The sequence below is a fragment of the Biomphalaria glabrata genome, chromosome 11, assembly GCF_947242115.1.
Source record: "Biomphalaria glabrata chromosome 11, xgBioGlab47.1, whole genome shotgun sequence".
Lineage (NCBI taxonomy): Eukaryota > Metazoa > Mollusca > Gastropoda > Planorbidae > Biomphalaria > Biomphalaria glabrata.
Genome location: NC_074721.1, coordinates 28165582 through 28308133, shown reverse-complemented (window position 1 = coordinate 28308133; position 142552 = coordinate 28165582). Strand labels below are relative to the sequence as shown.

At 35.8% G+C, this 142552-nt stretch overlaps 1 protein-coding gene and 1 long non-coding RNA gene across 21 annotated transcripts; one reads left to right on the top strand and one right to left on the bottom strand.

Annotated features, from left to right (window-relative positions):
- Nucleotides 1–66715: 66715 nt before the first annotated feature.
- Nucleotides 66716–142058, bottom strand: LOC106078839 (uncharacterized). 20 transcript variants are annotated; one of them, XM_056045750.1, is made up of 35 exons: nt 141897–142057; nt 141115–141187; nt 140143–140213; nt 136416–136517; nt 132988–133050; nt 132825–132878; nt 132428–132460; nt 132272–132304; nt 132007–132039; nt 131858–131890; nt 131588–131620; nt 131320–131352; nt 130574–130606; nt 130422–130454; nt 124928–125036; nt 122495–122613; nt 114972–114993; nt 114828–114872; nt 114431–114513; nt 114234–114280; nt 111752–111802; nt 110889–111010; nt 110478–110593; nt 106611–107282; nt 104979–105002; nt 101937–102024; nt 101647–101831; nt 96558–96664; nt 88801–89029; nt 81567–81619; nt 80564–80630; nt 80293–80424; nt 78624–78878; nt 67029–67209; nt 66716–66865 (listed from the first exon to the last, which is right to left on the bottom strand). In XM_056045750.1, the coding sequence occupies exons 3-31, from the start codon at nt 140179–140181 to the stop codon at nt 80618–80620; spliced, it is 2607 nt and encodes an 868-aa protein (XP_055901725.1). In that variant the 5' UTR covers nt 140182–140213; nt 141115–141187; nt 141897–142057; the 3' UTR covers nt 66716–66865; nt 67029–67209; nt 78624–78878; nt 80293–80424; nt 80564–80617. The 20 variants fall into 20 exon arrangements, with proteins under 20 accessions (XP_055901725.1, XP_055901724.1, XP_055901726.1 ...); XM_056045749.1 differs by lacking the exon at nt 141115–141187; XM_056045751.1 differs by lacking the exon at nt 141115–141187 and having other exon boundaries at nt 140143–140186.
- On the top strand, nt 100122–101159 carry LOC129929015 (uncharacterized). The gene is made up of 2 exons (XR_008780454.1): nt 100122–100449; nt 100564–101159. It is a non-coding gene; the product is annotated as an uncharacterized LOC129929015 (long non-coding RNA).
- Nucleotides 142059–142552: the final 494 nt, after the last annotated feature.

Genomic DNA, 142552 nt, shown 5'->3' with positions numbered 1-142552 from the left:
TAACTGTGTTAAATTAATGAAAGCACGTGTTTTTTTTTAATTACAAAATGGTCTTGCATTCTCCCACATAATTGTTTTACTTACTGCTGACGTCTTGATCACAGTTATATATTGAACAAACTATAACATTAATTGTAGAAATAACCAATAGAGTACAAGTTGACAAATGTACTTAAATAAAAATCCATCCAAAGTTATCAATTAATCAATTATGAAAAAAAATCATTTTTAATCTATATCTTCTAACTTCTGTTTCTACAGTATTTATATCTGAATAAACAAGGCCATACTGAGGCACTTGTATTAGAAACATAATTACCGTTATTACAAATGCACAGAATTCTATAACGTTATAATTTTAGAAACATGAAAAGGAAAACAGAAAGCAATCATTCTTTCAGCGGATAAAAAAGTTACAAAATATGTGCTTGAATATAAAGCCAAGACCTTAACATTATCAAAAATCAATAGAAAGTAAAATAGTATTGTAACTGAAAAATGTTTATCAAAGTAGAAAACAATGTTAGACATTCGAAAATCACACTTTCTTAATATAATATTCGACATAATATTTATAGCGCTTAGTATGATTAGTAAATTTAATATATACATAAGTAATTTATAAAGCTTTAGTAAAAAGTTGTATTTGTTGTGACTTTGAATAATAGATTCGCCCTTCACAAAATACTTAGATCAATAAGATAATCATTCAATAACATCAGTTAGGCCAGTTTACATTTAACTTCAACTATCCTTTAGTTTGCTGGACCATTGGGGCACAGGACGAGATCTATCAATCTTTTTCCATTCCTCCTTGTTCTTTGCCTTTGATAGAATTTAATTCGCAGACATGCCTCTCCATTTGTTGATATTGTCTTCCATCGCTTTGTCTTCTTTTCCATCTTTTTTCTGTTTTTTTCTTGTTCTTTGAAAGAAGGTCTTTGCGAGCTCAATAGCTTTATTAAACTGTTTCAAATCTCTTCATTATTGTTGGTGTCTTTGCTAGTGACAATAAGGAATTAAAAATATCTTCAAAACAATCAGTTTATAAAATACGTATGAAAATTATCAATGTAGTAATAATAACCTTAAGGAATCTCCGAATTCTGTAGTATCAAGTCGTTAGATCAACTAACAATACAATAGCAAGTCTTTTTTTTTGTTTCGACGGATATAAGGTTGTAGTTGTTAAAAGTTTGTAGAATATAGTTTCTGATATCCTTTTTGAAAATATTGAAATCTGCCTTTTTTTTTAACTTGCCTGAGTGGAACAATTCGGTGGTCGATTTTAGTTGGTGTTTTAATCATATTAAGAAAAGAAAATAATAAAAAAAAATGAATAAACATTTAAACAAAAAAATTGGAATGTTTCATATGTATATCATAATATATGCTTTCATTAAAAATTTAAAAAAAAAGATAATTCAAACAAATTTGAATAGTATTAGCTTTGGCTTTTATTCAACTAAAATACACGTTAAAATAGTATACAAGTGTATCCAGATGTTTAGTGTGCACATAAACATAAAGAAAAGAAAAAATGTAATTGTGATAAAGTAAAGAAACGTTTATATTTATATTGTAAGAAATAAAAATCATAACTTTTACATAACAATTGTTTTCTCATATACTATTACATGACATATTATGTTAAAGAAATAACTAGCATTCAATATTAAGTTTTTAATCCTAAGTAAGATTCTTCAGTTTAGGCTGTAATGAAAAATAGAATATGTCTGTATTAGTATTACATTTAAACAAGAAAAACATTTAAAAACTTAAAAAAATATAATTATAGAATCCTTGATACACTATAATGAATCTCCACCCAGGGACTAAAGCTCCTATCCTACTATAAGCGACCATATTGTAAACATAAAAAGAAAAAAAAATGACTACAGACCAACAGAGCTCCAGGAAATAGTGAACTGTTTTCTACATACCAATTATCCTACCAATCAGTGGATTAGAGTTTACACGGATGGCTCATCCCATTAAACCACCACAAATGGAGGAGCTGGAATACTCATCGAATGGCCTGATGGAGAAAAACTAGAAAAATCCATTGCAACTGGAGAGCTCTCTGACAGCCACAGAGCAGAAAGGGAAGCACTAGAACTAGCTGCTACCATGCTAGCAAATCATCCAAGTTCCCCACACAGTCAGATTGCCTTGCTAACCGATGCGAAAACAACCCTCCAAAGCTTGCAAAACTTCTCTTATTCCTCTTATTTTAAAAACCTCAAAACATCACTTACAACAGCAAAAAAAAAACTGTTATTCAATGTTTACCAGCTCATATACAACTAGAAGGAAATGAGAAGGCTGACACACTCGCCATGAGTGGGAGAACTAACTCACAATCAAAATCTGCACTCTATCCAGAAGAATTGAAGAAATTAATTGTAAATAAAATAAATGAAAAATGGACGAGCTCTCATCCAAATCAAAAGAAAGATGACGCTTACTATAAGCTATCCCGACAAGACCAACGTCTAATCTTTCGACTCAGGACCGGAAACAACAGAATGCGAAAACACATGTACCGGAAGCTCAAAATTGGAACCAGTGAAATCTGCCCATGTGGAGTATCACCAGAGAATACCGACCACGTCCTCCAAAACTGCTCTCTTTACGATGAGGCTCGTATAAGACACTGTCCCCCAAACACCCAAATAGAAAGAAAACTGTATGGAAAGCTTCCTGATTTTGAAGCCCCCGCCCTTTTAATCTCATATATTGGTCTAGTCATCTGAACGCTCCAACAGAACAATGAGAACAAAAAAGAAGAAGAAGCTTTAAAAATACTTTTAAAAAAGACAAATCCTCATTTTAAAACAACACTCGGAAAGACGTCTAATTCGTTCCAGAACAGTATATTCTCCTTTACTAGACAAATTGAAATTGATAAGGATTAAAGTAGAGTTTAGAATTCTAGAATTTTTTTTTTCAGCTATTTACATAACACCAACTCTCAAATTTCAACGAATTTCTTTTTAACTTTTTTTCGAATTCGTAACCCGTAAAAAAGTCTAGACCCATGGCACTATGAGACTCTTGGTGGTCTGAGGGTTGTGACGTGTGAGCTGACTGATTACCAAATATGTGAAATTGGCGAGTGATGACTGTAATTGAAAAAAATGTAAGCTAATATTTTAGAAAATTCTTATTGTATTCATATCGTAATAAGATTTACAAAAACTATACACAAAGAACAAATAAGGATTTAAAAAATACTGAACATATGAACTCTGCATTTACAACCTGAACCAAATGACAACCTATATTTTTAAAATTACATAATCGTGTATATTTTTTGTAAAATACGGACGGTGCTTTAAAAACGAATATGATTACGTCTTAAGAATTCCCGTTGGTCAATCTTGTAATAAATGTTAATGACCTAAACTTCCAAGTCATTGGTTTCCCTGATTGTACTCATTAAGTACACGAACTTACGAGCGTGTGTAAAAGAAAAATGCATAACACTCTTTGTGTCCTACTACACCAAGTAGATGTTATGACTTTTCTTGAATGTCTATCAACAAGAAAACTTTCATGTGCAGCTGCTATGCACAAACCGCTACCTTTTTTAATGTTGGAAAAAGGATAACTTTTCTTGTATTTTAACGTTTATTATTGATTTATTATATTATTATGTGTTAAAATTATTTTTTTTTAGAATTGCGAGAAATAAGAATTAAAATATAAAATACAAAACTACTTTCTGCACATATATTTCCGGTCAATGCTGTTTTTTAAGACATAATGCCTTTAAAATTTTAAATTTTGAATGTAATTATTAATATGACCCTTTTTAGAAATCGATAATTTTATTAATTATTATTTATTGGAAATGATTTCTGTTAGCAGTCGGGAGTATACGTCAGATAAGAACTTATTTAAACTTTGAGACTTATTATGAATATCTTATTCAACATTTATATTTTATTTTCATTTGTAACATAATTTATTCCTATAAAACACAACAGAACTTGACAATTGTTTTTTTTTAAGTAAATTAGGAGTAAATTGAAAAAGTTGTTAGTTAAATTTTATAAATCATAACAAATGTATATAGTATACTATTATTATCTCTCTATATGATCCTCTTCATGGCTGAAGAGTTTCGACACACAGTAATGGAGAGATGACTTTTTTTTATTTGACGTAATTTTAGAAACGAAAAAAAAGGGGGTGGGGAGAACAAGTAATATTCACCCGTCTTAGCAATAGCAGGGCTGAACTTAACCATTGTGGAGCCCAATGACAAACGGATATTGCAGGGCCCAGTTTAGATAGGGATACCATTAATAAGTGAAAATTGATATTTTGTATTAAAAAATATATTCGTATTTGCATTTTATTCATTCTTTACTACGCACATAATTACTTTACGAACCTTGCGTGTAGCAAAGTCAATACAGTATATTATAAGAATTCTGTTTCCTACATAGATCAAGCTCAATAGCAAGAATTTGCAAATGATTCTTCCTTTGAGAATTGTTGCCGTCAAGTAATTCTTCATTAACTTTAGGTGTGAGAAGCTTCTTTCACTAGATTCCACAATTACGGGTATTACATTATGTCGGTTTTTTTTTTCGCGCGTAGGATTGGCGTTTTCCACATTGAATGACACCCCACAATAACAATTTGTTTCTATATATTTCAGGAAATCTGTATGACTTTTCAAAAGATCTTAATAATTTTTGGAAATTTCCTGGACTTTTTTGTGTATATTTTGCATTTTCAGGCGATTTCCAGGAACTCCTGGTAAATCAGCAGGAAGCCTCAGGAAATCAGTTATAGGTTATAAAATGATTCAATTGAATAATTTATACATCTAGAATTAGCGGGTGTCCTGTGTAAGTGCGGGGCCCACTGCGGTCACATATATTGCAGCGGCCTAAGGCCGGCCCTGCAAAATAGCGGCGTACGCCAAAATACCTAGGCATCACCCTAGACAGAAAGCTCTCAATGCACTTGCACATCCAGGATGTTGAACGAAAGGCCTCGGAGAAGTTAGGGTTACTCAGAAAGCTAGCCAGCACTAAGTGGGTCGCCAGAGATGACATGCTTCGCACACGGTACCTAGGGCTGCCAGATCCCAAATCGAATACAGCCTGCCTGTGTAGGTGTACGCAAGCACGACGGCCCTCGAATCACTCGACCGTTAGCAAATCCAAGCTTTCAGATTCATTTGCGGCACCTATAGAACTTTCGCTGCAGGAATCATGTTCAACTTGGTTCCTTTCATCCTGAGGAGAGAGCGCACAGTGCTAACAGCCCTAGAACGCTATAAAAGGGGCGAACCAGGGCTACCGAATCATACTTTAATCACTCAGTGGAAAAATAGAAAAAGGATAAGGCGTAAATCGTTTCAGCTTAATAGCGGAGAATTTGAGGGTGCAAGCTGGCCTCTCCACTGATCGAGTCCAAATTCGAAGAATAGGCACCAGCCCGCCCTGGAGGAGACAATCCATCCCTCCCATAAATTTTAAAATACACGAGTTGGAAAGGGACACAAAAAGACACACACCCCCGGAATTACAAAAAAAAATGGCAATGGAAACACTGAAAACCTACCCGCCGAATGTAATATATTGCTACACAGACAGGTCGGTTCTGAAGGACCCCGTAATAGTTGGGGCCCATATTTGTTACCGAGACCTCGAACCAGACACGCTGTCGGGCGCATGCGGCCTCGATGCATGTAGCTTCGATGCAGAACTCATGGCGATAACTATCACTCTAAAACACGTGCTCCAAAAACTGCATAAAAAGCTAACCGTTGCGACTACCGTTGTAATGGTTACCGATTCCCTCTCCTGCCTCCTAGTCATTGCTGGCTTAAAGGGAAAGTCCGAATTGGTAGAAGAGACATTAGGCGCCGCAAATAACATCCTTCTACTTATTGGAGCTGTCATCTTTATGCAGTGGGTGCCATCGCACTGCAGCGTGAGGGGCAATGCCTTGGCTGATGCTCTAGCACGAGAAGGAGCACTGGCCGTGCCCACTTTCAAAGCACCAAGTACGTTTCAACAGGCTACAACAGTTATCCAAGAGTGGGTACATGACAGATGGTTGAAATCCGGGGATGACTCCGAAACTGCCAGGGAAGTCTGGCAGTGCATGCGTCACCCAAGTCGATAGGACCCGTGATGAAGGTTAAAAAGGTTGGAACAATCAAAACTGGACACTGCCCCATAGGTTCGTACTTTGCCCGGTTTCGACCAAATTTTGATGCCCGTGCTGACACTACGAGGAATCAGAAGAGACGGTGGTGCACGTCTTGCAATAGTGTCCGCAGCTCCGCGAGCTGCGTGGAGACGTATCCAGTGATGAATTATTTTTCTATGGAAGCTGAGTTCCTTACCAGGGCACTAGTGGAAGCCTAGACCTCGCTCCCCTGTCACCAATCGGAGTTCGTCTCAGGTAAATCAACAGGAAACCGCAAAAAATCTATTCTAATATATAAAATGGTTTAATTTTATAATTTATACACCTAGAATTAGCGTGGGTCCTATAAAAAGTTTGAGGCCAACTGTAGTTGCATACGTTGCAGCGGCCTAAGAATGGCCTTGCAAAATAGCGGTGTATGCTACGCCGTTGATCGACTTGTAAATAGTAAAACAATTTAATTTGGTTAGACATTGTTAGGACATGATTAGGATTTAGTTATTTCTTTCGAAAATAAGAGGAAAGTTTTATTTGTTGACGAATGACGTGATAGATCTTTAAAAATAAGAGCGCTCAAGTATTTTATGAAGACAAGACGCTCTTCCTATTGAAGTAAGGATAAGGATTTTAAAGACGGCTAGAATAAAGGACATTCGACAGTTCCCTTCATTGGTATTTAAACGAAAATATTTTTAACGATTGTTGGCCTTTTCGCCGTGTTATCTGTTCCAGTATTAAGTTTAGTGTTACCTCCAGTTGGACTTAGTTATATTTTCAAGTACTGAACACCGCAAAAGAGCTTAACAACATAAATAAAAATGTTTTCGACATTTAGTATCTTTGCAGTTGTGATTTAGCTTTCATCGAGTTGGATCTGGGAGTTAAAAGATAGGCAATACATCAAATAGTCCCGGCAGCAATTTTTCTTCTTTTTTTAACAAAATTTGAGATATTAAATATATTATGGTCTTCGTCTTCCTTTTTCTTCTTACTTATGATATAGTACAAATATAAACATTCATTCATTTTGCCAGATAATTATAGTATCTATTGCATTGAATTTCACGGCCCGTAAATTTAAGCATCATTCTCCCCCCCCCCCCCCTCCAAACTTACCAAATAGTCTTAACACTGTCTGACTGTTCTACTGCTTTTCAGTTCTGTTTCGAAATATTTCTTAGGCTTAATGATACTTCTACCCGCACCTTTTTCTTCTACAATCTAGTGTAGGTTACGTTAAAAGGGTAAGCATCAAACGCCTTCCTAAACACATTCACGTCTGGTCTAAAATTCTATATTACATTTCTAAATAAGCCCCTTTTTTATCACATGAATTTTAATAATTTACGTCTATTAAACATGGCCGCTTTCTAACCCTATCTTTCACAAACATATACCTTCAGACCATGGGCGTAGCCAAGGGGGGGTTGAGGTTCAACCCCCCCCCCCTAGAAATGAAATCCCCTCCCGCAGGGAGTGGGTGTCGGAGTTTAGTGACTGATCTTTTGCTTAAATTTTGTTTATTTTAATAGAAATTTTAATACTAAAACATCACTTGCCCTAGCACAGCCAAGGGGGTTGTGAGTTTAACACCCTACCAGGGAATTTTGAATTTGAAATCCCATACCATGGGTTTTGAGGGATTTTGAGTTTGAAACCCCATACAAGGGGGTTTTGAGTTTAAAAACCCCTACCGGGGGGTTTTGAGCTTAAAACCCACTACCAGGGGGTTTTTAGTCTGAAACCCCCTATTAGGGGGTTTTAAACTCAAAACCCCCTTGTATGGGGTTTCAAACTCAAAATCCCTAGCAGGGGGGTTTGCATTTAAATCCCCCTATTCTATAAAGCAAAAAAAAAATGCAAACGACAATCCCCAATTCCAAGAGCACATCTAAGAAAGATTTTGATTTTAACACCCTCTTCAAAATTTAGGAAAAACCCCTCTTCAATATAAAAAAGCAAATTACGCACTCAAAATAATATGAGCATAGCCAAAGTGACTTTTAGTTTAATTAGTTTAAAAAATAATTCTTCAAAAAAAAAATTTAAAAATTCGCAATCAAAATGCTAAGAACGTAGCCAATCCTATTGGGTGTTTTGAGTTTAAATTTCACTTCAAAGGAGTTTGCTGTAAAAAAAAATACCTCTTCAATATAAAAAAAAACCAAATAACACACTAAAATTCTTTTAGCGTAGCCAAGCCAATGGGGGAGGGGGGGTTTGAGTTTCAACCCCTCTCCTCCAGACGGCTTTTTTAAAACTTTAAAACCCCTCAAGATAGTTTTGAGTATAAAATCCCCCTACAGATCGTTTTAAGGTTGAAAGCCTCTCTCTCAATATTATTTCTAAAGCAAACTAAAGTCACCAAATTTTATCAACGTAGCTAAATGTGGTTTTGATTAAAAAAAACACAACAACTCCAGATATATTTTAGTTTAACTCCCCCCCCCCCCAGATGATTTTAACGATAAAACTTCCCTTTTCGATATAACATCTAAAGCAAAATAGTCACATAATTCCAAGATCATAGTCAAGAGAAGTTACACATGTCTACCAGTTGCTGGGCTCCATACTAAAGTGCAATGAATAGTCATCTGCCGAAATTGAAAAGCACTAAATGTAGCTCTACAAAGATGGCTAAGACGGAATTTAGGAGTAAGTTATAGAGATCTGGTCTAAATTAAGGAAATCCTATGCCGAAGTGGGAGTCGACCCCTTAGTAAGGTTGTGACAGAGCGTCGCATGAGGTTTGCGGGACATGTTCTCCGACAAAATGAATTACGCATAAGAAGAGTTGCGATGACATACTAGTACAACTTGGCGCCACTCTTTCATGGAGGTCCTCAGAGCATGTGGTAAGATGCTTCAGACATTGGCAGTGACAGATTTTTATGGAAACAGCTTTCCTGCAAATGCGCCAAACGGCGCGGTAGGGTCTAAGTAAGAATAGCACATTAGGTTTTTTAAATAAAACTTTTTAATAGCAAAAAAAATGCACTGTCACTGTAGGTACCTCAGAATATGCATTTAGTTTGCTTTCAATACAAGAAATAGTGCTTGGCGGCTGGGCTCTCAGCGTCCACCTGATCCCTTGCTGGCAATGGTTTGATTTAATTTGATTTTGATTTTTGGCACATCGGCACAATTTAGGCCATGTCGTGCCTGCAGTCCCTCAAAGGCCACTCTCCCTTCACACAACAAGGGCCAAATTCCATACAGTCAAATCCTTAAAATCAAGGTCTATTTACAGTTAAAATAGTAGAGGTAGTAAAAATTTAATAATTTGGTAAAAATCTAATGTAAATAGTGCATGTTTACAAATTCATAAATCAAATCTTCGTAAACAACCCCACTTCCCGGATAAACACCAGTACCTTTCCAGGGCGACATTATTGAATAGTGTTTTTAAATTAGTGGCTCTAAAATAGTTCTCCCTGATATCCTGTTATCTGGGGCAGTCGATGAAGACATGTTCCACGGTGAGGCGAGAGTCACAATACTCACAAAGTGGCTGCTCTTCTTTCTTCAGCACAAAAGAGTGCGTGATGTACGTGTGGCCAATCCTAAGTCTGGACATGGCCGTACTACCACGCCTTGTCAGACCCTTAGATGTGGTCCTCCTCCTGACATCCGCCACAATCTGCCTTAGTTTACTGTGAGTCTCAGCCTCCCATCGGTTCTGCCACTCTCGATAGGTGGCAGAGGCAATACTTTGTCTCAGGTCCGAGCAGATAATTTGGGTTCATGACACCGCATAATTTAGGGCTCTCTTTGCTTCTCTGTCTGCGGCTTCGTTTCCCTCATTGCCCACATGGGAGGGGACCCAGATGAAGTTGACATCGACTGTTATTTGGTCCAACAGCTTCAGGCTCTTATGTACCAATGGAATATCAGTCTTCATCCGCCCCAAAGCTTGCAATGCAGATTTGGAGTCGGAGCAGATTATAAATTTCCTCCTTTCTGATGCTTTGACGGTCATAAGTGCAAGCGATATTGCATGCAATTCGGCCGTAAAGATGTAGCAGCCATCTGGGGAGTCTACGGGAGATTGTTTTGTTCCGAAAGGAACAGGCACACGCGACTTTTCCATCCATTTTGGATTCGTCTGTGTAGATGGTGCCACAATCTCCGTAGGTCTCCTGCAGTTCCCTAAAGTAGACTTGTAGTATGCTAGGGTCTTTATTTTCTTTTTTTTAAATTAAGGAGGGATAAATTTAATTTGGGTTTATTCATTAGCCAAGGAGGATTTTGAGGGGTTTCTATTTTAGAGATTTGGTCAATGAGTGGGGTTAAATTTTGGATGGGTTCTCTCATTCGAATACCCAACGGCTGTATGACGTTAGGCAGTCCTTCGATTATATAATTTTACCTCTGTGGGGTTAAATATGGGGTCGAAAGAAGGGTTCGTGGGGTTGGATTTTAGCTTGACTATATAATGTATTGCAAGCTTTTTCAGTCTCCACATGGAGATTTGGGATAGGTAATGTACGAAACACGCCGAGACAGAGACGCAGGGCAGCATTTTGTATTGGTTCCAGTAGTTTTAGATAAGACTTTCTTGCAGCAAGGTATCTCTGTCAGCTCCCCAGTCCGTATGGCTGAATACTCTAAATAAGTTTAATAACTTTTGGCATTTCTTCTTAAGTTCCTTAATGTGGGGGAGAAAATTAAATTTGGAATCTAGGGTGAGGCCTAAAAATTTTGTAGTTTTCACGACAGGAATCTTCCTTTTGTGTTTGAAGAGTTCAGGGTCTGGGTGGAGCCCCCTTAATTTACAAAAATGCATACTAACTGTTTTGGAGTCAAAAAATTTAAAACCATTATCGTTTGCCCAATTTTGAATTTTGTTTAAACACAACTGTAATTTTCTTTCTAAGGTGTTCATGTTTTTCCCATAAGTAAAAATGACAAAGTCATCAACATACAAAGAGCACTCTATGTCAGGGGACAGAGCATTTATAATGCTATTTATTTTAATATTGAACAGGGTGACTGACAGAATGCTGCCCTGGGGTACACCCATTTCCTGGTCATGAGTGTCAGAAGTGGAGTTGCCCACTCGAACCTGAAATTTTCGGTCTTTCAGGAATTCCCCCACAAAGCGGGGAAGGTGTCCCTTAAGCGACATAAGCTCCAGGTCACGTAGAATGCCATGTTTCCAGGTTGTGTCATAGGCCTTTTCTATATCGAAGAATACAGCTACTAGATGTTCTCTTCTGAGTAATGCATTTCTAATATAGGCTTCCAGCCTTACCAGGTGGTAAGTTAATGTCCGCCCCTTCCAGAATGCGCACTGGTAATTGGAGATCACTTTATTCCTCTCCAGGTACCAGACCAGCCTACTGTTAATCAATATTTCCATGGTTTTGCAGATGCAGCTTGTTAGTGCTATTGGTCGATAGTTAGCTGGGTCAGAGCCATCTCTTCCCAGTTTAGGTATCGGTATAACTGTGGCTTTCCTCCAGCTGTTTGGGAAAGCGCCTGTTAGCCACACACACAGTTATAGACCCCTAGAAGGACTGCCAATGAGGGTTCGGAAAGGTGCTTGAGGAACTGGTAATGGATTTCATCTACTCCAGGCGCTGTGTCATGTGACTTGTCTAGCAAATCCCTCAGTTCCTCAAGCGATAACGGTTTGTTGTAGTCTTCATTGTTCTCTGAACTGAAATCAATGGGGTGTCTTTCTTCCATGGTTTTGACTTTTTGAAACTCTGGCGTGTAGTGTGCAGTGGATGACTTTTCTGCTATTGAGGATGCAAGACAGTCAGCTATTTCTCTGGCAGACGTGATAGTTCGTCCTTGGTTTTTCAAATACCCTATTGCATTTGATTCTTTCCCTTTGATTCGCCTTACTACCTTCCAAACCGCTCTAGCAGAACTTTTGGCGTCCAGACTGCCTACAAAACTTCTCCAGGAATTCCTTTTGGCTGACCGTATGGTTTGTCTAGCCTTTGCTCTAGCTATCTTGAATAGCTTTAGGTTTTCCTGCAGCCAGTCGTTTTTTCCTATCGTCAATAGCACATTTGCAAGCTGTATCAAACTATGGTTTGCTAGGCCGTTTTGGATTTGCGGAGGTTAGGGGTACAACTTTCCTGGCTATACGAAGTAGCTTGCTAGCAAAGGTATCAGCTGGGTTCTGTTCATCGAGGATATTTTCTGTGATAGCCTCGGAGCATCTTTTTTGGAATTGTTCCCAATCGGCCTTATTCAGTTTCCACCGCTGAGGTCGTCCCAATGAGGGGAGATTGTTAGTAATGATTATTGGGAAGTGATCACTTCCCCGTAGATCATTGCTATTTGACCATTTAAAGTCGTCCAGAAGTCCGGAGACGCATACGATGAGGTCAATGCATGTGAGTGATCCAGTTCCTGGGTGCAAGTAGGTCGGTGATGCATCATTAAGTATGCATAGATCGTGTTGGAGGTAGATATCCACCAGCATACGACCTCTTGTGTCGGCATTGTTGGATCCCCACATGGTGTTATGGGCATTTAAATCCCCAAGGATTATATAAAGCCGGGGGAGTTGTTTCAATAGCTCCTTCATGTCTGTTGGGTTTAATGGAGCGCCTGGTGGTAGATACAGGCTGCAGCAAGTGATAACCTGGTGAAGGGTTATCCTAGCTGCTACGGCCTGTAGTGTGGTCTGTAGTTCTACCCTCTCATGGGGGATGCTGTCCTTTAAAAGGATACAGACTCCAACTGTTGCTCTCTCTCTGCATCCTCAAAATTCTTGCTGTAAGCACTGTAGTTTCGGAAAATAATGCTATCTTTCAGAAATGTTTCCTGTAAGCAGACAGCTACATGAGTCTCAGAGTCCATCAGTAGCTGCATTTCCTCATAATTGGATTTGAGGCCTCTAGAATTCCACTGTACAATTCTGGAATCCTTGGCTTATTCTTGGAGCTATTTTGCCTTGGGAGGCCCCCGGAGGGGTTTCCCTTTATTCCAGTGACCTTGGTAATTTTATTCTTAGGTTTGGATGGAGAGGAGGACAACCCCTTTTGGGGGAAGTCTTTCTCTCTGGAGAGGGAAGATCATTCTGGTTAGAGCGGAGGTTATTTCCTCCTCTCTCACCTCGGGCATCCTCTCCGCTTTGATTTCTCCCCTTAGGGAGTTGGTCAACTTCTAATTCGGTAGAGGTTGGGGTGTCTGGCTGGGTTCTCTGAGGAGAACCTGTGTCAGACATAATGTCTTCGGGTTATCCCGGAGTGTTGGTTTTGACATGCTGCTCAGTCTCCATGCTCTCATCAGCAAGCACAGAGAACCTGTTCTTTAACATGACAACAGGACTTTCTTGTTTCTTCGGAGGTGTGTTCTTTGGCGGTGTTTTCTTCTGAGATGGAGGAGGAGGAGGGGGTGGCGGGTTAAATGTGTCCGTCTGTGTGGCTATGGATCTTCCTATCTTAGCAACAGCCTGGGCGTAGGTCTTTGTCAAGCCAAATTGGCTCTTGGGTAGGGCCAATACAGCCGATTTAGCCTAGCTGAAGGTACATCCATTTCTTGCTTTGTACTCCTGCACGGCAACCTTCTGTTTCTACACAGGGCAGTCCTTGGAGTAGGCTGAGTGGCCAGAGTGACAGTTTGGGCATTTGCACTGGGCTGTGCAGCTCTTGTCTTCATGACCCTCTCCAGCACATCTGGCACACACAGTGTTCCTCTTGCAGACTGCCGCGCCGTGTCCATAACCCTGGCACTTGTAGCACCTCATGGGGTTAGGTATGTAGGCCCTCACTAGAACTCGTAGGTATCCTGCCTTCACATACTCTGGCGGTGTCCTAGTTTCGAATGTGAGAATAATAGTGGCGGTTTTGACCTCCTCACCATCCCTGCGCCTGATAATGCGCCGGGCATGGGTGACTCCTTCAATGTCCTCCACTATTTCCTTCTCGGAGCATTCCAGTAGGTCCCTAGAGCTGATACACCTTCGCTGGTGTTCAGACTCTTGTGTGGCATGACTTCCACTTGGAGATCACAGAGTCCTCTGCATCTTAAAAGCCCATCAGAGTGTATCTTGCTATCTACTTCTACAAGAAGTTCTATCGATCTGTGTAGCTTAGACACACTCTTGGGCTCTCCCACTACTGACTTGAGTCCCTTATAAATAAGGAAAGGGCTCAGCTTTGTCAGGCTTTTCCCTTCCTCTGTGCACCTGACCACCAAAAATGACCACCTCTTTTTTTGCCTCAAGACGGCGTCTCTTGCCCAGACCTAAATCTGGGGCAAGTAGTTTATTGTTTTTTTTTATCCATATATATTCTTGTTAGTTCGGCACCTGTGCTCCCCACCCGCCATCGATTCCAACAAGGGGACGGGCTATTCGGATGTCCAGAATGAGCCCGCCAGGGCTACACAGGTGCTATACTCAGTCAGCTGCTGCATCGGTTATGTGTCCGATACAGCAGCTCCCTGATTGACCCTCCAGCCACCGCCCTCCAGCTCGTTAGCTCGGCATGACCAGCCGGTTGCAACAGAGCGGGCCATCTGGGCCTCAGGTCTAGGGGAACTTGGTACCAAAGTATTGTGTTGAGGTGGTTTATCCTTAGATAGCCACCACTCAAACACCAGGATCTCTTTATCCCCCCTTACCCGTTACAGTCCACGGCAAACATACTGGTCTAGGACGTAGTGAGATTTTATAAGGAGACAGAGTGATGATCAATGAAGGCAGAGGAGGCAGACACAATGATAGAAAGAAGTAGGGCACTTTTGAGCTCCAAAAGTGCTAAGGAAAGACTAAGACTAAGACTAAGACTGCTTTATTGAGTTTTACGGAAATTTGTTGTGATTACAAGGACTCGTTTCTCATATAAAGACAACACAACAGAAAAATACACATAAATACAACAGACAACATAAAGAGTTCATTCAGCGACTACACACAGGTTTCCGTGAAACACATTAAGGAACACTCTCTAAATTGATAAAAATTTTCACAGCAACCTGATTGTAATAGAGATAAATTATGTACACCACACACATCCATCCATTCAAACCCTCCCCCCCCCGAAAAAAATCCTGTCTACGCCCATGCTTTAGGCTGTACATTCGATTATTTTATCACTTATTTTCTTCCCACCCTACGCCTTATAAAATTGTTATACTTATTATATATGAGTATTTTTTTGTCTTGAAAGGCTGTCTGATGCTTTCCGACCCCAATTTTTTTTTTCATTATTGAGTCCTGCGCATCAAATGCCCACAAAATATTTTGGTGAATTTTTATAGCTCCCAAAACTTAATTTTAGCCCATGATTTGTAGTTTGTTACTTTGGATTACAACGCACCACTATTATCGACCTTCCAACACAACAAACGTGTACTTCTAGCATGAAAATTCCGACTTTACTTTCTAGCTTTTTACCCCTAAAAAATAAATTTACATAGTGTCACGTAACTTTTCTTTGGCTTCTTAATTTCATATCAAAATCATTCATAAGCTATATAAATCAATAAACAGACCCTTTATAGTTATCTATTTGACGTCGTAAAGCTTTCACACAACACCTGCTAAATGTGACCTAGGCCAAGCTATTATTACAACATTTAAGCGGGCCATTTCTAGTTAGCACACATTTTGCAAGTCTTAGCCATATTACGGTGCCCCGCTGCGAGTAAGGGGAAAAGAGAAAATGTTTTTTTTTTTTTTTTTCGGGTGCCTGATTTTTTATTTTCGTATCGAATCTAAAAAAATCTTGGAAACCACATTTTTGAACTGTATGGTGAATACATGAGCTATTCTAGCATAATGGTTATTGTTTGTGTATTTGGCAAAAAAAAAATTTAAATTTCTAAAGCCCTCGCTCAAAAGATAATTTTCAAGTACATGAGCCAGTTGCTGAGTTCAGAGAGCCATATAAACAGCCTTAGCAGTATTTATGTATATTACGTCAATGTTGAGATTTATTAAAACAATCTTCTTTGTTTGTAAGTCCTAAAAATAGGTAATTAAAATATAGTTAATGCATATATTATCTATAGTTAACGTCAAATTAAGAATATGGACAACTTACAACTATTACATGTCTTGCGGTATTAAATAGGTCTTCAGATGCTGAAAAGAACATCATCCAGTTATTTGTTTAACTAAATAATTAAAGTAGCAAAAAAAAATAATTAACAAATTAAATATACAAATACTTTTAAAATAAAGAAGGATTATATTAAGTGTAATTATATCAATTTTTTTAAACGCAGTCATGTAATTTATTTGTAATATGGGACATTAAAAACAATAATAAATGGAAATATTTTTACCAATTATTTTGTCTTGCAGCAATTTCATGCTCTTAGCATACACATTGAACTATGGTTTAACGAATTGTCTCAACCAGTTTGACAGGGAAGAAATGGGCTACTAGGGAGGATTATTCGATGGCTTATCAAAAGCAAATTTAAAAAATGCTCGATTTTAATTCAAAAGCTCAATCATTTTTAATGGGAAATAGTATGACGTGTCGCTATAACTGGTAAAGTTAGTTGAAAAGAGATGGCGTTAAAGTTATTTATTGTTGGTTGTTGTCCATGGTCTTATTCTCTAAGGCTTATCTTCCTTAGCTAAAAAAAATAATTATAACTATATAATTACAATAAATGGTCAATTGATTCGTGTTTTGTTAGGGGCTTTGAAGAAGTGTGCAAAATTTCAAATTTATCCCATAATAAAGTGAAAAAAAAAACGTGTATAAGATTCCAGATAAAATTGAAATAGTTTCAAAATAATCATAGACGTTAACATTGAACATTACCTGACATTTTAACACATTCAATGTCTTTACCGTTAGATTTACCTTTACAATAAAATAATAGTTCTTTGAAATGAAAAATGTATGTACAAATAAATCTGTTTATATCTATATTGCTATAAACCTGGTGGTGGCACAGATGGGGGTAGTGGTGTGTGTGTAGTCAGCCGACGCAAATCGCCCCAGGCCAGCGCTAGACGAGCAATCAACCGTGACGAGCTACGTCGGTCAGCCGAGTCGAGTATCAACAGGACGGTTCGGGAAGTATCGCCGTCGTGAACAGAGCTTAGGAGCGTCACGAGGGATGTAGTCATGTGACGAAGCTAGAAACGTCGAGCGATATTCCGTCCGGTTCTATAAGGCCAGCAGGGACCCTATATAAAGAGCGAAGGTGTCACAGTCAAGACGGTTCAGAGCCCGGTTCACTACAGTCCGGTCGACTACAGCACAGTTCAGCGGTGTGGTTCTGTACGGAGCATTACGACGGTTCAGTGCGGAGTACTGTCAAGTACAGTTGAGACGACTGCTGTCTTTATCTTGGTCTGTGATCGAGTCCGACACAACGAGCCTAGTGTGTGAAGTCAGTTCTGAACTGTTAAACCCAGTGTAAGCCCGGAACGAGACGGAGAGGCCAGTACCAGAGGTGATACGGCAGTACGGTTGATACGGAGAGATATTTGTACAGCCTGTGTTACGTGTTTCCAATTGTACAGTACTGGCTGTTATTTATGGACTTTAAACCTTTACGTTATTTTGGAGCCCTCAGTAGTCAAGTTCTTTAAGTTGGTGGTGTATGGTGCAGTTTGCAGAGAGCCTGGATAGTGAGATTTGTAACAATATGTATATTTAAAAATCTATTTCTATATCTTATTTTGGGTATATCTATGCATCTATCTATATATATCTATCAATGAATTAATGTATCAATCAAGCTCTCTTTTTTTTCTATCTCTCTCTCTCTTTCTCAGATAGACATATAGTAGATATGGAAAATAGATACAAAATTGAATAAATAGAAACAAAGATTGATGGATGTATGAATCAAAGGATAGTTAAATCAATATACATTTAGACAGTCAAATTGGTAGACAGACACATTTTTTAATTGAGTTTTTAAATGTGACAAACCTCGTTTACTACGTTTCCGTCGCAGCCTTGCCCCAGCCAATGTCCAATTTATCATGTGACGGTAATTGCCTCGACTACAAAATATGAACGATATAGAAACTAATGTTTAATAGACAATGTGTATAACTTTAGAAAAAAAGTAAAATGCATTATCTAATACATCTGTATAATTTAGCTGCAAATGTGCTAGAAAAAAATGGTTTAAAAAGCCTTTTATTTATTATATTGAACACAGCCTAAATACTGTAGTAACCCTATTGGTGGCTCAATAGGGTTAAATGCAAGATCAGCTGACACAACTGACACATGCAAGTAAAACAGTTAAGCATGCAATGTCGATGGACTTCTAACAGTACTAGTATGAACTTTGCATGTATATACGACCCGTGTTATGGTCATGTGATCAGAAGCCTTCGTGCACCAGAGACGGAGTGTGTAAGGAGTGCAGTTAAGGAAAGGGCAGCAAAGAGAACGTGAATGTTAGTCGGCCATGAAGTCGGTCCTGGTCACTGGCGGATCCAGAGTGGGGGGGGGGGTAGGGACGAATTTATGACTTATGTTAATAATATATACTAATTATTTATATTTCAACCTATTTTTAGATTATGTCGCCCCCCTCTAGTGTGTTGGCCAATTTGGTGGGGTCGATAGAGGGCGATGGTATCAATCCCGCCCACCCCTAAACTTTCGAGTGGGGGGGCCGTCCAATTTATTTGTAGAAATCACAGGTTTCTATCAGATTCAATTGAATATCTATATGATTAAAACTTGTTATTGATATTTTAATTGATCTTTATATTATCTCGTTCCCTGTTTGCCGATTGGGAAGGGGCGAATACCTCTACTGCCCTTCCCACCTAAACCCTTTGATTGGGGGGGGGGTCCTACTTTTATAGAGAAATCATAGTTTGTGAACAAAATTAGTTGAATTAATATATAAATTTTATATTATGTCGCTCCACTTCTGGTATCTAGGCCGAATCGTTGGGATTGGGGGGTGTAATGACACAAGATGCGTAGAAGTTGATGTGAATCGGGTTTTTCCTAAGTAATGTGACGAGTAAGAACAGAGTAGGGTTATGAACAAAAAGAATAACGGACAAGACGCCTTAGAGGACAACGCTAGGCTAGCGACGACAGAGGACTGTGCCCTTTTTATTGTTTATTAAATTGTTGAAGTTATCAGCCTGCGTTATTAAGTATATTCTTGATTCATTCTGTTGTTGTGTCATATGGACTCGCATGCACCATTAACATATATATACTCATCAACAAAATAGACCATCAACAGATGTGGCGACCCCGACGGCCAGGGCGTCATTTTGATCTACAATCTAGGTAACTTCATGTTCTGGATATATCTATCTACAATTCTACACTTGGCAAAGTACACTGGAGAAGTACTGGATTAACATTCGTTTATTTCTACTAGATCTACCCTACGTCTGTGCTAATTATCTGGACTGCAGCTGGATTTTGGCATCTTTATTCCAGTGGATCTAGACTTTCTACTAGAGAAAATTTGAAACCGTTACCAGCGTCTAGCTTTGTCAGCCAGGTTGGATATTTTTAGATTGAACCTGGATCTATATATAGATCTATATCTATTGTGTCAGAATCCAGAACTGTTTCGTCCGTTTAAGTGATCTAGGGCAGTCCGTCGTCAGTATACCTCTATCTAAATATATATACCTCAAGACTACTTAAGAGTAAAGATACCTCATTTTGTCAGGTTTATCTGTTTATTGTGAGTACGGAAAGTCATCTGAGTCTACATCGTCACGAGACATGACGTTAAACTGCGCTCCTCTTTCCTTAGCACTTTTGGAGCTCAAAAGTGCCCTACTTCTTTTCTATCATTGTGTCTGCCTCCTCTTTTCCTAAGTCTGCCTTCATTGATCATCACTCTGTCTCCTTAACTTTAAATTCTCACTACGTCCTAGACCAGTCCGTCTGCCGTGGACTGCGACGGGTAAGGGGGGATAAAGAGATCCTGGTGTTTGAGTGGTGGCTATCTGAGGATAAACCACAACAACACAATACTTTGGCTCCAAGTTCCCCTAGACCTGAGACCCAGATGGCCCGCTCTGGGTCAACCGGCTGGTCATGCCGAGCTACCGAGCTGGAGGGCGGTGGCTGGAGGGTCAATCAGGTAGCTGCTGTATCGGACACATGTCCGATGTAGCAGCTGACTGAGTATAGCACCTGTGTAGCCCTGGCGGGCTCATTCTGGACATCCGAATGGCCCGTCCCCTTGTTGGACTCGATGGCGGGTGGGGAGCACAGGTGCCGAATTAACCAAAATATATATGGACAAAAAAACACACACAAAACTACTTGCCCCAGACCTATGTCTGGGCAAGAAACGACGAATTGACGATAAAAAAGAGGAGGTCCCAAAAAGCTGTGCCACCTGGCCATCATTTCTGGTGGTTAGATGCACAGAGGAGGGAAAAAGCCTGACCAAGTTGAGCCCTTTTATTATCTATAAGGGACTCAAGTCAGTAGTGGGAGAGCCCAAGAGTGTGTCTAAGCTACACAAAACAATGGAACTCCTTGTAGAAGTAGACAGCAAGACACACTCTGATGGGCTTTTAAGATACAGAAGACTCTGTGATCTCCAAGTGGAAGTCATGCCACACAAGAGTCTGAACACCAGCAAAGGTGTATCAGCTCTAGGGACCTACTGGAATGTTCCGAGAAGGAAATAGTGGAGGGCATTGAAGGAGTCACCCATGCCCGGCGCATTACCAGGCGCAGGGAGGGTGAGGAGGTCAAAACCGCCACTATTATCCTCACATTCGGAACTAGGACACCGCCAGAGTATGTGAAGGCAGGATACCTACGAGTTCCAGTGAGGCCCTACATACCTAACCCCATGAGGTGCTTCAAGTGCCAGGGTTATGGACACGGCGCGGCAGTCTGTAAGAGGAACACTGTGTGTGCCAGATGTGCTGAAGAGGGTCATGAGGACAAGGGCTGCACAGCCCAGTTCAAATGCCCAAGCTGTCAAGCTGGCCACTCAGCCTACTCCAAGGACTGCCCTGTGTGGAAACAGGAGGTTGCCGTGCAGGAGTACAAGGCAAGAAACGGATGTACCTTTAGCCAGGCGAAATCGGCTGTACTGGCCCTACCCAAGGGCCAATTCGGCTTGACAAAGACCTACGCCCAGGCTGTTGCTAAGAAAGGAAGATCCATAGCCACACAGACGGACACATTGACCCCACCACCCCCTCCTCCTTCCCCAACTCAGAAGAAAACACCGCCAAAGAACACACCTCTGAAGAAACAAGAAAGCCCTGTTGTCATGCTAAAGAACAGGTTCTCTGTGCTCGCTGATGAGAGCATGGAGACTGAGCAGCATGTCAAAACCAATACTCTGGGAGAACCCGGAGACATCATGTCTGACACAGGTTCTCCTCAGAGAACCCAGCCAGACACCCCAACCTCTACTGAGTTAGAGGTTGACCAACTCCCTAAGGGGAGAAATCAAAGCGGAGAGGATGCCCGAGGTGAGAGAGGAGGAAATAACCTCCGCTCTAACCAGATGGATCTCCCCTCTCCAGAGAGAAAGACTTCCCCCAAAAGGGGGTTGTCCTCCTCTCCATCCAAACCCAAGAATAAAAATACCAAGGTCACTGTAATAAAGGGAAACCCCTCCGGGGGCCTCCCAAGCCCAAATAGCTCCAAGTAGGTCATCTAGAATAAGCCATGGATTCCAGAATTGTACAGTGGAATTGTAGAGGCCTCAAGGCCAATTACGAGGAAATGCAGCTACTGATGGACTCTGAGACTCCTGTAGCTGTCTGCTTACAGGAAACATTTCTAAAAGATTGCATCAGCTTCCGAAGCTACCGTGCTTACACCAAGAATGTTGAGGATGCAGAGAGAGCATCAGGTGGAGTCTGCATCCTTGTGAAGGATAGCATCCCCCATGAGAGGGTAGAACTACAGACCACACTACAGGCCGTAGCAGCTAGGATAACCCTTCACAAGGTTATCACTTGCTGCAGCCTGTATCTACCACCAGGCGCTCCATTAAACCGAACAGACATGGAGGACCTATTGAAACAACTGCCCCGGCCTTATTTAATCCTTGGGGATTTCAATGCCCATAACACCATGTGGGGATCCAACAATACCGACACAAGAGGTCGTATGCTGGAGGATATCTTCCTCCAACATGATTTATGCATACTTAATGATGCATCACCGACCTACTTGCACCCAGGAACTGGATCATTCACATGCATTGACCTCACCGTATGCGTCCCCAGACTTCTGGACGATTTTAAATGGTCAGTTAGCAATGATCTACGGGGAAGTGATCACTTCCCAATCATCATTACTAACAATCTCCCTTCATTGGGACGACCTCAGCGGTGGAAACTGAATAAGGCTGATTGGGAACAATTCCAAAAAAGATGCTCTGAGGATATCACAGAAAATATCCTCCATGAACAGAGACCAGCTGATACCTTTGCTAGCAAGCTACTAGGTATAGCCAGGAAAGTTGTACCCCTAACCTCTGCAAATCCAAAACGGCCTAGCAAACCATGGTTTGATACAGCTCGCTAAAGTGCTATTGGTGATAGGAAAAAACGACTGGCTGCATTTATAAAGAATCCTTCACAGGAAAACCTAAAGCTATTCAGGATAGCTAGAGCAAAGGCTAGACAAACCATACGGTCAGCCAAAAGGAATTCCTGGAGAAGTTTTGTCGGTAGTCTGGATGCCAAAACTTCTGCTAGAGCGGTTTGGAAGGCAGTAAGGCGAATCAAAGGGAAAGAATCAAATGCAATAGGGCATTTGAAAAACCAAGGACGAACTGTCACGTCCCCCAGAGAAATAGCTGACTGTCTTGCATCCTCAATAGCAGAAAAATCATCCACTGCACACTACACGCCAGAGTTCCAAAAAGTCAAAACCAGGGAGGAAAGACACCCCATTGATTTCAGGTCAGAGAACAATGAAGACTACAACAAACCGTTCTCGCTTGAGGAACTGAGGGAATCGCTGGACAAGTCACATGACACAGCGCCTGGAGAAGACGAAATCCATTACCAGTTCCTCAAGCACCTTCCCGAACCCTCATTGGCAGTCCTGCTAGGGGTCTATAACTGTGTGTGGCAAACAGGCGCTTTCCCAAACAGCTGGAGGAAAGCCACAGTTATACCGATACCTAAACCGGGAAGAGACGGCTCTGACCCAGCTAACTATCGACCAATAGCACTAACAAGCTGCATCTGCAAAACCATGGAAAGAATGATTAACAGTAGGCTGGTCTGGTACCTGGAAAGGAATAAAGTGATCTCAAACTACCAGTGCGGATTCCGGCAGGGGCGGACAACAACTGACCACCTGGTAAGGCTGGAAGCTTATATTAGAAATGCATTACTCAGAAGAGAACATCTAGTAGCTGTATTCTTCGATATAGAAAAGGCCTATGACACAACCTGGAAACATGGCATTCTACGTGACCTGGCGCATATGGGGCTTAAGGGACACCTCCCCCGTTTTGTGGAGGAATTCCTGAAAGATCGAAAATTTCAGGTCCGAGTGGGCAACTCCGCTTCTGACACTCATGACCAGGAAATGGGTGTACCCCAGGACAGCATTCTGTCAGTCACCCTGTTCAACATTAAAATAAATAGCATCATAAATGCGCTGTCCCGTGCCATAGAGTGCTCTTTGTATGTTGATGACTTTGTCATTCTTACTTATGGGAAAAACATGAACACCTTAGAAAGGAAATTACAGTTATGTTTAAACAAAATTCAGGGTTGGGCAAACTATAATGGTTTCAAATTCTCTGACTCCATAACAGTTAGTATGCATTTTTGTAATCTAAGGGGGCTCCACCCAGACCCTGAACTATTTATACACAAAAAGAAGATCCCTGTCGTGAAAACTACAAAATTTTTAGGCCTCACCTTAGATTCCAAATTTAATTTTCTCCCCCACATTAAGGAACTTAAGAAGAAATGCCAAAAGTCATTAAACATACTAAGAGTACTCAGCCATACGGACTGGGGAGCTGACAGAGATACCTTGCTGCTGCTCTATCGGAGTCTAATTCGATCCAAGCTAGACTACGGATCCATAATATATGGAGCAGCAAGGAAGTCGTACCTAAAAATACTGGAACCAATACAAAATGCTGCCCTGCGTCTGTGTCTCGGCGCGTTTCGTACATTACCTATCCCAAGTCTCCATGTGGAGGCTGGAGAACTCCCCATGGATATAAGAATGAAAAAGCTTGCAATGCAGTATATAGTCAAGCTAAAATCCAACCCCACGAACCCTGCTTTTGACTCCATATTTAACCCCACAGAGGTAGAATTATACAATCGAAGGCCTAACGTCATACAGCCGTTGGGCCTTCGAATGAGAGAACCCATCCAAAATTTAACCCCACCCATTGACCAAATCTCTAAAATAGAAACCCCTCAGAATCCTCCTTGGCTAATGAATAAACCTAAATTAAATTTATCCCTCCTTAATTTCAAAAAAGAAAATACAGACCCAAGCATACTACAAGTCCACTTTAGGGAACTGCAGGAGAGCTACGGAGATTGTGGCACCATCTACACAGACGGATCCAAAATGGAGGGAAAGATCGCGTGTGCCTGCTCCTTTCGGAACAAAACAATCTCCCGTAGACTCCCCGATGGCTGCTCCATCTTTACGGCCGAATTGCATGCAATATTGCTTGCACTTATGGCCGTAAAAGCATCAGAAAGGAGTAAATTTATAATCTGCTCCAACTCCAAATCTGCATTGCAAGCTTTGGGGCGGATGAAGACTGACATCCCATTGGTACATAAGAGCCTGAAGCTGTTGGACCTAATAACAGCCGACCGTAGGGATGTCACCTTCATCTGGGTCCCCTCCCATGTTGGCATTGAGGGAAACGAAGCCGCAGACAGAGAAGCAAAGAGAGCCCTAAATCATGCGGTGTCAGGAACCCAAATTCCCTGCTCGGACCTGAGACAAAGTATTGCCTCTGCCACCTATCGAGAGTGGCAGAACCGATGGGAGGCTGAGACTCACAGTAAACTCAGGCAGATTGTGGCGGATGTCAGGTGGCGGCCCACATCTAAGGGTCTGACAAGGCGTGGTAGCACAACCATGTCCAGACTTAGGATTGGCCACACCTACATCACGCACTCTTTAGTACTGAAGAGAGAGGAGCCCCCACTTTGCGAGTACTGTGACTCTCGCCTCACCGTGGAACATATCCTCGTTGATTGCCCCAGATACCAGGATGTCAGGGCGAAACATTTTAGAGCCACTAATCTAAAAACACTATTTAATAATGTCGACCCTGGGAAGGTACTGGGCTTTATTCGGGAAGTGGGGCTATCTACGAAGATCTGATTTCTGAATTTGTGAACATGCACTATTTACATTAGATTTTTACCAAATATTTAAATTTTTACTACCTTTACTATTTTAACTGTGAATAGACCTTAATTTTAATTATATTACTGTATAGAATCTGGCCCTTGTTGTTTAGAGAGAGAGTAGTCCTTAGGGGACTGCAGGCACGACATGGCCTAAATTGTGCCGATGTGCCTCAAATCAACAAATCAAATCAAATCTGAGTCTACATATCTAGTATCTACAAGCTGACCGTTGGATCGAGTCACCTTGTCAGGTTTGTTTTTCAAGCTATTAATTGACTGTTGCAGTGTTGCTGAGCTTACAATCTAATCTACACACGAGTGATGGTATACCCTACTACCTCACTGCGTGACTATTCAACTTGTAAAGTTGACTCATTTATATTCATCAAAAGAGAGAGTTGGACTTTGTCATTTTTTTTACCTCTCTTGAGACAGCACCACCAGCTTGTCTCAGTATTGACTTATGTTCCTGACCTGAAGACAGAAGCCAGCACCAACAGATCATCAAGTCAATCAAGTGGAACCGGAACCTTGGAACCTGACCAGAGGACTTTATCTGAGATTCGTACCATACTGTGGCAGCACCAGGAGAGATTGGCTTAACTCAGTACTGCCTGTCGAATAGCCTATGTGGGAGCACACCTTGCCTTGCCTAAGACAAAGACAGTGGGGAACTTGTGTGGAACTGACCGTTGTAGCTCCGTGGACTGAACAAAGGGGATCTAACTAAAGATAAGTTTATTTTTTCTCTTCATTATTATTAAATTAAGTCTATTAGGGACAGTAGATCTTTGTTAAGAGCAGGTTGCCTGATAAGGGCGTCATTATAGGACACATTAGAAAGTGGACCTGCTCCATTTAATAAAGTCTCAATGATTGTTTAGATTGTCTTGTTTTGTTCGTATCCACGTACATTTTATTTTTTTTAGAAGTCAGGTGAAGTTATCTTTATTTGTCTCTTTCAGTGTATACTTCCTCTAAAAAGTCTCATCTCATTAGAATAGATTTATTTTGTTGTGTCTTATTATGTTTATTTTACATTATTCTTATTATATATTAATAATTTTATCTTAAGTAGATAAGGTAAGCCACATTTAATCTAGATTATAAATTCTAGATTGTTTCCAGGTATTAACTAAATTGTTATACCTATGAGAGCCTTAGATCTATTTTATCCTGAAGACAACTGAGTCTAAGGAGTAATTATTTATATATAGATCTTTTGTCCCGAGTAATCGGTTGACATTATTTTATAGATGTGTTTAAACACAGTCTAATTGGTCAGAATAAAATTTTTTGTCAGTATCACTGGATTGTGATTTACTGTTGGAGGTATAATATTGATTTATCTATTTGAAGTTGTATTGAATCTAGACTAGTGACTAGAATAGTCCTAGGGGTATTTATTGGCAAGAAGTAAGTCCATTGAATTAAGTATTGAGGTATTGATAAAAGTATATGATATTTGTTTATGTGGCCTAAAGTAAGTCCACTGAATTAAGGTGATATAAAATGTTTGAGTTTTATTCAAGTATTGTGGCTGTGAGTAAGTCCACTGAGGTAATATTTGTTAATATAACATTGAGCAAAGGTATTTAAATATATATATATATTACAAGAAGTATTTGAAAGTGAGTTTTTGTGAAAACTAAATTGTGATATTTAGGCCAATAGGGAGGCCATATCAAAACTATATTGAGACATTGTTTAAAATAAAATAAGCATAATGGCAACAGCTCCAAACTTTGATTATATGGAGACTTTTCGCCAGCAAATTATTGCTGAGGCTAAACAGCTAGAACTTAAAGGGAAGGACCTAACTAGCTATGTGCAGCAAATGGTGACAATAGAAAGAGATAGAATAGATAAAGAAAGAAGAGAAGAAACAGAGCGTAGAGAGAAAGAAAAGGATAGGGAAGCACAATTAATAAAAGAAGAAGCAGATAGGAAATTACAATATAATTTAGAGAAATTGAGAATTGAAGCTGAACAAAATAAACAAAAAGTTAATAGCACTAATACTAATGATAGACCTACTGTTCAGAGTGAAAACATAAACAATAGTAATAGTACAAGTAATGGTAATAGCATGAATGACAATAGGGATAATCAAAGTACTAATCATTGGCTGAAAAAGAAACTGCAGCCCTTTCAAGAAGATAAAGACAGTATTTCAGACTATTTAAAGCGTTTTGAGATCAAAATGAGCAGTTGTAACATAAGAGAAAATGAATGGTCTCAAATCTTACTTGATTTTGTTCAAGGTCAAGCATTAACTATTTGTCAGAACCATGATCATACCATTCAGAATAGTTATGATATATTAAAGAAAGAGCTTCTTAATGCCTATGGTCATAATGCCAGTACATTTAGGAAAAAATATTTTGAAAATTTTCCTATAAGTCAGATAGATCCTCAAACAACAGTAAATCTTGAAAAAGATTATTTCAGTAAATGGATGTCATTTGAGCAAATAGATCAAAGCTATGAAGGACTTAAAAACTTTATTTTGATAGATAACTTTACAAACAAATGTGAATCTCAGTTACAGTCATTTATAAAAGAGAGAAAACCAAAAAATTTAGAGGACATAGTTATTATTATGAGAACTTACAGCAGTGCTTATCCTAATAATTCATTTTCAAATAAAGACAAGAAACACATTGATTTTGTAGGATATAGTAAAGAAACTAAGAGCAAAGATAGACATGAAAGCAGAAATGATAGAAATAGAGATAGTACTGACTATAGAGAGATAATCTGTTTTAATTGTCAAGGTAGAGGACATATTGCAGCACACTGTAAACAAGTGAATTACAATAGATCAGAAAATAGGGATAGTTACAGAAAGCAGAATAGGAAAGTTGAGTTTAAAGAGAACAGAAACAGAAACAACAAAAGTAGAGTGTATTTCACCAATGATAAGGACAGTAGAGAAAGTAGTGATAATGAAGAAGTAGAAGAGATGAACTATTGTTGGGGTGTAGAAGAAATAAATTTTGCAGAAGATGAAACCAACAGAGTGAGAGTACACTCTGGTTTTATCAATGGGAAACCTATGAGGTTTGTCAAAGATTCAGGATGCAGTACAGTTGGAATTAGGAGTAACTTAGTTAAACCAGATTATTTATTAGGCTATGAGAAAAAAGTAAGGTTGATAGATGGCAGTATCAAGCGCTATCAAGCCTGTAAAGTTTTCTTAGAAACACCATTTTATACTGATTATTGTAAAGGTTTAGCAATACCAGGATTGTTTCATGATTTGCTTTTAGGCAATATACATGGACTAAAGGAAATGACTCAAAGAGAGATAGATAGCTGGAATAGAAGACATGAATACAAAATGAGACAAAGAAATTCTTATGGTAAAATGAGAAGAAATATTATTTGTTTTAAATGTCAAAGAAAGGGACATATTGCCATGCAATGCAGAAGTTGTGACTACTCAGATAGAAGATCTGACCATTATGAGTATGGCAGAAATTTTGATAGCAATGTCTTTGATAGACAGTATCATAGAGGGAACCCTCAGAGAAGATGTAACTCTGATGAGTACCAGGGTACAAGGGACAATTGTAGGTCATATGGACCTAACCAAAGAAGAAATGGAGAAGCAGAATATAGTTGGAGAAAGTAAATTCTTGATGGTTTACTTACAAGTATATATAGATATATATACTAGCAATGGTTTAATTGTATAGTGCATGAACATGTTGAGTTCTTTTAGATTGTAAATAAGTTGTATATGTTATGATATTTATTTGTATGCTATAGTATGGCACTCATAAGACCATGGTAATGAGAAAGGGAAATACTTTGAAGAGTTACAGTGAGATAAACTATTGTAAATAATGATTATTCATTTTGATTTGTTTATGCATGTATATATATGTATATGTTCTAGTCAATGGGTATGAATAAGTTGTTTATATATGAATACTATATTTTATTTCCTTTAAAGGAAGATAACTCAGTAAAATATAAATTGGGAATTTTATTAAATCAAGGGAGATAATTTTAAAAAAAATTCAATAATTAAAGTCAAAGGTGTAAATTAAAGTAAGTATGATCATCTATGTCAGGTTCTTGTATTCTTGTATTTATCAAATTATTATTATATATTTCCAATGCAAATATTTATTAATATTAAATATTATTTCAATTTGTATTATTGTTATTATTTTCTGAACTTATAATATTTTGGCTCAAGTTCAGCCTGACAAGCACATCATACACATATAGTTGTAGATAAACTAATAAACTAAGTGTATGATGTAAATAACAATAAAATTTATTCTTGTGATATATTTACAAATGACTGATTCATGATGACTGATAATAATAGTATGAAATATCAATATGTAATAATATGTAATCTACAATGTTCCAGTTAGTCTTCTTAGATACAGAACATTCATATAATTATGAAACACATAGTATATTACCTTAACTATAATAAGTAGTTCAATGGATCACCTAGTCCTTCAATCTCAAAAAACAGCAACTGGTAATATATGTAGATCTAGCCTCTAGATCAGGTACTGTCCACTGACGACAATTCCAAAAAGTAGAAGTTCATAGTTGACACTACACCATCAGGTCTGACCACTGCAACCCGCAGTTTGGAATCTTGAACCTCAGACTCATGTACAAATCAACGTGCACACCAGACTACCAACTGAGAGAAAGACCTCAGTCCTGTAGACTGTAGACCTAAAGTTGTACTCTCAATATAGAACTGAGACTGAATAAACAAGTCTTGACACTGAGACTTGACACAGAGTCTAACATATAGACTTGACACTAATACTTGAAATAGAGTCTTCAACTGAGACTACGACTAAAACTTAGTCTTGACGCTAAAACCCTATAGAAGATAAAAGAAAGGATTCTTCTAATCATCTATATCTAGTCTAATTATAGACTTACAAATACGAACGAATTCAAATAGAAAAACTATACAATGAAAAATAAAACTCACCCTAAACAGGGGTCAAGATAATCCAACAAGAAAATGTCCAAGGCAAATGCTAAGGCTATCCAATAACAAAAACCAAGGAGAAATTCCAGAGCTCTCAACACACTTCTATCTGTACCAGCGTACAAAACAATGGAGAGACTGTACTAGACGATAAATGACGCAAATCACACACACACTAAATTTACGTCACTAGAAGTTGTGACAAGCAACAAAAGCTCAGTCCTCTAGTCTACACAGAAAATATTAATAATGTAATGACGTCATCAATATAGTGATCAACGCCGCACTATCAATTAGAGAACTAATTCTACTATACAGTTACATAGATAACTGCGACATTCCCCCTCCTCAACGAACTGGCAATTTTGAAAAAAAATTCCAGTTATCATAAAAACTGCAAGAAAATTCTCCAGAAAATCAACTTCACCAAGATCAATACTGCAAATACGTTTCCAAGAATTACAGAAAGAGACCTCAAAATCTCACTGAGAAAAACAACTGAGAAATCCTCAACAACCAATAATCATCAATGAATACCTCAACAATAAAAAATCTTCATTATACACTTCAATAGACAAAATAATGTTTGTCTCAAAATTGTACAGTTAAAGTTACAACTGTTTGCATGTTACATAGTTACATTATCAAATTTGATCAATATCAAAATTAATATAACATAAGTACATGATTGCTCAAATGGATCAAAAAAATTATACAAGTCTTGAGCATACATCAGCAAAAACATTTAATTCTCCCTTCAAATGGACAGAATCAAAACAATAATCCTGAAGTGCTAAACACCATCTAGTTATTCTTTTGTTACAATAATTACTATTTGTTATGAATGACAATGCCTTGTTATCGGTCTGGAGATGAAACTTCACTCCTGCCAAATAACGATCTAGCTTTTTGATCGACCATACAATGGCCAGTCCTTCCCGCTCAAGGATAGAGTATTTCTGTTCACGTGGCAACAACTTGCGACTGACAAACTTCACTGGATGTAACACACCATCTCTCATCTGACTAAGTATACCTGAAATGCCTTTATCTGATGCATCTGTCTGCAAAAAGAATGGAAGAGAAGGATCAGGCAATCTTAGAATAGGATAATCACACAAATAAGTTTGTATTCTTTTCAGTGCCACAATACACTCATTACTCCAATCAATTCTCACAGATTTCCCTTTCTTCAATAACTCTGTGAATGGAAACACCAAGTCTGAATAACAAGGTATAAATTTAGAGTAATAGTTAACCAACCCAATTAATGACCTTACTTCCTTCTTGGTACTGGGTGGTTTAAACTCCAGGATCTTCTGAACATTTTTACTATCTGGTTTCACTTCTCCCCGACCTACATTATGTCCCAGAAATTTAATGTTAGTAAAGCCAACCTCTAATTTAGATGGTTTTAGAGTAAATCCATGACTTTTCAATACACCGAAAACATTCTGTACATCTCTAACATGAGTCTCCCAACTTTCGCTAAATATACAGATGTCATCAAAATAAAACAATACATTCTCAATATCTCTTAAAATACTCTTTAAAACTCTATTAAAATGGTTAGGGGCACCACTTAAACCAAATGGTAAGTAATGAAACATGTAGTGTTCCCCCAGAACTCTAAAAGCTGTGTACTCCTTACATTCTTCACTTATAGGTATTTGCCAATACCCTTTAGTTAAATCAACTAAAGTAAAATACTTAGCCCTGTAGAGTTTATTGAATAGCTCTTCTTGATCTGGTATTAATTCAGCTGGTATTTGTGTAACACTGTTTGACTTACGGTAGTCAATGCATGGACGTAGTGTACCATCACGTTACTTAATAACCACAACAGGAGCGGCATATGATAAATCTGTGGGTCCTATGATACCCAACTTCAACATACTATCAATTTCCTCTTTTAATTTCTCCTTCATATTTATTGGTACCGTATATGGCTTTAATGCTATAGGCTTAGTGTCCAGCAACTTAATCCTAAATTCTTCCACATCTGCTTTACCCGGTATGTCTGATATAATATCTTTGAATTCATCCAGCACCTTCATTATTTCACATCTCTGATTACAGTTTAAATCTGGGTTGACCTTCAATTGTGATACAATGTCTTCATTCGTCTGCTTCTTATTGTTGATTTCTAATGTCGGAATGCTTGGTAAAATATCTTCATTTGTCAAGTCTTCATCAAATTCCTCCTCATCATCCACAACAGACACCATATTAGCAGACAAAATACTGTTCTCATGTTCAATATTAATAACAGTTTCACTTGTATCATCTTTACTTCTGCTATGATATTTCATCAATCTATTGATATGGTAAAGTTTCAACTTATCTCCCTTCTTTACCAGAAAATTGAATCTTGATACCTTCCTTATAACTTTAAATGGTCCTTGCCAATATACAGATAATTTGTTTTCTCTTTGAGGTTTAAGTATCAATACACAATCACCTTCATCAATCTTGCGCAATGTAGAGTATCTATCATACTGAATTTTGTACTTTTGCTTTTTAACCTCACTATTTCTGTTGGCAATTGATGTCACATGAAATAACCTCTCCTTCAAATCCATTAAGTATGAGTAAACATTCCTGTATTCATCTTCCTCCTCTTTGTTTACAAATACTTGTTTCAGATTAGCCAATGGTCCTCTCATCTGTCTTCCATATACCATTTGAAATGGCGATATTCCTGTAGTTTCATTTGGGACCTCTCTATAAGCAAAAAGTGCAGCGCTAACCTTTCTATCCCAATCCTTTGGACTCTCTTGTGTAACCTTCCTTAGAAAACTTTTCAATGAAGAATTGAAACGTTCATTCATCCCATTCGACGAAGGGTGAAAAATAGTTGAGTGCACTATTTTAATATTGTAGAAGTTACACACTTCCTTGTATAAATCCGCAGTGAACTGACTTCCGTTATCACTTAGTACCTCGTGCGGTATACCAATTCTACTGAAGATTGTGTTTAATGCCTCAATCACAGTTTCTGTAGTAATATTTCTTAAAGGTATTGCCTCTGGCCATCTCGTAGCAATGTCAACAAGTGTTAAAATAAATCTGTTCTTGTTCTCGGTAACCTCCAACGGACCAACAATATCTATTGCCACTTTGTAAAATGGTGTTGTTACTATATTCATATTTCCAAGTTCAACTCTGTCACATCTTCGTGGCATTCTACACCGTTGACAAATATCACAACTCCTAATAAAGTCTTTAACATCTTTATCAACTCCTTGCCAAAAGAAATATTGGTATATTCTTGACTTTGTTTTCCTAACTGACAAATGACCTGCAAATATACTTTCATGTGCTGTTTTCAAAATTACTTCCCTTTTTGACACTGGAACCACGAGTTGTTTCTCTTCCTGACCTAATTGACCTTTGAATACACGATACAATAATCTATCGAATACCTTGAATCGAACACTTCCATTTGTCTTATTATCCACACTCTTCTCCTTCTGTCGATTCCATAATTCTTGTAATGTAGGATCACTCACTTGTTCTCTCAAGAAATCTTCACATGATCCAAATAACTTATAACAATCTTGAATAACTTCTGAATGTTTCATAATATCAGCCTCATTCTCTTTTTGTTTCATTGCTCTTGTAACAGCAGCACCAATATGTTCATTATGTTGTTCATCTTGTACATTCCCTATTATTAGATCAGCTACTGGATTTTCAAAACAAGCTACAATATATTTCCCTGTGATATAGTCTGAATTGATGTCAACACATGCCAGTGGATATTCCTTAATAGTACCATCAATCAATTTTAATTTGTAGCTACCTGGAATTTTGTCTTTGCATTCAATTAAAGAACTTCTTACCCCAATAACACTAGATCCTGAATCACGCAATATAGACACTATTTTATTATTTAATAATCCTTCTTCAAAACTTAATTTCCCTACAGACTTTTTCCTCAATTTCTGATCAACAATAGACATAGTTTCTTTTCTACATGGAGTAAAATATTCTATTTCATCAGCCAGATTAGAATGACAACAACTTTGAATTTTACGTGAACAATTTAGTCATCTCTGCGTACCTGTGTCTTGTACTTTCTTTGACTTGTCTGTGTTTTTCTCCTTAGTATAATCAAAACCTGAATAATTCCTTCTGTTATTTCCTCCACCATGGTTCATATCATTGTAAGCTCCTCTCCAATTCCCTCCATCCATTCTCCTTCCTCTAGTATCAAACTGCCTCCTGTAAGTTCCATATGACACATTCCTTGTGCCTGACACATGTCTTGGTCCATCCTTATTATATGTCACCTGCTTTGGTTTCACTCCGGCTCCACCCACATAACATTCCGTTGACCTGTGACCTACTTTTCCGCACCTAAAACAAGTTATGACTTTCCTGTCACTAGCATAATTCTGACTTGTGGCTTCAGCAGCTCCCATTACATACACATTTTCCTCTTTACATAATGATTTTGTTGAACTTGCAGTCTTAAAACTTTCAATTACTTGTAGCATGTCTTCTACATTATCACTTTTATTTAAGATAAGTTGACGATACACTTCGCCTGAAACACTCTCTAATAATCTGTCTGTCACAATCATATTTTTCATGCCTTCTATGGTCTCCTTTACCTCCGCCATCTTCATCCAATTGTCTAGTGCCCTTTTCAAATCGGCTACATATCCCCTGAAATCATTTTCTTTAGGTCTAATTTGGTGAAATTTCTTCCTACACGTTTCTCCATTTATATCAGCCTGTCTCATTAGCATAACCTTTACTTCATCATAATTTTCCTTCTTAAACAGATCATCTTGCAGCATAAAATTCTTGAGTTTCGACGTCAATTTGTACGATAACAACATAGCCCAACTTTTCTTATCAATACAACATCTTGTTGCCACCGCCTCAAATAGAGTCAAGAAACCAATCAAATCCTCATCTTCCTTCATATTCTGAAAACTCTTGTCCAACTTATCAATTATATGTCTATGTTTATCCTGGATCTTAGGTTCTCCTTCTTTGTTTTCAGATTTACTTTCTTTCTGCAGCTCCTTCTCCACAATTTTCTCCTGAAGTCTAGCCAATTCCAATTCTTCCTGCCTCTTTTTAGCTTCCACTACTTCCCTTTCTTTCCATCGTTCATGCTCCTCCGCCCTTTGTTCCTTCTTGAGCCGTTCCTCCCTATCCAATCTTGCTTGTTCTGCCTTGACATATTCTTCCTTCTGTTCTTTCACATAGTTCTGCAAGTCAGCTCCTGTAAAACCCAACGCCTGCCCATCCGCTATAAATTGTGAATTTATAGAAAACCTAGTCTCCATCCTTAGAATTTCCAAACAATATAAGTTTAACAGGTCAAATCGGAAAAACTAATTAGAGCACAAGATATACTATCAGCAACCAAAAAAAAATACACTTAGCTGTGCTTTCTCCTGCGAAGATAGAATCTGCCTCAGCACCAGGAAGATAGAGTATTGATGACAAGGTACAGCCAGATACACCAGGACAACTTGAGAATCCCAACAAACAGATCACAGCTCCAATTTAGGTCCACCAATCAGTTTAGCATGTAACAAAATTATATCTTATTAGTATAAATTAAAAAAAAAAATATTATATATAAGATACAATGTTAGCAATAACAATATGATACACTGGCACCAATAAAGTCTCACACAAAAAATGTATACGATGCCTTTCCTGAGTAATAAGGTACAATCACATAGTACCGTTATGAATAGTAATGTGACACAAACAAGTGTCTAGAATCTGAAAATATACTCTTACAAGTACAGAAATTTATTTAGCAAATATTCAACTGTCAATAATATAACAAATTATGACTGAGATAATCCCTCAAATAACTCCTTTAACAGTTTAGACGAGCCCCCAAAATACTTGTCAGGTTCTTGTATTCTTGTATTTATCAAATTATTATTATATATTTCCAATGCAAATATTCATTAATATTAAATATTATTTCAATTTGTATTATTGTTATTATTTTCTGAACTTATAATATTTTGGCTCAAGTTCAGCCTGACAAGCACATCATACACATATAGTTGTAGATAAACTAATAAACTAAGTGTATGATGTAAATAACAATAAAATTTATTCTTGTGATATATTTACAAATGACTGATTCATGATGACTGATAATAATAGTATGAAATATCAATATGTAATAATATGTAATCTACAATGTTCCAGTTAGTCTTCTTAGATACAGAACATTCATATAATTATGAAACACATAGTATATTACCTTAACTATAATAAGTAGTTCAATGGATCACCTAGTCCTTCAATCTCAAAAAACAGCAACTGGTAATATATGTAGATCTAGCCTCTAGATCAGGTACTGTCCACTGACGACAATTCCAAAAAGTAGAAGTTCATAGTTGACACTACACCATCAGGTCTGACCACTGCAACCCGCAGTCTGGAATCTTGAACCTCAGACTCATGTACAAATCAACGTGCACACCAGACGACCAACTGAGAGAAAGACCTCAGTCCTGTAGACTGTAGACCTAAAGTTGTACTCTCAATATAGAACTGAGACTGAATAAACAAGTCTTGACACTGAGACTTGACACAGAGTCTAACATATAGACTTGACACTAATACTTGAAATAGAGTCTTCAACTGAGACTACGACTAAAACTTAGTCTTGACGCTAAAACCCTATAGAAGATAAAAGAAAGGATTCTTCTAATCATCTATATCTAGTCTAATTATAGACTTACAAATACGAACGAATTCAAATAGAAAAACTATACAATGAAAAATAAAACTCACCCTAAACAGGGGTCAAGATAATCCAACAAGAAAATGTCCAAGGCAAATGCTAAGGCTATCCAATAACAAAAACCAAGGAGAAATTCCAGAGCTCTCAACACACTTCTATCTGTACCAGCGTACAAAACAATGGAGAGACTGTACTAGACGATAAATGACGCAAATCACACACACACTAAATTTACGTCACTAGAAGTTGTGACAAGCAACAAAAGCTCAGTCCTCTAGTCTACACAGAAAATATTAATAATGTAATGACGTCATCAATATAGTGATCAACGCCGCACTATCAATTAGAGAACTAATTCTACTATACAGTTACATAGATAACTGCGACAATCTACAGTCATTATTTTTTTTATATAATCATTATCATTCATTAGTAAAAGGCTAGGTCAGTTTGGAAATGGTAAGTGGAGAGAAAATATACTTATTGGTACCCAACAAAAAAGTTAGGTAGAATAATTTGGAAAGCTGTTTTGACACAAATATTACATTTTGTCTGACAGGAAGTGTTTGGTGTGATGTGAGGCGATCGACCATGCACATATAGCCAATAACAGTATTTACTCTGAACAACTCTGTTTTATGCCTATGGAGTCAGCAAAGGCATCTTCGTATGTGGACTATATACATGTGTATTTATTCTGAAAAACTCTGTTTTATGTCTGTGGAATCGACAAAGGCATCGTCGTATGGGGACTGTATACATGTCTTGATGGACTTAGTACTATTGGTTGGTGAAACTATTACACTGGACTATACTATTTTATCGTCAATGACATGAGTGATGATTAGAACACCGTATACCAGATGTTTTCTTACCAATAAGTGTATTGGAACTGTACATATTGTTTTCTTGGTGTCAACATTCAACTACAGTGTGAACTTTGTGACATAGAAACATGGACACCAGGAACTGATGAAGATGGGAAACATGATGATGTCCATCAAGATCAAGATATATGTTTGTTTTGTCTTTCCCCAAAATTTTGGCCATGTATATTGTACAGACATGACAGTAGGGATAGTGTTTTAGACTGAAAAAAAAATTGACAAAAATTTTTTTTGATAAAGGGGGGGAGGAAATATGTAATGACACAAGATGCGTAGAAGTTGATGTGAATCGGGTTTTTCCTAAGTAATGTGACGAGTAAGAACAGAGTAGGATTATGAACAAAAAGAATAACGGACAAGACGCCTTAGAGGACGACGCTAGGCTAGCGACGACAGAGGACTGTGCCCTTTTTATTGTTTATTAAATTGTTGAAGTTATCAGCCTGCGTTATTAAGTATATTCTTGATTCATTCTGTTGTTGTGTCATATGGACTCGCATGCATTATTAACATATATATACTCATCAACAAAATAGACCATCAACAGGGGAAGGCGATTGCATGTACTGCCCTCCCTACTCTAGCCTCTGAGTGGGAGGGGGGCGGTCCTATTTTTATAAAGAATCATAGTTTGTGAACAAAATCAGTTGAATATCTATATAATATAATAATAATAATAGGTCTGCATGTATTTAGGATGTTTTTATGCATTGGGTGTGAAAACTTTCTTAGTTTTAAGATCACTTCTTATCCTAGGCTGGGGACGCCATTTTCGCTGCGTCACTTCCATGATTACTAGACCTAGATCTAAAAAGCTTGTTTACTGAGACAGCAGATAAAAATAAATTAGTAAACGCACGTTCATTTTTTTATCTTCATTTTTGAATTTTGAGGAAATAGAACGGACCCATTGCTTCTTCCAAGACAGCGATGAATATGAAATAAATTAGGCGGTAAATATTATTCACCGATGAGTCGAATGATTACTGAAGGTCATTCACAACCTCATGACCAAACACAAGAGGTCGATCTACTCCCTGACTCGCACCCCTCACAACTGAGAGGTGCTGTTGGTGGTAGAACAAGAGGAGCCAAAAGGATCAAATGGACGAGAGAAATGAATATAGACATTATCAAATCGTTCTTCCGTGCAAACATTTGTGATGATAAACCTCTCCCAGGTTATAGGCAAAAACTCTCCCTGGAATTTAACAAATTATACCCTAATCTAAACCTTACAGAGCAGAATGTTGTAGACAGAAGATCTGTAATAATTAAAATTGACCATTATCGATATCGCCGTACCACTGTCTCATAATTTAAGAAAAACTGAGATAGAAAAACAAAGAAAATATGGGAACCTAGGCTTGGAGATTAAGCGTCTATGGAAATTGTCCAAAATAACAATATACCCTATTGTTATATCAACCGAGGGGATAATAACAACTGACCTCACAGACACCTTCAAGGCCCTTAACATTCCTAGGAACATCTTCGTTGCCTGTCAGAGGGCGGTACTGCTGCAGACCTGCCACATCACCAGAAAATTCCTCAGTGGAAACTGTTAAAGGGACTACGATGAATTTTGTTTCTCTTTAGCGAAACTCGACCCTGGCAGCGCCAGAGAATGACTACTCGTTCATTTCTAACATAATAATAATCTTTATTATCCGTATAAACTACGTGTCGATATGTGAACCCATTGTATATTATGTCGTACCACACTCTAATCTCAAATTTTATCATTAGTAAATTTAAATGAAAAAGGGTTGTACCAGGTGGGAGGGGTGATACATGCGATCGCATTTTCCCTATCGGACAAACCAAAACTTTTTATTTTTGTATAATAGTTAAGAAATTATAAAATAAAAAAAAATATGTCACTTATGTAATTTTATATATATTATAAATTAAATTGTTATATCGAGTCGCCCCACACCTATTCTTTAATGCCAAATACAATCTTTAGCATAATTATTTTAAGAAAGACTTTGCATTGGAAAAGTTAGAATTCAAACGAAATTTTTTAGTATAAGAGTCATGATTGAGATGAGTTTTAAACCCAGATGACATTTTCCTATTCGCCTTTCCCAACCTTTACTCAATCTGATATTTTTCTAGTTAAATAAATTTCGGACTATATCTCACAATTTATATTTAAATTTTATTGAATATTATTTATCGAATAATTTTTTTCGGCGGCGATCCCCAAAACCAAAATCTAAATATGTGGGGTATCTAATATTTCAAGAAACTAATCGGTTTTATTTGCTATGTATTAAGGGCCTATAAATTCATATTAGAATATTTTTCGATAACAACATTATTTAAAAGGTCCTTTTTTAAAAGTATGAATAATGAGCTTTAGGTCAGGAGAATGCATTTTTTCTGTTAAGTATGCAAGAAAACGTTATTGGCGTCAGGGCTTCGCCCCTAAACACACTGAGGAATAATAAGCTTTAGTTGTCAGGAGAATGCGTTTCTGCAATGAAGAAAGCAAGAAAACGCAATTGGCGTCGCGGCTTCGCCCCGAACTCCACTGATGTATAATGAGCTGTAGATGTCAGGAGAATGCCCTTCTGCAATGAAGAATGCAAGAAAACGCTTTTGGCGTCGGGGCTTGACACCGAATTCCACTGATAAATAATGAGCTGTACTTGTAAGGAGAATGTGTTTCTGCAGTAAACAATGCAAGAAAAAACTTATAGCGCTGCCCCAGTTGTTTTGTTTTTTGACGAAGTTTGAGAAATGCTGCTTTTGCTTTTTTATTCTTCTATATATGTACTGTATGCACGTTTATGCATAGGGTTAGGGTTTACTGGGCGTTAGGGTTAGGGTTTGGAAAAAAATCGCCCCCCCCCCACTCCAAAGTTCTGGATACGCTAGTGGTCCTGGTGGAGTCATCAAGTGAAACGTTCGAGTAAAGGAAGAGACAAAAGAGTTTAGAACGGCAGTACGTTAATGCACAGTGTAACATTTGTAATAGTTTATTGTGCTGCCAATCGTGCACTATTGGGTGTTCTATTTATTCATTATTAAAGTACCAGAATATTTGGATCTCTTGTTTTTAAGATCTTGTGTTAGACGTGTGTTGTATGTTTAGCGGCGTTTACAGAAAGCTTGATAAAATTAGAAAGAGCGAATCATAGCAATTCAAATAGAATGGTCTCGCATCTTTGTCTTGATATTTTAGACAATAGCTGTAGGTATATCTAAATCCTCTTGTCTCTTGATGACAATATTTACTTCGGTCAGCGAGTCCGACTGTGCCCAAAATGCTTTGGTGGCAGCCCCTTTCTCAGAGATGTGTTGCCAGTGTTATCGTTGTTCGTCCTTCTTCCACAAGAGAAGATAAGCTAGATCTTCATATTTCAGTTGGTCTTTCCGTATCTTTTCATTGGACCAGGCAGACCCGAAAACATTCTATTCTAAACGACGACAATCTACGACCGCCTTTTTTACTTTAGTCTTCCTGCAATGTTTGAATTCCATTTTACAGGGTCGACGAGGCAGTGCATCAACATTCTGATGGAGCTGTCAAAATTCATAAGTTTTTAGAAGTTCAATCCATCTGGCTACCTGACGTTCAGGACTATTAAATGAAAGCAACTATTGAAGGGTTTCGTGATATGTTCATGAAAGAAATTTCTGTCCATATAAGTATTTGTGAAAATGTTTTTTCTGAATCCACAAAAGCAAAGAGTTTAAGTTTTGTGACACAGTAGTTTCTTTCAGACTGACAAACTTTGAATGAAATAGGCAATTATTCCTTCAGTTTCATTCTCGCACTACTCGCATCTGTGTCCAGTAAAATGTAAAGACTGGTATCGGGTAGGCCAATATGGAGGATGAGGCAAGTGTGTTTTTCAACCTTTCAAACGCCTCTTGACATTCCGCCCGTCAAAATAAATTGCCTCTTTTGCTATGTCAGTTGATGACGAACCCTAAAATCCTTGGAGAAAAGAAGAAACTAACAATAAATAAAATAAATTAAAAATGGACGAGCTCTCATCCAAATCATAAGAAAGATGATGCTTATTATAAGATATCCCGACAAGATCAACGTCTAATCTTTCGACTCATGGCCTGGACACAACATAATGAGACAACATATGTACCGGAAACTCAAAATTGGAACCAGTGAAATCTGCTCATGTTGAGTGTCACCAGAGAATGCTGACCATGTCCTCCAAAACTGCTCTCTTTACCAAAGACACTGGCCTCCAAACACCCAAATAGAAAGAAAACTATATGGAGAGCTACCTGATTTGAAAACTACTGCACAGTTCATGTCATATATTGGTATTGTCATCTGAACGCTCCAACATAACAATGAGATTGAAGAAGAAAAAAAAGTTGGAAAAAATAGGCACAAAACGTCTGTAATACGTACAAAATCCCAGAAAACTTCAATTTATAAATATTCGTTGGTATGCCATTGCCTTACTGCTTCAACTTTATCAAGATCAGTGTTAACTCCGTATTTTGACACGATGTCCTTAAGATATTTAACATTCTTTCTAAACGAAGAGCACATTTTTTGCATTGAGCTTCATCCAAGCGCTTCTTATCCTTTGAAACACTTCCTTCAGATTTACAAGATGCTCTTCAAACGTCTTACCTAAGTCGATAATGTCATCCATATAGACAAGGCAGATGTTCCAGTTAAGTCCTCGTAACACACGCTCCATCAGTCGCTCAAAGGCTGCCGGAGCATTGCAGAGCCCAAAATGCATTACAGTAAATTGCCAGAGACCGTTTTCGGTCTTTTTTCTATCTCGGCATGTAATCCAACTTGCTAATAACATCTTTCTAGATCAAGAGTAGAGAATATATGAGCTCCTGTATGCGTATCCAATGTGTCGTCAATTCTAGGTAAAGGTTAACTGTCCTTATGGGTGACTACGTTCAACGATCTATAGTCTACATAAAATCGCATAGAACCGTCGTTTTTCTACACTAAGGCTATTGGTGAACACCAAGGACTTAATGACTCCCTGTCGCCTCAATTATTAAATCCTAGGCTTCTTTTGCCTGTGGAGGACGTCGTGGCGTATGTCAAATTGGTCTGGTGTTTCCTGTGTAATCGATGTTGAAGCATATACGTCATCCCGCAATCTGTCTCATCAGTCGGAAAAATATCACTAAACTCACAAATCATTTTTTCGGCATTGGTATATTATTCATCTGATAAATTCGTCTTAATCTGCCCCAGGAAGTTTGTAAAGGAGGATGGGTTGATTCAGTGCTGTCACTCTTATCACCGCTGCAATTCAGGATTAGGTCATTCGTATGGCAAACATAAATGATGATGTCTTTTCCTAGTTTTCTTTCACCTAAGCCAAGGTTTATAACTCTAACAGTTTTTTTTCTGACCTCTTTTGACCAACGTTTTACCAACGGCAAATTCCCTGTAGTTATCTTCCTTGTCCTCAACCAGTGCCGTTCTCGCCTTGTGTGACCAGGCTCAAATTTTCCCCAAATAATTTATTCAGATTATGCAGGCAAGCTCGTATCCTCAGTCAACATGATTCTTCTGATTCGACCATTCTATTCTTCAACCTCTTTATTTAGCAAAGAAATCTCTACCTTTCGACATATTAAAGTTCCTCCGCTTATGTTAATAGAAAACCCACATTTCTCCAAAAAGTGAAGTCCTACAATGCAGTCATTGGTTATATTGGCGACTAGGAATTCACGAACTGATTTCCGAGCTCGAATTTAACACTCGTTATTCCTTGTATAGGCATCAATTTAGCTTTGGCTGTTTTTTAAAGGAGTATGAATTCACATTTATTATTTTGTTTTTGTTCACGACATCTGGCCAAATGACTGATCGAGAGGCTCCAGTGCCAAGAAGAAAGCGATAATAATCAGCACCGATTTTACTGTCTACTTTCTACTGTCTCTTCCTCAACACTGCTACTGGAATAATGTTAATAAGGGTTCCCATTTATTTACCTAGTAGTTAAGTAAAGCTTGTCGGGCATATGCTTCAGGCCTTCGTTGGGTGGGTCTTCTTCTACATTTTTTTTCGTAGATGTCCCTGTTCACCGCAGTTTCAGCATCAGACACTAGTTCTACGCTCTTCTATTGAAACTGATACCCATGCCATGTAAGAAGTTGTGTAATATTTTCTTTCTGAACCATAATAAATGTTGTTCGACGTATCCTTGGCGGCTTTATAAGAAAAAGGGTATACCAGGACTTCGCTGGCTTTTTATTTGCTACTAATTCTGACAGCTTTCTTAGGGTATCGAATGTCATCGATACAAAAATCAGTGATGACTACTTCTAGAAACTTCGATGATGCTGTCGGGTAAGCCGGATCAGCAAGACGTTCAATGTCTTTTTTAGTTCCTGTAAAGTTTTACCGGCGCGTTGTTGTCGGGTTTTCAGCTAAACATTTCTTGTAAATGATCATCTCGTATCTGAGCTCCATGGCTTGCATGATGATTTTGTAGTCTTGCTGGTTTGGGATTACCTGAAGCAGTTCGGAAGCCTTTCCTCTGAATGCTAACACACTATTTATCGCTTTCTGTTCCTCACTGTTCTACTTAGCATTTTGTGACCTTGACGGCTGCCTCAAAATGCCTATAGTAGACAGGCCATGAGACGGACCCATCAAAAACAGGAGGCTTAATTTTCCCATAAACTTCGTGTTACACTGAATTAGCCTTTTTCTCCTGCGTCCTACTCATACCTTCTTTCATTTGAGCCTTCATTTCTTCTATTTCTTTTCCTATAGCGTCAGTCCTCTGGTTTATTTTCTCATCCATAGTGTTTTTCCACTAGTTCATTGTTTCTATGGCGGTTTTCGTGCCCAGATCTAGCGTGTCCATCTTCTCCTTCATAAAATCCTGCATTGCACTTATTCAATCGCCTAGTGTTTGTATATTTTAAGTTGTGTAACGGAAGTATTTTTTTTTTGTTTTTACATTACTTAAAGATTTAAATACAACAGTTTTTTTTTTAATGAATCATCATTTTCATATTAAAAAAAAAATTCTGGAAGGATGCAAATTTAAAAAAAATACATTTCTGTTTTATTATTTGAATAATAAAACTTATTTCTGGAAAAAGATGGGATTTAGGGCAAGATAGTGAAGTCGACGTGCTTCGCGAATTCTCCTCACTTAACACAAAATTTACAGCTCAAGTCAATTATTTTTTAAAAAATGCGATAAATGACAAAGTGGTTATCATCGCATCACTATGGACAAACTATATATATATACATAATACATTGACAATATCATTACTAATGGTAAGTTGTTTTTTTTTCTTTGAAGTATGTCAACATATATATATGTTTATATATATATATAAACAAAGACTAAAAAAACTAAAAAAAATATTTTTCAACAGATATATCCTAAACATGAATAAATAAATGTACTTACATTAAAAAATATCTTCTTTGAAGTATAGCATCTGTTTAAAATGTATAATATTGTTTAGGTTTTCTATAAATCTTTTTACATAAGCATTAAATATATGATTCTACACTCTTATTCAACCAAGATATGACATTCACTGAAAAACAAAGATTGTTTATCTGAAAGCCCTATATTTACAAAATATTAACTACTTATAACTAGATCAGTATGAAGGTTAAACATTACATTAATAGGCAAAAATCATTTTGTTTTGCTCAGAGTAACTTTCAGTACATTGGAATTATGTCGAGGTCAATAAATGACGTACAGATGTCTCATGAAATGTAGTAGGACATGTCAGTATGATTTAACTTCTATGTCCTTTTAAATCATTTCTTTTTTAAGGTATTGGTTACCATGGGCGTAGCCAGGATTTTTTTTGTTTGGGGGGGGGTTAAGGGGATTTTTTTTATCTCCACATCGCCCCCCCCCGCCCGCCCGCCGCGAAAAAAATATGTATATGTATTTATGTGTGTGTATGAGTACATAATCTTTATTACATTCTGACCCATCATTCTTTCGGAAGACGTTAATTGTGCCCTAGAATAGATTCTTCCTGGAGTAAGTGGAAAAAGTGTAGATTCTCCGCCATTGCCATCAAGGAGGTCTGGGGGAGCGCTATGTTTGTCTAATGACACTTTTAAGGGACTGAGTTAATATTTCTTTATTTCTTAGAATTAAAATAACTCATGGAACTCTAAAGGTTTATTTATACAATCGTAAGTAAAATAAAAATATTTACTCGCTCTTGGTGTAACAGGTGTTGTAAAAATATCGCCTTTTAAAGACTCACAAATGTTTCTCATTTTTCTTGGTGGCTTTTTCTTTCGATCTTGTCCTTTTTACAAAAAGAAATATGTGAATACTATTTATCTGCTAAATCTAAATAACTAAATAGGTATTTCTTTAATCTCCATCCTGTCATCAAAATACATTGTTTACTATATACAAAAGTCCTTTATACCTCTATTATATCATTCTTTTAGATTTCGAGATACAACACTAGTGGAAAAACGTACAAACAACCCAAAAGCTAATATTGCTTGTAGTAGACAACAAATCAAAACAAAACATTAAAAAAAAATACTTAAAAAAAAAAACAAGAAAATAAAACATAATTTGTTTATACAATTTATAGAGCAATTATTTTGCTCTTAATTACTAATTAAATTTAGATTGCAACATACTTTCCCCTTCCCCAATAAAAAAATCCTGGATAAGTGAATACATACATTTACAAAACTTTTAACTATTGTATTGGTATGCTTTTAAATATCTAAACTTAGAAGACAGCAAAAAATTTACCTCAACTCTGAACATTAATTTATTAAACTTGTTTATGTTATGATAAATATTTTCTAGTTCTTTAGACAACTTTATATTGAAAAATTGTAACCGTCAATCTAGAGTTGTCCCAGTGTGGCCAACGAAAAAGTAATATTTTACCAACGATATACATCAACAGTCGAATTTCTGGGAAAATCTTTGATCCGTTTTCAATATTCATATCTACCCAACCACTTGGAAAGTTTGACTTAAATATTGGAATTTAAAAAAAAATAGCATACAAAGCATATATAGTCTTATTGTTCCTCCAAAGAAAGACTTCTTAAATTAGTATAAAAAGCTTTGATTTTAAAATATACACACTAATACTTATTTTTTTCTTAATAATTATTAAAAAAAAATAAACATTTTTAAACAAGAAATTTATGAAAAAGTAATTTGTTATACACACTTTCTGTACTACGTAAGCCTCCTATTATCTGCTCTTAAGTTACAGAAAGACTAATTGGTTTTCCACATAGTAATTTCAACTAATTAGTATTCTCTTTTGTTTTCATTTCAACCGACACTGCTTAACTCTTTCTCTCCGTAATTATTTTTCTCGTTTCGATATATTATTCGTTTTTCTCATTTGTATTTTACTATCCTGGTATGATTAAACTTAAATAACTTTTTTTTTTATCCGAAAATGTTATATTTGGTAAATGAATCATAGGAGAATGCATGCTCATTTCACATAACACAAATTAAATTTTATAAATCCAAAAATCAATTTAGTTTAATGGGGGTCAAATCAACGTTGGCATCGTCAACTAGGAGAGAATAATTTAAGTAATAAAATACAATAATATAAAAAAAAGAAGAAGCCATAAAGAGAATTTAGACTAATATTTATTACCCAAACAAAAACTTAACAAAAAAAAAAAAGAATTATTGAGTTTAATTTCGAAAGCAATATACCAAGCAACGTAAACACTGTTATTTTGATACATCACTGTTGTAAACAATCTAATAAATATTACTTTGAGCAACAAGATTTTTTAATTCGATTGTAGGCCTACAATGTAAAAAAAAACATCTGTTTAACTGAATATCTTTTTTTTTTTTAATCAACAGTACCAACCGTCTATGTAAACTCCAATAAAAAGCTAGCCATTTTTACAAAGCATCAACTCACTCTGCCTGTCTTTAAAAAGTTTTTACACGTAATTTCTCCTACAACCAAGTTCAGATATAGCTGAAAGTTTGCACATTTATTTCTTTTACCTGACAAAACAATTTTAAAAGTAGCCAATTAGTTATATAACTATTAACAATTAAGTATTTTGTTTAGCATCGAACAAGGAAAAGATATTGTACTTGAATGATGTGGATGTATATGTTGAATTGTCCCTTTTATACTTTTATTTAAAATTGAAACTAACAATGGATAACTTTAAAACCTTCTACTTTCATTAAAAAAAAAACTTCTCTGAGGAAGCTAGAGTTCCTGGCTATGAATCAAGGTCGTTCCATAATTTTTTTTTTCTAGAAATTCATTAAAAAAGCGAATACAGTCATATTTATCCCCATTTTTTTTTCAACTCTTCCAGACTACTTATAGGATCAAAGCGTATTGAAAAAGCTAAACCAATAAATTTGCGCTAAACAAAACAATTGGTAAAATGTTTATAATTGCACAGATTTATTATATTTAGTCGAGATGTATTACAAATTTATTCAATGACTGATCCAAACTATTGATACAACCTCGCTTGATTTAAGCTTTCTTTCTAGTATTTTTTAAAATGCAGTTAAAAAAACACAGCACAGTGGCTGAGTGGTAAGGCTTTTGTTTTCCGAAATGGCGGTTTAAAGTTCAAATCCTAGCTAAGATTTTAAGGGTGCCTTAAGGGGTTACTGGATTAAGATGGGAAAAATGTAAAGGAGGTTAATAATAGTGATGGCCACAATCCTCTCTCGCTAACCGTGGTTCGCAGAAAGAGAAGACTACACATTTTGCTATATCGCAAGGTTTGAAATGGAAATTTTAACTTCTTCTTCACTGAAAAGTTTAGATGATACATTTAAACACTGATTATCAAGTTTTCATTCAATATATATATATATCATGGGCGTAGCAAGGGGGGATTTTAGGTTCGAACCCTCCCCCCCAGAATTGAAATCCCTCCAGCAGGGGAGGGGGATCGGTATTCAATTACTGATTTTTTACTTTGATTCTATTTATTTTAGGTGAGATTTTAATACTGTTACGAATCTCCCTATCCAGGCTCGCTGCAAATGGTACCAAACGACACCACCAACTTAAAGAACTTGACAACTCTGGGATTCAAAATAACGTAATAGTTTAATGTCAATAAATAACAGCCAATACTGTACAATTGGCAGCACGTAACACAAGATTGTACACATATCTTTCCGCCGTATCAACTCTTGCACTGGTCTCTCTGTCTCGTCTCGGACTTGTACTGAGCCGTTGTAACAAACTGTAGATCGGGAAGTTGTGACTGACTCGTCTCTGATACCTTCGCTCTTTATATAGGGTCCCTGCTGGCCTTCTAGAAACGGACAGAACGTCGCTCGACCATTCTGGGTGGTCAGATTCTACAATTCTCGTGACGCTCCTGAGCTGTGTTCACGACGCCAATCCTTCCCGAACCGTCATGTTGAAACTCGTCACGGCTGTCCTTCGTAACTTGTCACGCTCGACCGCTCGTCTAACGCTGGCCTGGGGCGATTGGCGTTGGCTGACTACACACACCACCCCCATCTGTGCCACCACCAGGTTTATAACAATACTATACCATCTATTCACCTAGCAAAGCTAAGTTGATTTTGACTTTAACCCCCCCCCCCCTTACCAAGAGGTTTTGCAGTCAAATCCCCCTCTTTTATAAAACAAAACCAAAAAAAAAAGAATGCATACGACTATCCCCACATTAGCTAAGTAAGATTTTAATTTTAAAACCCCCTCCAAATTTTACGATAAATTCTCTTCAATATAAGACTATCTATACTTAGTTACCAGATTCTATAAGCGTAGCCAAGAGGGGTTTTGTGTTAAAACCCTCTTGCAGCGAAGTTTAGTGCTTAAAACCATCTCTTGAATATAAAAAACGCAAATTACACACTCAAAATTATATTTTTGTAGCCATAGGGGTTTTAAGTTTTACGCCCACCCCTCCATCAGGGTTTGAAGGTAAAAAAATACCTCTTCGAATTAAAAAAAAGCAAATTACGCAATACAAATGCTATAAGCGTAGCCAAAGAAGTTTTGAGTTTAAATCCCTCTTCACGGGGATTTGTAGCTAAAAAATATACCTCTTGATTAAAAAAAAAATTACACAGTCAAAATGTTATGATGTAGTCATAAGGAGGTTTGAGTTTAAACTCCCCTCCAGTGGGGTTTAAAGCTAAAAAATACCTCTTCTTTATAAACAAAAGTAAATTAAACACTCAAAATTCTATGAGAGTAGCCAAAGGATGTTTTGAGTTGAAACATCTCTTCAGCGAAGTTTAAAGCTATATATCAATATCTGTTCAATATAAAAAAGGCAAATTAAACACCCAAAAGTATATGAGCGTTGCCAATCCAAAAGGGGTTTTGAAGTAAAACCCCCTCCTCCATAGGGCTTTTTTTAAAGTTTAAAACACCTTTGCCGAATTAGAAGTCGACCCCTTAGTAAGGTTGTAAAGTTGTGACAGAGCATCGCATGAGGTTTGAAGGACATATTCTCCTACAAAATGAATTACGCATAAAAGGAGTTGCGATGAAATGGAAGCCATTACGAGGAAAGCGCAAATAGGGACATCCTAGTACAACTTGGCGCTATACTTTCATGAAGGTCCTCAGAGCAAGTAGGAAAAAGATTCAGACATTTCCAGTGACAGATTTGTGTGGAAGCAGCTTGCAGCCCAATGCACCGAACGACGCGGGAGGATCTTAATCAGTAAAAAAAAGTACATACGTGAGGAGTCTATAATTTTCCCAATAACTCTAGGAAGAACCTATATACTAGTATCACAGATGCCATTATAGATTTATTTGTATATTTCACATTTAAAAGCTTTTGTGTAAATAGAAATATAAACCCTTGACTGAGCCTCAGGAATTATCCCACAAATCTAGATCCTTGATAGCGCCTCAGGTTTTACCCGAGACGTAATTACGATTTTGCAAATCTATTGGTTAATTTGAAAATAAATAAAGACATTTGAGCGCCAGAGAATTGACGAGAGTAGAAAGAACGCCAGTCGATGAAAGAATTTCTTAGTAGACAGTCGCGTTTTCCAAGAGCTCTGATTTAAAGCCTTTGTAATATTATTTATGCTTGTTGATCTGTAACTTGTACATAAGCTGTACTTACGTTTTATATTTAAATAAAGTTCCAGAGTTGTGTTTTAACAAAGAATCTTTTATTGTGAATCCTAGATCGTCATTTATTCAACTATTTTAATTCAAGTGAAATCCCCGGCACCACATTCCACGTTGTGACATCTGGCACTCCGACTAATAAAAGTTTATGGACAACTTCTAACGAAATTTATTCAAGATCTAGGACCAATTTCTAAACTCTTCAAAGGAACTTCATTTTTATTTAACGGAGGACAGAATTTCTGTGTTTAACAGGTCAGTTGGTTATCGATAATTCTTTTATTAAGATTTTCGTTAGAGTTACGTCTAACTCACGAAATCTATTATTATATGTAATTGGCAAAAGGAATAAGACCAATATACATAATAACTGGCAATATAAAAGACCAGTAAAGCAAATAACTGGCATTATAGTCATTATAAAGAAGACCAGTAAATAATTATTTGTCTGGCACAAAGTAAACAGAAGACCAGATTTAACCAACTGTTAAACCAGTAAAAAAAGTACTCGGCTCAATAGATCTATATATCGAAGCTTACGACTCTAGTGAAATACAATTTTACTGTCAAGCATTACTAGCAAATTGAGGCTTCAAGAACTTTGTCACTATATTATTATTATATCTAAGATAAAGCCAAAATCCAGATATTATACATTTTGCTCCAATACAAGAAACTAACGACTCCTTGAATTGATGGAATTAGCAAAAGAGAAGCAAATTCCTAAGCCAGACCTGTGGGCAGAACGCCAAGAAGAGAAAGAATATCAAGAGCAAGAATCTGAAAAACAAATGCAAGAAGCTGAAAAACAAAGGCAAGACGCCGAGAAACAAAGGCAACATGAAAAAGAAAAAATGGAATTCGAAAAACAAAATAAAGAAAATAAAGAAAACATTCTAACTCAAGGTCACTCAAATATGTTTGACAAATACAGATTAATGAAAAAAATATCGGCTTTCAACGAAAACATTGACAATATGGACTCGTATCTCATAAGATTTGAAGAAATAGCTACAACATCCGGTCTACCTAAAGCACATTGGTCGAGCTCACTCCTCACCCTATTGACTGGCAAAGCTGTCAACATTTGCTCACAACTGTCCATCAATGAACGCAGCACTTACTCTGATATCAAGTAAGCTCTACTGCGCCAATACGGAGCAACTTCATCCAACTATAGAAAGAAATTCTATAATGAAAGGCCACAGCAAAATGATGATCCTCAAATTTTTTGTAGCTAATATGTCAATGTGGTTTGATAGATGGGTATCCATGGCCAAAATAGAAGAAAGTTACCAAGCTCTTCGTCAACATATTATTATCGACAACATCACCCATGCTCACTCAGAAGATATTCAATCCTACATTATAGAGAGAAATCCTACTGATATCCAGTCATTAACCAAGATCATCAGACAATATAAAGCAGCCTATCCAAACAAGTCAGTCAAACCATCTGTTGAAGAAAATTTTGTCTGCTTTGCTCAAGACAAAAATGCAAGATATAAGTCAGATGACAAAATCAAATGCAACAAATGTCATAAACTAGGGCATTTCACGTCTCAATGCCGCAGCAGAACCACAGAATGTTCATATTGCCATAAAAAGGGTCACCAAACTCATGAATGTTGGAAAAACAGGCAGTCTCCAAAAATCAAAATTTTGATAGACCCACATCACCAACTCAAATATACAGCAATAGAGAGCAATACAATCTCAACAAAGCACCTGGAAATAATAAACCAGATAACAAACCTCGCTACAGAAGTCATTCACAGGACTCCAGACCACAATATATGCCAAACAGAAGCTCATATAACAGAAGATATTACAATGAGCATTCAACTATGACAGTCATTGCAAAGTCCAATGGTCTCAAATTTTATCCAGGCTTTGTAGGAGACAAGAAGTTGGAAGTTCTTCGTGACACCGGAAGCACGTCCACATTAGTACATGAACGCTTCGTACACGCAAACCGTTTCACAGGCAACCACGTCCAAGCCACTGCCTTCAACAGAACTGTCAGCAAGATACCTGAATCCATCATTTATGTTACTACACCATTCTTCAGTGGTCAAACAAAAGCATTAGTAACACCCAATCTACCAGTGGACCTAATCATTGGAAACATAGAGGGAGTTAAAGAATGCACTCCTCAAGAACTTACTGAATGGACAAATGCCATAGAGCAAGGTCAAAAATGTTTGGCAGTAATGACAAGATCCATGTCCAGACAACGAGAACATTTGGCACCTGAACAAGTTAGCCAAAATAATCACATGGCTACCTCAGTTACGCAAGTTATGCAGAATGCAACAGAACCAGTTACCAGATACCAGTAACCAGCAACAATCAAGAACATTCAACATGGACACCCCCAGTTACATCAAGCCCATCCCTACCGGTCATAAGTCCACCTCCAATTCCCGAATGTCCATTGTTGAACTTTGAAGAACAAGACTACATGCCCAGAGTCTCTAGCAATGATACAAGAACTCTAACTGGTAAAACTGAAGTCCATCAAGACAAGCAATATCTCACACATGATGACTTCAAAGAAGAACAGAAACGAGATCCAACATTGCAAATACTTTATCAGAAGGCTCAAGCAAACAAACAGCTGAATCTACCAAATAAACCATATTTTCAAGATGGCCTCCTGGTGAAGAATGCCATGCATAAAGACAATACCATTCAGCAAATAATAGTGCCACAGAAATACAGGAAAGAAATACTGGCAACAGGACATAACATTGCACACGTTAGCCATATGGGTGTAGTCAAAACTAAAGCCAGAATCCTCAAAAAATTTTATTGGCCAAGTATCATTAAAGACGTCAAGAAATACGTGAAGTCATGCCATATTTGCCAAGTCACAGGACCTAAGAACAACAAATCACAAGCACCAATTCAAGATATGGAATTGACAGACAAGCCATTCCAAAAAGTCTCAGTTGATTTGATTGGTTCTATGCCAGTAGCTTCAGCAAGAAACCATCGATATGTCCTGACATTGATTGACACATGTACAAGATAGACAGAAGCAGTACCTCTAGTCAACATTACAGCGCTTGACATCACCAGAGCTTTGTCAGAGATATTTTCCAGAATTGGTTTCCCAGAAGTTATCCTCTCTGACAGAGGCACACAGTTCACAGCTGACATTACCAAAGACTTCATGAACATGTACCACATTAAGATGAAGTTCACAACGCCCTACCATCCCCAAAGCAACGGGCTTTGCGAACGATTCAACAGTACTTTGAAGAGATGCATTTCAAAAATAGTACACAACAATCCGATAAATTGGGACTTATTGCTACCAGCAGCTCTGTTTGCATACAGAGAAAGTCCTCAAGAAACCACAGGATTCTCACCTTTCGAGATGGTTTATGGCGCCAACCCACGAGGACCGATGGCAATCCTCAAAGAAGCTATTATTCGCCAAAACTCAATCTCATCAGAAACCAAGACAGCGTTTCAACATGTGCAAGATACCAGAAACATAGTCATATCTGCATGTGAAAAAGCAAATAAAGCCACAGCCATAGCAAACTCCAATACCAGAATGAGAGTCAATAGAAACAGAACACTGAAACAATTTGAACCAGGAGATCAAGTATGTCTGTTACTACCAGACAAAAGCAACAGACTATTCATCAAATGGCAAGGTCCATTCTCCATATTCAGAAAGATAACAGATGTTGACTATGAGATAGACATACACAACAAAAAGATAATCTATCACGTCAACATGTTACAAAAAATAACACAATAACAGAAGGTACCACAAGCCCAGAACAAAATGAAAGAGCCATATCATGTCTTGCAGTCATACCAGAAGAAGATGAAAATGACACGTCTGAATTTGACGACATCAATATGCCACAAACAACTACCAAACAAACTGAATTTTGGCAAGACATCAAACTCAATTCAATGACACCGCAAAAGCAGAAAGAACTGACTACCATTCTCAAAGAAAATTCAGACATATTTACGGATGTTCCAGGCAAAACGTCAATTACGGAACACAATATAATAATTACTGATTCCAAGCCTACAAAAGCAAGACCTTACCCATTACCAGTACACTACAGAGACTTTCTTAAACAAGAAATTAACCAACTATTAGAGCAAGGAATCATTGAACATTCCAACTCTCCATATGCCGCACCAATAGTTCTTGTCAAACGGAAGCAAAAGACAACTCCAAAAATGTGTGTCGACTTCAGACAGTTGAATAAAATAACCCAACTCGACTCATATCCTATGCCAAATCCTGAAGATCTTATGACCAAATTTTCAGAGGCAAAGTTCTTCACCAAAATAGACCTGTCCAGAGGTTATTACCAAATACCAGTCAGACAAGAATGCAAACAGTTTACGGCATTCACCACAGCTTATGGGCTATTCCATTTCAACTTCATGCCATTTGGTCTAGTCAACGCCAGCAGCACCTTTAATAGAGCCATTCACAGCATACTAGGCAATCGCTCTGACACAGTGTCATATATAGATGACATTTGCATATTCCATAAGACATGGAACGAACATATCAAAGGACTACAAGAAGTTTTCAGCATACTGAAACAACATGGTTGTACCATAAAGCCTAGCAAGGTAGAACTAGCCATGTCAGAAATATCCTTCCTGGGTTATAGAGTCAGCTACAATTCGCTGAGACCACAAGAGAACATTATTCAACGCATACTAGACATCAAAGTCCCCACCAGTAAAAAGCAAGTGAGAAGTATTTTGGGTCTGTGTAATTTCTACAGACATTTCATACCAGATTACACAGCACTCATAGCTCCATTGATTAAACTCACTAAGAAAGGACAGCCAACGAAGATTTCATGGTCTACAAAGTTACATACCACTATTGAGAACATTAAAGCTGAATTCTCAAGAGACACTATTCTCAAACTTCCGAATCCAGAGAAGCAATTTTACCTCGCCACAGATGCTTCATCTTCAGCTATAGGTGCATGCCTAATGCAGAAATACCAAGACACTTCACAGAAATGCCAAGAGACTTTGCACCCAGTATTTTTCATAAGCAGGAAGTTGTCACCAGCTGAAACCAGATACTCAACCATCGAACGTGAATGTCTAGCCATTGTATGGGCCATAGCCAAATTTTCCAGATATCTACTAGGTGCTCATTTCACACTCCTAACTGATCATGCACCACTAGCATTTCTGAACTCAAAGAAGTTAGCGAACAGTCGTTTAAGGGGAGGTATCCCTGAAAATCTTATTTTTGTTATTTCTGAAGCTAGGCCCTTGAAATTTGTTATGGTAACATATAATGATATTCTAAAATAAATGATGCTAAAAAAAAAAGTTTTTTTTAATAATGGTTGCCATGGTAACGGCGGCCATATTGTTTATTGTATACAAATTAAAAGTCTGAATTTTGTAAAAACTATTGATCAGAAATACATGAAATTGAATTAAAAGATAAGAAAAAAGGATCCTCTAAATTGATACAACGTCAGAATTAAAGATTTAAGTATGTTTAATTTTTTACAAATTTTTGAATTTTTAGTATTTTTTAGACCTAAAAAAAACAGGATAAATATTAATTAAAAATACTTTAAAAAAAAAAAGTAAATAAAATATTGAAAAAAAATCATTGTACGAGTAATGTTAATGATGTCCTTAAGAAGTGTTTCAAATTTCATCAAAATCTATCAAGTAGTTTAGGAGAAATTCCTAGTAAAGCACAATGACATGTGCAAAAACTAACGTTTTGAGAAAAATGAGTTTAAAGTATAAATTTTATTAAGATTTTGTCTTATAGACCTTACAAAAACATTTAAAAAACATGTTTTAGACACAGATTTAAGCAATAAAAATTATTGTAATGTAAAGAAAAATGATTGATCTACTTAATTATGTTATTAGTTAAAAATCGATATCCTAGACCTAAAACTCAATTTTCTCTAGGGATACCTCCCCTTAACTCGTTGGAGTCTACAACTCACAGACTACCAATTTGAGGTCAAGACAATTCCTGGACGTGAGAATGACTTCGCTGACACACTTTCCAGATGTATTTAATTCTTTACAATAATTGCGTATATATTTTTCTTCCACAGGTGTAGTATATCAGTTTTGTATTGCCATATTTTAATTTTATCATGAAGCACCATGAAGAGAAGTAACTCATTCAATTCAAGATTTAATTTATTCAAGTATTATGCTTTGTACAACTTTTGATATTGTCTCATTTTCATAACCACTTGAATAGTGAAACAGGTGTTCTAAGTCATCAATAATTTTGTTCTCATATACCTGACACTGCATTTACATTTTTTTTATGTTATCTCCAAGTTGACTTTATTTTTCAGAGCATTGTCATATGTTACCTCAACCATTTTTCTATAATTTCATGTATGGTATCTTGTGTATATTTAAATATTTTTAATACATATAAGCATTTCTATTACCATACAAATGCTAAATGGAGGGGGGGTAATATGTCACAGATGCCATTATAGATTTATTTGTATATTTCACATTTAAAAGCTTATGTGTAAATAGAAATATAAACCCTTGACTGAGCCTCAGGAATTACCCCACAAATCTAGATCCTTGACAGTGCCTCAGGTTTTACCCGAGACGTAATTACGATGTTGCAAATCTATTGGTTGATTTGAAAATAAATAAAGACATTTGAGCGCCAGAGAATTGACGAGAGTAGAAAGAACGCCAGTCGATGAAAGAATTTCTTAGTAGACAGTCGCGTTTTCTAAGAGCTCTGATTTAAAGGCTTTGTAATATTATTTATGCTTGTTGATCTGTAACTTGTACATAAGCTGTACTTACGTTTTATATTTAAATAAAGTTCCAGAGTTGTGTTTTAACAAAGAATCTTTTATTGTGAATCCTAGATCGTCATTTATTCAACTATTTTAATTCAAGTGAAATCCCCGGCACCACAACAACTAGGATGCAATAAACGTCTTCCGAAAGTATCAAGGTTCAGAATATAATAAAGCTTATTTATGTGCACACACTTATATGCATTTTTTTGAGGGGGGGGGGAAGGGGAGAAAAAAAACACCACAAACCCGCCGAAAAAAAATCCTGGCTACGCCCATGATATATATATATATATATATATATATGGGGGTGTGTGCCCAACTTTTTTTTTATGTTATGATAAGTTAATGTTTAAAGTAGTATGTAGACAACGGTCAGTTTGTAGGGTCAAGAATTTGATATTGTATGGTCTAAATATCTATACTTTGCCGTACTGCTGGATATAGTTATGTAAAAGAAGAACCAGAACAGAAAATCCTTTCTACGAAATCAAACACTTTTATGTCTCTACTTGAGATCACAAAAAGATGAAACACACTCTACAGATATAAGATATTATTTAAATTCACTGGTATTATCAACTACACCACGTGCTGTCTTCCTTTTTTACATACGCATTAGCAATCAACCTAATTATATCTATTTAAGTATTATGCATATTACGAGCAAGTTATTCTATGCGCTCGAAGCTAATTAATTGTTAACATCTTATTTATGGAAACAATAAGACCTTGAAGCGGGAACCCATCTTAACAGTGAGACCTATAAACTTAATATTAATTTTTACCTTCCTTTTTTTCAGGATCTGAATTAGTATTTAGACCAATACTTAGTTCAGATGTTGATTGACTCATACTGGGTGCACTTTGTGAAATCACTGATTGTGGTGTTGTGGGCCAAGATGTTTGACTATGCGCGTCGATAGTTACGGGTGGATTAGGTGTATATTGTCCTATAAGTTCATCTGGATTTGGTCTGTAAATAGTTATTAATTTGTTGACTTAAATAAAACAAACAACACAATGACTACAAATCAAAAGACGCTAATGGGTCTGGATCAAGCAATCAATACAATGCGAAAAAAACTGAAACATATTGCAACAGAGGCTCTGGTCACACGGTGAAATAGAAATGCTAAGAGACCAAATCGAACATTGAGGGGATCAGTAGAACAAAAAGCGAAAACTTCAGGATGGACATGGACCCAAAATGAGAGTAATTGCGAAGTTCTTTTGTTACCTATATTGTATTTGGAGTCTAAAGGATTTCTTAAGAGTACTCCTATTTTTATTTTTTTTCTCTATCGTTGGTAAATATCGTGAGCTCCTCATTCCATAAGACTTATTTTCAACACTTTCTCTCTCTTCCTCTTTATACTATCGCTCTCTATTTTCATCTACTTTTTTTATTCTTAATTACTATATTTCCCTTTCTCACTTCTGTCCGTATCTCTTTATTCTCCTTCTTTCCTACTTTTTTCTATCTCTCTCTTCCCCCTTTTCCTTACCCTCTCTCTTCATCTTAACTCTTCTATCTTCCTATGTTCCTCTCACCTATTTCCCTGTATCGTCTATCTATATCTATCTTGTTATGAATACTACTATTGTAAATAGTATACTAAATTCATTATTCTTAAATTTTTGCAACAGAAGTAATATGGGATGGCTATGTTTTAACTTCGTTTTTTACCATTTCACCAACAATTTGTGAGTAGATAAATGATCAACTAAAATGTAGCAATATAGTTTAGTCTATGTAGCTATAGATATGCTTTTACATCACTAAAATTTAAAAATTAAATAGTACACCGAATTTTAAATATATTGTCTTATAAATGTAGGGGGCAAAATGATAGATCAAGTTAAAGGTTATTATTTTTGTGTTACCATAAAAAGGGTATTTGGAGAAAAAAACTTACTTTTTCCTGAAAAGCTGAAACAAAGATATATATATATATATATATATATATATATATATATATATACAAAGAGAGAGAATTCAAGTCTTTAAAATTTTGGTTATATTAACTATTAAATATATGATAATTTATTACACATTTGTAAAGAGTGTATGTTTCAATTTTGTTTCAAAATGTTAATTACGTAACGCATTACGTAACGTATAATTTAATTCTTAAAACTAATTAAAAATGGAGGAGAAAAGTCACAATTTAGCTATTCTCTGAAAATAACCAATGTAGCAAATATAAAATTCCCGTATACTATTTTATATTTTAGAACGTCATAATCAACGATTTAAATATGTTATTGGATTGGTGTCAGTAGAAATTGCGTATATTAAACACTCAAATATAAGATCTTAGTTTATTTTAATGTATAACTTCCTTAAAATGAGTTAGAATTATAGTTAGCGAATTAGTTAGAGGTATGTATATACATGTATATAAGTGCGAAAATTGGCATTCTATAGAATAGCGAGAGAAGATTTATCAACATCCTACTTTGTATTGTGTACATGATCTACAACTTCTTAGGCAAAAAATTAAACGATGATTTAAATTATTCTATTAATATAAATTTATGGAAATAATATTTCTATTCGCCAGTAATCTATATACTTTTAGTCATTTTCTTTAAAGTGTGGATTATGTTTAATACGACTGTCGAGGTGTGCACGATTTTGTAAAACTTGTATCAGTTGTATGAAAGGCGAAAGAAAATAAGTCTATTATGAAATCAACGAACGGGGCGCGGTGGCTGAGTGGTTAAGCGCTTGGGTTTCGAACCTGGGTTCAAATCTTGGTAAAACGGGATTTTTAGGGCTCCTGAGTCCATCCAACTTGACATAAGTTAGGGAAAGTAAAAATGGTTGAACGTTGTGCTGGCCACATAACACCAAAAAAAAAAAAAATGACTTTAACATCATCTACCCTATATGCCGCATAGTCTGAAACGAGAACTTTACTATGTAATCAAGTCAAATATGAGTGCTAGGAAGGAAGCACTTGACTATACATTGTCAAAATACGTTTTGTTATGATGATCATGTTAAGTTATTATGTTAAACAAGCTTCAGTTTTATTCATTTTGAATTTGTCTGAAATATTGACATTTGAAATGTGTGCTTTTAAATAGATTAATTCATGTTACAGCCTAGGAGTTACTAACATTTTTTTATTACATACTTTAAACGCCCAATTATTTAACGTTCACTGGTCCTGTTTTAAGTTCTGTCACATTTAGTAAGGCTTAACTCTTTTTTTAAGTTTGTGATTGAACATGAGCTAATAAGAACAAAGGAAACTTTGGAAATGCACTAAAAACTCGTACACAATTAATTTGTAGACTTTGCTTTATATGCATATTTTAAAAATTATCTTTTCATTATATAAGCGGAGATGATTGATTAAAACAATATTATATTTTTTGGTTGTATTTAAAAAGACTAACAAAAATATTTCAAACTATTAGCAGCATTTAATAGTTTATGTATTACCATCAATCTCATCTGATGTAAGGTCTCTTCAGTCTTAAGAAATCATTTTGTTTATTTATGTTTTTGTTTGGACTCAAATTGACAAGGTCTGAAAGGGAACTTTACTTACTTTAAAGTTTTAGTTATGTAAATAAAACAATTTCTATTTTGCCTGACGCAGAACTAGTCATTGCATAGAATAATTTCGTATTTTGCATAAAAACGACCGCATTCGTGTGTATTCTGATAAATAGTAATTAAAAAATATACAAAAAGATGAAGTTAAACATCATTTCCAAAAGTTTTAAAAGTATCTCTTTATTTGCTTAGTAAGTAAAATGTTTATAAAATGTTTCTACTTATTAAGGGGACATACGAGTCGGTAAGAAGGGAAAAAAAATGTTCTCCATTTAGACTAAATATTTTATATTATTTTAATAGTACTTAATTAAACAATTGAAAAAATATAGTTGGTTGTAATGGAAACAATCCAAGGTGGCCAAGAAACAAACAAACTATAATTAAAAGCTTATAACTCAAAAAATACTTAAGATAAATTAATAATTTTTACACATAAACATCATACATGACAAGTATTAAAAACGCATAAAGGGAAATATTGTTATCTTTTATTGTTTCTTTTAATGATTTTTTTAGTGTTGCAACCTTGAATAATACAAACATATTTCATAATTCTAAACTTTGAAACGCTAAAACAAAAAAACAAAAAAAACTACTTTAAATATCAAAAAGTTTCTTAATGCGTTTGTACAGAATAAGTATGCCAAATATGAACTTTTCAAACAAAAACCAACTTACGCAAATATCAAAAAGTTTTTGCATGCATAAGTAGATATATATTAGAGATGGGAAACGAACCGAAACCGAACCGAACGCACCGAACTCGAACCTCACTTATGACCGAAGCGAACCGAACCCGAACTATACTCGACATCGAACCGAACCCGAAATTAAATCTGACCGAACCCGAACTTTAAAAAATGGGTTCGATTCCCATCTCTTATATATATATGTACAGAATAAGTATGCCAAATATCAAATAAGTTCCCGAAAGAAAAAAAAACGAAAAAAATAATAAAAATTCGTTATTTTCCGAATCGTATGTCCCCTTAAGCACTTGTAGAAAACTTTCAATATTTTATATATTTGCTAGGAGACATATACAACTGTTGTTAAAATCTTGCAATGATGGTGCATTTTTTTTATTGCAACTGTGAATTGAGCAGTTTAACACCATTGTTCACACATAGGTCTTAAATAATAAAGTATTTTCTAGAAGATGGCTAAAACAAACTTACGAAATTTTTTATATCTTGAACATCATTGTGGATTAACTTCAAACGATCTATAATAAATATTTTATTAAAACCGTAGTAAGCAAATACAAAATAGATTTCATGTATTACTTCGAGCATAATTAAATTATAACCATATTAGTAACGATATATTAATTATAACATTAAAGAAATCATGTCTTACTTCGAAATATAAAAAAAAAAGTTTATCGTTTTTATCGATTAGCTAGAAAGTATTTTTTAAACCATATAAAAAAAAACAAGATAGTGGCTGTTACCATGGCAACCACAAAAGAGACACACTGTTTTCTAATTATTTTTTTTTTATAAATTAGGGTTAGTTCCTTTACAAACCAACTAGTTTTTTTTTATAAGTTTCTAATCAATATTAAAGAAATAAAAAATAGATGAACCTCCCCTATACTAACTATATTATTAATGATATATTAACTATAAATATTAACTATAAAAAGAGAAACCTACATTTAATATTTTTAAAACGATCCGATAGTAATCAAGCTCTGAGGTTTTTAAAACGTACCTATTTCAAGCAAAATTTTATTGTAGTCATCTGATTGTTGGCTGTAATGAAAACAAATTAGTTACAAAAAAAAAGACAATAAATTACGTAAAAATAAATGTATTACACTAAAAATGTAAGTATAAATATAATCATTTCACACATGGGCGTAGCCAGGGGTGGGTTTAGGGGGTTCAACACCCCCCCCCCCGAAATGAAATCCCCACAGAAGGGGGGGGGGAGACGGACTTTAATGACTGATTTTTAGCTTTGATTTTGTTTATTTTAGGTGAGATTTTAATGCTAAACCATCACTTGCCCCAGCGCAGCGAAGGGGGTTTTGATTTTAAAACCCCTTCCAGGGGGTTTGAGTTTAAAATCCCTACCAGGGGGTTTTGAGTTTCAAACCCCCTACCAGGAGTTTTTGCAGTTAAATACCCCTCTTCTATAAAACAAAACAAAAAAATGCAAACAATCCCCAAATTCCATGAGTACAGTTAAGGAAGATTTTGATTTTTAAACCCTCTCCAAAATTTACGATTAACCCCCTCTTCAATATGAAAAAAAAGCAAATAATGCACTGAAAATGTTATGAGCGTAGCTAAATGAATTTTGACTCAGTTTTAAGTTTAAACTCCCCTCCAGTGGAGTTTGAAGAAAAAAAAATACATCTTCAATGTTAAAAAAAAATATTACGCATTCAAAATGCTATGAGCATTGCCAAAAGGGGTTTTGAGTTTAAATCCACCTTTAGAAGGGTTTGACGCTAAAAAATACCTCTTTTGAGGTGGACAACCTCTATCTTCAATATTATTCTAAAGCAAACTACAGTTACTACATTTTATGATCGTAGCTAAATGGGATTTTGAATTTAAAAAAAAGTTATGAGATGTTTTAGTTTAAAACCCCCAACAGATGATTTTGACGATAAAACTTCCTTTTCGATAAAAAAATCTAAAGCAAACTACTGTTACCTAATTCCAAGAGCGTATTCAAGAGAGGTTACACATTTTTACCAGTGGCGGGGCTCCATTAATAAAGTGCAGTGAATAGTCATCTGCCAAAATTGAAAAACACTAAATGTTGCTTAACCAAGATGGTTAAGACAGATTTTAGGAGTCAGTTTTAGAGATCGTGTTTAAATCAAAGAAATCCTTTGCCGAACTGGAAGTCGACCCCTTAGTAGGATTGTGACAGAGCGTCGCATGAGCTTTGCGGGACATGTTCTCCGACAAAATGAATTACGCATATTAAGAAATGGGATGACATCCTAGTACAACTTGGCGCCACACATTCATAGAGGTCCTCAGAGCAGGTGGGAAGAGGCCTTAGGCATTATCAGTGACAGATTTTTATGGAAACAGCTTGACGGCAAATGCGCCGAACGGTGCGGTATGGTCTAAGTCAGTAAGAATGGCACATTAGGTTTTTCAAATAAAACTTTTTAATAGCAGGAAAATGCACTGTAGATACCTGAGAATAAGCATTTTGTTGGCATTCAATACCAGAAATAGTGCTCTTTGCGGCGGGGCTTTGGCCCGAGCAGGGGGGACTTCCTAGCACTTCCTCAGACCCCCTTGCTAGTAATGACTGGGAATCAACAATTTTTCTACTAACTAAAGGAAGAACCTATTCTAGGGTACAATAAACGTGTTTCGAAAAAATAAAGGGTCAGAATGTAATAAAGATTATGTACACACACAAATACATACACATTTTTTATTTGGGGGGGGCGGGGGATAAAAAAATCCTCCCTAACCCCGAAACCGAAAACAATCCTGGCTACGCCCATGATTTCACATCATTATCTTATACTTTTTTGAACTAAGAAAATACAAAGTATTTGCTGATAAATACCTTTCTTTATTCTCCATTTCTTCTATACAAATATCTCTTTGCTGCTTTTCAATATTTGCAAGTTTTATCATTTTATCTCTATCCTTCTCTTCTTTCACTATTTTTGCATTACAATGTAAACTTGATGTTAATTAGGTTGTAAAGAAAATATAAAAGATAATAGTGTCTAATAGTATAAAGCAACTTACTAATATATAATGAAATTTTTATACATGAACTTTTCTACAAATATGTCTGAGTTTACTAATCAAAAAAATAAAATCCTTACCAAATGGAGAATTAGGATCATCCTTTTTTTGTAGATAGAGCAGTACAGGCATAAGTACTGTAAATGGGGGTGGCAGACAAATCATTTTGATGTGCTCAAATGTGAAAGAGAGTGTCTGATGGTGCCATATTTGAGAAGCTTTTTTTCTTTTTTTCAATTTGAATTATGTCAGCAAAGTTTAAAAAAAAAAGCAACATATCATATCTATTTCATTATGTAGAACAAACATCAGAAAATGTTGCTTTTTTTGGCTCGTATAACATTACATTTTTAGGTTTATCTATACAAAATAAAGAACATAAATGTCTATATTGCTGTTTTACTGGATTCCTGGTTAGAACATTTGTCACAAAAATCTCAAGATTCATCCTGGTTTAATCAGCTGGCGTATGCAGGGGATTGAAGGTATGGCTTAATCTTCTGATTTTCAGGTGGAACGCCAGAAAGTTATCAAACCAAAGAAACAAGCGTATGTAATATCTACACTTTCAATAGTACATCAAAAAGAAAACTGTTTTTTTTTAATAAGCTCATAGTAGTTATTTCTAGCAACCTTCTCACCCAACCCTCGGAAAGAGAGTAAATCGCTATTTGTCTTGTGTTGTCTGTCTCTCCGTCTGTCCATCAAAGTAAATTTGAAAAAAAAAGAAAAAAATAGTATTAAATTTCTATGTCGCAAGAGGCTGATGAATTCGCATAAGATTGTAAATGATAAGCATGATAAAATAATTTTGTGAAAAGAAGAATATGAATTATTTAATTCTAGTACTTATAATAATTCTGTAGACATTCGACCAAAAAGAATAACTTGAAAAAAAAAAGAAATGAGTAAGAGATTGTCTTGTGTGCATTTTTTATCTGAAGTCAATAAGCATTTAGTTTATAATTAATTGATACTTGAGATTAAAAAAAATTATGAGTAAATTAATTACATTATGAATATTAACATTGAAATAATTATAATATTAATAATAATAATAATTTAATGGTAAATATAAGAGAAAAGAGTAGATAAAATCATCAACATTCAACTGTCTGGCAGTAACCTCATCACAGCAACTGCAATAAAGAGCTGGGCCGTGTCAGTGCTCCTTTACACGTTTGGTGTCATTAAATGGACTTACACCGTCCTACATGACATTGACACACTCATGAGAAAATTACTAACCAAATTTCCATGCCTACACCCCAAGTCCTCCACCATAAAGTTATGCCTGCCCAGGAAGGATAAAGTGGTTAAATGTTCACACAAATAAGTTAGTCTTTTCTTTCTTTCTATCCGTATCATTTGAAATAAAAAAACACATTTACTTGAAGAGAGCAATTAGTAAGTTGAATAACAGAATGTCAACAATAATGACGTAGATCCCCATCAACGCTGGAACTAAATAGGTTCCAGATTTTGAAGGACATCGAAGCTCTGTGTATGAATCGTAGATAGCACTGTCTGTTGTACACTCTTTAACTGCGAATACATAAAGCAAAAGAATTCTAAAAATAAGAAAGATATTGCCAACAAAAATTCAGTTAACAAGTTTCGAAAACTTAAAAAGGGCGGGATGCGATATCAATTTATGTGAAGAGATAAATTTTGAGAATTTCGTTAATGTTTAGTTTCGGCTACTTACCATCTGTATCAATATCATTTATAGAGAAATCACCAAATAAAGACCAAAATGGTCTCTTCAATATGTGGAAAATGAGCAATGGATTCATTTCTGAGTTCGGATAGAGCACTGCTTGAGATGCCACAGCGAATGAAGCGAAAAAAGCCAAAGTGATCAGCAAAAAATGAAACAAAATGTTGACCTAAAGCAAAAATAAAATTGAAAATTAATCGAAGTATTTCTAAATTAAAAATAAATATTAAGTTTTCAACGTATATAAAATACAAAAAAGATGTATAGCATTGTGTTATTATACGTGTCACATGTAGAAAGGAAACACGATATATATTCCCTAGAATAATAGTGTAAAAAATATCTTGTTTAGTGCACATTCTATGTTTTATTTAAATAAGTAACATGTTAATGTACAGAAAACATCAACTTTAATTAAAGTAAGAAAAGAGCTGTTTGGGCGTTATAAAAAAAAAGTAATAAACTGGTCATAATAATCGAAGTATTTGTTTTATTGTTTACTTTATGTTCAGGAATAGAATAAAAGAGCTCATTATCCATTATAGGCTACTAATCTAAACCGTTATAGTTCCCCTTTCAGACCTTGCGATTTATATGGCAGATGATGTAAAGGTCATCTGTTCTTTGCCAACGTTTTACAGAAACGTGGAGAGTATAAATTTCTGTGTGACAAAATTCAGAGCATAATTAAAGGTTTAGCATTAATTATATCAAAACTCTTTACAACTGAAGGTAACCTACAAATCACGAAATATAGATACCGATTTCCAACTTTGTTGTTTTTTCGCTGTAGGCATGGGCGTCCGCAGGGGGTGCAAGGTGATGCACTCTAGATTTTGAATAGTCACATTCTAACCAATTTTCTGCACTATCAAATCGATTATCTTTTTAGTAGCAACTGAACAATTAGAGTTTCCACTGAAGTACGATGTAATGATAAATTAATATTGTAGTAGACTAGCCTAGGCTTATCAGGGATCTCGTCCCGAGACATGACGTTAAACTGCGCTCCTCTTTCCTTAGCACTTTTGGAGCTCAAAAGTGCCCTACTTCTTTTCTATCATTGTGTCTGCCTCCTCTTTTCCTAAGTCTGCCTTCATTGATCATCACACTGTCTCCTTAACTTTAAATTCTCACTACGTCCTAGACCAGTCCGTTTGCCGTGGACTGCGACGGGTAAGGGGGGATAAAGAGATCCTGGTGTTTGAGTGGTGGCTATCTGAGGATAAACCACAACAACACAATACTTTGGCTCCAAGTTCCCCTAGACCTGAGACCCAGATGGCCCGCTCTGGGTCAACCGGCTGGTCATGCCGAGCTACCAGCATAGGTCGTCGACCTATGCTGGAGGGCGGTGGCTGGAGGGTCAATCAGGGAGCTGCTGTATCGGACACATGTCCAATGTAGCAGCTGACTGAGTATAGCACCTGTGTAGCCCTGGCGGGCTCATTCTGGACATCCGAATGGCCCGTCCCCTTGTTGGACTCGATGGCGGGTGGGGAGCACAGGTGCCGAATTAACCAAAATATATATGGACAAAAAAACACACACAAAACTACTTGCCCCAGACCTATGTCTGGGCAAGAAACGACGAATTGACGATAAAAAAGAGGAGGTCCCAAAAAGCTGTGCCACCTGGCCATCATTTCTGGTGGTTAGATGCACAGAGGAGGGAAAAAGCCTGACCAAGTTGAGCCCTTTTATTATCTATAAGGGACTCAAGTCAGAAGTGGGAGAGCCCAAGAGTGTGTCTAAGCTACACAAAACAATGGAACTCCTTGTAGAAGTAGACAGCAAGACACACTCTGATGGGCTTTTAAGATGCAGAAGACTCTGTGATCTCCAAGTGGAAGTCATGCCACACAAGAGTCTGAACACCAGCAGAGGTGTAATCAGCTCTAGGGACCTACTGGAATGTTCCGAGAAGGAAATAGTGGAGGGCATTGAAGGAGTCACCCATGCCCGGCGCATTACCAGGCGCAGGGAGGGTGAGGAGGTCAAAACCGCCACTATTATCCTCACATTCGGAACTAGGACACCGCCAGAGTATGTGAAGGCAGGATACCTACGAGTTCCAGTGAGGCCCTACATACCTAACCCCATGAGGTGCTTCAAGTGCCAGGGTTATGGACACGGCGCGGCAGTCTGTAAGAGGAACACTGTGTGTGCCAGATGTGCTGGAGAGGGTCATGAGGACAAGGGCTGCACAGCCCAGTTCAAATGCCCAAGCTGTCAAGCTGGCCACTCAGCCTACTCCAAGGACTGCCCTGTGTGGAAACAGGAGGTTGCCGTGCAGGAGTACAAGGCAAGAAACGGATGTACCTTTAGCCAGGCGAAATCGGCTGTACTGGCCCTACCCAAGGGCCAATTCGGCTTGACAAAGACCTACGCCCAGGCTGTTGCTAAGAAAGGAAGATCCATAGCCACACAGACGGACACATTGACCCCACCACCCCCTCCTCCTCCCCCAACTCAGAAGAAAACACCGCCAAAGAACACACCTCTGAAGAAACAAGAAAGCCCTGTTGTCATGCTAAAGAACAGGTTCTCTGTGCTCGCTGATGAGAGCATGGAGACTGAGCAGCATGTCAAAACCAATACTCTGGGAGAACCCGGAGACATCATGTCTGACACAGGTTCTCCTCAGAGAACCCAGCCAGACACCCCAACCTCTACTGAGTTAGAGGTTGACCAACTCCCTAAGGGGAGAAATCAAAGCGGAGAGGATGCCCGAGGTGAGAGAGGAGGAAATAACCTCCGCTCTAACCAGATGGATCTCCCCTCTCCAGAGAGAAAGACTTCCCCCAAAAGGGGGTTGTCCTCCTCTCCATCCAAACCCAAGAATAAAAATACCAAGGTCACTGTAATAAAGGGAAACCCCTCCGGGGGCCTCCCAAGCCCAAATAGCTCCAAGTAGGTCATCTAGAATAAGCCATGGATTCCAGAATTGTACAGTGGAATTGTAGAGGCCTCAAGGCCAATTACGAGGAAATGCAGCTACTGATGGACTCTGAGACTCCTGTAGCTGTCTGCTTACAGGAAACATTTCTAAAAGATTGCATCAGCTTCCGAAGCTACCGTGCTTACACCAAGAATGTTGAGGATGCAGAGAGAGCATCAGGTGGAGTCTGCATCCTTGTGAAGGATAGCATCCCCCATGAGAGGGTAGAACTACAGACCACACTACAGGCCGTAGCAGCTAGGATAACCCTTCACAAGGTTATCACTTGCTGCAGCCTGTATCTACCACCAGGCGCTCCATTAAACCGAACAGACATGGAGGACCTATTGAAACAACTGCCCCGGCCTTATTTAATCCTTGGGGATTTCAATGCCCATAACACCATGTGGGGATCCAACAATACCGACACAAGAGGTCGTATGCTGGAGGATATCTTCCTCCAACATGATTTATGCATACTTAATGATGCATCACCGACCTACTTGCACCCAGGAACTGGATCATTCACATGCATTGACCTCACCGTATGCGTCCCCAGACTTCTGGACGATTTTAAATGGTCAGTTAGCAATGATCTACGGGGAAGTGATCACTTCCCAATCATCATTACTAACAATCTCCCTTCATTGGGACGACCTCAGCGGTGGAAAATGAATAAGGCTGATTGGGAACAATTCCAAAAAAGATGCTCTGAGGATATCACAGAAAATATCCTCCATGAACAGAGACCAGCTGATACCTTTGCTAGCAAGCTACTAGGTATAGCCAGGAAAGTTGTACCCCTAACCTCTGCAAATCCAAAACGGCCTAGCAAACCATGGTTTGATACAGCTCGCAAAAGTGCTATTGGTGATAGGAAAAAACGACTGGCTGCATTTATAAAGAATCCTTCACAGGAAAACCTAAAGCTATTCAGGATAGCTAGAGCAAAGGCTAGACAAACCATACGGTCAGCCAAAAGGAATTCCTGGAGAAGTTTTGTCGGTAGTCTGGATGCCAAAACTTCTGCTAGAGCGGTTTGGAAGGCAGTAAGGCGAATCAAAGGGAAAGAATCAAATGCAATAGGGCATTTGAAAAACCAAGGACGAACTGTCACGTCCCCCAGAGAAATAGCTGACTGTCTTGCATCCTCAATAGCAGAAAAATCATCCACTGCACACTACACGCCAGAGTTCCAAAAAGTCAAAACCAGGGAGGAAAGACACCCCATTGATTTCAGGTCAGAGAACAATGAAGACTACAACAAACCGTTCTCGCTTGAGGAACTGAGGGAATCGCTGGACAAGTCACATGACACAGCGCCTGGAGAAGACGAAATCCATTACCAGTTCCTCAAGCACCTTCCCGAACCCTCATTGGCAGTCCTGCTAGGGGTCTATAACTGTGTGTGGCAAACAGGCGCTTTCCCAAACAGCTGGAGGAAAGCCACAGTTATACCGATACCTAAACCGGGAAGAGACGGCTCTGACCCAGCTAACTATCGACCAATAGCACTAACAAGCTGCATCTGCAAAACCATGGAAAGAATGATTAACAGTAGGCTGGTCTGGTACCTGGAAAGGAATAAAGTGATCTCAAACTACCAGTGCGGATTCCGGCAGGGGCGGACAACAACTGACCACCTGGTAAGGCTGGAAGCTTATATTAGAAATGCATTACTCAGAAGAGAACATCTAGTAGCTGTATTCTTCGATATAGAAAAGGCCTATGACACAACCTGGAAACATGGCATTCTACGTGACCTGGCGCATATGGGGCTTAAGGGACACCTCCCCCGTTTTGTGGAGGAATTCCTGAAAGATCGAAAATTTCAGGTCCGAGTGGGCAACTCCGCTTCTGACACTCATGACCAGGAAATGGGTGTACCCCAGGGCAGCATTCTGTCAGTCACCCTGTTCAACATTAAAATAAATAGCATCATAAATGCGCTGTCCCGTGCCATTGAGTGCTCTTTGTATGTTGATGACTTTGTCATTCTTACTTATGGGAAAAACATGAACACCTTAGAAAGGAAATTACAGTTATGTTTAAACAAAATTCAGGGTTGGGCAAACTATAATGGTTTCAAATTCTCTGACTCCAAAACAGTTAGTATGCATTTTTGTAATCTAAGGGGGCTCCACCCAGACCCTGAACTATTTATACACAAAAAGAAGATCCCTGTCGTGAAAACTACAAAATTTTTAGGCCTCACCTTAGATTCCAAATTTAATTTTCTCCCCCACATTAAGGAACTTAAGAAGAAATGTCAAAAGTCATTAAACATACTAAGAGTACTCAGCCATACGGACTGGGGAGCTGACAGAGATACCTTGCTGCTGCTCTATAGGAGTCTAATTCGATCCAAGCTAGACTACGGATCCATAATATATGGAGCAGCAAGGAAGTCGTACCTAAAAATACTGGAACCAATACAAAATGCTGCCCTGCGTCTCTGTCTCGGCGCGTTTCGTACATTACCTATCCCAAGTCTCCATGTGGAGGCTGGAGAACTCCCCATGGATATAAGAATGAAAATGCTTGCAATGCAGTATATAGTCAAGCTAAAATCCAACCCCACGAACCCTGCTTTTGACTCCATATTTAACCCCACAGAGGTAGAATTATACAATCGAAGGCCTAACGTCATACAGCCGTTGGGCCTTCGAATGAGAGAACCCATCCAAAATTTAACCCCACCCATTGACCAAATCTCTAAAATAGAAACCCCTCAGAATCCTCCCTGGCTAATGAATAAACCTAAATTAAATTTATCCCTCCTTAATTTCAAAAAAAAAAATACAGACCCAAGCATACTACAAGTCCACTTTAGGGAACTGCAGAAGAGCTACGGAGATTGTGGCACCATCTACACAGACGGATCCTAAATGGAGGGAAAGGTCGCGTGTGCCTGCTCCTTTCGGAACAAAACAATCTCCCGTAGACTCCCCGATGGCTGCTCCATCTTTACGGCCGAATTGCATGCAATATTGCTTGCACTTATGGCCGTAAAAGCATCAGAAAGGAGTAAATTTATAATCTGCTCCGATTCCAAATCTGCATTGCAAGCTTTGGGGCGGATGAAGACTGACATCCCATTGGTACATAAGAGCCTGAAGCTGTTGGACCTAATAACAGCCGACCGTAGGGATGTCACCTTCATCTGGGTCCCCTACCATGTTGGCATTGAGGGAAACGAAGCCGCAGACAGAGAAGCAAAGAGAGCCCTAAATCATGCGGTGTCAGGAACCCAAATTCCCTACTCGGACCTGAGACAAAGTATTGCCTCTGCCACCTATCGAGAGTGGCAGAACCGATGGGAGGCTGAGACTCACAGTAAACTCAGGCAGATTGTGGCGGATGTCAGGTGGCGGCCCACATCTAAGGGTCTGACAAGGCGTGGTAGCACAACCATGTCCAGACTTAGGATTGGCCACACCTACATCACGCACTCTTTAGTACTGAAGAGAGAGGAGCCCCCACTTTGCGAGTACTGTGACTCTCGCCTCACCGTGGAACATATCCTCGTTGATTGCCCCAGATACCAGGATGTCAGGGCGAAACATTTTAGAGCCACTAATCTAAAAACACTATTTAATAATGTCGACCCTGGGAAGGTACTGGGCTTTATTCGGGAAGTGGGGCTATCTACGAAGATCTGATTTCTGAATTTGTGAACATGCACTATTTACATTAGATTTTTACCAAATATTTAAATTTTTACTACCTTTACTATTTTAACTGTGAATAGACCTTAATTTTAATTATATTACTGTATAGAATCTGGCCCTTGTTGTTTAGAGAGAGAGTAGTCCTTAGGGGACTGCAGGCACGACATGGCCTAAATTGTGCCGATGTGCCTCAAATCAACAAATCAAATCAAAATCTTATCAGGGATCGATGGCGCAAATTTACTTGCACCCCTCTGGATTTTGAGTAGTCAAGTTTTAGCCATTATTAACACCTTCAAATCTATTCACTTCTAAAGTATAAATTAAAAAGTAGTGCTTCGACTGAAGTACAACTGCAATTATTTGCTTCACAGAGGAAGTGAACTAATATATACCCGTTAGTGACGATTGTTTCTATTTGCACATAATTATAGTTATTATATTTAGTTAAGGCCTAGAATTTAGGTTCAACAAGTGCACCTGGTTGAGATATTAGTGGATATAAGAATGTTCTTCACCATCGTCCCAGTCAAAAAGGAGCAAAGGCAGCATCAATAATTTTAAAAAATACGAGCATAAATTAATGCATTTGCTTGATATTTCTTATCTAATCTTATATAATACAGACGTTACTTCAGAAAAGAAGATGATTACGTCATAAGCGACACACATTTAGTCATGCATAATAACCAATGCCATAAATTCTGCCACGTCACTGGTTTTCCTAGCTAGCTCAGGCAACCCATTCCATGCTCCAATAGCACTAGGGAAGAAGGAACATTTGTACAAATTTGTCCTAGCATGTGGAACGAGGAATGTGCCTTTATCTTTGTGTCTTTTTGAGTATTTTATTAAATTTTGTTTTTGTATTTGAAGATTATGGTTCAGTGTTTTATGTATAATTGCTACTTTACTTTTGAGTCTTCTATCCTGAAGGCTTTCTAAATTTAGTGATTTTACTAAAGGTGTTACTCTAGTCAAATAAGAATATTCGTTTGTTATTAATCTCACTGTTCTTTTTTGTGTCTGTTTTCTTGAGTTGAGGGGTCCCAAACAGAGGATGCATATTCTATTATTGGCTTAACCAAGGTTAAATAACATTTTAGTTTTATAGAAATTTATTGTAATAAACCCTAATGCTTTGTTTGGATTTTTATAGTTTCATCAATATTTTACCATGAGTAAGATAAGTGGAATTAATTTTTTTTAGTTTTTTTTTGTTACTCTTAATAACTGACATTTTTCTGGGTGGAAAGAAAAGCTCCAATTTAGAAGGCTTGAGGGTGTTTTTGGACTACATGTAGCTCATTCCCGAATTGCAAAATTTCTTGTTAAGATACTATGACATTAACTAGTATACTTGTGACATGGATACTCTAAGTATGATTACAGAGTAATACTTTAACAACACAATAAATGTTTCCTTTTAATAAATCAAATAAATAAAGTTAATCATGCTTTGTAAGCTCTCATCTAAAATGACATAAAGGATTTTAATATACAACTAAGACTAAGACTAAGACTGCTTCATTGATCCTTACGGAAATTTGTTGTGATTACAAAGACTCGTTTCTCATATAAAGACAACACAACAGAAAAATACACATTAATACAACAGAAAACATAAAGAGTTCATTCAGCGACTACACACAGGTATCTTGGTGCATTTCATGTTCCCTGATCAAAGAGTGGCGGTGATAGAGTCTAACCGAGTGAGGTACGAACGAGTTTTTGTACCGCTCCGTTCTTGTTTCGATTGACAGCAGTCGCCCACTTCGCGACGACCTGGCGTTGTTCTGATGGTTGTGGCCGTTGTCTTCCAAGATTTTTTCGATTTTTCTTTGGCACGTTTGTTCAAAAAGTTCCTTTAAATGTGGTAATGTTGTGAGTGTAATTTTTGATGCTTTTTTAATGATGTTTTCTAGACGTTGCAACAGTTTAGATGAGGCGTTGCCTTGCCAACAACTTATTCCGTATGTTAGCAGATTTTGTACAGTTGCGCCGTAAAATGTCTCAAGGATCTTCTTGTTTAATTTAAAACTGTTGAGTTTGTATAGAAAAAAGAGTCGCTGGGCTGTTTTCTTTGTCAGAGTTCCAAGGTGGTCTTCCCATGAAAGCTTGTTGTTGATGATAGGGCCTAGATATTTATATGCCTTTACTTGTTCTATAGATGTAGTGTTTATTTGCAGTTCACGTATAGTTTGTTTTTTCTTTCTAAAATCTATTATAAGTTCTTTAGTTTTTGTTACATTCAGTTCTAGAAAGTTGTCGGTGCACCAGTTTGTAAACTCTTCTATCGAGCTTCGATACTGAGTTTCGTCTCCTGAAATAAGACCGACTATGGCAATATCATCAGCGAATTTAATGAGTTTAACTGAGTCATAGATGATTCTTATGTCATTAGTGTAAAGAGTGTATAGTACAGGAGAAAGTACACAACCTTGTGGAGCACCCGTACATAGTACTCGAGTTGACGATTTGGTGTTGTTGACTTTAACATACTGGGGCCGTTGGGTTAAAAAGTTTAGAACCCATGCTTGCAAGTAAGGGCTTACATTTAAGTTACTCAGTTTGTTTATCATTAGATGTGGCTGTATGGTATTGAAAGCCGAGGAGAAATCTACGAAGAGGACTCGTGCATATGTTTTGAGTATATCGAGATGCTTATAAAGCTGGTTCAAAAGCAATAGAATGGCATCCTCAGTTCCTCTAGCTGCTTTGTATGCAAATTGGTGAGGGTCTAGGCTGTTTTTGACTTTTGCTACAAGTTGTTTAAGGATATATTTTTCAAAACATTTCATAACAATAGGTGTTAGTGCTACTGGGCGGAAATTATTTAAGCAATCTATTTTTGGTTTCTTAGCACTGGTTTGATTTCTGAAGTTTTCCAGATGTTTGGAATTACGCACGTTTGCAATGACTGGTTAAAGATATGACAGAAGATAGAAAAAATTTGCTCCGCACATAGCTTGATCAGCTTGCCACTAATTTTGTCTGGTCCACAAGCTTTTGTTACGTCTACTCTTTTAAATAACAAGGTCACTTCATCCTCCGTTACAAAATTGACGTAGGGCTCTTGTTTTCCTTTGGACTGAGTGTTGAAAAGTTCTTTGTGTAGATCAACAAAATCTTCTTTGTCAAAACGAGAATAAAAATAATTTAGTTCGTTGGCGAATTTTTCATCATCAGCTCCTAAAATCTGTTCTCGTTTTGAGGCGCAGCCCGTTATTTTCTTTAATCCCTCCCAGCATTGTTTTGAGTTGTTCTTGGCAAAGAAATTCTCAATTTTTTCTTTGTATGTTTTTTTCCCTTCAATTATTGCTTTTCTCAGTTTATTTTTAGCATTTATAAACTCTTCGTAGCTAGCCTTATAATTTGTTTTCTTTTCAGTAATAGGGTGTTTGATTTTTTTGGTCATCTAGGGCTTATTGTTTCCATAGACTTGTATTGTTTTTGTTGGAATTGTTAACTCCTCGCAGAATGATAGATACGAGTTCACAGTTTCTGTTTGTTCGCTTATGTCTGGACAGTTCTCAATAAGGATTTCCCAGTTAGTTTTCTCAATGCATCCTCGTAGTTTTTCTACAGCCTCTTCAGACCACATCTTGACCGTTTTTATAACTCTCTTTGTAGTTTTAAGAGTAGGTTTGTAATTTGGTATAAGATGGAGTAATACATGGTCAGATTCTCCAAGTGGGAACAAACTTTTACATTTGTAAGCCTGCTTAATGTTTACGTAGCATTTGTCGAGCGTTCTGCCCTGCCTTGTGGGGAGGGAGACATACTGGCAATAGTTTGACAGTGTGTTGTCAATATTTAGGTTGTTGAAATCTCCAGTTAGGATACAAACAGAGTCTGGGTGTTTTGATTGTATATTGTGAAGCACATCAAAAATTATTTCCGACGCAGTCGCTGTGTCAGCCGTCGGTGGTATGTACACAACAACAACACACACCTGGGTGAATTCTCTAGGCAAGTAGTAGGGCCTAAGTGTGACACACATAAGTTCAATGCTAGGGTCACAAATTTTATTCCTGATGTTTACATTATTGGCGTTGCAGTATTCCTTGTTTATATAGATTTCGAGTCCTCCTCCTTTTGACTTCCAACTATTAATTGTTCTGTCGGCTCTATAAACGTAAAATGTATCGAGATCTACAGAAGAGTCGGGTATCGTATCATTGAGCCAGGTTTCAGTGAAACACATTAAGGAACACTCTCTAAATTGATACAGATGTTCACAGCAACCTGTTAATTCTTCCATCTTATTTTGTAAAGACCTAACATTGCCTGTTACGATGGGTGGAAGGAAGCCTCTTTGTCCTCTTCTTCTACACTTAACTCGTATTCCTCCTCTACGTCCTCTCTTCTTACGTTTTGTGCTAGGGATTCGTTCGGTTAAAGCCTTGGGCTTAGGCTCGTTATTAGGTTCCAAGATGGCGGGTGTGTTGTCCATACTGTCAAGCGTCTTACCACAAAACTCCACTGAAATACACGTTTCCACACAAATTAAAATCCATACCAACACTAGAATCCAAAAGACACAGTGCACATCCATTGGAACATTGGAGTAGTAACAAATTACATGAAATATTAACAGAAAAAAATTAGAAAAAAGAGTCCAGTATAATCAGGTCGCCTGCTGTGCCGCGCCCCGGAAGTTACATCGAATATGAACAATAACTTTAGATTGGTATAATAATTTCATATAATCTATAGTGCGTTTTATTTTCAGGATATATTCTTTATAAATACACACTAAAAGTTATGAATCTTAATTTCCAAAAGTGATAATAAATAGTCATCCATTATATTTTATGAAATAATATTTATGTCTCTCCTGTTACGTTAACTCTATGCTGTATTATGTTCTAGCTATTTTCTATATTTTAAAACATCCGTGGGTAAATTGTTTAACTGATGGAATTTTTTTTTAATAAACAATTTAATGAGAAATTTTTTATGACTTACCATTTTTATTATAATGATCAGCTTTGGGCCTAAAAAACTGTTGGTGTAACAAAATTCTAATGTTATAATGCAAAACAGCACAAAGTCAATACTCAGAAGCACCCTGGCCCATTCCATCCACTCTGTGTCATCTTCATATCCGTAAGCCACCATACGAACAATCCAAGCGATAACAAACAAACTGATTGCAACAGGCTCTAAGTAATCAAAGGTTCTCCAACATGACCATCTATGTCTCATCTCATTTTGTTTGCACTAGAAAAATCAAATGAATGCCCATTTATAATAGAGAATAGAAATGTCCAAAATATAGTCTCTGTATTAAACTAACATCAGATTTCTGAGTTTGTATTCTCTCGGAAAATATTTACCTCTAAATACTGTTATTCCTTTTAGTTTAATGCACGGCAATTGTAAATAATTATCAAAACATTAAAGATAAATTGATTTTAAAAAATTAGCTCGGACTAGAGACAGGTTTACAACTGCTAACTACAGTCAAAAAAAGCAAATTGGAAACTTTGGACATATTACAAGGTCCTTAAGGCACGCAAAGACCTTACCTCAGAGAACAGTACCGGGAAAAGAAGAAGAAGCAGACAGAAAAAGCGATGAGATAACAATATAAATAAATAAATGGGCCTATCCATGGCAAAAGACAGAGAGGAATTTTAAAAAGTCGGTCAACGGATCTTGTTTTCTTCCCAAACGGTTAAATGTGATTGGGTGTTTAGCATAAAATGATTTGTAACTTATCGGGGCGGAAACATCAATTTAACTCCTGTTCGAGATAAGTTCTGTTTGATACGTGACTAAGAGCAGTTCGGATAATTTTTCATAGATACTCCTTCCTTTCACATGCCCACAAAAAGGATTCAAACAAAGCGCTCTAAAATAGTTAAGTATAAAAAATGTTCTAATCGGAAGTAATGCAATCTCATAAATCAACCATCGAGAGTTAATATGTAAATAAAAATAAAATCCATTTTTAGTACATTAATGACTTTTACAAAATTCAATATCTAAATCCTATCTGAATGTCTACTTTATTAATATTCTAACATGCAATGAAACTTTATACATAATATGCTAGTTAATTAACGAAAATAAATTAAAGCACATTCCCAAAAAAAAATTTTTTCGGTCAGACTTAAGGGGCCAGACAAGCATTATCCGATTTGGGTCTCAAACTTTCCATAATCTCAATCAAACATTTCTTAACATTCCAAAACAACATTCTTTTGCAAAGAAAATAAATTAACAGTCACTAGATTGAAGTGCAACGGTTCAGAAAGACTCATATCACTACGCCTTAACACATCTATTGGACACGTGACTTTGATAGATTTCTAAGCTCCTACTTTGAGTTCCACTCCAGAGGGAAAAGAAATGTTCTATGACAACCTTTCGTCTGATGTCAGCGAGATCCCAAATACGGAACAGGTAATCATCCTCGGTGACCTCAATGCACGTGTTGGATCTGACAACTTTGCATGGGACAGCTGAATTGGGCGTTTTGGAGTCGGTAAAGTAAATGAAAATGGACAAAGGCTCCTCGAGGTTTGCTCACTTCACTCCTTCTGTGTCACTAATACCTATTTTAAGACTAAACCACAGATATATATATATAGATAGATAATTAGATAGATAGATAGATTGATAATCTTACCTGGTTTCCAAACTCAATAGCATAACAAACAATATATGTACAAATTAGCCATTCGATCCAAGTTAATGTATCTACAGTCAGTACTGATACAATCCACATTGCAAAAAGGACCAGAAATATGATGTGGCTACACTGTATATTTGAAAAAAGAATATAGTAAAATTATGGTTTCATCTTTATTGTATATTATTTATTTTGTTTAAAAAAGGTATAATACTACATAAACAAATATCTGGTTATTTATAGCCAAACAGTATAAAAATGAACTTACAAATCTAAATAATACCAGAATGGACGGAGATAAGTATGCTCGAATCCTGCTTTTTCAATTTTTATAGCTGTTGAATGTGTAGACAAAATTGTACATAAAACAAAATCAACAGTATAAATGTCGGATCCATATCGTTTGGATCTATCAGAATAATAATAATACACAAAGCAAATAAAATATTAATAATTGAAAAAAAAGTTTCTCTTATGTTTTGTTTATTTGACTAATTAAAGGCTACATGTACATCTCTTACTCTTTAAAATGATTAACAAACCTTACAATTGCCATGACATGGTTCTACACTAGCCAGGACCTGCTACAAACACTGCCCGAGACCTGACTTCCCTTCTCCCCGCCCCCCCCCCCAAAAAAAAAAAATTGAGGGGGGGGTGGGAGGTACGGCGGCGTTGTGGAATTGCGGACTTCGATGTTCATGCTGTTCTTAACAGTACACGATAAGCCAACACTACAAATGCGATTTGAATGGAATGCATCTTATGTAATCGATTTACAGAAACAATAAAATTGTTTTAATATAAGATATACTATTTCTGAAATTTTAAGCACTAGCATTTGTAGCATTAATTAATGTGTCGTTATTTTGTCCTCAACGGGGATCTTTCATAATTGCGTCCTATGTTTTAGTTTGTCTCTTTATTTCAAAAAAATCATCCGATCTGTCCCTTTCCTTTTTCTAACTTTGTCTTTGGGTTCGAACAGATTGCCACTACACTTCTAAATCTCGTTTGCTCTACGTTTTTTCCTTTCTCATATGTTTTAATATTTTTTAAAAAATTAAAAGGGTCTTAAAATAAAAAAGAAAATTTTTTTTTTTTTTTATTTTTATAGTAAAAATCTCTAACATTTGAAGCTTGTTATTGTAAGTTTGTAGTTACTGAAATATCTCAGTTGTTTTTTTAGCTTATTAATCATTATTAAATGTATATGATGTCATGTTACATATGGATAAAGAAATAAAAAATATTGTGGAAAGGCGACGTACCTAGATTCTTCGTACACTTTGTTGTATTTCATTGAAGGTGTCATAGTACCTTCCTGTGTCAAAATAGAATCCTGTTTAAAATCTTTATTTATAGTTTTATAAATGGTGTGATAAAGTAAAAAAAAAGTAAAATGATTTTAAGTAAAATGTTTAACCCTTTCTGACTTCACAAAATATAGGGTAGAGGATTGAACGAACATATGTTTCTATAGCTGACAATTTATGCGAGTGTAATGTAATACAGCACCACGGAAAAAAAAATCTAAAACTTAACTCACATACACAAATGGGAAAAAAACACTCCATAAAAAAATTGAAGGGAAAATAGGTTGCATAAACAGTTTTTGTGGAAACACAAACTCAAAATCAGCCACCAAAGTGGTACACCTAGTCAGGTAAAAGGAAGGTTTCAATATTTTCAGAAAGAACATCAGAAAGAAATTCTATCAAAGACAATTAAATGGAGAAAGGAGGTTGACAGATCTAGTTTGGTGCCCCAGTGTTCCTGCAGACCAAAGGATAGGTGAAAGCGAATGTGAAGTCAGATATGAACCTGACCTAACTGATGTCTTATAATGAATATCTAATTGATCAAATTGTTTTGTAAAGTGTCAATCACTTAGTAAGAGCTTCAAGAAGAAACATTTTATTAAGTGTCCGTGTATGTCTTTCGGGTATTGCAGTTCACGCGAAAATATGAAAATACTACGTAACTATTGTTGTTTTAAATTATGTCCAATTGATATGAATACTTTTTCTATTTAAAAAAAAAGTAAACATATTTTGTAAAAATATGGTAATTATTTTGACTGAATTTACTGAACTGAGCAAAACAAATGTAAACAAAAATGTTTTGACAAAAAAGACTAGAACCGTTTGCATAATGTGTTAAAAATATGGTAAATAGTTGTCCCCCTTATTAAAGCGAATCCAACGTTTGTTACTATTAATAGTAAATAGTTGTTAAAGTTTTGTATTTTTTATGAAAAAAAAACTGCTTGCATAAATTATTTTTAAAATCTCATTTTCGCTTTCAGCAAAGAAAAAAGTAGCTGTTGCATCAGTGCTTTGAATGGTCTAAAATTTTATGTTTTTATATTTTCACTATCTTTTCTAGTTTACCGTTTTCTAAACGATACGGAGGGACGGACAGACATTTTCAACAAAAAGTAGTAACGTCTATTTCCCTTTCGTGGGCCGCTATAAAAAGATGAAGTAAACACATTTAAATAAAAGTCACGAAATGTTAAAGGAAAAAACAAATTGTATAGTGCACTAGACTACGTTTGTTTTTTTGTTTCGATATCTTTGGGCACCTCTGAGTCCACCGAGCTCTAATGGGTACCTAACATTAGTTGAAGAAAAGTTAAGGGGGTTGGTCGTTGAGCTGGCTACATGATACACTCTGTAGAGTATTCGTAAATAACAAACTAGTGTTTAAGAGCGAAGAAGTATTAGGAACTCAATTTGTTACGTAAACACAAGCGGTGTTGCATTGACGAGCTAGTGTGCAAATGTACATTTGTTATATCTCTCTTCTTTGATTCTGAAAATATATTTATCAGAATAACTAACAAACTAAACTAGTCAACTACAAGGTCAATTCACAAATCACGTCTCTTGGCTTTGTTAACTATTCTGCCTGAGCGTAAGGTTCACGTGATCTAGAGGTGTTAGAAGAAGCAGTGTGTAGTGACGGCTCAACATCTAGTGTAGTTTGTAATCTTGAACTCTCTAGATATTGTGGTTCCAGTTGTTCTGACAAGTCATCTGGAAAGTCATAATTATTGTCAAATATGTTTGCTTTCTCAGAAGACTTTCTGATATCTTTCCTGTTTCTTCTGTAGACCTGATTTCCACTTTTGACATTTATTGATGTAGGCTTAGAATGCTTCGAAACTACTGTTCCTGGTTTCCACTTTGAATTAAAATGTATTCTGACTGCCGTTCCGTATTGTAGTAGATTATGACTCTTAACTTCTTTCCTCTTGTCATAATAATGTTTCTGAGAGTGTTTCTCGGAGTCAAAAGGTTTCTTCACCACCTGAAGATCTGGTGTTTTAGGTGTATCTACTTGCTCGTAGGTAACAGATTTCTTGGTCAGCGTCCCATGAGTAATTGTGCTGGCGACAAATTAATATTAGTCAGTGGAGTAGTTCTATAGTCTAATAGAGACATACATTTGTCTTCGCTTTTCTTCCACAGTTTCTTCACTGTCTGAATAGCTCTTTCAGCCTCGACATTCGAACTCTGAAAATGAGGACTCGACATTTCATGCTCTAATCCGTATGATTTACAGAAATTAAGGAATTCTCTAGAAGCAAACTGTGGCACGCTATCTGACCTTAGTCTTCTAGGTATTCCATGGCATGTGAATATACTCTTCATTGCTTCGATGATATCTAATGTAGTTTCCTGTGACTGTTATTCGACATCAATAAACTTTGGGAGAAGTCAACTACAAGCACATGTTTTTTTTACCTCAAAGTTAAACAGATCACACCCAACTGTGACAAGTTGGATTAAAGTATTGGCCGTTATAGATGTCTAGGGGATTTTATAGTTTGTAAACCCACACTTGCACATACAAACTACAAGCACAGCGTTATTATGCAGGCAACAAATAATATGATGTAAACTTATGTACAGTTTATTATACAAAGGATAGTTAAAAGGTCAAATGCTGTACATTTGCTAGGATGGGATCTAACGTATTTACATGGACAAGTCTATCATCATTAGATTTGAGAGCCAAGTGGTCTGAGTGTCATTAGGCTGGTTCCTTAGCTTTTGGTCCGCTGCTACACTGATGAGACGGGTGTGGCTGGTACTGATGCTGTCTGCTGGTGGGCTGGCGTAGTGGATCCAGGCTCCGGTTGCAATCCAACGTTGTATGGTTGCAGAGCTAAGCTGCGTCTACCATTCAGTTAAGCCAGTGACGAGTCTGTGGCTGGTGTTGTTACTTGGACACTTGAAGGATGAGTAGGACTGATGTCTGCAGATCTGGTGCCAACAAATCTGTTATCAGCTTTAGGTTGCTAAGATTTCAGGCAGATGTAGCCTATAGATAAAAGCTGCAACGATATGATGTATACGTCGGTTTAGCCATAATGATAACACTGGGAGGTAGATGCCTTTCCGTGTAGGACATCTTCAGACTGATGTAGAAAAACTATAAGCTAGTTTCATAAATATCAACGGGAACAAACAAATGAATATAGTGTCCTATCAAGGGAGATAGTAATAACAATGGGGACTCCCATAAAGGGAAATTAGAAACAGTAGTATGTGATATATGATAAGTAATACAAGTGACGTTCACCAATCACGGTTAATAGCAAGTACATACATCGCTTAGATAAATGAGATGAAAGGGGAAGGGGAGACCAACGTCTGATACTCGTCCATGCTCTCATATAAGTAAACATAGAGCATAATTAAATACATACTCAGTAAAAAGACATGTTTACAGAGGTGTTTTGATAATTCCCTGCCAAGGAATTAATCAATGGTAATATATTGAAGGCTCGTGCTGAGCGCTAATATGTTAGAGTTAGATTAATAATAGTTAAAGAGCTAATTACATCTGGTAAGAATCGTTAATAAATTCTAGTCCAGCTGGCTTGAATATTTAGCCACAAAAGTCATGATAAAGAATATAAGTATACAGTAATCTACTTACATTATCCTTGATAAGAATGCACAAATATGTACACAACTAATGTAGTAATAAATGCACAAATACAAATATACATTACTAAGTAAAATGGTTTTCAAGCACTTTACTAAGTTACATACCACCAATCCAAAGTGAAATAAGGGAATGAAAATAGTCCAGAGCTCACGCAAGAGGTAGATGTGCTCCCTGTCAGCTCTCCAGCGAGAATGAGATCGGACGATGAAGTCTTGTCCATATACACGTGGAGAAGGGGGTGAGTGGCGGGAGATACGTGCAAAGGTGGTCTAGACTATCCGGCGTCTTGACCGTAACGGCGTTTCCGGGAGATAGACACCGCGCGAAGGCGCGAGTTGAAAGTCCAAGGAGTTTGCCCAGGTGGTCAGAGGATATAAAAGGGGGGGGGGATTATCAGAGCTCGGCCGGATTAAGGGAGATAATACCTTGATAATGGCTAGTGCTAGACGAACAGCGTTGAGTTGAATGGGCACTTTGAAGTGACCAGCCGATCCCGGAAAGGGGGGGGTCAACGGATGTTTGCCAAGATAGATGGAGGGAGTGTACTCTTGTCAAGAGTCTAGAGTGGCGCGTGTCAAGGTGGGATAATAAAATGTGACATCGCTGCGAAAAGGGGTGGGGTTGGATTGGAGGGGTGGTGGCTGTGTTTTTAGCGCTTGATCGCTAAATTAGTGCAATTGATGATTAATAGCGTGTAAATAAATTAATTAAATGTTTAGACCTGAGTGATACCATGAGTGAGCTAAAACGGTTTGTCACACCAACCATGCTATACGGAAGGTCTGGTGTCTTGGTTGTATTAGTGGTTCTGACAAATTCTGATTTATATGTTCAGCACGCCTGCTACAATCCCTAACTGTCACTTCAATGTCTGCATTCATGCCTGGCCAAAACATGACTTTTGTCTGGCTTGCTGCTTACACTTGACTATTCCTAAGTGAGACTTCTGAATCAGATGTATCATGTATTTACGTAAGCTTGATGGCATTACTATCCTCAGACCTTTGTAAATAATACCATCAAAAGTTGATAAATGGTCTATTGAATCCCAATATGGCCTGACTTTAATTGGATTCTCGCTTCTTGTGTCTGGCCAACCAATCATAATTACTTCCCGAAGCATTGTTCCTTGCTTGTACAGTCTTGAATTTCACTGTATTTCAAATCACTTACAGATATATTCACAGAATCTTTTGTAAATTCATGTCTGTGTATCAGTACGTTGTAGTAACCCTAAGCATTCTGATGTGTCGTCTATCAAAATGTTATCTAGTAAGGTCTACTACCTCGAACCTTGCTTTCACTTCTTGAATATTATTCTTTAAAGGTAGCACCACTGCTCTTAACGTCTTAATGACATGATTATTGTAAGACTTGAGTGATTTTGCAGAATAAGCAAGTTTCACTTTGTCTTTGAGTTTTTCAAACTCAGACTTGACAAGTATGTTGCATCTAGCACCAGTGTCGATACGAAAAAATAATGTCTTGCAATGTACGAATAGTTTTACAGTCCAATTGTCTTCAACGACATTGATGTTCTCATATTTAACCTTTTTATACTGGCTACTTGCAGTGCTAATAGGTATAATGTTTTCATAACTGTGGCTGTCACTTTCTACCATATTAACGTTGCGTCTTTTTCTGCACATTTGAAACCAATGGTTTTTCTTCTTGCCAAAATTGCATGTGGTTCTTATTGCTGGACATTTTCCCTTTTCGTGGTTCTTGCTGCATTTACTACATAATTTATCTAAGTTGTCCTTATACTTCTGCTTGAGTACATTGTGTGACTGCCTCTTGATTGCTAGAACTTCTTGGCCCCTAAACATTTTTACTTGGCTTTGATATATCTCCTATTGTTGTCCAAATTCAATAGCCTTGCTAAGGGGCAACTTATGTCCCTGGTCAAGTAGTCTTAATTGTACCTTTTTTTGTATGACTTCACTTATGATAAAATCAATAAGCATATAGTCTGGATTGTCATACTCACAGCATGAGAAGCTTTAAGTCTTAAACAAAGTTATCAAAACTTTCTCCTCCTCCCTGCTTTCTCTGATGTGCTCTAAATCTAGACACTCTTTTATTTTGGCCTAATGTAGTCTTCAATTTTCTTTAATAGCTATTGCGAATCTCCCTCTTCACTATCAGTAATATTTAGAGTTTTGTAAACTTCACGGCCCTGTTGACCAATTCACATTCCCAGCCATTCGGCTTTTTGTTTACTATCGGCACCAACTAACGGTCCTTTGAAACAAAAACTTACGTGATGTTGAAATCTTAGAAACTCTTGATACAGTTTTTTAGCATTCCAATTTTGGTTGCTCAAAATAAAAAGACGCCATTAGTAGATTAATAAAAACCTTTGTCTGGACAGCTTTTTAAGTTTTACTCTGACACCATGTAGAATATTTGCGTTACACAAATAACAAACTAGTGTTTTAGAGGGAAGACATATTAGGAACTATATTTATTATGTAAACACAAGCGATGTTGCACTGACTCGTTAGTGTGCAAATGTACATATAATACTATTGTTACACCCTCGTTAACCGTAGGAAACATAAACAGACGGCCTTAAAGTTTTTTCCCCCAAAGACCACAAGATGTGAGAGTGAGCATTACATTATTATTTGACGGATGTGATGCACAGCCTTAATTTATGTAACACTGACATTGCTTCATGTTTCCTTGTATAGAGTGTAAAATACTGTAAAATTTGGTTGACCGATATGTTAAAAAGTTGGGTTTTTTTTAGAGATAAATTTAGGCATTTTAAACATTATTTTCTGGTTATGGGAGAGACGTTTAACTTAACATACATTACTGTCACTGACGTGATCTATGAAGCATTCATGACAAATTTTAGCAAGATCGGTCGTGAAACACATTCATACTCCTTAGATTCTGCTTTATATTCTATATAATTGAAAACAAATATAAGAATAAATTCGCAGAAAAGTGTATGCATTGTAGTAAATTTAATATGTTTAAATTAAGAGAAAGGTAAGTATAATAAAGAAATGCATTTTTAACACAAAAAATATATAAAGTTCGTATAAAAGTTATACTATTTGTGTGTTTTAAAACATTTTAAATAGTTTTAATGTGTAATTTAAAGTTTAAATAATTCAAAAACTCTTATTGTTGGGATCTTTAAAGAATACAGAACAGAGGATTCTGCTAATTGCATGTTTGTACAAATATGGGATCAGACCTACAAAAGAGAAAGAATTATAACTATCAAACTAGATTTTTCCAGCAGAGGCCAACAACATAGTGGTTCTTTTGTCAGAGATATAAATCAGAGATATAAATCAGCTACTTAATTACCAGGAAAATCGTTAAAGCTGTTTTTGAGATCCTTGTTTATCAACACAGGGTTTTGAAATTTTCATATTACAAATTCATAAGAGGCAAAGTCCAGAGACTTAATTTTAATATATTATTTATATTGATTAAAGAATAATAGTTATAGCTATATATAAAATACACTACAATACGAATAATTACATTCATTACATTTCAGCGAAAACCTCTTACCTTATTCGTTAAGTTTTTTTCAGGTATTTGCCCATATCTCCACACTTCTTTACTATACATCTGACATGGTGCTTGAGTTAAAAAATTTCCAAGGTTATTTTTCATGGCCAGCATGAGACAACTAGAAGCTCTCCAAGTTTTAAATTTATTTGTAAGCAAATCGTACGTTTTTTCTGGATATTTGTCGTACGTTAGATTTAAAGTTTTTATAGCCCTTTCTTCGTAATTCCTAAAAAATAAAACACGAAGAATTACAAACATCGCCAAAATAAACATTGAACTAAAGAAAAAAAAAAGTTATGCATGGTATTTGAGTTTTCATATATACTTTTGTAAAGCTTCCAAAAGTCTGAGGTATATAGTTAGATAGGTAGATTGATAGATATATAGATAGATTTATTCCTTTACAAAACGGTAAGAAGCACATATTTATTGTTAGCTGTTACGTACCCGTAATGACCAACCCAAATGAAGTCATATCAAAGTTGTAGGAAGAACTAAACTTCACCATACTTGATGTACCAAATTAACTTAACCACTTTCACATGACATGTCTCAGAAAAATAGTGATTGTCAAATAGCAAGAAAAAATACCAGATACTAATGTCCTTCAAAGAGTGGGTCTGCAAAGCATTCACGCAATCCTGATCAGGTCCTAGATGCGATGGGCAGGACACGTCAGGAGAATGGAAGACCGCCGCATCCCTAAACGCTAATTAAGTGAAGGAAAGCGCTCGCGGACAAAGAAAACTCTTCAGGGAAACCCTTAAAGCTTCTCTAAAGGCGTTCAGCATAGACCCAGCCACCTGGGAGACAAAGGCACATGACAGAGCATCATGGCGTCGATGATGAAAACTGGCGCACAGGTTGCTGAGGAAAGGATTACAGTTCTGGAAGAGCCAGAGAAAAAAAGCAATGTCACTGACACTAGCTCCAGCTGGAATAACGTAACCCACCACATGAAGAGGCACAAAACCCCAGTGCAAATCCCTTATCCGCCTGGATGACAAAAGCGGCCATCATTGAAATACGCTAGACGAACTATTACAGATAGATTGATAAATTAATAGATTTATAGATTGATAAAATGATTGATTGATATACAGATTGATTGCTTGATTGATTGAATGTTTGATAGATTGATGGGCTGATTTGTTAATTGGATTCCTTTAATGATTGATACATTGACAAAGATTACAAAATACATTTAAGTTTCATTCTATTGTTGTTGTTTTTTTAAATAGGAAGTGTTTATTGATAGTTCATTAGGACGATTTTGATAATTTTGATTTATAACAATCTGAACGATTTGGCAATTTTAAATAGTCTGAAAAGGAACTTTTGTAAAACTCTACAGCACAATTCTATCTACCAGAATCAAAAGTGTAAAAAAAAAACAACAACAAGGATACATGTTTGTGGAAAGAAAAACTGTCTTTGTAACCTTTTTTTTATAATTTTGGGGAAATAGCTTTTTTAAATACATGGTTATTATACAGACTATTATATTAGTCTGTATTTATTTATTTAATTATTTCTAGATTACTTTAATGTAATACATTCAAAATAATTGACACATGCATTTCTTTATGTACATATACCTATATTTCTTTGTGACAGTTTGATTCTCTTTAGTTATCGCGAAAATTGAGAACTGTATTCAATAATTTTCTTAAACATATGATCTTATAGAACTTCATTGTAGATTCTATTATGGTGTATAATTTGTAAGTAAGTATTCTAATAAGATTTATGGATTCTTCTAAAAACGATTACATTGATGTCTCTTCGCTTCATATTTATTGCTGTAGGTACTTTATTAAGAAAGATAGCAGTATTTACATTAGCACGTGTATGACCACTTGCGACAATGATATTTTCTAATTGTTTTGTTTTTTTAATTTTTTCAACAATCTTACATTAACTAAATAGATGTTTCCTTGAGTTTTTTTCTATTTTACACATTTTACATGTATACTTTCACCATATTGAATTAGGAAGTTTCCTTTTTATCTCGGAGAATAGTCTATTGGCCACCTCCTGTGATTTGGGTGTTATATGTTTGTTGTGTATATATGTTTGTTGTGTAAACTAGTGAATGTGCCTGTCAAGTTTGTTTTAACCCGTAATTCCTTGCCTCACCTAATTCTACTAAGTTTTCTTTCAATTTACATCTGAGTGTAGTGTATATTGTTTTTAAGTCGTGATAAATTAATTTTTCGTTGCTAGGTTGGTGTCTTGAGAGTGATCTGTAGAATTGGTTTGTGTTAACGATGATGAGGTGTGTTGTTTATAATGGGAAGAAATGTGTTTAAACTAATGTCAAAATAATATAATACTCAGGGAAAGCTAATGGGAGACCTAACTACTTTTCCTACAAATTTCATTACAAGTGATTTTTGTGTGAATGACTTGTAAGCCTTTTCACTTATCTCTTTTATCTTGTATGAATATTTTATATTTATTTTATTTGTTGTGTTTTTTTTAATGAAATTTCTGATAATGGTTTTAATGTTATGTATGAAATTGGGAAGTGGTTCCACTATATTACTAAGTAGATTAATTTCGGGATGACCAAGTTGTTTATTAGTATAGCTCTCTCAAATATGGTTGTCGCCATGCATTGAAAACTTTAATCACATTATTTGTGTGTACCAGGATTTCTGTCCACTGTTTTATGCAGTAGTGAGCTGGGTTGCTGGTCAACACGATGCCACATATATTTTTTTTTCTTTTTTGTAATCTATGGTTAAAGGAGATCATGAGGAAGGTGTGACAGGTCAAAAGCTTGCTGTTAGAGTCACTCAATTTTATCACAGCATTAATTATTATTATTTATTGTTTTTTTTTTATTATTATTTCTCATTTTCTATCTCCATATTCATCACCCGCCCCACCTTTCCCTCTTCTCACTAGACTGAGTCCACTACCTTGGAGACAACTAGGCCGCGTCTTTTCACCAATCTTCCCTTGACCGTCTTAGGCGCCAGAGGCCCGTATTTCAAGTCAAAGCCACGTTTAATGGAACACGCTTCATTATTTGTTCTACCTCACCCGCGTGTCTCTTTGATGAAGGAGACTATTCGTGTCACCACGCTTCTTGGCCCTTCCAATGTGCAACTTTTGTCGAACTTAACACACGCAAGAGATAATCTTTAGCCTATCGCATTTCCTGTTTCCGCCCACCTCTTCCGGACCTTTATAAGGCGGGACCTACACTCTCTCACTTCTCATTCTCGCTGTCTGGACTATTACATTCATTCTTACTCTTAGCGGAATACCTGGTGGTAAGCCGAACTTAATTACAGTTTCATCTTAATTTGTTTGTGTATATTTCTCACTGGATAATATCATGTGAATTTTATTAATTCATTAATATTTAATTAGTGCATTGTGTATTTCTTATTGTCGTAAGTAGAAAACATAAACATGGCATATGCATATATTTATGTATTGCATTATTCTATTACTGCTACGTTGCTCAATTGATCGTTGATGCAACCGTGTATATACTTATACATCTTATTTTATTCCCTTTATCTCGGCTGACAGCCTTGATAATTTTAGTAGCGCACTAATACTGCGATTAGAAAAGAGATATGACTTATCTCTTCTTTTCTCATTCTACTTGAGCGAGAGTTGCGCCCCTTGAACGGACACTCTCTCCAGTCAAGCGCACTCCATTGTTCTTGACCGACGGCCATGTGCAAACAATTGTGTCATGGTCGCTGACCAGCGTCCACCCCCCCCTTCTCTTTCTACTTGTGCTGTTTATTTGAGATTATTATTACATTTTTATATTGCTACTATCAGCCATCTATTTTCCCATATCCCATTTGTCATCATCTCCTCATTGTGCTCTAAAGCAATTTTTCAATCTGACGAATGCAATTCAGTCGAGGGCATCGATAAGATGCATGAGAGACATGTCCTAACTTGTCTTTATTTATCCGCAGCCTCCCTCAGGTGTCTGCCTATGTACTTAGTGCTATTCAGCACTGCACTTCTGCCTACTTATTCCACATCAATCAACAACTTTATTTGGTGCTATTTAGCACTGCGATCTATCGTCTCTACTCGCCTGCCTATTCGACAGCCCACCTGTCAACTTTTTAGGTACGACGTCCCTATAGACCAAGTGTCTGTTCGAGACGTCATAGCTCCGCCAGATCTCCGCAATTCATTGGACATATCCTGCTAACCACGCTGCTTACGACAGTTCAGCTCTGCCTGCAGTACACTTGTGCCCACGGTTGCCGGCCACTCTCTCTACTGTGCTCACTACAGATATCAGAACTTTGGATTGAGACTCCAGAAGAACTGTTTTACCGGCGTCCCTCTAGCCACTAGAGCGCTACCTCCATCTGCAGAACCTCAAGCTAGGACACAACCAGCTGCGACCTAAGCAGGACAACCAGCTAAGTTCAGAAGACATACTCTCTTATTAAGTGCAAGAGTGATGATTAAATATAGTATTGATTAGAGATAGATACAAACCCTCCCCCTTTTTATTCTTCTATGTAAATATTTATGTAAATAAGTATTCTTCAATTTTTAACTTTTTATTACTCTTTCATTGCTTGTCTCGTTGCGTGCCTGCTCCTGATTTATATGCTGTCGGGTCGTTGTGTGATAGCTTTAAAAATAATCATCCCCTAGACATTAAACAAGCCAATCACACCTCATACGCGAAAACCTGTCACAGGAGGAGGAGGGGAATTTCCCACCTTCCAAGTGACATAACGGAAGATTTATTTACGTTTATTTTGGACGCGCTCACCCTCCCAAATTTTTCTGAGATAAGGAAAAAGGGGTTGAATCATCAGCACACCCTTCAATTTTGATTACAGGATTGGACCATAGAATTTTATTTTTAGAATTTCTTGGTCTAACCTATATTCTATAATAGGGGTTCTAGGCAAAGATATATTTAAAAAAGATGGGGGAAACTTTTTTTTTATAACAGATCTAACCTAACAGATCTAACCTAACAGATCTAACCTAACAGATCTAACCTAACAGATCTAACCTAACAGATCTAACCTAACAGATCTAACCTAACAGATCTAACCTAACAGATCTAACCTAACAGATCTAACCTAACAGATCTAACCTAACAGATCTAACCTAACAGATCTAACCTAACAGATCTAACCTAACAGATCTTCTAATGGGAATCCAAATGATAAATGTGTGATTTACTTTAAGTTAGCTTGTGGCATTGGTTTAGACCAGATTAATGTATTTTGTCAATGTCTTGTTTATGCCTGTCTTGTCTAGTATTTTAAATAAAACCCTATGGTAGATTCAGTCTTTGGTTTTCACTTTTGTTTAGTGCGCCTTTCGATTGCTACGATATATTCGGTCGCGTGTGTAATATAAAACTACTTATTAATTGTTGATTTAAATTTAATTTCACTTATATGCCTATCAAATGGATATTTATCTTTTTAAAAGATAGATGATTATTTTGTTTCACATTTAGGTATACATTATGAAAAAAATATAACAAATTTGAAAAAAAAAAGACAAAAAATCTAAAACCATTCGCAAAAATGTGTTAAAATTATGTTAAATAGTCATCTCCCTTAACAAATAGTCTTACGTAAATTTTACTATTAATATTAAAAAGTTGATAAATAGTGTATTTTTATAAAAATAAATGCTTCTAGAGTTGATTTGAAAATTTAATTTTTCGCTTTCAGAAAAGAAAAGAGTAGCCGTTGCAACAGAATAGGTCTAAAATTCTAGTTTATGAGATCTAATTGGAACGGATTATGGTGCGGGTTCTTTTTAACTGCTGATTGTCTTTATGCAAGGACAAGTATGAGTTGTAGATGTTTCAATATATATTAATTATACAAAACGTTACAATGCAAATCCATCTTTATCCTCTGCATCAATACAACTTCTACACATTTCTATTATTCATTCTACAAGCTCTTCACGTTTTAACTGACTGTCTACAAGCATAAAATTTTAAGTAACATTAACAAAAACCAGGCCTTAAATACATTTTGTTTCTTTACTAGTACTTTTCACTTAGACAGTTGTATTGCTTCGCCCTTCACAGTCAACCACCCGTATCGTATCACCAAACATCTTTCACTCATCAAAACTTCATACATGCGCCCTCTCGTCTTACCAGCACTCGTATTCTCTCTCTAATACTTTATGGGATAAGCAGCTTTATACTGTGGCAACAGATCAAGTGGTTGATAGTCTTTGGTTCTCGTTCCTTGACGTATGTTCTAACATTGCAGTTGTTTGCTTCTAGCACTGAGTGACCTGCGTCCACGATGAATTGTTCTCTCAGGTTTTCGTAGTTGTGTTCAACTTTTGCCAGATCGAAGAACATAGACAAGCTGGTGACGAATTCTTTTATATCGTCATTTGTCAGTTGTGTTGTCTCTTTTATTTTCTTTCTTTATTCATACTTTGATGTCACAAATTGTCTCAGCAAAGCTTCTTTTACAAAGACATAATGTTTTCTTTCGTCTTATCTAAGTTGTGTAAAATTGTCATCGCCCTAACTGTAAGGCTTCTTGCCTATTTGTTTGTGGCAGGTAACAGGCTCTTTGAAGGTCTTCAAATCTTAGTAGATATGAGTTGATGCACTCATTACTGCTTTTATCAGAAGGTGACATTTTGTCCATTCATTTGTGTGTTGTTTCACATTTAATTCCAGCTCAAATATCTATTTCTTTTTAATATCTTCTTGTCTTTTCTTACATCTTCTTCTTTTCTGTGCTCTCTTCTCTCTTTATGACGTCTTCTCTTTTTATTTTTTTCTCTTCTTTTTCTTCTTCTTGAAGCTTCTGTGATATACAGTTTTTAATTTATCACTATGTAGGCCGTTTCTTTTTTACCAATTTTCCTGAAGATTTTATTTAATGACCTTTTCTCTCTTTTTTTTTTACTTTATTCACGTATACTGTTTTACTTCAGCCGAAGTAAGCTTGTAGATATTATTATCATCTTTTGTCAATAGATTATTTCTGTCATGAGGACTGTAGTATTAATGTAGGCACTCTTGCGTAGTCTTGTGTAGAGACTTGAGCTGACTAACTTCTGCTGTGACAACGTAACAGTTATGTTTTGTTTGTCGCCTCTAACCTTTAAATTCTTTTTACAGCTATCTTGTACTTGCATTTTGTCGGGGTCACCAATTGTAATGATGCGTTTTTTTTATTACTATTTAATATTTTTTATGCAAAGACAAGTATGAGTTGTAGCTGTTTCAATATGTATTTATTATAGAAAACTTCACAATGCAACTCCATATTCTACAACTTTCTATTATTCATTGTAAAAGATCTCAATATTCCAACTAACTCGCTCTACACGATCTAAATTTTAACCAACATTAACACAAAGTAGACCTTAAATACATTTTTTCTCCACCAGTATTTGTTGACATGTATCTCTACAAACACTCCACGTCTCACACTCGTGTCTTCCAGTCACTCGCCCGCATCGTATCAACAAAAATGTTTCTCTCATTAAGACAATGACACATGAGCATCTCGTCTCTTCTGTCTCCACAAAGTCATACCGCGATAATACATTTGTTTTCATTTTTATAAAGTATACTTTGAACTTAAAAAGTGCTTTACTTCTACATACTTCTACTTCTTTACACTTACTTCTAGTTACTTCTACTTCCAGCCACTTAATTTTACTCACAGCTACTTACTTCTACTTACTTTTGCTTTAATCGACTTACATCTAATTAATTTTATAACTTAATAACCTACCCAATCTCGGTCTCGTATTTCTTCATGTGTTTATCATCATCTTTGTCGGCAATATCTTTCAGTTGGTTTAGAATTTCAATGGCGTACAAAGCAGCTACTGTAGGACGCTGAAAATGTAGTGTGTAATCATACGTTATTAATATTGCTAAATCACCAATGTACATATGTAAATAAAAATATTGATATTGCTAAATTATATCTGAAAAAAAAAGTTTTTTAGATAAAGTGGTGAAGACAGAATGAGGAATATAAATAAAATCTAAACGAAATACATATGAGACGTTTTAAAACTAAGTTAACTGAGGTATTTGTGTTGTTGGTATAACTTGTCTGGTCGACCGAATCATGAAACAGTGACAAAGAAACTGTGTTTTAGAAGCATTTCTTTCATTATTATCAACTTCCATGGACTAAGCACTGAGGTGGTGGGGAGAAAAAGTAATCTTCTTTTTATTTCCCCGTCACAAAATAGCAAGGCCGAAATAACCCGATGCAGGGCCCGATGCGAAACGGATTGCACGGGATAACAAGTTTATATTAGAAAATAAATTCGTCTTTGCATTTTTTTTCATTATTTACTACGTACAAAATTACTTTATGAACATTGTGTGTAAGTCATACAGTCTATCATAAAAATTCTATTTCTTACATAAATAACGCTCAATAGTACCAAATGTTTCAATCTAATTTCGAGAATTGTTGACCTCAAAAAGTAATTCTTCATTAGTTTAAGGCGCTAAAAGCTTCTTTAACCAGATAAAAAAATTACGGGTATTGTATAATACCGTTTTTTATCGCGCCTTGGCGTTTTCCATATTGAATGACGTCGTTAAATGACAATGTCAATTGTGTCTTTATTTCTTTATAAAAGATTTTAATAATTTCCTGAGATTTCCACGACATTTTCGTATATTTTGCAATTTCAGGAGTTTTTTTAGGAGATCCTGGTAAATTACGAGGCCATGACAAATTTGTTATACGTTAAAAATGGTTTAATTTAAAAATTTACACCTGGAATTAGTGCTGGGTGTGACAAGTCAAAAACTCGCTGTCAGAGTCACTCAAATTTATCACAGCATTAATAATTATTTTCCCTTATTTATTTATTTTATTTTGATTATTCCCCCATCCTACCCCCAAATTCTTCACCCACGCCACCTTTTCCGCTCCAGGCTAGACTTAGTTGACCACATTGGAGACAGTTAGGGCGCGTCTTTCGATTTATTTTCCCTTGATCGGGGCAAAGATACACCCAGACTCTTTGATCTTATCGGCAGGATGTCTGACAGTCGCAGTGGACACCACCTTGTGTGGAATGCAAGTCACTCCTCCCCCCCCTTTCTCCTACGTCTCTCTTTGATCTAGGAGATTACTCGAGTCAAAGTGCCTCTCGACGCTCCCATCTTAAGTCACGTGTAAGATAATTCTTAGCCTTGGACATTTCCTGTTTCCGCTCGCATTTTCAAGGCCTATATAAAGTAGATCCAAATAAAATCAGACTCTTTCATTTCTCATTCGAGCTGAGCTATCGAGTCTGGACTATATCATTTATTCTCCCTCCTAGAGGAATACCTGGTGGTAAGCCGAACTTAATCACAAGTTCCATCTTAATTACTTTTGTGCTATTTCCACTGGATATTATTCTGTGTATTTTGCCTAGTTCATTTATATTTAATTAGTGCATTGTGTATTTCTCACTGGCGTAAGTAGAAAACATAAACGTGTCCTATGTATTTATTTATGTATTGCATTAATCTATTAATGCTACGTTGCTCAATTGATCGTTGATGCAACCATGTATATATTTGTACATCTTAGTCTATTTCCTTTATCTCGGTTGACCGCCTTGATAATTTTACTAGCGCACTAACACTGCGTCTAGAAAAGAGTTATGAGTTATCTCCCCTGTATTGAATTATCTCCCCTGTAGCCATTTCACTCTAACGAGAGTTGCGCCTCTTGAACGGACACCCTCTCCATTCAAGCGCGCCCCATTGTTCTCCATCGACGGTCATATGTAAACATACCGTCAGGGTCGCTGACCACCGCCCAATTCAACCCCCCCCCCCTTTTCTTTCTCTATCCACCTGTGTTGTTTTTTTGAGATTATTATTTCCCCTTCTATGTACAGTTTATATTATTACTTTCCCTTTTATGTACATTTTTATATTGCTACTATCAGCCATCTATTATTCCAAATCCCATTTGTCATCATCTCCCCTTTTGTGCTCAAAAGCAATTTTACCAATATGACAAATGCACCTCAGTCGAGGGCATCGATAAGATGCATAAGAGACATGTCCTAACTTGTCTTTATTTATCCGCAGCCTCGCTTAGGTGTCTGCCTATTTATCTATTGGATCAATTGCCTATTTATCTATTGGATCAATTGCCTATTTATCTATTGGATCAATTGCCTATTTATCTATTGGATCAATTGCCTAATTATTCATTGGATCAACGATCTATTTACCTGAATTTGTGCTTAGTGCTATTCAGCACTGCACTTGCCTACTGAGATCTACTCAAATCTACCACTTGGCGCTATCGGCATTGCCCGCCTATTCGACAGCCCACCTGTCAAGCTATTAGGTGCGACGTCCCTATAGATTCAGATCTGTGTGAGACGCCATAGCTACGCCAACCCTCTGCAACTCACTGGACATATCCTGTCAACTACGCTGCCCACGGCAGATCAGCTCTGCCCGCAGTAACCTTGTGCCCACGGTAGCCGGCCACCCGCCCTACTGTGCCCACTACAGATATTAGAACTTGGGATTGAGACTCCACAAGAACTATATCTCCGGCGTCCCTCTATCCGCTAGAGCGCCACCTCCAGCTGCAGGACCTCAAGCCAGGAATACAGCCAGCTGGGACATCAACAGGACAACCAGCTAAGTCAGAGGACAAAGTGACATACTCTCTTATTAGGTGCGAGAGTGATGATTAAATCTAGTATTATTCAGAGATAGATGCAAACCCTCCCCCTTTTTATTCTTATATGTATAATTATGTAAATAAATATTCTTCATTTTTAACTTTTGTATCTATCTTTCATTGCTTGTCTCGTTGCGTGTCTGCTCCCGATTCATATGCTGATAGGTTGGTGTGTGATAGCTTTAAAAATAATCATCCCCTAGACAATAAACGCGCCAAACACACGTCACATTTCCCCACCTGTCACATTGGACCTATGAAAAATGCTGGGCCTACTACTGTCGCATAGGATGCAGTGCCCTAAGGCCGGCTCCGCTAAATATCGGCGTATAGTACGCCGCGGGTCAATTAGTTTTCTATATTCATTACGAAGACGATGCCACAGTGGTTAATATTCCGATTTTACTTTTTTGTTATTATAGATCACACTCAACAAGGAATGGAAACTTAGTATTTATTTACAGCCTATGTGGGTTACACGTATATTATATATACTATATACAGAATCATAAAAAAGAAAAAGGTAGTTTAAATGTACCAAAATTAAATATTCAAGGACTAGATTATCTCAAGGTATCATCAAATACCATATCATTACTTAAATATTTAATGTACATACATATTGTCGCAGTTATCTATGTAACTGTATAGTAGAATTAGTTCTCTAATTGATAGTGCGGCGTTGATCACTATATTGATGACGTCATTACATTATTAATATTTTCTGTGTAGACTAGAGGACTGAGCTTTTGTTGCTTGTCACAACTTCTAGTGACGTAAATTTAGTGTGTGTGTGATTTGCGTCATTTATCGTCTAGTACAGTCTCTCCATTGTTTTGTACGCTGGTACAGATAGAAGTGTGTTGAGAGCTCTGGAATTTCTCCTTGGTTTTTGTTATTGGATAGCATTTGCCTTGGACATTTTCTTGTTGGATTATCTTGACCCCTGTTTAGGGTGAGTTTTATTTTTCATTGTATAGTTTTTCTATTTGAATTCGTTCGTATTTGTAAGTCTATAATTAGACTAGATATAGATGATTAGAAGAATCCTTTCTTTTATCTTCTATAGGGTTTTAGCGTCAAGACTAAGTTTTAGTCGTAGTCTCAGTTGAAGACTCTATTTCAAGTATTAGTGTCAAGTCTATATGTTAGACTCTGTGTCAAGTCTCAGTGTCAAGACTTGTTTATTCAGTCTCAGTTCTATATTGAGAGTACAACTTTAGGTCTACAGTCTACAGGACTGAGGTCTTTCTCTCAAGTGGTCGTCTGGTGTGCACGTGGATTTGTACATGAGTCTGAGGTTCAAGATTCCAGACTGCGGGTTGCAGTGGTCAGACCTGATGGTGTAGTGTCAGCTATGAACTTCTACTTTTTGGAATTGTCGTCATTGGACAGTACCTGATCTAGAGGCTAGATCTACATATATTACCAGTTGTTGTTTTTGAGATTGAAGGACTATGTGATCCATTGAACTACTTATTATAGTTAAGGTAATATACTATGTGTTTCATAATTATATGAATGTTCTGTATCTAAGAAGACTAACTGGATCATTGTAGATTACATATTATTACATATTGATACTTCATACTATTATTATCAGTCATCATGAATCAGTCATTTGTAAATATATCACAAGAATAAATTTTATTGTTATTTACATCATACACTTAGTTTATTAGTTTATCTACAACTATATGTGTATGATGTGCTTGTCAGGCTGAACTTGAGCCAAAATATTATAAGTTCAGAAAATAATAACAATAATACAAATTGAAATAATATTTAATATTAATAAATATTTGCATTGGAAATATATATAATAATTTGATAAATACAAGAATACAAGAACCTGACACATATAAATAATAAAATGTCTTAAATTTAAACAGAATTAGCAAAAAACAACCATCAAAAGCTTTCTCAGACCAGTTCATTTCTACAACTGACTAGTCTGACCAATGGATATCTTATTAACCTGCGTGATAACAACAATTCACAGCTAATAAAATAAACAATCACACACACAATCTCACATCTAAAACACCCTAGCTCCTAACAGTGCTTATGTGATAAAAGAAGTAATTAAAAAAAAATGTTTCTATGTAACATTGTAGATAATCAGATCGAAAAGATTATATTAACTCGTTACCTCTAAAACTCTCCAAATTAATTCTGCTATCTCGAAACTTTCGTTAAAGATTGCTTGTATAAAGAGATCGTTCACCTTCTCGTCCTGTTCTTCTTTTTCTTGTATTTGTTTTTCTTTCCTTTTTTGATCCTCAGTTAATTCTTTCTTTGTTTCTGTTTCCTTTTTCTTTCTTTTATTTGATACATCTGAAAGCATCCGTTTAATCTTAAAAAATGTGAATTTCATGTTTTTCATCAAATAGTTTATAGTACATTCATTTCGCTTTAGACGTTAAAAATGTTGATAAATACCATTTCGATTCTTTAGATACTTGGTGTACAAACGATCTTCCATCTTTTGTCTGTAGGATAAACTTGAACTTTCCAAACTATTTATGGACTAAAATAATAAAGGAATATATATTAAATTGTCTACAATAAAAAACTTTGACCATAGCTCACTTATTCTCCAACTTACTTTGAAGATAAAATAAGACCTATTGTTACTTTTCGGAAACGTAGAACAACTAAGCCATTTTTACAGTCAAAATAGCAGTTGTTAAAATTCAACCAAATATGTATTTAAAGTTGACTTTTGAATTTCTAAATGAGGAAAAAGAAATTTTATTCCTCTTTAATTACATATCTGTCTGGTAAAAAGTTTGTACACGTTATTTCTCACACATCCTATGTGTGTGTGTGTGTCTGTACGTAATTAATCTGTATTATCTTCAGTAAATTATGACCCGTTATCCTTTCGAATGTTTTTTTGTAACCTATAATAAGTTATTCATGGAGTTAGTGGAGAGACAATAGACCCCCCGACGCTGATAGCTAAGGGGTCTTGGAAATGAAAACCGAATGTTACACATCCATCTATTCAGAGGTCTATAACTCCAATTTAACTCTAAGATGATAGAGCTTCTCTTCGCAAAGATAGTTTTATACTTTAACACATGAACATACTAATTATTGTCCATTCAATTTAAATTTTAATCAAATTAAAATTAAAATATTTAATCAAATTAACAATCAAAATTGTTTTTCTAAAGCATTTTTTTATACATTCGTTCGCTAAAGCTGCGAATTCGTGTTGAGATATATATATATTGTTACGAATCTCACTATCCAGGCTCTCTGCAAATTGCACCATACACCACCAACTTAAAGAACTTGACAACTCAGGGCTCCAAAATAACGTAAAGTTTTAATGTCCATAAATAACAGCCAATACAGTGCATTTGGCAGCACGTAGAACAGTACAAATAGCTCTCCAATAACAAATATCTTTTTGTTAATAGCCGTACCGACGTACCAACTCTTGCACTGGCCTCTCCGTCTCGTTCCGGGCTTGCACTGGGTTTCACAGTTCAGGACTGACTTCACACACTAGGCTCGTTGTGTCGGACTCGATCGCAGACCATGATCAAGACGCCGTTCGTCTCAACTTTACTTGATAGTACTCCGCACTGAACCGTCGTAATGCTCCGTACAGAACCACACCGCTCAACTGTGCTGTAGTCAACCGTGTTCTGAACCCCTGTCGTGAACCTCCTTTCTGAACCGTCTTGACTGCGACACCTCCGCTCTTAATATAGGGTCCCTACTGGCCTTCTAGAACCGGACAGAACGTCGCTCGACCATTCTGGGTGTCAGATGACTACATCCCTCGTGACGCTCTTGAGCTCTGTTCACGACATCGATCCTTCCCGAACCATCATGTTGACACTCGTCTCGGCCGACCGTCGTAACTCGTCACGGTTGACCGCTCGTCTAGCGCTGGCCTGGGGCGATTTGCGTCGGCTGACTACACTCACACCACTACACCCATCTGTGCCTCCACCAGGTTTATAACAATATTCATGAATCACGAGCATCTAATAAATAGTTCATGTATGCGCGGAGCGAAGCCTTTACGCACGCGCAGAACAAACTTTATCTAAACCAATATTTAACTCTATATTTGTATAGATCTAGATCTATATCTTAACTTAAGATTTATTTCATACTGTAACACATGAACATACAAAATTAAGTCTATTCATTAAATTTTTTTTCAAATATATGTAGGTCTACAAGCAAATGGTTTTTTTTTTTTGAAAATGGATTTAAGTCGATTAGCTATATTAATAGCTCCATTCATATTATTTTTACATTCACGCATTCTGCATACCTTACTTATAGCATTATTATTTCGTTTAATTGTTCCCAAAACACTCTCAGTGACTACATCGAGACACAAGTAGTACATATCTATATATAGATATATAGTCTAACTACTTCATTGTGACGTAATAATATTTTTCCTCGACGTCAAGTGAAAATAAAACTATAAATGTAATTCAAAAATAACTCGTTTCACCGATGTCTGTGAACCTTCGACAAATTGCTCGTAGTAAAAGACATTTTTAATCTCACTAGGACGTGTGACGTAGTGAATTTTTTTTTGACGTCATATAGGGTTAATTCTTTAAATGAAATGCTAAAATAACTCGGTGCACCAATATCAATGAACCCTTATCAAGTTGATCTTATTGATAAAGACATTTGTTTAGTCTCACTAGGCCGTGTAACTCGGTGCACCGATGTCTGTGAACCCTTGACGAATTTCTTGTTGTAAAAGACATTTTTAGTCTCACTAGGATGTGTGACGTAGTGGATTTTTTCCTTTGACGTTATATGAAATTAATTCTTTAAATGAAATTCAAAAAGTACTCGGTGCATAAATGTTTATTGAATCTCTTCGTATATCTCGTATTTAAAAAAGACATACTAGTTGGATTTAGACCTAATCTAGATTTTTTACTCTAGATCTGATTTTTTATACTAGATCTAGATTTTTTACACTAGATCTAGATTTTTTAAAACTATATTTATATTCTAATTAAAATCATTGTAGATTCTAGATTGATAATGAAATAGACATGCTTATCGCTTATCAAAATAGCCTATTAGGTTTTTATTAAGTTAAAAGCAATGCTTGGTCGTGCGGTAATCGCGCTTGTCTGATTATCTCGAAGGTTCTTGGTTCATACCCACCGCGCTGGCATCCATTGTTGTCCTGGAAGTTTAGATAAGGAAGTAAATTATCTTTAACTTTTAAGAACAACTGAAACATGTTAGAGATTTAGGCGATACAGTCTTGTCCCTTCTTCTGTTAGTGAAAACAGTTTCGTTTTACACAACATTCGAGGCACATGTTGTACTGGTTGTCATAGGCTATTTTGAGTTGCATGCTATTAGGAAACGTTTTATAGGTAGTGGAGAAGTTATATCCAATACTATTTCTGATAACAACCAAGCTGAATCTTATGTGTATATATACATATATAAAAAATGTTTAAAAGCAACTACCTTTTTGTGATACGGACTTCTTTTCTGAAACAAACAAACAAACAAACTTCGAAATTGTACAGTTTATATTACAAGGAAAATATTATTAATTGTTTATTGAAAAAACATTAGAAATGTTAAAAACGTTTAAATGAGTTTCAAGATTAACATTTAACAAGGTTACAAAAAACAGTTTGTGTGGAAACACAAACTCAAAATCGGCCCCCAAAGTGGTCCACCCAGACAGGCTTCAATATTTTCAGAAAGAACATCTTAATGAAATTATATCAAAGACAAATGAATGATTAGAATGGAGAAAGAAGGTTGACAGATCCTGCGTAGTTCCCCAGCGGTCCAGCATATTAAAGGATAGGTGCAGGTGAATGCAACTTTAGATGTGAACCTGTCCTAACTAGTTTTTGTGGCCTAGGGTTAACGATGGTGTCATGTACATGCACAACGACCAACCGCCTTTCCCCAACTAATGTCAGGTACCAATTAGAGCTGGGTGGACGCAGAGGGGCCCAAGGATTCCGAAGTTGAAAATCCCTGTCTTCACCAGGATTCGACCCTCGGTTCGGAAGCCAAGCACTTTACCGCTCAGCTACAGCGCCTCTCATGGCTAACTGAAGTCTTATTATTGATGTAATTGTTTTGAAAAGGCTCAATCTCTTATTCGAGCCATTATGTCGCTGCAATAGATTAATAGCGTAGGAAAATTAAGTTTATAAGATTACTATTTGTTTTAAATTAGGTCTAACTTATAATGCATATTAATTAGCTTTTTCTCTTTAAAAAACTGCTTGCATAACTGATTTTAAAAATTACATTTTTCCTTTTATGAAAAAAAAAGTAGCCGTTACATCAGAAGACAAGTTTTATTATTTGACCAATTGAAAGCTCACTTTAATTTGAAAGTGATGTTTGAGTTTTACATACTCGTATGGGACTAAGAATATTTTCATTGCGTGATGTATATTATGTTTAGAGAATGTTAATGTTTAGCATAATTAGAAAACGTCTGACTTGTAGTATGGTATAGAATTGTAAAAAAAAGATTCCGGAAACAATATGTTAAAGAACAGTAACTTAATTACACTTTTAAAAATATTTTCGTTACATAATGCCTATACACGTTGCCCGTCTGTTAATTTTTCTAATCTGAGATTCATTTCAGTGTTACCAAAGAAAGCAAACAAATAAGGATTACCGGCATGTTTGCATAACACATTTAGAAACTCAATATGTTAATGTGTTATTTGTTTTTAACTAGGTAAACATGAGGACGCCATTACGAATTGTAATATGTATAGTGATTAAGGGTCTCTATGTTCAGTTCATGTATACACTTAAAAAAGACAACTCGTTATAGCTTTTCTATTGATTATTTCGATTAATGTTTTTTTCCTCTGACGTATGTATTTTTTTGTTTGGGGGGGGGGGGTTGGTTCAAATCTGACAAAATATATTAATGAAAAACACGTTGAAATAAGTTCAAATGTTATCTTTTACAATTATTTATGTTTGGTTTCTCTTAAGACTTGTTTAGTATATATAATATGCATATAAAACTGCACCACTATATTTTTAAGGCATGTGTATTATGTATTATATAAAATGACATTTTATGTAATAAAAACTACATATACTTACAGGAGGAATATCGCTTGTTTCTAAGCACGTGTTTAGCTTCAATCCTTGCTGTAAAAGATACTTCAAGAAGTCGTAACGCTCTTTGTTTACAATAGTTCGAACAATTTGTTTCGTTTCATCTGTTTTTTCATCTGTTGTTTTATCTGTTGTTTTATCTGTTGTTTCATCTGTTGTTTTATCTGTTGTTTTATCTGTTGTTTTATCTGTTGTTTCATCTGTTGTTTTATCTGTTGTTTTATCTGTTGTTTCATCTGTTGTTTCATCTGTTGTTTTATCTGTTATTTTATCTGTTGTTTTATCTGCTGTTTTATCTGTTGTTTTATCTGTTGTTTTATCTGTTGTTTTATCTGTTGTTTTATCTGCTGTTTTATCTGTTGTTTTATCTGTTGTTTTATTTGTTGTTTTATCTGCTGTTTTATCTGCTGTTTTATCTGCTGTTTTATCTGTTATTTTATCTGTTGTTTTATCTGCTGTTTTATCTGTTGTTTTATCTGTTGTTTTATCTGTTGTTTCATCTGTTGTTTTATCTGTTGTTTTATCTGTTGTTTTATCTGTTGTTTTATCTGCTGTTTTATCTGTTGTTTTATCTGCTGTTTTATCTGTTGTTTTATCTGTTGTTTTAGTTGTTGTTTTATCTTTTGTTTTATCTGTTGCTTTATCTGTTGACTGTTCCTACAATATAATTTTTGAACAAACTCTAGATTAGTATTTGATTTTATTTCCTATGATACAAACTTAAACTTAAATTAAACTACATATAAGGTTAACATTATAAAAAATGATTTTAAACCTTGTCTACCGTGTGGAGAGAGAGAGAGAGAGAGAGAGAGAGAGAGAGAGAGAGAGAGAGTTGTCGTAGCTAACATGTCGCATTTAGGCGTTTTTTTAAACAGCTTTATTAGAGTTTTTCTTTTTTTTTTTTTAAGTTTTTTTTTATAGAGCTATTTAATAAATCCATTTTTTTTAAAAATACAATGAAGAAGGTAAGTCTGACATGAAATTCTGCATTTTGAAAAGAAAAAAAAAGATTGTCTTCTTAGTAGCTAGACATATAGTTTAAAAGGTTTGAGAGATACATTAATGTGGAAATAAATTTGTCTTTGGTAAATTCAGATTATATAAATTGATCTTAAAGAAATAACAATGACATGATAAAACTTTGATGCTATACATTTAATATATAGATGATAGAAATTCTAGAGAGGTAACCAAGTCTAGTCCCAGCATTTCTGTTTAATTTAAATTATTGTCTTTTACTTATAATAATCTGCTTATTGTTCAGACTAGTGCAGTTTTTTGTTCTAAGTACAAATTTAATTTAAAATTATGAGCTTTTTTGACTATTATTAATAGTTCTCGTGATAACTAATATTCTAGCTGTCGATATCAATCCTTATAAGATTTTAAATATAATAAATATTTTGAGTATAGGCATACTGCTGTTGAGGTTTATTTAATTACTTAGGATTATTATTATTTCCATAATATTATGCTATGTTAGAATTAGATAGGTGACAGCTGGTAGGTTTATATTTGAATTGGACAAGTAGAAATGGGTATACTCTTTACTTATACAGTTAAAATTATTACAGTTAAAAAGTGTTTTAGACCGTGGCTTGTCAGATCATTTTCTCGTAAACTTTGAAATGCGCCTTTCAAAAGCAAAAAAGCCAAAGAAAAACGTGACTTCCCGTAAACTTATAGCCATAGACATTGCCTCCTTCAAAATGAACGTGACCTCTTTGGTGTTGCAACAGAGCAACACAGACGTTCTCAGCAATTACAGTTTTTGCTTGAAAAAGTTACTGGACAGCCATGCACCTCTTGTCACTCGTACAGTCTCAGTTAGGCCATCTGCTCCCTGGATGACGGAAGACATAAAGAATGCCAAACTTATTCGCCGACGTGCCGAACGTACATTCTAAAAGACAGGTCTATATATCCTAGAAAAAAAACAAGGTTAACCGTATGATAATCTGAAGATTATGTCAAAAGTACTATTTTAAAGATGCCAAATAAGTCATGTGACCTTGATTCTATTCCAACTTCCTTGCTCCTTGAATGTTTAGATGAGCTTGTACCCACAATTACTAACATTGTGAACTCTTCACTGACTTCAGGCATTGTACCACAGCAATTTAAGCATGCACTTGTCAGGCCCTTATTAAAAAAATCCAGTCTTGACCCGGAATGCCTAAAAAACTATCGCCCAGTATCAAATCTTCCCTTCCTGTCAAAGCTTCTGGAGCGCATCGTGTTAGCGCAAATTCTTTCTCATCCTGAACAGTACTGTCTCTTGGAAGAATTTCAATCTGCATATAGGAAGTGCCGAAGCACAGAGACAGCAGTGGTCAGAGTACTAAACGACTTACTTTACAATTCCGACAAAGGCCACATCTCAATTATTTCAATGCTGGACTTGTCCGCAGCCTTTGATACGCTAGACCACGAAATTATGATGGCCAGGTTCTCTGCCTTTTTTGGTTTAACAGGAATTGTCCTAAAATGGCTTGGATCCTACCTGACTGAACGCACCCAAAGTGTCGTTGTTAACGGAACAGAATCAACAAGCTTACTCTTGAAGTACGGAGTGCCCCAGGGATCAGTTCTAGGCCCAGTACTGTTCACTATGTATACATATCCACTCAGCGGCGTCATACGGCCAACCGGCATCCTATACCATTTCTTTGCCGATGACTCACAGTTATACGATTCCTCAGTAATATCAGAGGTGTCGCATCTGGCAGAGAAAATCAGTAGTACCGTTGCAAGGGTGAGCAATTGGATGGTTGAAAATAAGCTCAAGATGAACGAAGATAAGACAGAAATAATTAAGATTGGCACTCGTAACAACGTCTCGAAAGTTGAAAGCACATATTCTCTTTTTATTACGAACTGCCAGCTTCCTTATGTCCATGTAGTGCGGAATCTTGGAGTTTTCTTTGACTCAGCACAATCTTTCGACCCACACATAAGTCAGCTCTGCAAGGGTCTTTTTCTGCAGCTGCGTAGATTAGGCCAGATCCGTCCATATTTAACAACGGAGTCAACAAAAACGCTAGCTGTGGCATTCATACTCTCCCGCCTTGACTACTGTAAAGCCGTGCTAGCAGGTATACCTGATGACAAAAAAGCCAAACTGCAACGTATACAGAACAACGCCGCTCGAATAGTACTTAAAAAAACAAGACAAAATTCTGCTACTACGCTCTTGCGCATGCTCCATTGGCTTCCCGTGTAAGCGAGAATCGATTACAAGGTCGCCACACTTTGTCATCAGTGTATATATAACAATGAGATGCCCCTGTACCTTAGAGAACTGATTACTCCATATGTCCCCCAGAGAGCCCTACGCTCAATGGACTCAACGCTTTTAGTGGTGCCACGTTTCTCCCTCAAAAGCTACGGTCTGCGGGCTTTTTCAGTGCACGGACCAAAGGTTTGGAACTCACTCCCCATTGATCTCAGAAAGACAACATGCTAAACCACTTTTAAGAAGAACATTAAGACCTACTTGTTTAAACTTTTTTAGATTAGTTTTTGATTTCCATTGTCGTGTTTGTGTTTGTAATGTTATCACAGCGCATTGAGCCTACATTTTGTTTGTTAACAGCGCTTTATAAATAAAATTATTATTATTATTATTATTATACTTGGATCAATCTTATTTATCAATCATTAATGTATTGTTGGAAAAATAACCATACCATTATTATAGTGTTCGATACCATTTGTCACTTAAAATAAAGCATCTATTGATTTATGTTTATTATTCAGATTTCATTTCTGCTATTCGAAGTCATGGTTTTTGTAGTTGGAAACAAGTTTTAAATGTTGGGCTATTATTGCATAAAAATCTTTGTTTACCTTTTTTGCTATTTTCCAAAGTCCTCCTAATTGCACAGCTACATCTAATTGATTTAGTGTTATGCACAGTTGAAGAAAGTTCATTTCGTCTTGTAATTCGTTTCTTTCTTTTTTTGCTATAAAAATGTACTTTATATACATATATAGCAATAAAGTAAATTTAACATAATATTTTGCAAAATACAATCCAAAAAATGCATTAACATCATGTATTTACCAAGTTTATAGAAATAGCATTTGTTATGTATGTAAGACCAAGTATGCAAGCTAAACATGCAATTATATATTAACTTTATCTAGCTTTGAACAAGTTGTTTGTGAACCTTAGATGGTGGCAGAGGTATCTGGTAAGCTATTTTTCTTGTCTTTATGTTGAATTTTAGTTGATTTTCTAGGGATTAAGCTACTCACTTATCACAGCTTTTAGCAATGCTTGACCAATGAATTTTTTTCCAACATTGTTTGTTAGGTCAAAGACGACGTATTTCTGTATTTGTTCCAAAATGTTTTTTACATCGTCGACGTTTAATAGCCTGTAAAAAATAATAAAAAAACAGCGCGTTTTTAAATGATTATACATAAAGCCTACATAAATTATAATAGCAATAAGTAAAGAAACATTGCCGAAGAACGGCGAGATCACTAAAAAGAAGACTTAAATCGTCCATCGTTAGACAATGACTTTGATATGTCGAAAATATAAAAAAAAAACTTGAACAAAAGTATCATTCCTTTTTTTTTGGTCACAATATACACACACCTCTGTTAAATTAATATTTCAACAAAATAAATTTCACATATCTCCCCCTTGTTAGATCCTTCGTCTACCCTTATCCAACCGTAATCCATATCATTTTTTAATGCTACTTCCTAATCCACCTTAGGCAGACCCCACTAACTTTACAGCTCAACATAACCAACACCCTGTACAGCAGTGCTGAACAACTGAAGAGAACAGTTAAATAGTTTTCCTAGACACAGTCTGCATAAGAGCTCACAGCTCAGCAGCAAAATGCTAGCTAGAAGAAGAAAAGAAAAAAAAAGTCCGAATATCAAGTTTTAGAATCGGACATTGTACTAAATTCAAATTAACCATATCAACTAATAATTTAGATTATGTGTAACTTTTTGAGTCCAGTAGCGAACCTGAAACTGGCTCTTTAAAAACAAATTAACCTACCACACTATGATTTCGGAAATTTTGTAGTGTCATTTTGTGAAAACTAGATTTAAAAGAATGTGTCCTATTAAAATGTTATTTAAATTCTACGTACGACTTTGCTTCGTTTTTGTTGCTAACAATTAACTCTTCCTTTGTAGGGGATCTGCAAGGACAAGAACATATGTTAAATAAACACATTTAGGGGGAAAGTGAAGTAATATGACACAATTTGAAGAGTTATAAACCTATAATTGATACATTTTTACAAACATTTCTCTCTCTCTCTCTCTCTCTATCTATCTATCTATCTATCTATCTCTTTCTCTCTCTTATATATATCATGGGCGTATCCAAGGGGGGGGGGTTTGGGGAGACGGACTTTAGTGACTGATTTTTGCTTTGATTTTCTTTATTTTAGGTAAGATTTTAATACTAAACCATCACTTGCCCCAGCGCAGCCAAAAGGGTTTTGAGTTTAAAACCCCTACCATGGGGTTTTGAGTTTGAAACCCCCTACCACGGGGGGGGGGAAGACGGACTTTGGTGACATGTTTTTTGCTTTGATTTTCTTTATTTTAGGTGAGATTTTAATACTAAACCATCACTTGCCCCAGCGCAGCCAAAAGGGTTTTGAGTTTAAAACCCCTACCATGGGGTTTTGAGTTTGAAACCCCCTACCACGGGGGGGGGGGGGGGGGGAAGACGGACTTTGGTGACATGTTTTTTGCTTTGATTTTCTTTATTTTAGGTGAGATTTTAATACTAAACCATCACTTGCCCCAGCACAGCTAAAGGGGTTTTGAGTTTAAAACCACGACCAGGTGGTTTAGAGATTAAAACCCCTACCAGGGGGTTTTGAGTTTAAAACCCTACCAGGGGGTTTTGAGTTTAAAACCCTAACAGGGGTTTTGAGTTTAAAACCCCCAACCAGGGTTTTTTTCAAATAAATCCCCCTCTTCTATAAAACAAACACTCAAAAAATGCAAACGATAATCCCCAAATTCCAAGTGCCTAGTTAAGGAAGATTTTGATTTAAAAACCCCTTCCAAAATTTACGATAGACCCCCTCTTCAATATGAAAAAAAAGCAAATTATGCACTCAAAACGTTATGAGCGTAGCTAAATGGGTTTTGACTCAGTTTTAAGTTTAAACTCCCCTCCAGTGGAGTTTGAAGGTAAAAAATACATCTTCAATAAAAAAAAAGCAAATTACACGCTCTAAAATCTAAGAGCGTAGCCATATGGGTTTCGAGTTTAAACCCCCCGCCAGAGGGGTTGAAGTTAAAAAATACATCATCAATGTAAAAAAAAAAGCAAAAATCTATAAGCGTTGCCAAAATGCTTTTGAGTTCATATCCCCCTTCACAAGGGTTTGATGCTAAAAAATACCTCTTCAATATAAAAAAAAGCAAATTACACACCAAAATTATTTGAGCGTAACCAAGCGAATTGAGGGTTTTGAGTTTAAACTCCTTTCCTCTAGATGTTTTTGAGTTTCAAATCCCCCTACAGAGCGTTTTGAGGTGGAAAACCTCTATCTTTAATATTACTCTAAAGCAAACTACAGTTACCAAATTCTATGATCGTAGCTAAATTGAGGTTTTGAATTTAAAAAACTATAACAAAGTCCTGAGATTTTTTGTTTAAAACCTCTAACAGATAATTTTGACGATAGGATACAAATTATCAATATAAAATCAAAAGCTAACTACAGTTACCCAATTCCAAGAGCGTATCCAAGAGAGGTTACATTTCTACCAGTGGCGGGGCTAAATCAAGGAAATCCTATGCCGAACTGGGAGTCGACCCCTTAGTAAAATTGTGACAGAGCGTCGAATGAGGTTTGCGGGACATGTTCTCCGACAAAATAAATTACGCATAATAAGAGTTGCGATGACATCCTAGTACAACTTGGCGCCACACATTCATGGAGGTCCTCGGAGCAGGTGGGAGGAGGCTTCAGAAATTACCAGTGACAGATTTTTGTGGAAACAGCCTGACGGCAAATGCGCCGAACGGCGCGGCAGGGTCTTAGTCATTTTTGAAATAAGACTTTTTAATAGCAGGAAAATGCACTGTAGATACCTCAGAATATGCATTTTGTTGACATTCTATGCCAGAAATAGTGATTGGCGGCGGGGCTCCGCCCCGCTCTAGGGTGAGCTCCTAGAGCTCCCCCAGAGCCCCTTGCTGGCAATGGCGGGGAGTCAACAATTTTTTCACTAACTCCAGGAAGAACCTATTCTAGGGCACAATAAACATGTTCCAAAAAAATGAAGGGTCAGAATGTAATAAAGATTATGAACACACACACACATACATATATACAAATATTTTTTTTTCGCGAGAGGGGGGGGGTCCGGGGGGGGAGAAAAAATCCCCCCCTAACCCCCCCCCCCGAAAAAAAATCCTGGCTACGCCTATGATATATATATACTGTTAAACGGAGGAGGGGGTCCATAAAGTAATAAGGGCACGATATGGCTTTTATTGATGTATCATAAAATCTTAAATCCTAAACCATATATATTAAAAGGCACTGTTAATGTAAAAATAAAATTATAGTAAAGTAGTTTTACTACAATATTTCTTACGTAGTTTGTTGTAGTTCTGCTATTATATCTGCTAATCCTCCCGACGCCTATGGTAAAAAAAAAACAATAACACTTTACTCAAAATTTGTGTCTACTTTAAAAATGTTAAATATGTAATCATGCCACTAATATAAGAAATTGTCTGGTCAAGTTTTCAATGAATTATTTTTAGTATTAAGTGTAACTTAAAGTCTTACCTTTAACACAACGACAGCATTTTCTTTTAAACTTGCAATGTCTATTTTAGACAAGATGGAGCCGTTACAAAGTATTACACATTCTGAGAGATAAATAATGGGAAAAATAACTGCACATTTTATATTTTAATATTTTTATGATAGCAATAAAAAAATCATAACAATCATTAAATTTTTATAGCGGTGTCAACAAACATAATATAGAGCATAACATACATTAAGCTCATATTAAAATAGCAAACTAATTTAAGATAGTTTTCAACAGGTATAAAAAATCAATTTAATATTAAAAGGACTCACTGTTTGATATGATCATAGTACATTTATATAAGGTCTTATTGAAAAAAATATTTTATTATTGAGTGTATGCCTAATATTAACTGAAATAAAAACTAACCTTGTGTTGTCAGGTTCGCTCTACTTTTTTCATCAAGGAAATGAGCTTTGGGTAAACAAAATAGTTTGTTATGATTCGGATTGATATATATTTATATCAGATAAATTATCCTTCAAAAACGTTTTTACAAGTAAGCGTACTTACCATTGTAGTTGTTTATCCCTTGCTAGAAAAAAAAACAATGAACATGTGAGTAAACTTCAAGCAGTAAATCAATGTGTATGTGTGTAGAGTGAACATTAATATTGAATTAATTGATATGTATGTATTGGCTTCGGGTAAACCCATTTTCGCAAAACTACTTTTATTTTCGCAGCGAAAGAGAAAAACTTGAAAGGATCATTAGCTCATGTTAACATAGATCTAAATCCAATCAACTAGATTAGTAAACACAAACTATGTTAATTAAGATCTAGGTTCACACTCAGCAATAACCAAACAACAACCATTAGTGTCATCTCGGAGAACGATACTTTATTATATTGAAAGCGTGCACCTTTGCGCAACATATCAACATCCCCTTTTCTTTAAAAAAAATAATTAAAAAAAAATAAAACATTTCGGGGAGTATTATTAACAAAAAATAAAATAAAACCACAACAACATAAACAACAAAACATAACATACACATATACGCTTCAATGAATATGAAATATATCACATTTAAAAATCAACATTCAATAGTTCATTAAGACACATAGTCATTGAATCTTGTCGGTTTCTTCAACTAATCCCTTGGTCGCAGGGAATGATGAGTTGATGAGTTGCAAATGTGTTGATTATGAGTTCTATTGTCCCTTAAGTTGTCACTAGTATCGGGGAATATATCTTCTTCTGTTTCTCTGTTCAGGTTGATATGCACCCTGTTTCTTTGGTACACTGCACCATTGTCACCTCGAATAATGTAAGCTCTCTGGTTGACTTGAGACTGGATTCTTCCACGTCTCCATGTAGGGTCTTTGGGAGATTGGAAATAGACCATCTGTCCAGTTCTCAGTTGACTTTAATTTTTTGACCTCTTATCATAAGAGGTTTTTACACTCATCTGACGTTTTTCTTTCCTTCTCATACTGTTCTTTTGACATGTAGAAATCTTAATGTTACTCCTTTTGTTTGGTATCAGTGTTCGAGTCATCCGACCAAAAAACATCTGAACTGGGCTTAGATTTCTGTCTTGCCTTGGAGTATTTCTAAATTCCAGAAGAGCTTCATAAGCATCTGACTTTGATTCTCTAGATTTCTTCATAATGTTCTTCAAAATTTTAACTGCTGACTCAGCCCTTCCATTGGATTGATGGTGTCCTGGGGAGGATTTAAAATGATTCACTCCCCATTCCATCATAAATTTGGAAATATATTCCGATGTGAAATGAGGTCCGCTATCAGAAATACAGACTTTGGGCACCCCATATCTTGCAAATAAAATTTCAGGTTCTTTATATTTGCGTGTGTTGATTAAAACTGCATGATTTCTACCTCTATAAAATTTGAATAATAGTCCACTATAACTAGATATTGTTAGTCACACATTTGGAATAAATCTATTCCAATCTTGTCCCACGAATTAGAACCTAATTCGTGCTGTATTAATTCTTCTCTCTGATTCGCTGGTATGTTTTTTTGACAAATGAGTTGGATATCTCCTTTATTCGAGCTGATAATTCAGTACAGAAAACTGTTTCTTTTGCTTTTCTTTTCATTGAGTCTACTCCCAGATGTACTGCATGGAGTTTTTCTTATATTTCTTTGCGAAGTGATATTGGTATGATTATTTGTTCTCCTTTCAACAAGAGTCTGTCTTCGTATGTTAACATGTCTCTGAGTGAAAAATATTGTTTAGGTAAACTATTATGTTTGTCTGGCCATCCATTTAGGATATACTGAATAAGTGTTTGCATTGTTCTATCTTTCTCTGTCTCGATTCTGACTTTCCCCATCCCTGCATCTGGTATTGCCAGTCCGACTGTATTGACACAAACATCAGGGATATCACTCTTTTCCTCTGATGGGTCTCTACTAAAAGTATCACCTATGAACAAATTTTGCCTTTGACTTAATGAAACTTGATATCGTAACGATAAAGGCGCATCATTAAACTTTGTAGCCTTCTCGGAGCAGAACTGAGTGGTTTTTGAAGGATGTTTTCCAGTGGTTTATGGTCATTCTGAACTATTACTGTCGTCCCATACGTATACTGGTCAAAACGTTCCAAATCAACAACCACTGCCAACAATTCTTTTTCAATCTGTGTCCATCTTTTCTGAGTATCAGTTAATGATCTAGAAGCATATGCTATTGGACTGCTATCTTGTAATAACGCTGCCCCCAAACCATTTTGGCTACTATGTGCTTGTAATGTAAGCTCTTTGTTAGAATCAAAATATATCAGTGTGCCATGAGTCGATAGTTTCTGTTTTATCTTAATGAAAAATCGTGTGCATTGATTAGTCCAAACAAATGATATGTTCTTTCTAATCAACTCTGTTATGGGCTGTAAATCTGTTGACAAGTCTGGAACAAATCTTGCAAGATATTGAACCATGCCACAGATTCTTCGGACCGATGAAATATCCTTTGGAGCATTCAAACTAAAAATCGGAGATATAATATATTGTTCGGGTCTGGTTTTATTTCTTCTGCATCTGTAATAATATGACCCAAAAAGTTAATTTCAGCTGTTCTACAAATAGACTTTTCGTGGTTCAGTTTAATCTTCTTTTCTTGACATCCTTTCATCAGCTCTCTTAGGTAAATATCATAATTTCTGAGTGCTTCTTTCTTCGTTCTTCCTTTTCCTACCACTATAATATCATCAACGTAATTTAAACAGCCCTTCAGTTCTTCTAGTGCTAGATTTAATCTTCTCTGAAAAATGTCTGAACTCACTTTCAGACCAAATGGTAATCGCTTTCATTTGTATCTACCAAAATGGGTTATCATATGTCAAATTAGATGACGCTGTGTCTAGCCTGACATGCCAGAAAGATTCTTGCACATCCAATTTGCTGAATATTTTGGCATCGTTCAAATCTGCCAATATGTCATCTAGAGTAGCAAGATTATAGAATTCCCTTAGTAAAACTTTATTCAGGGCTTGAGGATCTATGCAAATCCTAATTTTTCCATTAGCCTTTTCCACAATCGCCATCTTACTCTGTAGGCTCTATCACTGGTTCTATGATTCCTCTCTGCACTTGGGTCTTTAACTCCTCCTTAACTCTTTCTTGTAAAGCAATAGGGATCTTTCTACATGGCAGAACCTTGGACCTAATGCTGCTTTCAATTTTTAAAGACACTTCTCCTAGGTTATCCAAATCACGAGTAAACTTTGGACAACAGTCTTCTTCTTGGTTATTCACTTATACTTATTCACTACTGATGCTATGAACCTATCTTTATTCACTTTGATTAAACTTATTCTTGTTAAAGTTTCATGACCTAGAAGGCATGCTAGATTATTTGGTACAAATATATATTCCACCTCAAATGTTTTGTTACTTTTCTCATTTCTCGTCGTTAGAGTGGCTTTCCCTATTGGCTCATTTCAGTCTTATTTTACATTAGTAATCTTTGCGTTGCTTTTTGTATCTGATTCTTATTTACTTATTTTTCTCGGATGTTTTTTTACACTATCTATTTGAAACCTTACACGGTGACCATTCACTGTCATAACTGCTGTCATCCTTTTCGTTTTGTGGTTTTCCAAAGACATCACCCATTCATTTTTTTCCATCATGACATTATCTCTTGTATCCGATTGCAGCTGTCTTTCATCGTTAGACATATCATTTGACACTTGCTGAATTGTCTTTTTGCACATAACGGCACTTTACGGCAAAATGATGTCTCCCCTTGTACACTATGCACATTTTATCCCATGCTGGGCACTTTTCCTTAATGTATTCTTGAATCCTTCCACAATACCTGCATTTACCTTTCTGAATGTTTGTTTTTGAGGGTGTTGATACTTTCTCAATGATTGGAGGGTCGGCTTGTATTTGTCTCAACTGTTTGTTGGCGATCTCGTATGCTCTGCAAATATCTCCGCACCTTTTCAATGTGAGATTACTATCTTGTAACAATTTCATTTTGAGGCATTCATGTCTAACACCAAGAACTAGTCTGTCTCTAATCAAGCTATCTTCCAGGAGTTCAAAACTACACGTTTTTCTAGTCTTCAAAGATTTGTTATGTACTTTTCAATGTCCTCGCCTTCTTGCTGTTCACGAGTATTGAAAACATAGCGCTCATAAGTTTCATTCGTTTTTCCAATGCAAAAACTTTCAAATTTGTTCACTATTTCTTCTATCTTTCTTTCTTTTCCCTTCTCAATTTCAAGACCTTCATATCTGTCCATCGCTTTTGTTCCTATAATTGTTAGAAAGGTGGCCACTCTGACCTCCTCCGAGTCTTCCGACAATTTAGTGGCTAACTCGTAGTTTCTCTAGCTCCGGTGAAACTTTTGCCAATTAGCGGCCATGTTACCTTCTACCTCGTGAGGCTCGGATACAGGAAGGAAATTTCTAGCTGCCATTGCACGGCGTAGCCCTGTAATTGTTGCCTATTTATTTTTGCAAACAATAAACCTTTATATACTGATTTCCTCTGATCATTAATACACCGCTGCCACCATGTTAATTAAGATCTAAGTTCACAGTCAGCAATAAACAAACAACAACCATTAGTGTCATGGCGGAGAACGATACTTTATTATATTGAACGTGTGCACCTTTGCGTACCATATCAACAAACTAGGACCCGCAGGCCGCGGGTAATTTCAGGCTAGTAATAGTATAAATACAATATTTATAACTTGACGGTCAGACTGCCCTAAATGCACGGAACGTGTATCCCATAGACGTTATTATCCTATCTTTGTTTCGTTGCATTTTAAATTAAGATGTTTAACTAACAACAGTGGAACTATTTTTACTTTATAAAAGAGTTATTCATCCATTGTTTACACAGAGAGAGAGAAGCTTTTGGCTTTATTTAGACATTTATTTATTACTTTTTTTACAATGTAAAAAAATGTCGCCATGACTACGCTAGTCCAAGACACACCCACAATATTAACTACTGAAGAAACTTTAAATTTATTCTAAAATTTATCACAAATAAATAGTAATAATGACGAATTTGATATAGATATATACATTAGATCCAGGTAGGTCTAAATTTAGCGTATTTAGACCTATATTATTAGTATTTAGATCTAAATCTATTATTGTCTGTAGGCTAGGTAGTAGGTGTACATTCAAGAGTGTAGTCTGTAGATCGAGATTGACTAGATCTAAGCTTTTATCTCTAGACTTGGACTTTACTTTAGATCTAGATATGTCTCTAGATCTAAGCTTATGATAAATAAAAAGAAAGGAAATGGTAGATCTACATCAATAATCATCAACTGTGGGCATTTTTGCCCATTTTATTTAGTATTGTTTATCTGTAAAAATCTACATCATGGCTATGCTTATCCAAGACACACCCACAATGTTTACTACTGAAGAAGCTTTATTATTGTTTATTTTTACTTTTACAAATTGTAATAATGAAGGTTTAGATCTTGATCAAGATTTAGCATAGGATGAAGCAGATTTGGACATTATTAGCATTTAGATTTTGATCTAGTATTGCCTTATATGCTTAGGCCTTAACCTTAGACTAGGGCTAGGTCTTGAATATAGATCAAGGTTGACTAGATCTATGCTTTTATCTTTACACCTTTGTAGATTCCTATAGATCTAAGCCTAAGATAAATGAAAACAACAGAAATGGCAGATCTCAATCCAATATTTATCCACCATGCCGGGCCTTTTCTTGGTAGATTTTCTAACATTTTTTTAGTACTGTTTTTTGGTAAAAATCATCACCATCACTATACTGGTTCAAGTTGCACTCCAAAAGGTTTACTACTACATAAAAGTAAAGAATAAAAGTATTCTAGATCCATAATTTATCACAAAGGAACAGTAATAATGATCTATTAGATATCTAGATCTTAGGTAAAATGAAGTAGGATTTTTATTGTGATTCCGCTAGTTATAGATTTAGGCTTTGATCTCTCGCTAGCCTATGTCTTGCACTGGTCTAGTATTAGAATGAAAGATGTTCTAGGCTAATAAAAGGAAGACAAATCTAGGTCTATATCCCATTGATTCAAATGTACATAATATTTGAGTGCATTTGGTTGATAGATTTAGTACTGGTATCTATTGTTATTGGTATTAATGAAAAGCACAATAAATATTGTGTTTTTTACATTATATTTCCAGTGTACATAAAAATATTTTTTAGCGACCCCCGTCTCTCCAACTGTCACACTGAGATCTCAAAAACTAGAAGAGAAATGAAAAATATAATTTCACCATATGATGCGGCTTGTGTAAATTTTCTGACGTCAAACCGTTGAGTATAAAAAATTAATTATGTAAGCTATTTTTTTCATAAAAATACACCAATTCTAAAACAATACATAAATGTAAGGGAGATAAAGTTAAAATTATGTTGACAAAGAAATATAATTTTTAGTGTATTTTCAGTATCGCCTCTACGTTTGTGTAATAACACAAAAATTTCTTTGTAAATATTTTTTCTGCAGTTTCAGTATTTATTTTTGATTGAAGAATATTTCACTGCTAATACTTTATAGTGGCAATAGATTTCCAAAAAATGAAAAAAAGTGGTAGCATCATGTGGATATTAGAAGCTATAAACTACAAATTATCATTAACTGTAATCCTTTCTTCCAAAAAGGCATACAAACCTATAACATGATTGCCTTTTGCCAATGTTCCATGAGACAATATCCTCATATACTATTTTAGTATGTAAAATGTGAACAAAAATATGTTTACATAACAAAAATGGCCGAATTGATCAATCACCTCTGTCGGATATATATATATACATTTCGACGAGGGCCTCAGAGGGATTTTTTTTCTCCCCCGGTTTTATATATGTGTGTGTGTGTGTTTGTGTGAGTGTGTTTGTGTGAGTGTGTTTGGTACATTCTGTCCCTTTATTTTATCAGAATTATTTTATTGTACTCTAGAATATGTTCTTCGTGGAGTTAAATAAAAAAAAAGGTAGACTTCCCGCTCTTGGAAGCATAGGGGTCTTAGGGAGCGCTGATAGCTCCCGCAGCGTCGCCAGGCAAACTTGCCGGTATTTATACACACAAAAAATGCATATTCTGAGGTGCTACAATGTTTTATCCTGCTATAAAAACAATTTTGTTAAAAAATCTAATATGCGATTCTTGCTTAATTTGGACTTAGACTTGGATTCTCATTGGGTGGCAAGCTGTCTACACAAAGATCTGTCACTGGCTATAGTTAAAGCTTCTTCCCACCTGATGCCCATGAAAGTGTAGCGCGAAGTTATACTATCATGTACCTGTTTGCACTTTCCTCGTTATGGTAACTATGTCATTGCAACTCTTTGTGTGTGTAATTTATTTAGTTAAATAACATGTCTCGAACCTTTTGCGACGCTCTGTCACAAACTTACTAAGTTGTCACAAAATTCCACCCCAAGAACCCCCGTGGCTACCCCCATGATATATATAAATATAATTAAAACTTATATTTAGTTGCTTAGAGTTGAATAAAAATGTATTGATTGTTTTGAAAATGAGCAAATTTAAATAAAGTTTTAATATTTACCTGTTTTGGTAAATCTGTAATCACAGCTTTTCTGTGCTCTGATGTATTGCTGTCTAGTATACTTTCGATAAGACGTAGTAAAGTTAGATTGTTTCCTTCTGGTACGATAAGCCAACAATCTATCCAAAAATATTTTTTATGGTTACTGAATGTTTAAAATAACGAAATTCATATTGATTAATATTTTTTTTTATTACACAAAATCGTCATAAAATGTTTTCTTAATGGTTAATGGTTTATTAATTAGTTGAGCAAATTAAATTAATGAATGTATCAGTAACATAAATAATCTAAACACTGACATTTTTTTTCAAGTATCGCGTGTTTTGGTAGGGTAATTTCATGTAATTACCATTATTTAAAAATTAATACTAATTTCAAAATATTTTTAAAAGTTATGAAAATTTATATCAATTTATTCTGCTTTTTTTTCCAAATCTGATGATTTTTTGCCCTGAAGAAGGAAAAAAAGTGCTGGGAATAGTAAAGATAAATGAATGACAAAATCAGTAAAAAAAAAAAAATGAAGTCCTTTTTTAAGTCTTTATGTCTTTTGAGTTTTGGGTATGAAACTATTAAAAATAAATGTTTCGTTATGTTTTTTAGAGTTCTTACAACCATTAAGACAAGGGTTGCACCTGATATTCTTTTTGTGATATTACGCTGGAGCCGGATATAAACGGATAGTGATTATATTATATGAATACTAAATAGAGTTTTTTCTCTTTAAAAAAAATATATTTAGTAGTTAGTTTGACAGAAATTACGTAACTAAGCAATACAAATGTAAAGAAAAATATATCTGACAAATAATCCAAAACCGTTTGCAAAAATGTGTTACAAATATGATACTTAGTCATCTTCCTTACTAAATAGCCTTCCGTGTTTGTTACTATTAGTAATGATTAGTTGTAAAAAATGGTGTACTTTTATGAAAAAACTGCTTCCATAGTTGATGTTCAAAGTTTGATTTTTCGCTTTTAGAAAATAAAATAATTAACAACGTCGCATCAGAACATCGAATCATCTAAAATATTAGGATGTCGGATTTTCACTATATTTTCTAGTTTACGAATTCTAAACGGGTGGAGAAACGGACAATCGGACGGAGGGACAGATAGACCACACAAAACTAAACGCGTCTTTTCACTTTTCGGTGGCCGCTAAAAATCATCCACTCGTGTGGACAATTAATCTTTAGTCCAGCCCCTTAGTTAATTTTTTTCTCAAATTAGTTAACTCGGCAACCGTGCAGATGTGTGACTTGAAGTCCAGCCTAGTAATTGTGACTCCTCTACACGTTAGCATGAAAATCCTGTTTAGAGGTGTGACTTGAAGTCCAGCCCCCTAACTATGATATACTACCATGTGAACAAACTCAGTGTGACCTCTAGACAATGTCAACATGCTGACATTACGGACGTACTGTGTGGTCACTTTGTCAATCCATTAACGCAATGTGATGGACTACTGAAATAAAAGGGATTTGTTCACCTCTACCTCTGCACAGCTAGACACATGAGCGGCTATCGTGACGTAAAAACTATAACATGTGCAGACGTTAACTAACCAACTCATGGGTCAAGACAACCAGAGTAAAACTATGTGTAAAAGGTGACTGGTGCATATTCATATATTTCAAAGCACTTTATAAAAAAATATCAACGTTTATCTATTGCAAAGCAAACAACAATTGAACCACGTCCACTTTATATGTTATAACCCTAGTGGCGGACTGAAAGGGTTAATGTGTGTGCGGCCTAATGACAAACATAATTCAGGCCAATCACACAGGTCAAGGGCTGTTGAACAAGGGACTTTACTGCTAGTTAACGCTAATATGACCTATGTTTTGGTCATGTGATCGAGAGCTTTCACGGACTAGCGACAGTGTGCAACAATAGACAGTAAAGTCCAGGACAGCAAGCAGTAAGGACTGTGTGCTACAAAGTGAGTCCTTGAAATTGTAGCTGTACGAGTCTAGAAGTAGACAGAGAAAGACTTGTTGTGTTTTTTGTAGGCAGTTCTATTGTACAAGAAAGTATTTAAATTTGATGTGGCCAATTGTGTTGTATTGACTTTTCATGTAATTGTAAATAAACCGCCACCTTGTTAATTGAAGCTCTTGTTGTCAAGTTCTTGTGTTAGATGTGCTGTTGTGTTTAGCAGTGTTTGCAGAGATCCTGATAGAGAAGAACGTAACAATATTAGTATAATAATAATAAGGCTTGTCTCCGTAACCACATATTTATAGACGTTTAGGTACTATTGTGTACTTTTTACAATTCGGACAACTGTCCTGCAGTGCTATCCAGGCAGATACGAATATGGCCGAATTGTGAAAAACGATTGAATATATAGGCCGGAATATCACAAACAAGGATTCAATAGCTAAGGAAGGATAAAAACATATGTTAATATTAAGATACTCACTATTTTTAATTAGAAGTTCAATTAGCATGGAAAGAAAATCTCGAATATTATAGATGTCTTGTTGACTGCAAAAATCTTCGTTTATAGAACCAATCAACGTAACGATAAGCTGTCAAAAACAAAACATGTATTTAATATGTTGTTTGTTTGTTTTTTAATTTTAAAGGTAATTAGTAAATAAAATAATTATGTTTTCTCTTTTAAAAGAGTTCACTGTTTAAGCAATTTAAGTTAATAAAATAAATAGGAGTAAACTATAAGTTATTTGCCTGGACTAGTTTATTCATTTTATGTGTAAAAAAAAATAAGAAATTTTAGATATAGAGGAAAATGAGAAAATAAATAAACGTGATTGTTTGATATATCTTTTTTTTTCATATTACTTAGTTTAGAGTACTGCGTATTTTTACGGCTCAAATAAACTACAATAAAAATTGCATACCTTATTGTAAAGAATTTTTTTAAAATAACAAAAAAGCTAATGTGATGAAGAGAAATCAATGATAATGATATGGCTTTAACATTAGTCACAGAGAAATTAGTTTTCCAATAGTCGATGAAAAGAAACCATATCTGACTTAGAATCAAATGACACCATATTTACAAATAATAAAAAATTCCTGCATATCTATATCTTAAAAATTCTAGATAACTTTATGTCCTAGTTGAAAATATATAAATTTTGATAACAGTTTGATAAAATTCAGTTGTAAGGTTGATAAATAAAGTTGAACATAAATGTCTATAAATATAAATGCTTAGGAAAACAATATATAAAAAAACAAAAGCAAATAAACTCAAATGGTAAAGATACACAAACTCTTTTATCGTTTAGGAAAAATAATATAATTGGCTTGTAAGATTTTGTTACCATTGAATATCATCTTTCGAAATCCCTAATGTTACCGAGAGATATTAGTTTGTAAAATGTTTTACATTATTCGAATGTTCCTTGAATATTCAGAATAATCTACATACTACTCCGAACCTCCCGAAGGGGGCCTGAAGCAAGCAGGGTATGAACCTAGGACCGTAGAGACAATCAAAGGACATTAAATCCAAAACCACGAACGGTGGAATGAACCTCCCCTCCCCCACTTCAAATAACGCTTTCCCCTGCGGACCTCCCCCCCTTTCTCGGAAGCAGCTGGTCACTGCAAAGGTGCAAATCGACTCAACCCCTCGAGCAACATCTTTACTTGACTAGCACTAGCTTGTTTCAATCTCCCTTGCCCAGACCAAGCCATGTTATGGATAATGTAAGTAGGCTTAGGTTACTTTTATGATTATATTTTATATTATGACTTTTAATGGATAAATATTTAGAGTCAACCCTTTTATCTAGACTAAAATATATTTCCCTAATTCTTACATGTATTTAGCTCTTTAGCTATTATTAATTTATCGCTGATATATTATCGCTTACCACGATCCCTTAGCATATTATTATTGATTAATTCCTTGTCATAAATTATCATAATATTTCTATAGCATGTCATATTACTAAGTAGGTATTTACTCTTATTTCTTTGTAAGGAATCCCTTTACTATGTATGTATTTATTCTATCAGCCATGTTTGCCAGAATATATTAATTAGCTAATACCATAATATTTTTTATTCTCTAGATTAAAGCCTTTTACCCAGCAATGTTTACTTATACAAAGGATTGGCGAGTATCAGTCGTTGATCTCCCTTTCTCTTTCATCTCATTTATGTAAACAATATTGTGGTGGAATAAGTCCGCCGATCGGTTCGTTTGCACTTCCCGATGGGGACGATGGCCTGCGACTCCTAGGGGTAAAGTCTTAGAGCCACAACGTGGTAAATATTTGGTTGGTGTTATATAGGCACATAGACAGGCACAAGCAAAACGCAAAGCTTATTGGTTTTGTGGAAGAATAAGTATTTAATAAAGATAAATTAAGAATAAATACAATCAGTGAGTGAGGGGGGGAGGATGTACAGGAAGATTCAGGATTTTATGATAACGTTTAAGATAATATCATCACTGGGATGTTGCTCGTAAAGATTCGTGTATGGTTTGCTTATTCGGCTGTCTCTCACTTATCTGTTATGCAAGGTTCTCCTTCGGGGTGGGGTAAGTTGAAGCTCCGTTGTGTTTTAGCCAGTTGTTGGTGCCCTGCAGGTAGGCAGGCGCTAGTGTGAGGAATATGAGGATGCCACGCGGTGGGCTTACTCCTGTGGTAGTTGCAGACCGGTCCTGGGACGTCAGCCTGGAATGCCTTCGGTTCGGGTCGAGGGTGATGAGTGACTCACCCTCAACGGGAATGTGTGGAGAGCTGCTGAGGTCTGCCTTCAGGCGACAAAACACGCCAGCCCTGGTGTAGGAGGCTATGAAATGAGACATGAGAGGAGCCTGAATTATTAAACCATACAGGCTGGTTGGCGAGGGGCGCATCCTTGATAGGAGCGTCTCCCTCAGACTAACTAAGATACATGTTAACAACATTTTACTAGGTCTAGTAATAATTGCTGTACAAATAATACAATAGTAATAATACAAATACAAATATAAAATGTACAAGGCAGGGGCATAAATGAGGAGGGAAACAGGGGGACCATATTACAGGGTTGTAGCCCCTGTGACCTCATTGACCCACAGGTAAACAAGTCCGCGGTCACTCGTGACCAGAGGACCGTGACAAGAAGAAGGGAGGGGGGGGGGTGCAAAAGGGCACATAACTATGCAGGTCGACAAGCTGAAAATAGTGGGGTAGACACGCGAGACTGATTCTCGGGACCTAAGGATGCATGGTAACAGCACAGTATGTGCATAACCAAAACAAGCATGATCATAGTGTATATATATGTGCACATATACAGGTACATATGCACAGGTAAGAAAATGATCTAGACGCGAATAGGTCCAGATGGATATGGATATGAATGAATAACAAATGCATAAATAGACATTAGGGTTAACTGAATCGCAAGGTGGATGTCCACCGTTGGGACTACAGTCAACATTGACGAGTAAACGAGGAACACATATTCAAAGATATTTACAAATGTAATGTTTGGAAGCAAACAAGGGTTAACATGGTAATGATACATGAACATATATGTTACAGGCGAAGACACACTAAATAATAATGATAAAGTTTTTCCAACTCACCCGCTTTGCCTTACACCAAATGAATCGTTGACTTGAGAGTCTTCTGACTTCTCAGTGATTCTGATCTAGAATGGCATTAACCTGAAACTTCCATCTCCGGCTTTTATAGGTTACCGAACGGTATGTTAAGAGTAGTGATGATCCAATGGCCAGCGAGTCTTTTGAGTTTAGAATTGTTAAATTGGACCAATCTTTTCATTTGGGGCTCATTCACCTGACTTCTTTAACCCGCGACCCGGGGGGGGGGCGAAGGAGGATGAAAGCGGAACCATACCATAATTATCAGGCTGGACAATCGCTCGACGGTACAGCGGACGGAAACGATTTGAATAGCCCTGGGCGTTAGGATTGTCGACTCAAAGGGGTGTACGTGGACACCAAATTTTAATGTCCCTGGACTTTACGGTTGCGTGCTTTTGTTTCGGCGTTTGGGGCGTAACTTTCAATTTTAATGTTCCTGAACTGAACGGCTGCGTACGTTTGTTTCGGCGTCTGTGTGTAACTTGGGATGTGTGTTTATGGCCTATAATTTGGGGGTTGGATCTAACCTTTGTGTAATAGATTGTTTGTGTTCTACCCTGGTCAGTTTAGTGTAAAAAGGGCTATACAATGCTAACTAGTGGTTAAGAGGGGGGGTTAGTTCCGCACTGGTCAGTTCTGTATTGAGAAGGGACGCGTTTCGTCACAAATATATGTAATTGCTATTCACCGTGATGGTCAACTTTACTTGTATTACCTCATCACTTATTACTGCTTGTTATTTTCCTTTATTGTATTTCCCATTATTATTCTCATTTTCCCTTTATGGGACATCAAATGATAATTGATATCTCCATTGTCGATATATAATATTTATTTGTTAGCTCCACTAATTTATGAGACTCGCTTATAGTTTCTTTACATCATTCTGAAGATGTTCTTCCCAGTGGTGTCATTATGGCTAACCGACGTATACATCATGTCGTTGCAGCTTTTATCTACAAATAATCTGCACTTGGTGACATACCCACTACATGCTAATACCAGATCTGCAAATACCGAAGCCCTACTAATACATAACCAGCGTCCAAACAACAACGCTCGCCAAAGACCCGTAACTGGATTGCTGTCAGTAGCCGAGGCTAATAATTCCCCCTATGAACAGTTGGACATAACACGGCCTGGATCTATTCTGCCATTTCACCAGCAGACAGCGTCAGCACCAACAATACAAGTTTACTTACGGACGCACGGACACAGATAAGCTAAGAAATAAACCCTTATGACACTCCGACCATTTGGCTCTTAAATCTAGTGATGATATATACACTAATGTACAAGATCTTATCCAGGCCAAGAGAGATGGGAGAGATGGTCAATAGACCATGTGTGCTGCCTCAAGGATTCACAAAAGTTTAAATCATACATGCTGCATTTGTATCCATCTATTTTGTATTCTAGTTTTAAATACTTGACTTTTATATAAGCATTCATTTTTTCCCCTCTTATCCCATATATGTAAATGTTTTGCGTGATCAATGTCGTTTTTAGCCAATAATGTAAATTCGGTGGCAAAACTAAACATCTCATACTTTTATCTACTATACTAATGAACACCAGAACAAGAGATGTCGACAATGATTTAAATTAATGCTCACAATGATAGATAAAATAAATAAGTATATCTTAGAAGTCAATATTCATATCGACATATTTTATCCCATATTAACGTTCCACTTTACAACGAAATATAAAACAGAGATTTTCTGATAAATTATCCAAAAAAAAAAAATACCAATCTAAAAAAAAATGTTTTTTTTTACAGGGATACTTTTTATAAATTCTGTTAGTTTTTTTTTAAAGATTAGACATCATCTATTCTAATATCATTATTTTCTAGACATGATATATATAGGTGTCTTTCTAGTTCAATAAACCAAGACTAATCGCTGTATTATCAAAATAAAATATTTCAAAATGTATTCATCGCGTGTATATCATTTTATATCGATCTCATAGCAGCTAATGGGCAACGAAAGAATCAATACGAATATGAAATAATAAGAAAAAAATCAAAATCCAAAACATCAGCAAACACTTATGCATGTCAACAAAATATTTATTACTACTTAAACATTATAGTTTTTTTACTACCACGGAATGAATATTACTACAAACAAGTTAACAAAATCATTTATATACATATGATGCACACATTGTACTTTTAGCTGCACACTTTGTAAATTATATTTTTATTTTACTTTTGTAAATACATATTGTTTTTATGTTTTTAAAAAAACGTACATTTTTTATACAAAGGATGCACATATTCTCATTCTTCTTGCTTCACACTTTGTAAATTATATTGTTATTTTACCTTTGTTTCTTTTGGCTCATCATTTAAGGGATCCTTAAAAAAAAATTCATATTGTTCTTATTAAAAAAAAAAAACTTACATTTTTTATACAAAGGATGCACACATTTTCATTTATTTTGCTTCACACTTTGTAAATTATATTTTTATTTTACCTTTGTTTCTTTCGGCTCATCCTTTATGGGAACCTTAAAAAAAATTAAATACATATTGTTCTTAGGTTATTTAAAATTTATTCTTATTATTCTTATTCCCACACAGACTAGGCCCCGCGTGATCAGTTTCGCATAGGGCCCGCAATTGCTAGGACCGGCCCTGCCTACGCATCAACAATGAGCACACACCCTTTCCCTTTGTCTAGACCTTGAACATACGTCACGTGTGACCTCTGGCCAGGTGTTTTTAAACATTACTGGCGAATAGGCGGGAGGCGATAGCCTGAACAGGGTGTCACATTGTCTATCACGCGATTGATCCATCATCTGCTTCAATGTCAAATCCTTATTTCCGACCAAGTGGCATATAAGTCTCAAACAGTCAGAAAGAGTCGCTCTATTTTCTCTACTACGTTGTTTGGCGTTCATTCAGAGATTCTAATTATTGTGTTTTCATTTCTTTTTCTATTCACTTTGACTTCTAAGAATTATATCCAATGCTAAACCTTAATAATTTAGATTTCCTTCTCATAACCTTAAGTTGAAACATAATATTTTTTATTGTCTTACATTATGTATACAAATTTTTATTCTTCTTGCTTCATATTTTGTAAATTATATTTGTATTTTACCTTTTTAAATACATATTGTTTTTAGTTTTATTAAAAACGTACATATTTTATACATAGGATGCACACATTTCATTCTTCTTGCTTCACACGTTGTAAATTATATTTTTATTTTACCTTTGTTTCTTTCGGCTCATCCTTTATGGGAACCTTAAAAAAAATAAATACATATTGTTCTTAGGTTATTTAAAAACATAAAATTTTTTATACAAAGGATACACACATTTTTATTCTTCTTGCTTCACACTTTGTAAATTATATTTTTGTTTTTACCTTTCAATACATATTGTTCTTATTTTTTTAAAACCTTACATTTTTTATACATAGGATGCACACATTCTCATTCTTCTTGCTTCACACTTTGTAAATTATATTTTTATTTTACCTTTGTTTCTTTCTGCTCGTTCTTTATGGGAACCTTAAAAAAAATAAATACATATTGTTCTTAGGTTTTTAAAAAAACGTACATTTTTTATACAAAAGGATGCACACATACTCATTCTTCTTGCTTCACACTTTGTAAATTATATTTTTGTTTTTACCTTTCAATACATATTGTTCTTATTTTTTTAAAAACCTTACATTTTTTATACATAGGATGCACACATTCTCATTCTTCTTGCTTCACACTTTGTAAATTATATTTTTATTTTACCTTTGTTTCTTTCTGCTCGTCCTTTATGGGAACCTTAAAAAAGTACATATTGTTCTTATGTTTTAAAAAAAACGTACTTTTTTATACAAAGGATGCACACATACTCATTCTTCTTGCTTTACACTTTGTAAATTATATATTTATTTTACCTTTGTTTCTTTCGGGTCGTCCTTTATGGGATCCTTAAAAAAATTAAATACATATTGTTCTTTGGTTTTTAAAAAAACGTACATTTTTTATACATAGGATGCACACATTCTCATTCTTCTTGCTTCACACTTTGTAAATTATATTTTTTTGTTACCTTTGTAAATACATATTTTTTTTTTAGGTTTTTCAAAAAGGTACAATTTTATACATAGGATACACACATTATCATTCTTCTTGCTTCACACTTTGTAATTTTTTTTTTACCTTTGTTTCTTTCGGCTCGTCCTTTATGGGAACCTTAAAAAAAAATTAAATACATATGTTTCTTATGTTTTAAAAAAACGTACATTTTTTATACCTAGGATTCACACATTCTTATTCTTCTTGCTTCACACTTTGTAAATTATATTGTTCTTTTACCTTTGTTTCTTTCGGCTCATCCTTTATGGGATCCTAAAAAAATTAAATACATATTGTTATTAATTTTTAAAAAAACGTACATTTTTTATAAATCGGATACACACATTCTAATTTTCTCTATCCATTCGTTTATGTAATTTATATTTTTGTTTTTACCTTTTAATACATATTGTTCTTATGTTTTTAAAAACCTTACATTTTTTATACAAAAGATGTACACATTCTCATTCTTCTTGCTTCACTCTTTGTAAATTATATTTTTATTTTACCATATATTTTGCTAAATAATTTTTTTTCTTGAAAACATAACATTAGTCTACTGTGATTAGATAGGCATTTAACATAATTTTTATCTATTAAATACTTTAAAATTAATATAATATCTTATCTATATTACCTCTTTAGGACTAACACTGTTTCTATTTGTACAGCAGCAGAACAGATCATTGATCTAGAAAAAAAAAAACCAATTACTTGAATCAATGCTAATCACACAAGAACAGATGAAACAATGTAGCGTGTTTGATGCAAGTTCATTATAAAATAATAAAGAAGACTACCTTGGTTTCCTCGTCCTCAGTTTTAGCATTAAAATTTTCTTTGACAGTTGAAAAATATTTCTCCTAAAAATAAATAAATATAAATCAAGTTTAGAAAGACAGATTGTGTGGAAACTCAAACTCAAAATCGGACCCAAAAGGGACAACATAGACAAGTAAAAAGGCATGTTTAAAATTTTAAGAAAGAATATCAGAATGACGTTCTATCAAAGTCAAATTACATAAACGAATGGATAGAGAAAGTTGGCAGATTCTTGTACTTGTTTCTTAAACTTGCAATTGAAACGAAGTTCGTATCAAATTTTTTTATTCAAATAATATTTGAATCAGTATTCTATTGAATGAATTAATAAATTCATGGAAAATATATTTTATAATGATCCATTAACACTTTTACCATTGTGACCTTAGATGCAAATGATTTGTACCAATGCTCGAATCTATGAAGTAAGCTTGTTTATTTTTTAAGAAGCTTGTGAACTTTTTAATAAGACTGACTTCCCCTGAAGGTTTTCATTGAAAAGTGGTGTAATTTTTCGAAAAATCTGCTTGCATATATAATTTTAAAAATTAGATGGTTCACATTTGAAAAACAAAAGTAGCATTAGATCTTTGAATGATCTAAAATATCATGATGTCCGATTTTCATTTTCTCTTATAGTTTCTGAGAACTAAACGGGACGGACGTACGGAAGGACGGACAGGTCACACAAAACTAATAGCGTCATTTCCCCTTTCGGGAGCCGCTATAAACACTTATTTTCCAATAGTTAATTTCTCCGCACCATGACTGCAGTCGTGCTGCTATCGCAAAAATGTGAAAAACAAGTTATAAATTGTTGATTAAAAGTATGTTCCAATTATATGCATGCTAAATAAACTCGTTCTTTAAAAAAACAAAACATTTTTTAAACACAGTAATTAGTATGACAAAACGTACGTAACTTAGCAGTATAATTGTAAAAAAAAAAGATATGAAAACTAAAACCACTTACAAATATATTAAAAATATGGTAATATGTCACCCCTTTATGATAACTAAATAGCCTGCTGCGTTTTTACTATTAATAATGAATAATTTTATAGATGTATTAAAAAAACAAAGTTCATGCATAATTGATTGTAAAAATTATTTTTTTCGTTTTCAGAAAAGAAAAAAAGTAAATGTTGCTTCATAACTTTGAAAGGTCTAAGATATCATGATTTTAAGTTTTCAATATGTTTTCTAGTTTGCATGATCTGAACGGGACAGATGGACGGACAGACTGACCACTCAAAACTAACAGAGTCTTTTTCCTTTTTGTGAGCTGCTAAAAAAGATAATTTTATTTCCATTTAATGATTTAGAATAGGGCTGTTTGGACTCAACATGAGGCCAAAACATTTTCTACTGACATAAAAAAAAATTGATTAAGGGAAAAAATAAATTGACTTCCAAATTAGATATCTTCAAAAATGGGTCTAAATGGATTTAGATACTTACATAATGACTTCTGCAACTCAAACGTATTTAGACATTATTCACACAAAAAAAAAATATAAAAAAGTTAATTAATTTTATGTTTCAATTAACTTTTATGTTATATAGCGTTTGAATTTAAACAATTTAAACAATCTGAATTACTTATAAATATTTGCAATGTAAAATTGCATTTCCATTATTTCATTTACTTACTTGTAACATGATATCGGTAAAATGATATAATTTAACGGAAATTGTCATTGTTGACTTTTGGAAAACATGCGTCTATTGCTTCAGATAGAAAATAAAATATTAAAAAAAAGCTACCTATAATCTGGGATTCAAAGTTAAAAGTTAGCTAAATTTTCCATTTTAGACTTTGCGATTTATGGGGCAAATGATGTTCACCTGTTTCTTAGGCCGATGGTTAACGAGCAGAGTTTTATGTGGCTAGTACAACTACCAAACGCCTTTACTTTCTCCAACTAATGTTAGGTACCCATTAGTGTTGGGTGGACTCAGAATCGCAGTCTTCATTTGGACTCAAACCCAAGGCCTAAGGTCCGTAAGCCAAGCGCTTAACCACTCGACCACCGTGGCCCTTATAGTAAGCAAAAACAAAAGATGTTAAAAAAAAGCTAGCTATAAGCTGGGATTTAGTGAGAACATATTTTACTACTTTCAAATCCGGAACTATAAGGCTTGTAGTTCCTTTCGACTTGAAAAAATAAGAAACACATAAATTAGTTAAGAACTATAAAATGTTTAAATGATCCAAAGTGTTTTGATCTAAGTGTAGGCGAAACCTGAATTGGCCCTAATCGCACATTCCTCAAAAGCACTTTCAAAACTTATTTGCTTTTGAGTCTATGACGTTGACTGCAGACGAGGTACCTAGCAATTGAATTGAGATGCTTCGAAAAGATCCTAGGTATCACATTTAAAGACCGCATCACAAACCAAGAGATTACAAAAATGGTTAATGTAGCGATAGGACTACACGATGACAAAATAACTATCGTGGAAAAAAAAAGCTAAAAATATAGGACAATATTACAAGGTCTCAGGGGCTCACAAAGACCTTCCTTCAGGGAACAGTACTATGAAAAAAAAAAGAGGCAGACAGAGAAAGCGATGGGTGTGTGTGTGTGTGTGTGTGTGTGTGTACATAACTAATCTCTATTGCATTCTTACCCTTCATTCTTTCGGAAAACGTTTAATGTGCCATAGAATATTTTCTTCATGGATTTATTGGAAAAATAGTAGATTCCCCGCCTTTGCCAACAAGGGGGTCTGGGGGAGCGCTAGTAAACTCAATACTCCTTGGCTGCGCTGGGTCAAGTGATGGTTTAGTATTAAAATCTAACATAAAATAAACAAAATCAAATAAAAAAATCGATCACTATATTCCGAATTTCATTTCAAGGGGGTGGGGGTTGAGCCCCCAAGCCCCCTGGCTACGCCCATTTCCTAAGCGTTATGCATTAGTCGTGCATATTAACCAATGATCTAAATTCTGCCAAGTCACTGGTTTTCCTTGCTAAATCATGCAACCCATTCCATGTTCTAATAGCGCTAGGGAAGAAGCAGAATTTGTACAAATGTGTCTTAGCATATGGAACAAGGAATGTGCTTTTATCTTTGTGCCTTTCTGAGTATTTTATTAATTTTTGTTTTTGTAGCTGTGAATCTCGGAATCTCAAGATTTGAAGCAAGAAAAATGGCCTGGGTGAAAGAGCGCCGAACCAACAAAAAATGAGAAGAAGAAGAAGGCTTATTCGCTACTGACCAAATCCACCCATGCCATGTCATGTATGCGGTTGGCTTTTCAAAGCGATGATTGGACTTTGCAGTCATCTTCGAGTCCATTGGAGATGAGAAATAACGAAGAAGGAGCTTTATATATATATATATAAATGCAGCAATATAAGAAAAAATAAATTACAAATTATAATTAGTGACTTACCTGGTCATCTGAAGAGAGAATGAGTTTGCTTTCACTTAAGACGTCTTTATCTGGATTGAAATTCTGAAGAAGTGTGATTCTCTTTATTTTCTCCTCTGATTTCTAGCCCCCCCAAAAAAACATATAATTTTAATTTGTAATAGTATTATATATTTTTTTAAATAAACGATTATATTAGCACGGATCTATAACGAAAAAAAATACGTTTATTCAAGTATGCACCACTGCCACTCTCAAGTTCTAAGTCGCAAAAATGTGTCGTCGCATGATAAGCTGATAAATATGCATGATTTATATGAGAAGACCTAAAAAAAGGTAAATAAAGGAAAGTGTAGGCTGGTAGAGCCTTTTTAATGAATATTACAGTAAGTTTTAAATTATATTTCAGACGTGATTTAATTTTTATAGACTTATTTTTAATGTGGGAAGCGTGGTCAAGAGGCTATGTGCGCTTGAACTTGGCTTGTCTTGGCTACCTAGAAGGGGCTCGAGGTTCGACACCTGACTCGGGCAGAGCTGCGTTTACTGAGCGCCCAAAGGCAGCACGGAAAACCAACTCCTAGATACCCCCTCCCCCCCCACCGGTCCACAAATGAGATTGGACCAAAGCGCTCTGAGCATGCTATAAGCATTAAAGTAGCGCTATATAAAAGCTATAATAATAATAATAATAATGAGGAATATTTCTATGTCTATGATTGCTTTATAATTCTTCCGATTTCTGGTAACTGAAATTCTTATTTGACAAAATAATAAAGAGATAAAACAATGATGTAAATTTTTATTAAATGTAGTCACCAGTCAATGCTTACATATGTTATTGTTATATAAAAAAGAAATACATATTTTAAACAAAACTTGAAACACACACTGTACCATATGTCAATATAGCTTTAGGCATTGCATATAGTAAAAGTCATAGAAGACGTTAGAGCAGTCTTGGCTTAGCGCAAATAGCATTATAAATAAAAACTTAGAGAATGATAGTGCTGGAGCCATTTCTTATTTTCGATATTTAAAATTTAAAAAAAATCATTTTCTGAGCTATCTCATCATCTGTCCAATGGCTGTGTGAAGCGTCTAGTGTGGTAGCTTAACTTGTTGCCACCGCTGGCTAGCATTTGTGAAAGGGGAGCAATTTTGTAAGTCTCTCTTGCCAGTACATAGCCTCTCCACAGCAAGTCCTATGCAGTACCTCCTCGTGGTGGCAGATGGAAACTGAGGCTGCGAAGCCTCAGGCTAAACTGCAAGGGTCTCGGAGGAGGTTTGGCCCCAAGATGTGAGGCAGGCATGGCCCGTCGGCGTGCGGACACGCCCTGTTGCCCACAAACCAAACCCCTAGCTATAGGTCAATAGCCGCACTGCCTTGTGTGTGTGTCCCTGTAAGGTCTAAGGCTAAGGGAGTAAACCCTAACAGAAAATCCGGTCCTGGAGCCCCGTAGGCGGGGGGACAGTAGTAAGACTACTGCTCTCTGGCAAACTCCTGCAGCCACCTGTCCCCAAATTGTGATGGCTCGCCATCCCTTTGGACCCGGTCAGTATGGAAGAGAGGCGGGTGCTGACGTGTGGGCAGCCCAGCACTCGCAAATTTACCGCCCAGGCTTTCCCCCAGCAAAAAAAAATCATTTTCTGAGCTATCTACAGTGTATTATTCCAATAAACATTCAATTTAACAAGGTTACAAAGACAGTTTGTGTGGAAACACAAATTAAAATCGGCGTCCGAAGTTTCAGATCTAGACATTGGTAGAGGATAGAACTTATTAGTTTGTAAAAAAAAGCTTTAAATATCATTAAAAAATGCATACATATTTTACAGGATGTGACTCACAAAAAATGTAGAAATATTTATTAACTAAAAAAAAAAAGTTTCAACCAGGGTTTCGAACCCAGGACCTTCTGCGTTTTATGGAAGATGTGACCACTGCGCTACAGAAATAAAATTTAAACATTCAATATATTTGATATCTTTTCTTAAGTAAGATCTCAACCAAGTTTTAGATCTAAATCTAGATTCAAGATCTAAGTCTAAGCCCAGAACTAGAAGTCTCTAAGACTTGATCTGGAAGTAGATCCCAGTCTCTAAGTCTCTAGATCTAGAGTTAGATCTAAGTCATTATGTCTAAGTCTGCCTAAATTCTATATCTAAGTCTGTTGCCAAGTGTCAAATGAGGATGTGTAAAAACTGCGAAGTAAAAAGTTGTTGTTTTTTTAATTTACAATTAAAACGAAGTTCGTATAAAAAAATATTTAAAAAAAAAACAACTTTATAATTAGTATTCTATTTCATGAGTTAGATAAAAATAGAAAATCTTTTTTATTATGATCCATTGATACATTTTCAATCGTGACCTTAGTTGAATATTTTTTTATCAATGAGCGAATCAAGAAATGAAGCTTGTGAACGTTTTAATGACTTACTTCCCCTGAAGTTTTTCATTGAAAAGTGGTGTAATTTTTTGAAAAATCTGATTGCATATATAATTTTAAAAAATAGATGGTTTACTTTTCTAAAAGAAAAAAGTAGCCGTTGCATCAGAACTTTGAATGATCTAAAATATCTTGATGTCTAATTTTCATTTTCTCTTCTATTTTCTGAGATCTAAACGGGACGGACGAACAGATGGTCAGACTGACATACAGGTTACACAAAACTATTAATGTCTTTACCCCTTTCGGGGGCCACTAAAAATGAAGGTCAAAAACGAAATGCTATTCACTTCACTTTATAAATGGAGCCCATGCATTAGTTTTTTAATTGGGGTGGGGGGCAACCACAAAATCCATTTTGCTACGCTCATGGAATCAAGTAATTGTAGCTTTGCTTTTAGTTTTGTTTTAGGAGGGGGGAGTCATAAAATCCCATTTGACTACGGTCAAAAAGTTTGGTTACTGATGTTTGCTTTAATTTTTTATTTAAAAAAAATGGAGATTAATCGTAAAACAAAAACATCTGATAAGGTTTAAATTTCAAGACCATAGGGAAAAGTTTTGAGGTCTAAATCCTTCTTTGGCTACGATCATAAAATTCGGTGATTGTAGATTATTATTTTTTTTTATTAAAGAGTGAATTTTCAACCTCGAAACCCTCAAAAACCTCTTTTATCGTCAAAAAAGACAACCTGCACCCTTTAAACCACTGTTACATAAGATCTGAACGAAAAGGTCGTCTCCTTTTCGTTAGGACTAAAACAGAAAGATTTAAAAACTTCTTTATCCCACTATCGGTCAGAGTGTTACAAGATCAGCTGTCGTCATCAAGAAGTACATAGAAGTCTAATTCATAAAGCGCTGATTGTGAATGTGTTTTGTGAGTGAATGTTGTACGAATTTTTCATCCATTTTGTTTTTGTAAAGTCGTTACGCTGAGGTTGTCAATTGTAGTCAAACTAAATTTCCATTTGGATGGATCAATAAAATTATCTTATCTTATCTTAAATTCTATTTGTGGGCTTTCAAATTAAAACCCTCGGGGGGGGGGGTTAAATTCAAAACTTCTTTTAGCTACTATCATGTAATTAGGTGACTGTCGTTTTTTTTTTTAATTCGCTTTAAAAAAGATGAAATTTTAAGTTAACTACCCCTTGACTGCGCTGGAGCAAGTGATGTTTTAAAATTTAAATGTCATTTACAATAAACAAAGTTATAATTAAAAAAAAAGAACAACTGAAAATTATCCCCATATTAGGGTAAGATATCATTTCGAGGGGGGGGGGGTAAATACTTACCTTTTTAATTGCATTGTTTTTTTTTCTTTTATTCTTCATCTTTACTGCAACACAATTACAAGGATGTCAGTCTAAAAGATATTTGATTAATATATATATATGTAAAATATATATAAAGGAAGAGAACGTAACTGGAGAGAGATGGCTATAAAAAAGATAGATGAAGAGTGTTGAGTTAATGGATGAAGTAGATAGATAGATAGATAGATAGATAGATAGATAGATAGATAGATAGATAGATAGATAGATAGATAGATAGATAGATAGATAGATAGATAGATAGATAAGCTTCACAACCTTTAAAAGCCACATCATGAATTTGAAATGAGGTTACAAAGACAGTGTAACTGCATTTTATGCAAAAATATGTAAAGCTACTTTTGAATTGTTATTTTGAATTATATTTCAATTATACGCATATTAATTTTTCCATACAGAGTAATGTTTTAAAGGATCCATAAATAGTTTACTTCACACACACGCGCACACGCACACAAAATGGCATTTGTCTATTTAATTCCGTATATTTTAAAGAATTTTTTCGTATATTTTGTAATTTCCGGAGATTTCCAGGAGCTCCTGGTAAATCGACAGGAGGGCGCGAAAAATCTGTTTTAAGTTATATGGTTTAATTTAATAATTTATTCACCTAGAATTAGCGCTGGTTCTATAAAAGTGCGGGGCCCACTACGGTCGCATAAGTCGCAGTGGTCTAAGGTCGGACCTGCAAATGAGCGACCCGCTAAAATTCAAGTTTAGAAATAAATAGGCGCCTATGGAAAAACCCTTAATAATCTTTTGCGAGCCGCTCTATTTTTTTCTTATTAACAACTTTCCAAACTAGCTTCTTATGTACGAATATCGTTTTCTTTTTGTAATAAATAGTTTTCAAAGATTAATGGAATAATTAAAATTTATATAAAATATATATTTTTTCATTAAACTAAGAAAAAATAAGAAAATAAAGGTAACCTTGGAATAATGATATGGTCGCCCCATACACTTGGCCGCCTTCGTGCATTGCACACAATAGGTAGCGGCGGCCCTGTTAGTATGACAGAACTCACTTGGCAATGCATTTTTAAAAACAATTTGTAAATGTAAAAACATTAGCATAAATGTGTTACCAATATAGTAAATAGTCCTCCCCTTTAAAAAATAGCCTCCCGTGTTTACTATTAAGTTAATAGTGAATAGTTGTATACATATAATTTAAAAAAAAAACAACAAATACTTGAATAGTAGATTTAAAAAAAAAAAGGTTGCAGTTGCTTCAGATCTTTAAAAGGTCTAAAAAATCATGCTGTTGGATTTTCAAGATCTTTAACGAGATCTAAATGGGAAGGATGGATGGACGAAACGACACAAAACTAATATTCTTTAATACCCTTTCGGGGCCACTAAAAAGAATGTCACAGATAAAAATAACAATATCGTCGTTAAATCTATATTATTTGAAGCATCGAAGAAGCTAGGTAAATACAAGTGTAAGTCTAGAGTTATAGATGACATATCTTCATGTAGATGACATATCTTCATGTAGATGACATATCTTCATGTAGATGACATATCTTCATGTAGATGACATATCTTCATGTACATATATTGTAAATGTTTAAAATGATGTAAGCACAATAGTAATACATTTAATTGTACACATTGCTGAATGTGCTTGTTTATTGTTGTTTGCACAATTTAAACAATCACAATTAACGTCTTTGTAGAAAGAAAAAATAAAGTAAATGAAAACTTACCAAATAAATGTGTTTAACTAGTTAGTGTACCTAAATATATTATAGACATTTATGTTTAGTTTGCAATAAACTTCAGCGGAAATTCTCTGGTATTATATAAAAGTTTCTATCAATGGTCTCTGAGCTCTCTCCCATTCTTTTTCATTGCTTTTTGAAAAGTCTCCTTGGAAGCAATCTAATAGATTATTATCAAGGCTTTCCGGCATTATATTCATTGACTAGTGGTTTTGTGCAAGTGTAATGATAAAAATGTTTTTCAAATAATCAATATCGAATTGACCTTGAACTGTTTACAGTAAAAAGAATATTTGTAGTAAGCAAAAGATTATCAAGCTAGAACTAAAATCAAGATTCAAAGCTTCAAGTAGTCTGATATTTATTCAATCTTTTTTCACACACAAAAAAGTTTGTTCTGTTAATAACAAACAATAAAAAGCTTTGGATCAAATAAACGGGCGTAGCGTGTGCGTACTGCTAGTATTTTTATAACTGCAATGATAAATGTATATACATGTATATATATATATATATATATATATATATATATATATAGACCAATATATATATATATATATATATATATATATATATATATATATATATATATATGTATATATATATATATATATATATATATATATATATATATATATATA

Excerpts from the sequence above, each read along its gene's own strand:
- LOC106078839 (XM_056045750.1), bottom strand. The coding sequence starts at position 140,181 with ATGAAGAATAAAAGAAAAAAAAACAATGCAATTAAAAAG. Across the intron at positions 130,607-131,319 it reads ATGAGCCGAAAGAAACAAAG|GTTCCCATAAAGGATGAGCC; the intron begins GTAAAATAAAAA and ends ATTTTTTTTAAG. Across the intron at positions 111,011-111,751 it reads AACAAAAACGAAGCAAAGTC|GCTATTAAACGTCGACGATG; the intron begins GTACGTAGAATT and ends TATTTTTTACAG.